The sequence below is a fragment of the Nicotiana tabacum genome, chromosome 16, assembly GCF_000715075.1.
Source record: "Nicotiana tabacum cultivar K326 chromosome 16, ASM71507v2, whole genome shotgun sequence".
Taxonomy (NCBI): Eukaryota; Viridiplantae; Streptophyta; class Magnoliopsida; order Solanales; family Solanaceae; genus Nicotiana; species Nicotiana tabacum.
The window spans coordinates 42,343,790-42,487,968 of record NC_134095.1 but is presented as its reverse complement, the minus strand read 5'-3'; the positions used below and the strand labels follow the sequence as shown (position 1 = coordinate 42,487,968).

General features: G+C 37.2%; 4 protein-coding genes and 1 pseudogene across 7 annotated transcripts; all 5 read left to right on the top strand.

Moving 5' to 3' along the window:
- Positions 1-5,461: 5,461 nt before the first annotated feature.
- On the top strand, positions 5,462-12,225 carry LOC107831149 (uncharacterized). 2 transcript variants are annotated; one of them, XR_001658291.2, is made up of 9 exons: positions 5,462-5,643; positions 5,727-5,805; positions 6,215-6,294; positions 6,414-6,480; positions 6,658-6,729; positions 9,446-9,646; positions 9,739-9,922; positions 9,995-10,132; positions 10,377-12,225. XR_001658291.2 is itself a non-coding variant. In XM_016658883.2 (8 exons), the coding sequence occupies exons 1-8, from the start codon at positions 5,568-5,570 to the stop codon at positions 9,998-10,000; spliced, it is 765 nt and encodes a 254-aa protein (XP_016514369.1). In that variant the 5' UTR covers positions 5,462-5,567; the 3' UTR covers positions 10,001-10,267. The 2 variants fall into 2 exon arrangements, 1 of the variants encoding a protein (XP_016514369.1); XM_016658883.2 differs by lacking the exon at positions 10,377-12,225 and having other exon boundaries at positions 9,995-10,267.
- A 925-nt stretch (positions 12,226-13,150) lies between these two features.
- On the top strand, positions 13,151-21,281 carry LOC107819647 (serine/arginine-rich splicing factor SC35-like). Of its 2 annotated transcripts, XR_012700023.1 has the most exons (9): positions 13,151-13,326; positions 13,410-13,488; positions 14,250-14,329; positions 14,449-14,515; positions 14,692-14,763; positions 18,634-18,834; positions 18,936-19,119; positions 19,192-19,328; positions 19,570-21,281. XR_012700023.1 is itself a non-coding variant. In XM_075232765.1 (8 exons), exons 1-8 carry the CDS (start codon positions 13,251-13,253, stop codon positions 19,195-19,197), a joined length of 765 nt encoding a protein of 254 aa, XP_075088866.1. In that variant the 5' UTR covers positions 13,151-13,250; the 3' UTR covers positions 19,198-19,466. The 2 variants fall into 2 exon arrangements, 1 of the variants encoding a protein (XP_075088866.1); XM_075232765.1 differs by lacking the exon at positions 19,570-21,281 and having other exon boundaries at positions 19,192-19,466.
- A 44,208-nt stretch (positions 21,282-65,489) lies between these two features.
- On the top strand, positions 65,490-110,135 carry LOC107813157 (uncharacterized; annotated as a pseudogene).
- Positions 67,137-69,859, top strand: LOC142170674 (uncharacterized). Its single transcript, XM_075232764.1, has 3 exons — positions 67,137-68,295; positions 68,380-68,511; positions 68,585-69,859. The coding sequence occupies exon 3, from the start codon at positions 69,218-69,220 to the stop codon at positions 69,680-69,682; it is 465 nt and encodes a 154-aa protein (XP_075088865.1). The 5' UTR covers positions 67,137-68,295; positions 68,380-68,511; positions 68,585-69,217; the 3' UTR covers positions 69,683-69,859.
- A 7,397-nt stretch (positions 110,136-117,532) lies between the features above and the next one.
- On the top strand, positions 117,533-122,659 carry LOC107781176 (sugar transport protein 5-like). Of its 2 annotated transcripts, none has more exons than XM_016601839.2 (5): positions 117,533-117,872; positions 118,497-118,822; positions 119,006-119,195; positions 121,193-121,620; positions 122,087-122,659. In XM_016601839.2, exons 1-5 carry the CDS (start codon positions 117,734-117,736, stop codon positions 122,507-122,509), a joined length of 1,506 nt encoding a protein of 501 aa, XP_016457325.1. In that variant the 5' UTR covers positions 117,533-117,733; the 3' UTR covers positions 122,510-122,659. The 2 variants fall into 2 exon arrangements, with proteins under 2 accessions (XP_016457325.1, XP_016457324.1); XM_016601838.2 differs by having other exon boundaries at positions 121,175-121,620.
- The last annotated feature ends 21,520 nt before the right edge of the window (positions 122,660-144,179 follow it).

Genomic DNA, 144,179 nt, shown 5'->3' with positions numbered 1-144,179 from the left:
CTAATTTGATACCATGATAGATTTCATTAAATGGATCAGTAATTAGAGAGCCACTATTACTTGTATTTATATGATATGGATACATACATAATGATAAGTATATCACCTACAAAGATAAGTATTAAGAGTCCATCACATATATGGGATAACTACAAATATTAGAAAAATTCTTAGAGCCATAATACTTAGTTCTGTTACCACGACTTAAGAGTGTGGGGGTGATTGTATTGGCGAGGAAACAATTCGAAACCATAACAAAGAGCAAAAATTGCCACTCGTTGCTTCGCAAGCGCAGGATAATGTTGCTCGTCTTTATATGACAGCGTTGCGAGGCAACATAAACCAGGCTACTACAATTGTTGATCAGATCGAAGTCCATACAAAAACCAGTGACCTACAAGAAACAAAGGACAAGTATGTTCTTCTAATCTTGAGCCATATATTGAACACTCGTCTTGCGCATTAACAAATAAATCATTGAAAGAAATTTTTACTCTATCTCAACCAACGACGGATAATAGTAATGAAGGGAGAAAAAAGAAAAATTAAAAATGAATGGCTAGACTAACTAAGATCTCTAAAGACTTTGAAAGAATAAAGATTTAAAGGATTCTAATGAACATCTTGTTAAGATAGTTCTCACAGAAAGGTAATATGCAAACTCTAGGGAATCAACGAAAATGTGCTACTCTAGGGAATCAACGAACATCTTATTTTGATTAAGGGTATAGAAGCTAAAAATAAAAAAATCATCGTGGGGCAGGAAGCCAACCCTAAATGGCTTCCCACCTCACAATGAGGGCTTTGGTGTGAATTGTCGAGGCTTGGGAAATCCTCGATAGTTCTCTTTGAAGGAGACAATGCGTCTCCACTTCCAAAGTATGATTTTCTAAGTACAACAACAACCCAGTAAAATTTCACCAATGGGGTATAGGGATTTTCTAAGTGAAACCAAGAATACAGAATGGTTAAGCGAGTTCAAAGACAACTTAACATGCCATATGCTACAATCGTAGACCCTATTTGTTGGATTATCTGGAGGTTTAAGCTTGGAATGATGACATTCAGGTATGTTTGTCTCATACTTCACATTTTTATATTGAAATATTTGTACATGATACTTTAAATGAATATTAAATATTGATGTATTTTTTTTACTTGAGTACCGATAGAGTTACTCGTAGAGAACAACTGAATGAACTTAGTATATAATCAGCTAATTAGGGTCCTATTTGGATAATAGTTGAAGATTTCAATGACGTTATTGATAACTTGAAAAAGTTAGGAGGTAGAAGTGAGAAATAGTTTCTTTTAGAGACTTTAAAGAATTCATATGGACTCTCGGAGCAGTGGATTTAGAATTTAAAGGGAAGCCTTGGGCATGGTGGTGTTTCATAGAAAATGATAGATTTATTCAAGAGAGACTAGAAGGGCTGTTCCCTCATCGGAATGGAGGTTAGAATTCTACTAGGCTCAAGTAACTCATTTCAATACAGAGGCTTCAGATCATTGCGCGCTACTACTTAATATTGAACCTACCCCTATAAGGAAAAAACTAAGTTTCTATTTGGATAAAAGATGGTGTGAAAAGAATGATGTTAATAATTTAGTGGCAAACATTTGGAATGAACAATTAGATGGCTTTGAACAATCCAAAGTTAGCTTTAAATTAAAAAAATAAAATATCGGTCATCGTTTTTGTCCTGCTTAAGAGGGGGAAAGAAAATTTGAAGAAGAGAACTATTGGTATAAAAAATAAAACCGAACAAATTAAGAATGATCCTCATCACTTTTTGATATAAATAAGCTTAGGATTTTAAGGAAAGAGTTAGGGAAAGCTTACAAAGACGAGGAAGCGTTTTGGAAACAAAAATCTAGAGCTCTGTGGCTTCAAAAGGGTGATAAAAATACAATTTTTTTTTTCATATGAAAACTATTTAGAGACGCAAGTGTAATAGCATCAAAGGGTTTCAATTGCCTAATGAAAATTGGGTGTAGGAAATGGATGATATTATTAGAGAAGTAGAAAGTTTTTATGCAAATTTATTTACTACTTCTAGACCAACAAATCTTGATTCTATTTTGAATTTAATTCCTCCCTTTGTTGATGATTTCATAAACCAAAGTGTTATTAGAGAGGTGACTGATGACGAAGTGAAAAAAGCAATGTTTGACATGCCTCCCTTAAAAGCTCCGAAGGTGGATGAAATGACTCCTTTCTTTTTTCAAAATTATTAGAATATCCTTTCCACTAATACTATTATTGATGCCGTTAAAAGTTTCTTTCATTCGGGATATCTCTTACCCTCATGGAACCAAACTCTTATTACTTTAATCCAAAAAATAAGAAATTCTAGTCCCGATCAAAAGACCTATTAGCTGTGGGCTATGTATCATGGTGATATTGGTACTCCCTCCATTCCAATTTATGTAAACCTGTTTGACTGGGCACGGAGTTTAAGAAAAAAATAAAGACTTTTAGAATTTGTGATCCTAAACAAGTTCAAATGGGGCCCAGAGTATTTGTATGGTTATAAAAGCTTCTCATTAAGGGTAAAGTTGTAACTTTAAGCTAAATTGTTACCAAATTTAGAAAGGGTTCATTCTTTTTGGAACAAACCAAAAAGGAACTAGGTTCACATAAACTGGAACAGAGGGAGTACTAAAATTATTATAGTAAGAATGAATGAGTATTTGCCTCGTATTATTTCTCCTAATCAATCTGCCTTTGCAGGTAGTAGGTAAATTGTTGATAATATTGTCTTAGCTCATGCATATTCATATGTTGAAAATAAGAGGCGAGGGAATAAAAAATATATGACTCTGAAACTAGACATGGAAAAAGCTTATGATAGAGTGGAATGAATATGTTTGTTAGTTGGACTTTTGAAAATGGGTTTTCATGATATGTTTGTAAGTCAGATTATACAACGTATCACGACTCCCGCTTACAAATTTAATCTAAATGGTGAAATTGTTGGAAATATTAAACCTAGTAAGGGGTTAAGGCAAGGTGACCCTTTGTCGCTATGTCTATTTATTTTATGCGTTGAGGGACTTTCAGGCTTTTGAATCAAGCCGAAGAACAAGGAGCAATACAAGGAATTAGTCTAAAAAAGGGAGGTCCTACGGGTAAACCATTTTTTTTTCCTGATGACTCCTTTATTTTTAGTTCAGCTAATACTCAAAATGCTGCAATTTTTTTTGGAAATTTTAAAGACTTATGAACTTTGTTTAGGACAAGATGTCAACTTTGATAAATCGACAGTGTTTTTCAGTAGAAATACTACTGAGGAAGATAAGGATGGCATTATAGCGGAGATAGGACAAATACAAAGAACTAATTTGGGGTTATATCTATGCTTACCTGCGGTAGTTGGAAGATCAAAGAAAAAAGTACTAAACTTTATTAAAGAAAGAGTTGAAACTAAGATAATGGGAATGAAAAAATACTTTTTTAAGTCCAGCAAACAAAACTGTGCTTTCTGCCATTCCTTCGTATGCTTTGTCATGTTTTTAATTTCCAGATAGCTTATGTAAGGCGAATACTTCTATTATCTATAATTTTTGGTGGGGTCAAATTGAGGAGAAGAGGAAAATGCACTATGAACAATACCAGAAGCTCTGGGAGTCAAAATCTAAAGGAGGTAATGGCTTAGAGATTTAAAATCTTTTAACAACGCTCTATTGGCTTAGCTTGCATGGAGAATTGTAACCCAAGAAGAATCTTTACTTCATAAGCTGCTAAAAATAAATATTTTCAGAATACTTCTTTTCTTAGTGCAAGTTGTCGCTCATCAAGTTCTTGGAACTGAAAAAACATAAAAATAATAAGGTTTGGATTGATCCATGAATTCCTAATTCGAATAGTTTTAAACCTCTATAATGACAAACATATGCAGATATGCAGTTGAGGGTTAATGCCCTTATAGACCCACATAATCATATATGGAATATGCAATAAATCCATACTTATTTTTGTCCTAATGATAAAAACCATGCTTATTTTTGTCCTAATGACATTAACTCTATTTTGCTCATCACTACATGTATTACTGGAACTTCTAATTGAATTATTTGGCAATATATAAAGCCAAACAAGTACGAGGTAAAATCTGGTTATCATCTAGCAAACAATCTTTTTAAGAGTTATATGACGTTAGTAATGATAGGCCTTAAGCCAGTTGTCATTCGTTTCCAAAACCTCTTTGGGATTTTTGGGGGTCACTAGAGATAAAAAAAAATAAAATATAAACATTTCATTAGGAAATGCATTTTGAATGTCTTACTTGTTAATGCAAACATTTCTAAAAGATTGAATCATATTTGTGATGTTAGTAAAGTTTGTGATATAGAAAAAGAAACGATTGACCACATATTTTTTTTAGTTGCCCTAAAGCTCAATTAGTGTTGAAATTATCTCCTATTAACGGGCCTGAGCCAGCAACTATATTGATTTTGCAAAATGGTGGAATGATTTATTTTGCAATACATGTCAGTACCCAGATTCCATTGAGCTACTATGATTAAGTATTTCTCTTTTCTGACAAATATAGAAAGCTAGATATTCTTTTAGTTTTGGTGGTGATATATATGATCCTAATGACATTGTTAATAAGGCGTTATTTGATTTACGTGATTATGACAATGCTTTGCTAGCTTCATCGGCTATGACCGGTATACTTAATATGGCTAATGAAGGTATAGTTATTTTCACAGATGCAAGTTTACAAAATGGACAAGAAAAAGGTAAGCATTGCAGTGGTGGCTATGGATAACTGTGGTCATCTACTTCATGCCCTTATTCAATTTGTAGGGAAGGCCATAACCGCTGAGGCATTAGAAAGAGCATTGCAGAATGGTTTGTCAAAAGTTCATATACTATCAGATGCAAAGAATGTGGTCCAAATATTACAAAAGAAGGTGGCAGTATCTTGGGAAATAGACACCGCTAGCAAGGATATATGGACGTTGATGCGATCGTTTGAAAAAATCAACATCATATATATTCTTAGAACATGGAATGTGCAAGCTCACAATCTAGCTTAATTTCTATTTCACTTGTACATCGGATTTTTTGGAATTCTATTTTCCAAAATTGGGTTGTAATGATGCTACATTTGAAACATGCTATGACATAATATAATGCACTTGTTTAGCGAAAAAAATTTATAGGGAAATTGTATCTAGAGCTGATTTGCCCCTCCGGCTTAAAAGGTTCACATGTTTTTGATGAATCAATTTCGTGAGAAATAACTATCAGCTATCCCCATGTGTTATAAATATAACAGAGACTAGAAATGCTCAGTTTTGTCATAATTAAATGAACAAAACCGCTCGTGTTTATATTTAAAGGTCTAGCATAAACCAATCCCAAAACAAAAGGGACTATTCTTGTCATTTTCTCCAAATAGGAGGCATAAACTGAAGTTTGGCAAATAAGTAGGTCAATTTTGTATAAAGAACCAAACATACACCATCTGTCTTCTCCCTGCAGCATCCATAACCTATAGCTCAAACCCTAACCATTCAACCTTATTATCAGTCATTCACTCCGGCGAACGGCGATGTCTCACTTCGGAAGAACAGGCCCTCCGGACATCAAAGATACCTTCTCTCTCCTCGTTCTCAACGTTACTTTCCGTAATTACCCCCGTCTTCCCTCTATTTACCAATTAGCAAATTTATTTTTTCTAATATTACTCAATCATTGTTTGCTTGTACAGGTACCACTGCTGATGACTTGTTTCCTCTTTTCGATAAGTATGGAAAAGTCGTCGATGTCTTTATCCCTAGAGACCGAAGGTTCTTACCTTTTCTCTTTAACATTTTCTTTGTAATATGTACTATTTTCTTTGGGTAATCGAGCAAACCGATATCTTTGTTATGTGTTTGTTGTCTTTTTCATTAAATGTTTTCTTCCCATCCTACTTGGTTATATCATAATAGTCTCAATTAATACGAGCTACCTTTAATTTTAGGACGATCTAAAATGTTTGACATCATTAAACTAATAATATCATCCTATTCATTTGTGCAACTTTGATGAGTTCAAATTCATTTGCTTTGCCACTTGAGAATTTAAATTCATTTTATATATTCTCTGTCAAACAAACTTTTCAAACATTATCCCGAAATTCTATTTTACTATCATTAATATAATACATAAGTCAAATTAATATTTTAAACTCTTGTTATTTATTTGGTGCTTTAGGACTGGAGATTCTAGGGGTTTTGCATTTGTACGCTACAAGTATCAGGATGAGGCTCAAAAGGCAGTGGAAAAGCTCGATGGTAAATGAAGTGATTTCTAACATTTAAATTAAGTTATTAGTCCTCCAATATTTTTCTGGATATTACAATTCGGGTGGTAGCCTTATATTGCTGTTGATCACACTATTATTTGGCCACAGGAAGAGTTGTAGATGGTCGAGAAATAATGGTTCAATTTGCAAAGTACGGCCCAAATGCCGAGAGAATGTAAGTTTTATTTGATGCAAATATTTATTAAGTTGCGAGCTTGCGTTGTTGAAAGTTGTGATTTTCACTCTTGTATATTTAGGTGCATTTTTTATCCTATAAATTGAGCTGTAATAACCATTTGTTTGAGACAATAAAACTATGGCTAATGGAGGCTAGGATTGTTTTTATGAACAGTGACAAAGGTAGAATTTTGGAGCCTGTACATAGTACAAGAGGAAGGTCAAGAAGCCGCAGTCCTAGTTCAAGGTAAGAGCTAATTTATTTAATTCTTCCACTGAAATCCCGGTTGCGAACATCGAGATTTCCATTGGAATATATTTGTTTGTGTTAATGCGATCCTAATCATTGAGCTTTGTTGATTAGTCATACAAATGTTGGGAATATATCCTATAGGAAATTTCGTTGGAGTTTGTGATCATGTGTTCTTTCTACCTAAGGTGCAATGTTTTTAAAAGCGAAAAGAAGTGACAAAGTCAATGGTACTTGCAGCGACAAGCGAGAAGTGAAGCACACAATTTGTTTGTTTATTTCGTTGATGCACGAAGTTTATGGAAAAGCAGAAAATGGCATATATGAATTTAATGTTTTTTTTTTGATAAGTAAAGATTTTATTATAACTGGTACCAAGATGGTACATAGAACAGTACAGGACCAGACTATAACTCTTACTTAATTCATACTACATATTTTCTCCTAACAAGTGCAAAAAATCCAAATACTGGTCCATCTCATCTAAAGAACTGCTATAACACCAGAAATACAAATTTTTAATACATTTGTTTTTGACTCTAGCAATCTGCAGTCTCTTTCCCTCAAAGCATGCTTTATTTCGCTCCAGCCATAATGTCCACATTATGCAGTTGGGAATAGTTTTCCATATCAGCTTTAAGCTTCTTTTTACTCTCTGGGATTGCCACATTTCCAGCAAGCTACTAATCTTCTGAGGTAGCACCAAAGATATGCCCATTATGTTCAAGAAAAATTCCCAGCATTGTCTTGAAAATGTGCAATGCAAAAAGAGATGCTCAGCTGTTTCCTCCTCTGAGTTGCAAAAATAACATCTACTGCACGGAGAAAACCCTCTCCTCTGTAACCCTATATGAATTTAATGTTGTAAAAATCAAATTACAATCATTGTTACCTTTCTCGGAAAAAATAATCAAATTACAATTAAAATAACTAATTTCACCATCAAATATGCAATATTTCCAAAATTAATCCAACTCCTCCAAGTTGAGATTCATAAAATGCTTGCTTTTCTTTTAGATCACTTTGCGCGTCATTATTTGAAGCGCACACTTCTCTCGAGCACACGGCTTCCTTGAAGCGATAACCCTTTGCTTGTCAATGCGATGAAGCAATGACTTTTAATAACAATGGTCAAGAGAAAAAATCTTAAAGGTTCTCAACGAACACTAAACAGGTTAACACTGTCTTTTGTTGGGGTGAGAAGAGAGCTGGTGAGCGGAGGGGAGACAAAAGAGTAGAGCCTTTCCTTATCTGGTAAATAAGTATAAGACTAGTGGAGGTTAGTAGATGGTTTTGATAGCCATCCACTCTTTTTTCTCTTTTTTTTTTCCAACTCTTTCAAACTTGGACTGAAACAAGGAAGGTTTTTTTTTTTTTTTTTTACTTAATTTCTGCGAGTGCTAATCAACTAGGGGTAGAATATCAAATATCTCCAGCCATATAGAAATGAACATTCAAGTTCCTCTTTCTTGGGCCCTACCCTCCTCTTTGTGGAATTAAATATAGTTTATGCATTCAGAGATTTAGATTTATTTTTCCCAATTGCATTAAATTATACTGTTGGCGAAAATTTCATATGCTCAGATTTACAAATTTTGGTTTCTAACTGATTTTGATGTCAAAAGCATTATCAGAATTTTTCTTCGTGTAACTAGAATGTGGAGGTTTAGAACGATCCTTCAGAATCATGCTGCAAGATTTACTAGTTGAAAATTCTACTGCCTGTTTGAGAGATGCTATTTTGAGTCTCATGATCCTTTTGCAATCAAAGCATGTGAAAAATGCCATTGAATTGGTTTTCTTGAAATTCCCTGCCCTTTCCGGCCTAAATAAAATGTAGATGATCTGGAGTAGGGAAATGGTGATGCTTAGCTTACGTTTCCATAGATTTTTCAGTTGACAAACCTGACTAGTTGGATCTTTTAGAAGTTCTTTTTTTTCTCGGAGACAGTTTTCTGAATTTTAAGTAAAATTATTCTCCCTCCTCAGCTTTTGTACATGGAACTTGCCCTTCTTAATAAATTGGCTGTTTTGTTAAGCTTTCGTTTTTTGGTTAATATTTTTCCCTCTTACTGAGTTGATCGAATTTTAGTTGATTGATTGAGTTGATAATGACTTTACTTGGCCTTCATGCTTTCAATTGCTCTTTGCAGTATGTAGCAACCATCTCAATATGTTAAGCTGAGAGGGGGAAGTATGGAAATTAGTAACATTGTTATCTTACTTCCTGCCATTAATGTTCATGATAATGAATAGTGTCATTATTTTACTTGCTTTCTGCCATTAATGTTTTTATTTTCAATGTAGAAAACATTTCCATCTTGAAACCATGTCTCATTTTGATTAGATCCTGATGCCTGGTATCATCAACTACTAGCTGGCTGGATACTATAATTTCAAAACCTATTATGGTGTCGAATGTGGTGATCCCATCAAGGCATGGCTAATTTGAGCTTCTGTGGAACATATTTGGGTATTAGAATGGATACTGGTGTTAAAATGAATACTCTCTTAACTCTTCTTTGACCTCCCATCGTTGATATTCTTCTGCTATCACACATTTTCTCTCCAAAACAAGGTGGAAGTGTTCAAATAATATTGCTTCCCCTTTAATGTGATACTTGAGTTAAATAATTGACATTTTGCTTTGAGCTGTTGAAGAGTTGTATCCACAATCTGAAGATCGCCTTCTTTTATTTTTTTTCTATCTTAGGCATCGTGATCGTTATAGGGAAAAGGATTCTAAAAGGAGAAGCCGAAGTAGAAGTAGGGACAGGTATGAACATGATAGGTACCGTGGGAGAGACAAGGATTACCGTCATAAGAGCAGAAGCCGCAGCCCTGATTACCGCAAAGATCGCGAGAGAGGTAAATATGATGAGGAGAGGCGCAGCCGAAGCCGGTCTCATAGAAGGTAGAAAATTTTCTATACGTGTTTTGCCTCTTCTTCCCCATCCCCCGAAACTATTATCATAAGTGTTGTCTAACATGTCATTTTACGTTAAGTGTGTCCCCTGCTCGCCGTAGCCTCAGTCCTCGGAGGAGCCCTTCTCCACGTAGAACAACCCCTTCTAGGGATGCTAGTCCAGCTGGACGTAATCACAAGGACTGGTCTCCAACTCCAAAGAGTGTCTCACCGCGGGGTAGACGTGGTGGTTCTCGCAGCCCCTTGCCGCATTCTGATGCTGATGTGAGTTGTGCCTGTCATACATTGTTTTATTACAGTATAAATGTGATGAAAAAGCATTATTTGCTTTTGTAGGATTAAGGAGCAAAAGAGAAGGCCATGAATGTAATCTGGTTCTGGTCGATGTTGCGTATCAAGAGTACATTCCCAAATGAAGGATCCTTTCATCTATTTTCTGCTTGCTAGAACTGATTGGCCCGTCTTATTTATAAGGTTTAACTCCTTTTTGTTGTACTTGATCCATGCCAGAACTTTGATGTTACCTCTGCATTCTGGTATTATGGATTGGTATTGTGATATTAAGATATCTACTGTTGGTTTATAATTACTGCTCTGGTTTTGGCTTTATTTGATTTCTTATTTCCTCTTTTCTTATTCATAGTATACTTGCATGGAATATTGTGATAGTATACCTTGTTGTAATTTACTTATGATGGAAATTATTGGCCTTCTATAGCTGGGTCCGTGAAAAATCAATGTGGCTGAATTGCAAGATGATACAGCAGCTGTTGATGCTGTTATATTTGCTGTTGGTTGTAATTTTGTTGCTGGTCACAAACTACCATTTCTTCGCTGAATGGCAAGGAGATGCTGCAGCTGTAGATGCTGTTTTATCTTGGCTGATTATAATTTGTTGCTGGTGACATACTACTGTTTGTTGGTTGAATGGCAAGCATATGCAGCAGCTGTTGATGCTGTTTTAGCTTTGCTGTTGTAATTTGTTGCTGGTGACAAAATACCATTTCTATACAAATGTTCAGGATGCTCATGATCGGTAAGGATCAAAACTCCTGAATAACTGAAGTCATGCTAGGTTTATGCCTTTGGCCTGCCAGTCATTTTTTTATCTTTCTTTATATGAAAGAAATCCACATGTTCAAGTGTAGCTATTGAAGTTGATTCCAGGTTGATATTTTGTTATGCCGAGTAGAAATTTCAATATGTGACCAAATGAATGAGTTCAGATGTAGTGATTGTGTGATCTTAAACATTGCACGGATTTGATTTCTCATTTTTTACCCTTATCAAAATAAATGAATAATGAATCACGCAATCTGTTAATACTAGGTTCTAGTATCTTTATTTGCTTTATGGTGTTGAATGTTCTTCAGGTACATAGTATAGCACCTATAGTTAAGCTAATGATAGTTGCACTATGTTACAGTGCGAGTTCATGCTTACACCCGTGATTCTAGCTGATCTGTGTAGATCTTTTGTTGCTGTTAGTTGATAGCCTAGCAAACTGATGCTGTTTTTTTGGAGTTGATGGTCTGCTTGATGTGTACAGTTGGACCCTCTGCATATTGTTCATCCACCTTCTGCAGGAGCTAAGTTGTGTGTTTATGTTGTGCTGAGTCACTTCAGATATGCACTATCTGCGTCTCTTATTGGTTATTTTTCAGTGGAACATGTGCACATTGCCGACTTGGAGATCTGACAGTTTCCTGTGAGAATGTTAATCTATCAAAACTTAACCTTCTTTTACTCCGTCTGCTAGTGGCTTGATTCATGTATCTCACCTTTCTTATTATCATGGCATTTAGAGGTGGAATTGGGGCGTTTGATCTCCTTTTAGGTGAGGTATGAGATAGCGGCTAGGTTATTACATTACTATAGTCCAGTGTGATAACCCTTTCTAGTTTAGGGTTTCAATATGGTGGTGTTTTAGAACTCTGGTACTGATGTAGTGGGGTAAATTACTGTGTTAAGGTACTCTCTCCTAGGAATTTGTGCTCTTCCATAGGGCTTCCGAATTGTATGTGCTTACCATATTGGACAAGTACTCTGCTAGATGGCTATGGATTTGACTAGCTTGATGAGGGAGTTTGGGAAGGTAACAAGATACTGCTTAGGGAGTATCTGTTTTTTCCTGTTACGCTTTACTTCGCAGGGTTGGCTCTTTATGTTTGGTTAATAAGGCAATAATAAGAAGTTCAAAAGCAAAGTTGTTGATGGCCATGTCATATATATATTTGCCTTCCTGTTGCCGTTGATAAAAGTTCCACGTTGCTCTATGAAGAAAAATCCTTCAATTTCATTCTGTATTGACGAACCAACGGAGAATCCTGGCAAGGCTTCTGTCAGCTTTCCACGACATGGAGAGTTGACATTTATTATTCTTTATAAAGTCCTTTTAAAACATATTGTGATCGGATGATGATAGAGAATTCCCCGAACAGAATTGTCACTAAATATTTGGTCACATTTGGTGATTCCAGAAAACCAGTAGTGCATATCTCTTCACTGAAATCACTTATCTATGGTTATTTGACATTATCTAATGATTATATAACCCTGGTTGGGTGTAAGCACCTGCAAGTATTTAGATAATGTATCAGGATTTGCGGACAGTTTGAAGTACTCAAGAACCGCTATTTGTTCTGCACAGCGCATGCTGATTTTCCCCTTCAAAACTAATGCACAGAAGTGTTGCCCTCCAAATTCCAGCGCCACACTCGTATTCCAAAGACATGTTTCTAGGTTGACAGGCATGTCATTTGGCAGATTTTCCGTTAATATCCCTTAAGATGCCTGGCAACTGCCCGTTGGACCTCAAAATTAGAATGGTTAGTGGTAGATACAACTCCCAAAGGGTCCAAATGATAATCGATGTGTAGTTCTTCCATGATTTTACGTATAATAAAAAGTATAATCCACATAGTTGGTCGAATTTGACCATGCAATACGAAGCAGCTTTACTTGTTAAGAATTTACGAATCTTTTAAACTAAAGGAACAATTGAGATACACATTTCCAAATCCATTTCCCCCCATTCATATCTCAAGGAAAAAGCCCTATTCATTATAATTGAACCCATCCATATGCTTCCTTTTACCGTCCATTATATGAAATAGTGAATCAATTAATGTTTATGTCTTTGAATTAAGTAACACTTTTGTTTTTGAGATCTTGGAAGTTATATTTTTCTTAAGGTGTGAATTAAGAGATGAATCTTGAGAAAATCGTCCCAATGGTTTCTTCAACTTAAACGGTTTACATACTTTTTATAGATCAACTCCGTAAAAAATGACTATCTCCATATGTTGTAAATATAGCAGACTAAAATTGTTCTATTTTGGTAAAGTTAAGGAACCGAACCTGCTTGTGGTTATAGTATTAAGACCAATTTATATGAATCCCAAAACATTAGGGACTATTCTTGTCATTATCTCCATATATGTGGCATAAACTGAAATTAAGCAAACAAGTCAAGGCCAATTTGGTACAAACAGATCGACATAATCTTCTTCCAACCCGCGTCCATAACCTATAGCTCCAAACCCTAACACCATCCACCCTTATTATCAGTCATTCACTCCGGCGAACGGCGATGTCTCACTTCGGAAGAACAGGCCCTCCGGACATCAAAGATACCTTCTCTCTCCTCGTTCTCAACGTTACTTTCCGTAATTACCCCCGTCTTCCCTCTATTTACCAATTAGCAAATTTATTTTTTCTAATATTACTCAATCATTGTTTGCTTGTACAGGTACCACTGCTGATGACTTGTTTCCTCTTTTCGATAAGTATGGAAAAGTCGTCGATGTCTTTATCCCTAGAGACCGAAGGTTCTTACCTTTTCTCTTTAACATTTTCCTTGTAATATGTACTATTTTCTTTGGGTAATCGAGCAAACCGATATCTTTGTTATGTGTTTGTTGTCTTTATTTATTCATTATTTATTTATTACCGTGGTATTCTTTTCTCCATCCTACTTCTTGGTTATATGATATGTCTCAATTAAATGTTAGAAATCATTAAACTAATTATATCATCCTATACTTTACTTACAAGTTACAACTTTGATGAGCTCAAATTCATTTGCATTGGAACTTTCGAAAATTCAAATTCATTTGATAATCGATATATTCTCTATCAAACTAACTTTTCAAACATTATCCTGAAATTTTAATTTAGCTACCATTAATATAATACATAAGTCAAATTAATATTTTAAACTGTTATATCTTCCTATCCGCCTACGCCTTGGTGAACAACTTTACCGGGATACCTGTACTGTTAGGTGGGAGGATGCAGGTATTGTTTTGGATAGTCGGAGGTGTGCTCAGCATGGCTCGAACACTACCGGCATAGAAAAAATATTATAAGTTCAGTGTGTAGTTGGTACCATCATATAAATAGTGAAGTGAAATAGCAAGGAAATGATTTCTCCTTTTCAAGGTGTTACTTCTGATAGTTATACATTGCTTATGAGCTGAGAGTCTGAGACCTACGGATGATGTTTTGGTGTTATCTTGGTATGGAGATAGACAAAGATGTAGTGGTGTCTCTATTCTTTGACATGTACTATGTTTATTTCGTGCTTTAGGACTGGAGATTCTAGAGGTTTTGCATTTGTGCGCTACAAGTATCAGGATGAGGCTCAAAAGGCAGTGGAAAAGCTCGATGGTAAGTGAAGTGATCACTAATATGTAAATTAAGTTATTTAGTCCTTCAAACTTTTTGTAGATATTACATTTTGGGTGTAGTCTTATGTTGCTCTTAATCACACCAATATTTGGGCACAGGAAGAGTTGTAGATGGTCGAGAAATAATGGTTCGATTTGCAAAGTACGGCCCAAATGCCGAGAGAATGTAAGTTTTATTTGATGCAAATATTCAGTAAGTTGCAGAGCTTCCTTGTTTAAAGTTGTGGTTTTTATTCTTCTATATTTAGGTGTATCTTACCCTATAAATTGAGTTGTAATAACCTTTTGTTTTGTGGCAGTAAAACTATGTCTAATAGAGACTAGGATTCTTTTTCTTATCAGTGACAAAGGTAGAATTTTGGAGCCTGTACATAGGACAGGAGGAAGGTCAAGAAGCCGTAGTCCTAGGTCAAGGTAAGAGCTTAATTATTTAATTGTGTCCACTTAAAGTCCTATCGTCGATATTTGGATTTCAATTGGAATATAATTGTTTTTGTTAATGCGATCCTGATCATTGGGCTCTATTGATTAGTCATAATCAAACTTTGGGGATATTTCCTATAAGAATTTCATGGGAATTTGTGATCATGTGTTCTTTCTATGTCAAGTGCAATGTTTTTACAAGCGAAAAGTGAAAAGAAGCAGCAAGGTCCATGTGACTTGAAGTGAAAAGCGAGAAGTGAGGCGCACAACTTCTTAGAAATGAAGCATGCAATTTATTTCTTTAGTTTTCGTTGAAGCGCGCAATTTATGGAAAAGAAAAAATGGCATATATGAATTTAGTATTATAACAGTTAATTACAATTAGAATAACTAATTTTAGCATCCACTATATAATATTTCCAAAATATATCCAACTCCTCCAAATTGAGATTCAATAAATCGTTGTTTTCTTTTATATTAATTTGCGCTTCATTATTTGAAGTGCACACTTCTTAAAGCACACTGCTTCCTTGAAGCGATAACCTTCCATCATGATGAAGTGATGGCTTTTAATAACAGGGATTAAGAGAAGCGATTTTAAAGGTTCTCAAATAATACTAAACAGGTTAACACTGTCTTTAGTTGGAGGTGAAAAGAGAGCTGGTGGTGGTTGGGGAAACAATAGAGTAGAGTTTCCTTATCTGGCAAGTAAGTATAAGACTACTGGAAGTTAAAACTGTAAGGGGTCGTTTGGTATGAGGTATAAGAAGGTATAAGGGTGGTATAAAAATTTAATATCATCTTAATACTCTGTTTGGTTAACAAACCTGGTATAAGTTGTCCCGGTGTTAATTTTAACACTGGGGATAACTTATACCTTATAGAAGATGGGGTAATTAGCACCGGTATAACTTATACCTTCTTCTTAGAAATTATACAATTGTCATTCTTAATACAACATACCAAACAATGAATAAACAACAATCCCAGCATAACTAATCCCAACATAACTTATCCCAATATAACTTATACCGGCATAACTTATACCGGCATAACTTATACCGGCATAAGCCCTATTCCAACCAAACGACCCGTAAAGGGTTTGATAGCCCTCCCTAGTTCTCTTTTTATTTTTATTTTTTATAATTATTTATCCCAACACTTTCAAAAATGCACTGAAATTAGGAGTTTATCTATTTATTTCACACTAGTCTTAAGGTACGCCCTTTGCATGTGTTCCCATGTTAATAAGTATAAACTTTTTAAAATTATATAAATATTATTGTTAAATAATGTATTTAAGTTTATAAAACAATAATGAAGAGAAAAAGTTTAAGCGCCTAAAAATTATGAATATTGATCTTAGATAAGCTAGCTCAATAAAGAAAGAAATCATGTATAAAAAATCCTTGGATGCCTTATTGTAATTTTAAATCTATTTGGAAGCCCGGAAAAAGTAGAACAATATGTTAACTTGTATTCACATTGTTAACTTGAATATTGTAAAGCACTTCTTTAAGAAAACAACTTAACAATGCAAACTTCTATATTGTTATAAACTTGGATTTTATGTGAATTTAATGAGTATTTTTTAAAATATCTTATGAAAATCACTGTTGTTTCGTTGATTTATATTAAATTCAAAATGAGCACACTTCTTTTAAGTATGAAATTTGAAAAATTAAATTTTATTAAATATTTATTCCTTTATACTTTTGTCAACTCTTCAAAGATTCACGCCAAATAAAATGAATTTAAAATTTGATACTTTTGATCTTTTTGAAATTTTGAGAATGAAGAGGTTAGCCCTATAACTCATAGAAAAATAAGTATAATGTATGATTGACATTGATAAAGTCTAAAAATGACTAATTTTAAACTAATATTATACGATAAATAACTTGATATGTAATGCACTACAAGCCGTCAATAACTAAGGAACTAAAACACAAAAGAAACAAATTAATGAGCCACATTTGAGAAGAACTTTTAATTTAAATCAATAATTTCACAAACAACAAAGAGATTGCAGAAAAGAACACAGATACTTGGTGCAAAAACTTGGACAGAAATAATTTTCAAGTACTTAATAAACCTTTTTATTAATTAATTGTTATTGTTTAAGTGTTTTCATGTCGAAATAATAGATCATAAAAGAAAGGACTTTAGGTAAGTAAAATTTTACTCGATTTTGAATTTCTGCATATTAGTAGTTTTGGAAAGATTTAATAGCCAAAATTTTAGTTGATTCAAAGTTCTAAATGTTAGGAAATTTATTAGACAATTATTACTAAATATTAGGAAAATAATCAAATGACTATTTTGTCCAGTGTGAACTTTAGTTTAAAAGGGTAAAAAAGATGAACGTCATTCCGCTAAGAGTCTTCGTGCTTTTAATGTAATATAGATATAGATTATTTATGTAAGTACTAATCAACTAGGAGTAGAATATCAAAATACTCCAACCTTATGGAAGAGAACATACGAGTTCTTCTTTACTGGGACTTCCCTCCTCTTCGTGTAATTAAACATAATTTAAGGCATTCAGAGATTTAGATTTTTTGCCAATTTGTCTTAACATTATACTATTGACCATTTCCTTTGCTCAGATTTACAAATTTTGATTTTAACTGATTGATTTCAAAAGAATTATCAGAATTTTTCTTCTGGTAACCAGAATGTGGAGGTTAAAACTATCCTTTAAAATCACGCTGCAGGCTTTACTAGTAGAAAATTCTACTGTCTGCTTGAGAGATGCTATATTGGGTCTCATGAATCTTTGCAATCAAAACATGTGAAAACTGCTATGTAATTGATTTTCGTGAAATTCCCTGTCCTTTTCCGCCCTTAATTAAACGTGGATGATCTGGAGTAGGGAATGGAAGGGAGATGGTGATGCTTCCATAGGTTTTTCAGTCAACAAACCTAACTAGTTGGATGATCTTTGGAAAAAATTGGTGACTGTTTTCTGAATTCTAAGTAAAATTATCCTCCTCATCAGCTGTTGTACATGGAATTTGCCCTTAATAAATCGGCAGCTTTGTTAAGCTTTCTTTTTTTGGGGAAGATTTTTTCCTCTTGTTGAGTTGAATGATTGAATTGATAATGACTTTATTTTGGCCTTCATGATTTCAGTTTGTCTTTGTAGTATGTACCAGCCATCTCAGTAAGAGAGGGAAGTATGGAAATCAGAAAAATCGTTATCTTTCTTCCTGTCATTAATGTTTATGATAATAAATAATGTTGTGAGATATACTTGCTTCCTGCCATTAGTGTGTTTTTTCCCCGATATTAAATGGAAGAAAACATTTGCTTTTAATTAATTAAAACGATCTACACTGCAAACACTACAAAATATGTGAGTCAAAATATCTGAGTAGGATTGCGAAATCATGTTTCATTTTGATTAGATGGTGATTCCTTTATATGTTCAGCATCATCACCTACTACCTGGCTGGATACTGATATCAGTTATCTGCTTGGGATTGTGTTTAGAACAACCTATAACTTCAAAACCTATTATGGGTGTGGAATGTGGTGATCCAATCAACGCATAGTTAAATTTGAGCTTTTGTGGATAAGCATATTTGGGTGTTAGAATGGATACTGGTGTTAAAATGAATACTCTCTTACCTCTTTCTTGTTCTCCATTTGTTGATATTCTTCTGCTATCACCGATGACCTCTCCAAAACAAGGTGGAAGTGTTCACATAATCTTGCTTCCCACTTTTGTGTGGTACTTGAGTTAAATGATTGACATTTTTCTGAGCTAAAAGAGGTTGTAGGGGGAGGTATTTCACAATCTGAACTTCACCTTCTTTTATCTATCTATTTATTTATATATTTATTTGTTTATCTTAGGCATCGAGATCATTATAGGGACAAAGATTCTAAAAGGAGAAGCCGAAGTAGAAGTGGGGGGAGGTATGACCGTGATCGGTACCGTGGAAGAGACAAAGATTACCGTCAGCGGAGCAGAAGCCGCAGCCCGGATTATCACAAAGCTCGTGGAAGGGGTAAATATGATGAAGAGAGGCGCAGCCTAAGTCGGTCTCATGGAAGGTAGAATTTTTTTATTTATTTAATATTTTGCTTCTTCTCTCTCTCTTCCCCGGGGAAAGCCATCTCATAAGCTTTGTCTGACGTGTTATTTTACATTTAAGTGCCTCCCCTGTTCGTCGTAGCCCAAGTCCTCGGAGGAGCCCTTCTCCACGCAGAACAACCCCTTCTAGGGATGCTAGTCCAGATGGTCGTAATCGCAAGGAGCGGTCTCCAACTCCCAAGAGTGTCTCCCCGCGTGGTAGACGTGCTGTTTCTCGCAGCCCCTTGCCACGTTCTGATGCTGATGTAAGTTGTGGCTGTCATACATTGTTTTATTATAGTATAAATGTGATGAGAAAACATTATTTGCTTTTGTAGGATTAAGTAGCAAAGGAGGAGGCCACAATTGTCATCTGGCTTTGGTCAATGCTGCGTATCAAGAGGACATTCCCAAATGAAGGACCTTTCATCTATTTTCTGCTTGCTAGAACTGATTGGCCTGACTTATTTATAAGGTTTAACTCCTTTTGTTGTACTTGATCCATACCATAACTTTGATGTTACCTCTGCATTCTGGTATTATGGATTGGTGTTCTGATATTAAGATATCTATTGTTGGTTTATAATTATTGTGGATTTTCTGTTTGGCTTTATTTGATTTTTTATTGCTTTTCTTATTCAAAGTATACCTGCATATATTGTGATAGTATACCTTGTGGTAATTTACTTATGATGAAAATTATTGGCCTTCTATAGCTGGGTCCGTGAAAAGTCAATGTGGCTGAATAGCAAGATGATGCAGTAGCTGTTGATGCTGTTTTATTTGCTGTTGGTTGTAATTTTGTTGCTGGTCACGAACTACTGTTTCTTAGGTCAATGGCAAGAAGATGCAGCAGTTGTCGATGCTGTTTTAACTTGGCTGTTTATAATTTGTTGCTGGTGACATACTACTGTTTGTTGGTTGAATGGTAGCAGATGCAGTAGCTGTTGATGCTGTTTTTTTTTTTGCTGTTGTAACTTTGTTGCTGGTGACAAATTAGCGGTTTTTATTCAAATGTTCAGGATGCTCATGCTCGGTAAGGATAATGAACTCCTGAATTTCTGAGGTCATGCTAGGTTTATGCCTTTGGCCTGACAGTCATTTCCTTTTTCTGCCTTAACTTCATATTTTGCCCTGAGAAGATGTTAGCTATGATCATCTTAAAGATGGAAAAAACCACATTTGTAAGTGTAGCTATAGAAGTTGATTCCAGGTCAAGTTTTTGTAATGTGTAGAGATTTCAATATTAGACTGAATCAATGAGTTCAGGCATAGTGATTGTTTGACCGTAAACATCGCGCTGATATGGTTTCTTCATCTTATGGTTATCAAAGTAAATAAAATAAATAATGAATTTCCCAATTAATACTTGGTTGTAGTATCTTTTATGTGCTCTATGGTGTAAAATATGTTCTTCAAGTACATAGCTCTATGGTGTTAAAAATGTTCTTCAAGTACATAGCGTAGCTCCTATAATTAAGCTAATGATAGTTGCACTATGTTACAGCGCATGAGTTCATGCTTATATGCATGACACTCTAGCTGATCTCTGTAGATCTTTTGCTGCTGTTAGCTGATAGCCTATCAAATTGATGCTGCTTTTTGGTGTTGATATTCTGCTTAATGTGTTCATTTGGATCCTCTGGATGCTGTTCATGCATCTTCTGCAGAAGCCAAGTTGCGTGTTCATGTTGTGCTGGGTGACCCAGTCTCCTAGTGATTTTTCTTTTAATGGAACATGTGCTCGTTGCCGACTGTGAGAATGCTAATTTATCAAACTTAACCTTCTTCGACTCCACCTGCACTTTGCTGGATACATGTATCTCACCTTTCGTATTATCTTCATAATGGCAATTCTGTTAGAAATCCCCGTAGAACTTTCCAGTGGCATATAGAGGTGCCTCTTTTGGCGAGGTTATGTGATAGCTGCTAGGGTACTTTTCATTACTGTAGTCGGGTGTGATACCCTGTCTATTAGGGTTCCAATATGATGGTGTACTAGATCTCTAGTTGATTCGGTTTGTGGGATATTACTATGTTATGGTGCTGTCTCACCAGGAATTTTTGCCCTTTCATAGGGGTTCCGAACCGCATGTGCTTAATTAATTGCGTACTATATTGGACAAGTACATTTTTACTAGATGGCTATGGATTTGACTAGCTTGATGAAGTTGGAATAAGTATCAAGATGTTGCTGAGGGAGGTTTCGGATTTTCCTGTTGCTCGATACTTGGCAGGGTCGGCTTTTTATGTTTGGTTGATGAGGCTGTGATGAGAAAGTTCAAAAGCAAAGTTTTTCCTATATATACTATGATAGGAACTTATTAATTTATTTTCTCTAGGTTTTGTAAAAAGTATCTAGGTTTTTCTTACAAATTGTATACATTCCTTCCTTAAAAATGTCTCATCCCATTATTAATGCCTTTAATTAAGGGATTCAATTATATCCTTTCCTTTTTTTCACACTTCTCTTCATTTCATGCTTCCTAATTTTTTCAATACGTAGATCTCTTCTCTCTCTCTTCAATAGTTGCACGTCTTCAGCAAGTAGCATATTCTATGTTCCTATTATCCTTATAATGTTAGGAAAGTGATACCTAATCTAACAAATCCAATAGCACAAAAATTGCTTTCCATAATAGCAACCAAAAAACAAAATTTTTTCTTTGATGTAGAATGTCATGCGTTGACAAAAAAAAAATTCAATTGCTATAAAGTTTCTTCAACAATTCAAAAATCGTTAAACTCTAGCAAAATTATTACTAATATGATAATAGCTCATAACTTACAATTGCTCATCACCATATACAATTATCATACATTTGCGATACAATTTCTGCAACAATTATAATACAAATACAATTATGATACAATCGTGATACAATTCTGATCTTTCTCATCTTCTTCAAGTTTCAATCAAAACTCTAAACTTAAATTCTGAAACAATATTGTATTATAATTGTATTAGGTATTATTTTAGGTATTAATATATCAGATACAAATCAAATACAACTTTGATACAATTGTGATACAATTATGAAACGAATATGATACAATTATAATACAATCGTGATACAATTCAGAAACTTTTCTTCTTCGAGTTTCAATATGAAATTTTACCTAAAAACAACTCTAAACTTAACCAATCTCCCTCAAAATTGAGATATAAACTCCAAGTTATATTCTCAATCGTTTGCAAGAGCACCCAATCCAAACAAATCAAAAATTCGTAAAACACAGATGTTGAATTCAAAGCTTTTTAATGTTTGTCAATGAAGAACTCTTTGCTATTGCAATTTTTGAGATAATTTTCAATGAATTTGTGTGAAGAGGATGAGATTTGGGTTAATTTGTATAAAAGAAAGAAATATACTATTTTTTTTTTTTTTTGAAAATGGGATGAAAACGTGATTTTAGGGGCTTTGTATAACTAAAATAGATGAGAGTGAGAGGGGGAGCCGGGGGGGGGGGGGGGGCTGACGGGGGCGAGGTGAGAGGGAAGGGTTGCATCAGTTACATCCTAGTTTTAAGGATGCTCTCTTTATTAAGGTTTTGTATATAAATAGTAAAATATAGATAGAGAATATAATTTTTAAGGAACCTAAAGAGAAGTGGTAAATAAGTTTCTATTATAGTATAACTAGTTAAATTTCCTTTTTTCTTTTGCCTTGCCTGTTGCAATTGGTAAACTTCCATGTTGCAGCAGAAAAAATAATCCTTCAATTTCATTCTATATTGACGAACCAATGGACATTCCTGCCAAGACCACTGTCAGCTTTGTGGAGGATGGAGATTGAACATTTTGTTATTCTTTCTTGAATCTTTTCTTAAAAAAAAAAATTGTGATCCGACGACATTTACTAGAACTCGCCAATGGAACAATTCTCCATTTAAAATGAACAAATGGTGTTTATACAAACCAATAGATATATGATATATGTTTGCACATATTTTTATCACGTAACCATGAATTATTTATATATATTCTTTTCTTATTAAATCACCTGCTAATTTTAAGTAGATATCCTTTGGAGCAAATATTTACCAAATCTGTTTAGACTAGCCGGCAGTTTGTAATACAGAAGATTAGCCACATATTGCGCTGCATAACAGTTCCCCTCCAAACTACTCACCCGCACAGAAAAGTATCAGTCTTCCCTTACAGTATATTACAGATTATTTAATCTATACACAGAGGTATAGAAGTACATGACTGTATGTTAACTAGTAGCTGAGATTAGGAAGTAATGGTGTCTCAGATCGAGTTGGGTTTGGGCCTTTTGTCCAGCTACACAGTTCAGATGTACTTTGTACATATTTCAAGGTGGCTGAATCACAATAAATTGGATTTGTGAAATTGGCATACTAACAAGTAAAATAAAGTTGGTATTTTATGGTTAATTTCGACCAATTATGCCTATTTATAGTCAAATTAAGGAACATACATATTATTTGATGATACAACTCTTGAATGGCTTGTCCATAATTTCCACAACTTGTAGGCTCGGCCAATTGATTAGAAATGTAATCGCTAACCACCTTTTCGTTGGTATTTAGTTTCATGGATAATGAGACATTAACTCATCTGGAATTAGCCAAAAATCAGCTTACTGGTTCAATTCCTGCTACCTTTGGCAATTTGAGAAACTTGCATATACTGTTTCTCCATACCAACAAACTTTCTAGGCCATTCCTATAGAGTTGGGGAATCTGACTGCCCTGAGAATTGGCCGATAACCTGCTTACTGGTTCAAACTGTTTCTCAGTATTTGGTTTGAGAACTTTGCAGTGAGTAATAACAAGCTGACAGGGACAATACCACGAAGCTTGAGATAGTGCTTTGAGTTTCAAAAGAGTTCGCTTTAGTTTCACTGAGAATTTATCTGAAGCTTTTGGTATCTATCCAGAGCTTCAGTTCATTGATTTGAGCGAAAAGCAGCCAGAAATAACATTAGTGGCACCATAACACCAAAGACTGGAAACCTGAGCAGAATAACCTTGTATTTATAGCCAAAGTTGGGCTGAAATCTGAAGAGGTGCAACTCTTCAGAATGACTATTTATGCAAAACAACCACAGCATAAATGCCATAACATAATTGGCTATTTACTCAATAATAAAGAGAGAAAATTGAAGAGGATAATTAATTTTCTATTACCAAAACAGAAAAACGGATTGGATTTAATATTAATATTCTATAATTACAACAAATATTTAATAATATTTCTGTTAATATTTTACTCATCTAAGTGTACTTGATTTGAGCCATAACCTTCTTAATGGAGAAAATACCTCCTCAGTTAGCCCATTTGCAGAACTTGGCAAACATCAATCTTTCCCACAATGACCTCTATGGCCGCATTCCTCAAGAATTTGAAAGCTCGACTGGTTTACTGGATGTCGTATTGTCATTCAATGAGTTGAAAGGGTTAATACCAAATAATAAAGCTTTTATGAATGCTTCATTAGAAGGTAACAAAGGTCTTTGCGGCAGTGTAACAGGATTCCAAACTTGCGAAAGGCCATCTTCTTTGGTGAAAAAGCATGATGGGTTTACAGTACCTTAGCTTTATGTTTTGATGATCTAACAAATTTATTGTCAAAGAATCAGATAAGAAACATGATGCACTTGGTACACAACTCAAATCAACGGACTTAAGCTAATGTGAGTTGCTATGACTTCAGAACATAAAGAATCAAAACAGGGACCTGATCCTCTTGGGTTCCCCTGACATCACTACGAAGTCAACTGTCTGCGGCTGGAAAGTGAACTGCATGCACTGTACACGCAAACAATGCAGCACAGTGCATCAGTCATTTCTCATTGACCAACCAAGTGATTACATCATTCAAGTGATGTCATCCAAGTTGTATTAAAAAAGAGCATTACAACAAAACATCACTTGAACACTTGAGAATTCATTCAAGCACTTCAACCGTCTATCCATCAAGCATTCAATTCTCAAGTGCATCAAGAACAAAGTACAACACTACTACAAACCAATTCCTACAACAAGTATCTTATATCTCCTTAGTTGAGTTGTAACTTTGTAATTGTTCTTCATTGTAATTCCTACTTTGCTAATCTAGAAGCTTTAAGTAGGAACCCCTTGAAAACCATAAACCTTTAGGCAAACCAACACTGATCAACTAGTGAATTCCCGTTTTAAATAAATTAGTAAGTGGTGACTTTTTCCTGTTTGTTAAGAAAATCTAGAAGGTTGCAATATTTAACATAAATAAGTGGAAGCAACGATTACAAATCGAAGTCATGAAAGTAAAACCAAAGTCATAAGTCTACTAGTGTGTGTGCCAAGACCTGGTGTCACAAGTATGTGGGCAATCTAGTAGAATACAACAACAACAACAACAACAACAACAACAACAACAACAAAAAACCCAGTTTGAGTCTGTACGCAGACCTTACCCCTACCTAATGCAGGTAGAGACGCTGTTTCCAATAGACCCTCGGCTCAGGAAGGGCAAGAAGAAGAAGAGGAAAGCAAGGAAGGAAGAAATATGGAAGCTAAAAGAAAAAGGGAGAGATAAAGGATAAGTGGTACCAAATAATAGCAACAAGGAATACAATACCTGAGGCGAACAAAACCATATAACGTAATAAAAATCTAAGAATATGAAGGGACATGCATGCTACTAAGACTATCGGTGAACAACTATAAACTACCTACTAACCTTCTACCTTAATCCTCGACCTCCACACCCTCCTATTAAAGGTCATGTCCTCAGTGAGCTAAATCAGCGCCATGTCCTACCTAATCATCTCTCCCCAATACTTCTTAGGCCTACCTCGACCTCTTCTCAAACTCTCCATGGATAACCTCTCACACCTCCTAACAGGAGCATCAATGCTTCTTCTCTTAACATGGCTAACCTACTCTCTGAAAGGAAATATACAGAAAATAAAGCATAAGAGAGACTCCATGTCACAACCCGGATTTTCCACCCTCGGGAGTCGTGATGGCGCCTACTCGTGGAAGCTAGGCAAGCTGAATATTATAAAATTATTACCTTTTTTATTAAACATGTTCAACAATTTAAAATAATAAGTGATTAAATAGCGGAATAAATTAAATAATCGGAAATGCGGAAGTCGAAACTTAATAATTCAACCAAACACTGCTACATAATCTGAAGTACAATACTACCCAGAATTTGATGTCACAAGTCACAGACTATCTAAGAAATACATGAGTCTATCTCTGAATAAGTAAAAACAGAAAAAGAAAAGATAGGAGGAGACGCCAAGGCTCGTGGACATCTGCTGTACTACCTCGGGTCGCCTGAATGGACTGAAGACAACACCCTCACTGCGGTCCAAACTCTCCGGTATCAGAATTTGTACACAGTGCTGAGTGTAGTATCAGCACAACCGACCCCATGTGCTGGTAAGTGCCTAGCCTAACCTCGGCGAAGTAGTGACGAGGCTAGGACCAGACTACCAAATAAACCTGTGCAGTTAAATCATATACAATAGAAATAGAAGCAGATAATTACAACTAAAGTTGGGCGGGGGAACATGCTGCGGGGAGTAACAGATAACAACAGAATAACAGTAGAGAAATGTAGGGAACGCCATAAATCAATTACCAGCAAAAAGATAAGGAAATAAGAAGAACAAGTACACACGTAATACCGTTGAAGGTGTGCAACCCGCTCCCGTTTCATATAGTACCGTTGCAGGCGTGCAACCCGCTCCCATTTTATGTATTACCGTTGCAGGCGTGCAACCCGCTCCCATTTCATTTATCAACACCAATCATAAAAGAATCCCGGCAAGGGAACAATAGCATAATAACAACATCCCGGCAAGGAAACAATAATATTACAACATCCCGGCAAGGGAACAAAAATATCACAACAATATCCCGGTAAGGGAACAACAATATCACAACAACATCCCGGCAAGGGAACAATAATAAAATTCTCATATGAAGCACGAATAAACAGCAACGGAGTCATAAAAATTACAATACAAGACTCACGGGCATGCTTGACATCGACGTATAGATACTCGTCACCATGCCTATACGTCGTACTCCACAGTTAACACGTAGCAAATAAGACACAACTCCTAATCCCTCAAGCTAAGGTTAGACCAAATACTTACCTCAAACTTCCACGGCCAACTCAAGCCTCAAGCACTGCTTTTCCTTTAAAATTCGCCTCCAAATTACTTGTATCTAGTCCAAATTAATTTAACAACATCAATAAATGCTAAATAATTCAATCCCAATGCTAAATTATAGGTTTTCTATCATTTTTTCCAAAAAGTCAAAAATCGACCTCTGGCCCGCTTGGTCAAAACACGAGATTCAGACCAAAACCCAATCACACATTCACCCACGAGCTCGAATATGCAATTAGTTTCGGAATCCGACCCCAAAAAAGGTCTAAATTCCAATTATTCAAAAACTCTAACTCTACCCAAATCCTCAATTTCTACCATAAAGAATCATGATTTAGACCTAAAAATCTAATGGGTGTTAATGGAAATTAAAGAAAACAAGTCTAAGAACACATACCTATGGCTTTGTGGTGAAATCCCTCTTCAAAAATCTCCCAAGTTAGAGTTTAAGTGAAAAAGTTATGAAGTTTTGAAGAAATCCCGTTTTGCTACTGTTTTAAAATAACTGGGCAGGGAACCTATGCGTTCGCACACGATTGGATGCGTTCGCATAGAACAAATGGTGACCCCCAGAATTAACTATATGCTATCGCGGACTTGCCTATGCAATCACATAGAACAAATGATGACCCCAAGAATTAACTCTATGCTATCGTGGACCTACCTATGCAATCGCATAGAACAAAAACCTGGACACCAACAAACAACAAAAACACCAGATTTTCTAAGTTCGAATCACCCGGACGCCTATACGAAACTCATCCGAGCTCTCGGGGTTCTAAACCAAACATCCATGCAAGTCTTAAATCATCATACGGACTTGCTCATGCGATCAAATTGCCAAAATAACATCTTAAACAACAAATTTAGCATAGAAATCTAAGAAAAATCTCAAAACTTTCAAAGTATCAAATTTCACAACTATGGGTCCGAATCACATCAAACGACTTCCATTTCTTACCAAATTTCACAGATGCATCTTAAATGTCATATTGAACCTGTACCGGGCTCCGAAACTAAAATACGAGGCCGATACCATAAATTTCAAATATAATCAAATTTCCAAAAACTCTTATATTTTCAGTAAAATAATTTCTTTCAAAGATTCATTTCTCGGACTTGGGACCTCAGAATTCGATTCCGGGCATACGCCCAAGTCCCATATTTTCCTTCGGACCCTACGGGACCGTCAAATCATAGGTCCGAGTCCGTTTACCCAAAATGTTGACTGAAGTCAACTTAAATTCAATTTTAAAGGCCAAATTAACATTTTCATCACATTTCCACATAAAAGCGTTCCAGGTATGCGCTCGGACCACGCATGCAAATTGAGGTGAGGAAAAAGGAGGCTTCTAAGACCTTGGAACACAAAATTTACTCGTAAATCAAGTGATGACCTTTTGGGTCATCACACTCTAGACAGTGCCCTCCCCCGACCTCTGCCTCGGCCTCTAGCAATGGGGGGAGCATCTCCACCCAGGTCTGGAACGTCTGCCCTGCGTCTTCACCATCTGTGAGAGAATAAAGAAGGAAATTTTGTATACCATCAACTGTACGATAGGAGATGAATAAAGAGTAGTTTCCTAACACCTTATAACATCTTGAAGATAAGTACAAACGTCTCCGTACTGATCCGAAAACTCTACCAGGTCTGCCCATAACTTGTGAGACCTACGTGAACCTAGTGCTCTGATACCATGTTGTCACGACCAAAATTCCATTATAGGTCGTGATGGCGCCCAACACCATTGTTAGGCAAGCCAACACCGATCAACTAGTGAATTTTTGTTTTAAATAAATTAGTAAGTGGTGACTTTTTCCTATTTGTTAAGAAAATCTAGAAGGTTGTAATTTTTAACATAAATAAGTGGAAGCAATGATTACAAATCGAAGTCATGAAAGCAAAACCAAAGCCATAAGTCTACTAATTTGTGTGCCAAGACCTGGTGTCACAAGTATGTGCGCAATCTAGTAGAATATACAAAACAAATGCTAGCCTACTATCTGAAAGGAAATAGATAGAAAATAAAGCATAAGAGAGACTCAAGCTGCTGCAGAATGACTCAAAAGGGCAACTCATTGAGAAGTCTCGAGTTGGGGAATCAAGCTACGCGCCGGACTGGTTGCCAGATGCACCTGCCTCAAATCCTATACAATCAAGTACATAAGTGTAGCGTGAGTACATAAAAATTGTACCCATTAAGTATGTAGTCTAACCTCGAAGAAGTAGTGACAAGGGGTCGACTCCGACACTTACTAGGGCCAATAATATAATAATGTGTGATTCTAAATAAGCATCATATACAAAACTAGCAATAAACTCGGAACAAGAAATAACTGAAAAGTTCTTCTATCATATTTAAGAACCCAAAACACTTCCTTCATTTGAAACAAATGATCTCTAAAACAGTAAATTTATACCAATTAATAAAAGGGCTTCCGATTCTATTATCACACATAAATTTCACCGAGGACATTCGGCCCGATCCAACATAAATGTAAACTGTGCACTGTCAAGGTTCGAATGGCGCGAACCATAGGTGCATCTATTAATCTCCTGAAGCGAACAACCCGCTCCTATGAGAGTAGTGGAAATAATCATCCCGCTCGCAGAATATACTTGCGACGCGATTAAATATAAATATAACGTAACTTTTCTCACTTCCTTTTTAAATTAAGAATTTACTTGAAACCTTTGAAATCTTAAAATCCTCAACTTAGTTCCATTTAATGCAAATCAACAAATATGATCAGATAACAATGTCCACAAAGTATGGTGTAAGCTTAGAACTACCAGGACATAACAGGAATAGTAGCTACGTACGGACTCTCATCACTTCGTGCGTACGTAGCCTGCCAAAATTTAATCACGTATTAATTAAGTTCAACTATGGGGAAATTTCCTTCTTACAAGGTTAGAAAAGAGACTTACCTCGTCTCAAAGCCTACTTCCAAACTCAAGAATGCGCTCAAACCCTAAAACCGGAGCCGAACAATCCAAAACTATTCAAATAGTGTAAAAAACAATCATTATAGGTTCAAAAGTTCATATTCTAACTATTAAAGTGATTACCCAATCCCAAAAGGCAAGATTCCTAAAATTCTCCCCCGGGCCCACATGCCCGAATTTCTGAAATTTTTGAAGGAAGTTGTTACCCATGACCTAAGGAACATAAATATGTTATTATCACTAAGTTTCATGGTCAATTTCGTGCTAAAAATCTCATTCTTGTCAAACCCTAGGTTTTTCATCTAACCCATGATTTCTACCAATTTTCATGTTGAAATCTACTCAAAATCTATGTATTGAACTCACAATAGGTAGAAATTACTTACCTCCAAAAGCTAGGTGGAAATCTCTCTAAAAAATCTCCAATAATCGCCCAAAGAGTAAGAGAAAATGTGTGAAAATGGCTTAAGTCCCGTATTAATTAAACCTCACTGCCCCAGCGATTTTCGCACCTGCAGCGTATAGGTCGCACCTGCGGATCCGCTTCTGCGGACCAGGTGTCCCCTTATACAAAATTGGCTGGGCCGCACCTGCGGATGGGTTCCTGCTTCTGCGTAGAGAGAACTGCATCTGCAGAACCTGGCTGGACATCCTTGGATCACATCTGTGGGGCTTGGCTCGCACCTGCGGAAATAGGCTCGCAGGTGCGGTTACACCAGAACTGGTGCACCAGCAGCCCTGTTAAGTTTCAAACTCAACTTGCGCATCGTCCGAATGGCACCCGGGGCCCCCGATGCCCCGTCCAAACATACCAACAAGTTTGGAAATCATAAAACGGACTCGTTCGAACTCACGAAATGCCTGAAACAACATTAGAACTAAGAATCACACCCTAAAACCAATTGAATCAAACTTAAGAACTTCAAGTTCTTCAATTTACTCCAATGAGCCGAAACGTACTTATACTACTCGAAATGACATCAAATTTTGCGAGCAAGTCTTAAATGACATTCAGAACTATTCCCAGTATCAGAATTCCATTTGGACTTCGATATCACCAAAACCCATTCCAAACCAAATTTAAAGAACTTCTAGAAAACTTCAAGAACCAACTTTCACTATTAGGTGCCAAAACGCTCGCTCGTCATCCAAAACCCGATCCGAACATACGCCCAAGTCCGAAATTATCATACGAACGTGTTGGAACCTTCAAATCTCGATTATGAGGTCGTTTACTCAAAATATTGGTCGAGGTCAAACTTGGCCTTTTAAGCGAACCTTAAGGAACCAAGTGTTCCGATTTCAACCCAAACTCTTCCAAATCCCGAACCAACCATCCCTGCAAGTCATAAATTAGTAAAAGTTAGTACGTGAAGTCTTATTTAGGGAAATGAGGTTCTAGAAAGCAAAATGATCGGTCGGGTCGTTAAATTCTCCACCTCTTAAACAAACGATCATCCTCGAACGGGTTTAGATTCATACCTGAAGTGCTGAATAAGTGTGGGTATCTGCTCCACATGTCCTCCTCGGACTCCCACGTCGGCTCCTTGACTGGTTAGCCCCTCCACAGAACATTTACCGCGAAAATACTCTTGGATCTCAACCGGCGATCCTGTCTAGCAACAATAGCAACTGGCTCCTCCTTATAACCCAAGCTCTCATCTAGATGAATAGTACTAAAGTCTAACACATGAGACAAGTCGACGTGATATCTCCGGAGCCTAGATACGTGAAAAATTGGATAAACCCCTAATAGGCTGGGAGGTAAAGCAAGCTCATAAGTAACCTCCCCAATTCGCCTCAACACCTCAAATGACATATAAACCTTGGGCTCAACTTGCCCTTCTTTCCGAATAACATAATAACCTTCATCGGTAAGACTTTCAAGAAAACCTTCTTGCCGACCATAAATGATACATCATGCATCTTCTGATCTGCGTAGCTTTTCTGTCTAGACTGTGCTGTGCGAAGTCACTCATGGATCAACTTTACCTTTTCCAAGGCATCCGTTACCAAATTACTACCATATATAGCCTCGTCGGGCTCAAACCAACCGATGGGAGAACGACATTGCCGACAATATAAAGCCTCAAATGGAGCCATTTCGATGCTAGACTCATAACTGTTGTTGTAAGCAAACTCGGCCAAAGGCAAGAACTGACCCCACTGTCTCCCAAAGTCAATCACATATGCTCTTAGCATGTCCTCTAATATCTGAACTGTCCGCTCTGACTGCCCATCGGTCTGTGGATGGAATGTTGTGCTGAGATCTACACGGGTCCCCACCTCACTCTGTACGGCTCTACAGAAATGTGAAGTGAACTGAGGGCCTCTATCTGATATGATGGAAACACGCACACCATGCAACCGAACTATCTCCCAAATATAAATCTGGGCCAACTTCTCTGAAGTATATGTAGTCACAACCGGAATAAAGTGTGCCGACTTGGTCAACCTGTCAACAATGACCCAAACTGATCAAACTTCCCCAAGGTCCACGGAAACCCAACTACGAAGTCCATAGTAATGCGCTCCCATTTCCACTCAGGTATAGTCATCTGCTGAATTAGGCCACCTTGCCTCTGGTGCTCATACTTGACCTACTGGCAATTTAGGCACCTAACTACATACTCAACTATGTCCTTTTTCATTCGTCGCCGCCAATAATGCTGTCTCAGGTCACGATACATCTTCATAACACCTGTATGAATAGAACATCGAGAGCTGTGTGCCTCCTCTAGAATCTTCTCCCTCAAACCATCGACAATAGGAACACATAGACGACCCTGGAGTCGCAAAACACCATCCTCTCCAATGGAAACCTCCTTGTCACTACCCTGTAGTATCAACTCTCTAAGAACTACCAAATGCGAATCATCGAACTGCCGAACCTTGATCTGAGCTAATAGTGAAGACTGGGTAACAACACATGCAAAAACTCGGTTGTGATCTGAAATATCTAACCTCTCAAGTCTGTTAGCAGGGACTGAATGTCCAAAGCTAGCGGCCTCTTCTTTGCTGAAATGAACGTCAAGCTACCCATACTCTCTACCTTCCTGCTTAAGGCATCCGTGACCACATTTGCCTTGCCCGGATGATAAAGAATGGTGATGTCATAATCCTTTAGTAGCTCAAGCCATCTATGTTACCTCAAATTGATATCCCTTTGCTTGAACAAATGCTGTTGCGATGATCAGTATAAACTTCACATGACACCCCGAACAGATAATGCCTTCATATCTTAAGAGCATGAACAATCGCGGCTAGCTCTAGGTCATGCACGGGGTAATTCTTCTCATAAATCTTCAGCTGACGTGAAGCATATACAATAACTCGCTCCTCCCGCATCAATACACAACCCAAACTGACGCGTGAAGCATCACAATACACCATATATATCCCCGAACCGGAAGGCAACACTAGAACTAGTACTATAGTCAAAGTTGTCTTGATCTTCTGAAAGCTCACCTTACAATAATCGGACCAACAGAACGGAACACCCTTCTTGGTCAATCTAGTCAAAGGTGCTGTAATGGATGAAAAGCCCCGCACAAACCGACGATAATTACCTGCTAACCCCAGGAAACTCCTGATCTTAGTCATCGAAGTGGGACGTGGCCAACTCTGAACTGCCTCAATCTTCTTGGGATCCACCTTAATACCCTCTCCTGATACAACATGTCCCAAGAATGCCACCGACTCTAGCCAAAACTCACACCTGGAGAACTTAGCATATAACTTCTGCTCTCGCAATGTCTGAAGCACCACTCTCAAATGCTACTCTTGCTCCCCCAAGCTACGTGAGTAAATCAAGATGTCATCAATGAAGACAATAACAAAGGAATCAATATAAGGCCTAAACACCCGGTTCATCAAATCCATAAACGTCGTTGGGTCATTAGTCAAGCCGAAGGACATCATTAAAAACTCATAATGGCCATATCTAGTACGAAAGGCATTCTTTGGAACATCTGAGTCCCAAATATTCAACTGATGGTACCCCGATCTCAAGTCGATCTTATAAAACACCCTAGCACCCTGCAACTGATCAAACAAATCATCGATATACGGCAACGGGTACTTGTTCTTGATGGTAACTTTGTTCAACTAGCGGTAGTCAATGCACATCCTCATAGTCCCATCTTTCTTTTATTCACAAATAACACTGGTGCACCCCAAGGTGATACCCTTGATCTGACAAACCCCTTTGCTAATAACTCCTCAAGCTGCTCCTTCAGCTCTTTCGAAACCATACGATATGGTGGGATCGATATAGGCTGGGTACCTAGAGCCAAATCAATATAGAAATCAATATCACGATCTGGCAGCATGCCTGGAAGGTCAGAAGGAAACACATTGGCGAACTCCTAGACTACTGGCACTGAATCAATCATCGGGGACTCTACGGTGGTGTCCCAAACATAAGCTAGATAAGCCAAACAACCCTTCTCGACTATATGTAGAGCCTTCATAAAAGAGATAACCCGACTAGATGTACTAATGGAGGAACCCTTCCACTCCAATCTTGAGAACTCTGACATTTCTAACGTAACTATCTTGGCATGACAATCAAGGATGACGTGATATAAGGATAACCAGTCCATGCCCAGGATGACCTCAAAGTCGATCATATCAAGTAACAGAAGGTCCACTCTAGTTTTGTAACCACAGAATGTGACCACACACGACTAGTAGATCCGATACACAACCATAGAATTGCCCACATGAGTGGACACATAAACAAGAGTACCCAAGGATTCACGAGGAATATCCAGAAAATGAGCAAATAGAGATGACGCATATGAATAGGTAGACCCTGGATCAAATAGTACCGAAGCATCCCTACCGCAGACAGAAATAATACCTATGATCATGACAACTGAGGCCACTGTATCTGGTCTGGCCGGAAAACATAGAATCTAGATTGAGCGCCAGCTAGCTGGCCTCCGCCTGACCAGACAATAGCTAGCTGACCTCCCTCTACCTGGCCTCCACCGCTAGGACGTCCCCCACATGCCTGCCCTCCGCCTTTAGGCGGTTCGACAGCTGGTGCTGTAATCATGGGCTGATGACCTTGCTGTATTGCCTTGCACCGAAGTCTGGGACAAAATCTCTTCATGTGACTTAGATCCCCACACTCGTAACAACCCCTCGGTGCCATAGACTGCTGCCCTGAATCTTGACCCTGATGTCCTGAATACCCACTGAGAGGACCCTAGATGGATGGTGGGCGGTATAAACTCTCTGAGATGGCACTAAAATAGGCACCAGAAGAGCCCTGATGAACTGGTGGGTGATAAGAACTCTCGGGCATAACACTGAAATAGGGTCGCGCTGGAGCACCCTGAGGAGGTGGTGGTGCTGGATATGTAGGCCTGCTGGTTGACCCCTCCCAAACTGACCTTTGCCCCTAGCCGGGGCACCTCTAAACTCTCCCGAGAATCGGGTCCTCTTGTCCTGCTGCATTTCCTCTCTACCCCTCTGGCGGTAGCCCTCAATCCTCCGAGCCGGTGCCCTCCCCAGACCTCTGCCTCTAGCAATGGGGGAGCAGCTCCTCCCGGGTCTGGAACGTCCACCCTGCGTCTCACCATCTATGAGAGAATAGAAGAAGGAAATTTTGTATACCATCAACTGCACGATAGAAGATGAATAAAGAGTAGTTTCCTAACATCCTATAGCATCTCGAAGATAAGACAAACGTCTCCATACTGGTCCACAAACTCTACTAGGTCTGCCCATAACTTGTGAGACCTACATGAACCTAGTGCTCTGATACCATGTTTTCACGACCAAAATTCCATTATAGGTCGTGATGGCGCCCAACACCATTGTTAGGCAAGCCAACACTGATCAACTAGTGAATTTTTGTTTTAAATAAATTAGTAAGTGGTGACTTTTTCCTGTTTGTTAAGAAAATCTAGAAGATTGTAATTTTTAACATAAATAGATGGAAGCAACGATTACAAATCGAAGTCATGAAAGCAAAACCAAAGTCATAAGTCTACTAGTTTGTGTGCCAAGACCTGGTGTCACAAGTATGTGCGCAATTTAGTAGAATATACAAAACAAATGCTAGCCTACTGTCTGAAAGGAAATAGATAGAAAATAAAACATAAGAGAGAATCCAGCTACTGCAGAATGACTCAAAAGGGCAGCTCACCGAGAAGTCTCGAGTTGGGGAAGCAAGCTACGCGCCGGACTGGTGGCCAGATGCACCTGCCTTAAATCCTATACAATCAAGTACATAAGTGTAGCGTGAGTACATAAAAATATGTACCCATTCAGTATATAGTCTAACCTCGAAGAAGTAGTGACGAGGGGTTGACTCCGACACTTACTAGGGCCAATAATATAATAATGTGTGATTCTAAATAAGCATCATATAAAGAACTAGCAATAAACTCGGAACAAGAAATAACTGAAAAGTTCTTCCATAATATTTAAGAACCCAAAACACTTCCTTCATTTGAAACAAATGATCTCTAAAACAGAAAATTTATACCAATTAATAAAAGGGCTTCCGATTCTATTATCACACATAAATTTCACCGAGGACGTTCGGCCCGATCCAACATAAATGTAAACTGTGCACTGTCGAGGTTCGAATGGCGCAAACTATAGGTGCATCTATTAATCTCCTGAGGCGAACGGCCCGCTCCTATGAGAGTAGTGGAAATAATCACCCCGCTCGCGGAATATACTTGCGGCGCAGTTAAATATAAATATGACGTAACTTTTCTCACTTCCTTTTTAAAATAATAAATTACTTGAAACCTTTGAAATCTTAAAATCCTCAACTTAGTTCCATTCAATGCAAATCAACAAATATGATCAGATAACGGTGTCCACAAAGTATGGTGTTAGCCTAGAACTACCCGTACATAACATGAATAGTAGCTATGTATGGACTCTCGCCAATTCGTGCGTACATAGCCCCCCCCCCCCCACAATTTAATCACGTATTATTTAAGTTCTACTATGGGGAAACTTCCTTCTTACAAGGTTAGAAAAGAGACTTACCTAGTCTCAAAGCCTACTTCCAAACTCAAGAATGGGCTCAAACCCTCAAACTGGAGCCGAACAATCCAAAACTATTCAAATAGTGTAAAAACCAATCATTATAGGTTCAAAAGTTCATATTATAACTATTGGAGTAATTACCCAACTCCAAAGGCAAGATTCCTACAATTTACCCTCGGGCCCGGATTCCGGAAATTTTCAAAGGAAATTGTTACCTATGACCTAAGGAACATAAATATGTGATTATCACTAAGTTTCATGATCAATTTCGTGGTAAAAATCTAATTCTTGTCAAACCCTAGGTTTTTCATCTAACCCATGATTTCTACCATTTTTCATGTTGAAATCTACCCAAAATCTATGTATTCAACTCATAATAGGTAGAAATTACTTACCTCCAAAAGCTAGGTGGAAATCCCTCTAAAAAAGCTCCAATAATATCCCAAAGAGTGAGAGAAAATGAGTGAAAATGGATTAAGTCCCATATTAATTGAACCTCACTGAACCAATGATTTCCGCACCTGCGATGCATAGGCCGCACCTGCAGGCGGGTTCCCGCTTTTGCGATCCCTCTTCTGTTTAGAGGGAACCACATCTACGGAACATGGATGGCCATCCATAGATCACATCTATGGGGCTTGGATCGCACCTGCGAAAATAGGCTCGCAGGTGCGGTTACACTAGAACTGGTGCACCAGCAGCCTTGTTGAGTTTCAAACTCAACTTGCACATCGTCTGAATGGCACCCGAGGCACCCAAGGCCCCGCCAAACATACCAACAAGTTTGAAAATCATAAAACGGACTTGCTCGCACTCACGGAATGCCCGAAACAACATTAAAACTAAGAATCATACCCTAAAACCAATTAAATCAAACTTAAGAACTTCAAGTTCTTCAATTTACTTCCAATACGCCAAAATATACTTATACTACTCGGAATGATACCAAATTTTGCGTGCAAGTCTAAAATAATATTACAGAACTATTCCCGATCTAGGGATTCCATTTGGACCTCGATATCACCAAAACCCACTCCAAACCGAATTTAAAGAACTTCTAAAAACCTTCAAGAACCAACTTTCACTATTAGGCGCCAAAACGTTCCCCGGTCATCCAAAACCCAATCCGAACATACACCGAAGTCTGAAATCATCATACGAACGCGTTGAACCTTCAAATCTTGATTCCGAGTTCGTTTACTCAAAATTTTGATCGATTTCAAACTGGCCTTTTAAGCCAACCTTAAGGAACCAAGTGTTCCGATTTCAACCCAAACTCTTCCAAATACCGAATCAACCATCCCCGCAAGTCATAAATCAGTAAAAGTAAGTGCTGAAAGTATTATTTAGGGAAACGGGGTTCTAGAAAGCAAAACAACCGATCAGGTCGTTACATCTATCTCATACTAATTAGGACAAACGTTTTAAAAGTATTATAATAAGTGTGTGCTAGAAGTTAAAGGAAAAAAATGCAAGTTCAAGTTGATGAATATGAGCCTATTCGGTGAATATTTATTGCCATTGCAAAGCACAATCATACTAAAATTGCTTTTGAATGAATTTGAAAGGTAACGTTTGACTTCAATTATGCGGTTCTTATAAAGTATGAAGTATTTAACTTGACGATAGTTCTTTTTTTAATTATTTATCTGTCTATTTTTTGTTTGTCTACGACACATAATTTCAATATGAATTTGAGTAACATCGGCAATATTTGAAAATATTTCACGTCTCGAAGTTTTTGCTTTCTTTTAAGGAACTGAAGCATCATTCTTTTTACAGCTGCGCGTACATATATAGTAGTTTTAATCGAATGAAATTAGTGTTTTTAGATGAGGTACAGAAATTCGATCGCTTTTCTTAGGGTGATCGATCATTGCCGATATCATAGTGTACACCTACACAAAAGTATAGTTATTATTTTGTACAAAAGTAATAGTTACATTGCTGAAATATTTAGTTGATGTATATAAAGCCTAATTACACATACCCTTTGTCTGATTCAAAATTACGAGTCTTTTCATCTATAAAGTTGACAAAACAATTAATTGAACTATATAAATATAACTATATTATAAAATATTGCACGATAATGTGTGGAATATTGGTAGTTTAATGTTTATGCTTCATGCAAATTTAACACAATATTCAACTAATCTTGAGGTGCTAGTTTATGAAAAACGAATTAGTGCAGAATAAGTAAAAATAATGCATAAGAAGAAAGCCAAATATTTACCAGCATACAAAATATAGGAATCACAAAACTAAAGAAGAATAAAGAACAGACAAGCCTCAAAAGTTGTTTGAGGAGATTTACCTCGGTCAAGCAGGAGAAAAGACAAGATTAAACCAAATAATACAAACTTAAACAATAATAAGAAAGTTTAGCTTACCTTTTCCCCTTTAGATTTGGTTGCCGCTGCCGTGATATGACTCCCATATTTTCTGACAGCAACCTTGAAGAGTTCAGAAGAAAGGCAACCCGGTGGACTGAAGGCAATACTTTCTTCAGTTTATTTTAAGTGATTTTTTAGTTTTTTTTTGTGGTCCATAATATTTGATTTTTTCATATATCAAGAAGGAATTAATTTCTTCTTTCCAAAGTTGCCCTTGGAGCAAAGAGCCTAGGAATAGTTTGTTATATTTCCAATGAGCAAATTAGGGTTAATATGGTCAATTTCATTATTAATTATTGCTAAAAGATAAATTCTTTAGTATATGTGAAAAAGCCAAAAAATCACATAAAGTGGATCGGAGGGAGTACTGTAATCATGGACTCATGGCCGAACTTAAAAGTTAGAGCTCATCTTGTTATAATAATGGAACGTATGTTGTAATTGGTCTTTAGTAAGAGGGACCATTAATGAGGAATGCAAATGGAATGATCAGTTCATGCATATGAGTTTTTAGAATTAGGAATATGAAAGGTTAGCAAGTACTAACATTAATTTTTACTGTACAAAAAAAATAGAGAAATAAATGCAAGAACATAAGAAAAAAGATAATTATATAACATATAGACTACAAAATTTCTTTTTATATACATTGTATGTTATTACTTCATACTATGAAAAACATGGTAACTTCCAAGAAGAGCTATATTGGGGTTTTAATCATTAAAAGCAAGTAAATAAATACATCATACACAAATAACATATTATGAGTGTGCTTAATTTTATCTAGTACTCCTTCCGGTCCAAAATAAATGATTTTTTGGATGTTTTCACACAGATTAAGAAATCCACCTTTTAGCATTAATTAGCAATGGAATTGACCATATTAACCTTTACTATCTCACATAAATACTCCTAACACATATTCCAACACTATTTACTCTAAGGACAATATAGGAAAAAATAATTAATTCATTCTTAAAATTTGGAAAAATTACTTATTTTGGACCACAAGAAAAAGGCCAAAAAATCACTTATTTTGGACCGGAGGGAGTATTATTTAAGGGCAGCCCGGTGCATTAAGCTTCCGCTATGCGTATGTCACGACCCAAAATCCAACTAGTCGTGATGATACCTAACCCAACCCGCTAGGTAAGCCAATTAACAATGAATCAATTTTAGTGAAATTTAATGAGACAAATAAATAAAAGAAAATATCTGAATTTTATACATTTTTCAAGGACTAGTAGTACAAATCATGAGCTTCTAATATTTAGAGTTTACAAAGCTAGTGTAAATAAATGCATCATCTGTCCAAGTTATACATAAACAGATTTTTCATAAGTCTAGAGCTACCATGAACAAGAGGCAGCTATTACCAGAACACAGGTACGTCTTCAATGCTAGCTCCTGTCATACACAACAACGTCAGCATCCAAGTCTGCACGCGAGGTGCAGAACTGTAGTATGAGTACAACCGACCTTATGTACTCAATAAGTAATAAATCTAACCTTAGATTGAAAGTAGTGACGAGCTGGGACAAGGGTCAGAGTCCAACTCTAATAACCAGCAATAGTGCATAACAATATAGTAAAAATGGTACACAAAGTAACTCAGAGATATGATGCTTAGCTCATTCATTGTTACGGAAAAATAAACATGCTTTTCAAGTATAACAGTAAATCCCAAATCTTTCACCGAAAATACCAAAAATATGAGTAAGTTTGAAAACTGTAATTTTTCTCAAAGCTTTCAACGGGTAAATGTTTCATTTTTGAATGGCATGAGGAAAATGCATCTCTATACATATATGTCAATATGTATGAGAAGTCATAAATGACGTGATAACATACATCAGGAGGAAAATGTATCTCTATGCCTGTATGTCAAGTGCGCATGTCGAATGCTATGCAACCCAGTGATAAAACCATATGCATACTTTAAGAGTATCAATTCACTTAGTCCTCACAGTCACTAAAGCCTCCCAATCACTCGGCACTAGCGCTCGGCGCTCGCACTCAGTAGGTACCTGCGCTCACTGGGGATGTGTACAGATTCCGGAGGAGCTCATTCAGCCCAAGCGCTATAATAAGCCAATCATGGCATGGATCAATAATAACTGTTGCGGCGTGCAACCCGATTCCATCAATATCCTCACAATCACGTACTTGGCATCACTCAATCATCAATCTCTCTAGTCTCTTAGGCTCACAATGTCATGAAAGATCAACCCAAAAATATTGATGCTATGTATCAATAAATGGTAACACAGACCGAGATATGATATGTAGATGAATGCGTATGATTGAGTATATAATTTCAATATAAAAAAATAGGTCAACAACAAAAATGACCCTAGTGGGTCCCAACATGATAAGCATATAGCCTAGATAGGGTTTTAACATGAATCATAATTCAATTACTCTAGCACATAGAGATTTCATGGATACAAATAAGATTAGGTAACTATACCATATCACATAAACAACTGAGTCATAATTCACACAGTGCATGCTTACGCACCCTCATCTAGCATGTGCGTCACCTCAACACCAAATACATAACACGTAATTCGGGTTTTCATACCTTCAGCACCAAGTTTAGAAGTGTTACTTATCTCGAACAAGCCAAATCTAATACCGAGCAAGCCAAACGATGCTCCAAAAGTTCCATACCGCGCGTACCAACCTCCGAACGACTCGAAACTAGCCAAAAGCAACTTAAATATATCAAATAAAGCCAAATGAAATAATTCCAATTGATAAAGGTCGAATCTTTACTCAAAAGCTCAAAATCAACCAAAAGTCCAACCCGGGCCGGCACCTCGGAACTCGACGAAACTTATTAAATCTAATAAACCATTCAATTACGAGTCCAACCATACTAGTTTTACTCAAATCCAACTCCGAATCAATTTTCAAAACTCAAAAAATCACTTTATGCAGTTTTAGACAAAAAACCCACAATTTCACTTTTGAAATCATCAACCAATTGCCAAAAACAAAGATAGATTCATGAAATATAAAAAAGGAAGAAGTAGATAACACTTACCCCAATCATTGTGGTAAAAATCACTTTAAAAATCGTCTAAATCCGAGCTCCCCAACTCAAAATATGACCGGATGAATAAACCCTTGATTTATATGCCTCCGCCTAGTTGTTCTGTCTCATTTCTCGTGTCAAATGATCCCAAAACTCACTTTTGATACTTCCAATGTATTCCTTGTGAAATTCATGTCAAGTTAGGCTTTTGAATCACTCCATTGACCTTATAATGAAGGAGATATGTTGGTTTTATATTTGCAAATAGTGCAGATTTTTAAATACGAATTCAATGGAAATTTCGTAAGTAATCTGAAAAATCTGGCAACCCAATTCATAGTAAAATGACCATAAATTTCTCATACGATGTCGAAACGTGATGATTCCAGTTGATATAGTTCCAAAATTATGATATTGATGTAATGCTTCAATCAAAATAAAAATTAGAGGTCATTTTCTTACTGTGGTACCATTTATGCTTGAAGAAACGACGTCGAAACATAAAAAAACGAGCGCAACACAACCTAAACCTATCCGAAACTCACCCGAGCCCCTCAGACCCCGTCCGAACATACCAAAAAGTTCCATAATATAACATGGACTTACTCGAGGCCTCAAATCACACCTAACAACAACAAAATGACGAATCGCATCTCAATTCGAACTTAACTGAACTTTGGAGTTTCAACTTTTAAAACCCGCACCGAAACATATCAAATCAACCCGGAATGAATCCAAATCTTGCATACAAGTTCCAAATGACTTAACGAAGATAGTCCAATTCCCGAAACCACAATTCAAATCTGATATCATCAAAGTCAACTCTCGATCAAACTTATGAATTTTTCAAACCTTCAAATTTCCAGCTTTCACCAATTTGCGCCGAAACCTTCTAGAAACACCCGAGTTCAAAATCACCATTCGGATCTAACTGAACCATCATAACTCCAATCCAAGGACAAATACTAAAAGAAGTCAAACTTGGTCAACTCTTTTATCTTAAAGCTTCAATCATGAAATTCATTCTTCCTAATCGATTTCGAATAACCTAAAAACCAAAACCGATGATTCATACAAGTCATAATACATCATACGGAGCTACTCATACGCTCAAACTACTGAGCGAAGTGCAAGTTTTCATAATTTCATTTTTTGATCATAAATAATCGCTAACAAGAATTTGGAAATGCTCAAAACGACCAGTCGGATCGTTACATCCTCCACTACTTAAACATACGTTTGTCCTCGAACGTGCCGAAAGTCGTTCCAAAGCTATCAACCGCCATATAAGCTTACCATGAACATACCCGAGGGTGATTCCACGTGAGCCTATTCCATATAAGCCCGAAAACACAACATAACTGAAGATCATTAGTTCAACCTCAGCCTGTAAAACACAGAATCCAATTTCCAACACTCGGAATTTCCTACAAGACCCGAATATTGCTTCCACACACTGTATAATTCTGAACAAGTTGCATCAAGCCATAACTATAACCCAAGATGTAATCACATGAAATATGACACGACTCGCATACTCATAAAAAATTTTTCGATCACAGTAGCTGTTCAAATAACCCAATACCGGTAATAAACCTCATATCTAACAAACCTCGTTCTAAAACTTTCGTACACTAAAGATAATGAAAGAAACACACAGAAACTCACAACCATTCATCAAATCAACAAGTCATGGAACTCTCCCTCCTTTGACAAGAACTATAGCTAATTCCTAAGCCGACTTCCGATATTATCATTTCAAATATACCGCAATCAGATTTGATAGCACTCATTCTAGGTCCAACAATCTCATCTTATCAAACACAAGCTTACTCTATTGACATGCCACCCAATACTACCCAAAACCACAAACTGTGCAATCTGTGCACCAATACGCAACAATGAAAATGTACTCATAATAGAAAATGACTCCAACGAGAGAACCATCCCGCAAGCTCGACAAGTACCGCCACAACGCAATGCTAAAAGCCCATCACACACCGTAAAACCACAACATACGAATTTAACACACATGACCATCTCTCCACATAACTCCATTGCAATGCATGACCCAATGCAAACACTAGTCCATATGAAATACTCCAAGTCACCATGCTCGTAATCAATTATCACACTCAATTTGACATCAAGTACCCAAGGTGCATGACCATAACCACAGAGAAGAAAATGACACAATGCCACTCAAACCTGAGAGAACATAACCAGTGCGCAATCAATCATTCAATACTTAAATACCTATCTCGCTCAAATTCCGCTATAAGGCCCAAATAGAACCGCACCATGTGTTCTTGTAACCAACAAATCACAGCCCATCATAGCATAGAGGAGTAACACATAGATCATATCAGAACATGAATACGCTCAACTCTAACTGAATGGAACCTTTCTCAACAACATTGCGGAATCAACCAATCCGACCCGGTGTAGCATATACATCCTCATTGGGCCTACCAATGGCCCCAATATCAATCATGATCATCTACAAATAGATACATAACCCTCCAAAAGTCCACAATGATTGAACTATAACACATACTACCATCTAGCTAGATTTTTCCACATTTTCACAGTCCACAACCACAAAATAACCTGCTTCTAAGAACCCTAGTCTCCAAATCCATATAATACTCGAATCACCATATCTGATCCCAACTTCACCGCCCAAATGTCTAACACATCTCTCATACACGATCATCCCACAAGGAATACTTCTATAATTCTTTCGTGCCACATAGCGAAATCTAAATATCAGTAGTCGATCAACCAAGTGAGTACCACAATACCAATGAAGCATCTGTAAATCAAAACACTGTGCGCCTTCTAAAATGTACACTCTCCTAGAGCAATACTAAAAATAATATCATTCACCTTGTCATCTGAAACCATCCATGTTGCCTAAGAATTTATGACCTTCCCTTTAAAACTCAACCGTGGCCTTGCACACACAAATCTTAATCCTATACAACACAACACATTAATCATGTCATGCCCCGAACCTGGGCATAGACGTAACACAACACTCGGTACCTAACTACATGTGACCGAGCGAACCAACTAGCTGGATGAATCAACATGTGGTATCATAAGATACTAAATGCGGAAGATAAACTAACATATGATGATATACTAAAAGTCTGGATGATATAAATCAAAGTGTGGAAATACTAATACAATTCCGAAACATATTTGTAGCCAACATAGCTTAATATGAAAAGTCTGAGACTCTGTCTAACTGTTACTCTAGTCTATGAAGCCTCTATTGAAGTACTGAAAACACTGACTATCTGTAAATATTGAAAGGCTGTAAAGTAATGATAATGCCCCGAAAAACTGGGGATCACCAAATAGCTGGTACAAGAATCCTAGCGCTCTGCATCGTCGACCTGTAAATCATTACCTGCATTGTGAGATGTTGGCCCCGGGTAAAAAAGGATGTCAGTACATTTGAATTGTACTGGTATGTAAGGCAACTGAAAGAAAGAATTATAAATGCTGAAACTGAAACTAAGCTGATATCTAAGAATTGATAATTGATAACTGAAATTATAACTATTGAAACTGAAACTAAAATGATAACTGATAACTGATAAAAGAAATGATAACTAATCAATGATAACTGGACTGATAATTGGTAACTGAACTGATAACTGATAACTGAACTGATAACTGGTAACTGATATGATAACTGATAACTGCACGGTAGCTAATAATTGAACTGAAAGGAAGTAAGAATATGAATACTCCCTCTTCTGAATGATGAACAACCTGTTTATCTAAATATTAAACTGCGGCCTCAGGCCCAATATATATATATATATATATGTGCACAAACTGCGGCCTCGGGCCCAAGTATACATATACATAACTGCGACCTCAGGTCCAAAATGCATAAAGCATAAACTGTGGCCTCAGGCCCAAAGATGCATAAAGCATAAACTGCGGCCTCAGGCCCAAAGATGCATAAAGCATAAACTGTGGCCTCAGTCCCAAATACAAGTGTTCAACATTCAGGGATTTAAAATCAGGAACTGAGAATCATACTGCAATATATGATAGTGAAATGCTGAATCACATTGAGTTACATAATACTGGGATACTGAATAGGACTAGACTGAGACATGTATTCTTGAACTGATTATGAACACTGAAACTTCAATTGTTTATGGCATACTGAGTAATCTATACTAAGACTCGGGGGCATCAAACCCAAGTCTATATTGCATACACACTAAGCTCACAACGTTCAGAATGAAAGTCATGAACGAGTTATGAAGCTAGAGAATAGAAGCTCTACAACTATGCAAGGAACTAGGATTAACTATATTTTTTTGAGGCAATTGATATGTCGTAAAAGAAACGTAGTGTAGAGAGAATCATTAATATTCCCAAACATAGAGAGTTAGCCTCACATACCTTAACTTCCTGCTCTTGAGCATAATACAACATTCGCCAACCCCTTCAACTTCAATCTATATCAATACAAGTCAAAGGGATTCCGTATTAGCAATAATACTCATGTTTTGGTCACTTAGGCATTTTCTCAAACACTTGGTGGCATAAAGCTTCATAGTCCTTATTAATGGTGTCTCTACACCCAATAACCTATTCTCTTGCTCCTAGATAAATTCTAAAGTCTCAAATAGTTATAATCAACATTATTCTTTATCACCCATAAGGTAAACAACACCCTTAACTAATAATCAACAATCAACAAGCCAAACCTATAATTGTTCATGCTTTTTTATCAAACCCATCAACTCATATCTCATGAACTTGAGTCAATAATCATTAATCCAATGCTAGAATCAATTAGAGGGCGAAGACATTACCTTTTTGACGTTCAATCTTCTTGAATTCGAGTTTTAGGGTTTCTTCTCTCAACAATGATGCCCCAAACGAATATCTAATGATATGTAGGGTTTACCCATGTTAATAAGACATTGGGATATTGAAATTAACTTAGAATCACCATTAGAACTTACCTTGGGTGGTGGAAGGACCCTTAGGGAATTAGGTTTTTGAGAGTTCTCCTTTCTAGAGCAAGTTTTATGTTTTGGGCTGTGGGGGACGAAATATAGCTTTAAAACGACCCCATGCGCATATGAAGGCCTGCCCGCGCTACTGACCCCGCTAAACGGCAGTAACACTGCCTCAAAATTAGCGCGGCCACGGATGGGACTTTACATGCCCAAAATATAACCTTACTACTCCTTTAACTCATTCATACCTGAGCTGAATTTACGGGGTGTTACACATTATGTGAAGAGTATGAGGATCTTATAATCCACTCTGAATCAACAACAGAATTCATACTCAATAGGTAAGAAACCTTCCATTTGATCCCATTCAGGAGAAAAATCACAATACGCAACATGCTCCTCACGCCAGGGTAGGAAATATCCATCTCAAACCGTGGTAGAAACTATCGAACTCTTCAACCAATCCATACAGGTCGCTAAAACCCAAGACCATTGCCACAAAATACCCGTAGAAACTCATCACATTATGAGAACCAAAAGAGTTAAGCATACCATTACCCTACTTATCCAAACTACTACCAGGCTGCCCTATTTCTCCAAGTTCCTTCGGAATTACCATCAAGTTGACACTCCTCCTTGCCATAATACCATTATCCCCAACCAAGACTCACCCCATAAGATCCTAGAATAAAACCACACCGCCGTAAAGCCCATAAGCCGATGTATTACCTCTTAAACACCCATAAAGTACCACAAACCGAGACACCCACTCTGAAGAGACCTTTTGTGAATCTAAAGCTGTTTTCCTTCACCTTCCTGATGCTGAAATGTAGAATCTATAATGATATAGAAATGACACAAGTCTTGACACCATCCAATGAAAAATCTCAGATCCTAGCCATATACAAAACCGGAAAAATTCACAATTGCTACATAAAAATCTTAAATCCATTAGAACTTTCTCGAGAGTTATCCACTATGCTCAAATCTCAATTGCACCACCCCAAATGGGCCAAACTACTTGTGCCCCATTAGCACAACAAGAAGTAACCCCGCCTTAACGCAACCGAACAAATTCCTAGGAAAATACGTACTACATCCTTCACGAATAACACCTTAATAATTCCATGATTCCTTTATATCCATAAAGTATAATAAACCAAACATCCAGAAATTTCCTTGCTTAACTCATCCTCAAAACTAGCCTCTGCAAGTCATAATTGATCCAAAAGTATGTCTCAGGCTGAAACCAATACAACACGTAACCATGCAATCAAATCATCAATAGCAAACTCCCCCACTTGGCTCAAAGCCATTGATAAAAACACTCGATAACTCACAATGCCCATAATCTATTACCGCCATAATACTGCAGTAAGATTCAACTAAATCCTTCATAAGCTCATGTAAAACAAACCATATAATACCTCAAATCATCTGTTAAGCTCGCGTTCATCCTCGTAACAGTCAAGACAACCTCCTCAAGCGATCCAAACTCAAGGTTTTACACATATAACCTACCGGTAAGAGAAGACTCTCTATAGAAACAACATAGGGATCACACAACTTCAGGATACCCCGCAGGTGATAACCCGCCTGCTTTGCCTCAAACGAACATCTCTCTACGCCCTTTCACAGTCACAACTCCTACACAATTACTTATTTTTCTTGATTTTGAACTCATCAACAAGGCATGAGAACCTAATTCATTCCACATTTAAACAACATAAAAGATCCTTCAACACACTCAAAACTCGAGACTATACGTCAAATCACGATGGAAATCAAGCACCCAATAGTTCATTTACATCTCAAGAAAACTTTTCTCGTCCCACTCAAACCATCTAAGCACATCCCGCAGCCACATCTTACTCATCACATAGCCATCCAACCACTCATCTAGCCAAAAATTCCACTAATAGGGACACTACCGGACTTATAAGTCCAAAATCACGTGCTCACACAACCGAAATCCTCGTGCTCAAGATATAGCCAAAACTTGGCCTCAAGTCCTCCAAACTAGCTCATCATCAGCACACATGAATCACATGTCGTACGTCATCCATGGAATCACAAGCCATCGATGCACAATTGATATTGAGCGCTCACATGCGCATACGAATGCATGGAAGGAATTCAAAGAGTTATGTTTCAAGCTGAATCAATTCCGCACGATAAGGAAAGAAATATGGGAAATTATCCTAAATGCAATGTAGCCTCTCAAAAATAGGTATGGACATCATCATACCGATCCACAAGACTCTACTAGACACTTCCTCGTGACTTGTAGAACCTATGAATCTAGAGCTCTGATACCAACTTGTCACGGCCCAAAATCCAATAATCATGATGGCACCTAACCCAACCCGCTAGGTAAGCCAATTGATAATAAACCAATTCCAGTGAAATTTAATGAGACAAACAAATAAAAAAAATATCTGAATCTTATACATTTTTCAATGACTGGTAGTATAAATCATGAGCTTCTAAGATTTAGAGTTTACAAAGCTAGTGTAAAATAAATACATTATCTGTCCGAGTTATACATAAATAGATTTTTCATAAGTCTAGAGCTACAATGAACAAGAGGTAGCTATTACCAGAACGCAGATACGTCTTCAATGCTATCTCCCGTCATACACAACAACATCAACTCCAAGATCTGCACGCAAGATACAGAAGCGTAGTATGAGTACAACCGATCCCATGTACTCAATAAATAACAAACCTAACTTAGGTTGAAAGTAGTGGCGAGCTGGGACAAGGGTCTAAGTCCAACTCTAATAACCAGCAATAATGCATAACAATATAATACAAACGGTACACGAAGTAACTCAGAGATATGATGCTCAGCTCATTCACTGTTACGAAAAAATAGGCATGCTTTTCAAGTATAACAGTAAATCCCAGATCTTTCACCGAAAATACCAAAAGTATGAGTAAGTTTGAAGACTGTAATTTTTCCCAAAGCTTTCAACAGGTAAATGTTTCATTTTCAAATGTCATGAGGAAAATACATCTCTATGCCTACATGTTAATATGTATGAGAAGTCATGAATGACCTGATACCGTACATCATAAGAAAAATGTCAAGCGTGCATGTCGAATGCCATGTAACTCAATGATAAAACCATATGCATACTCTCAGAGTATCAATTCACGCAGTCCTCTCGCTCACTTAGTACTCTCAGTCACTCAGTCCTCATAGTCACTCAATCCCCCCAATCACTCGACACTCGCACTCAGTAGGTACCTGCGCTCACTAGAGTGTGTGCATGCCCCAAGCACTATAATAAGCCAATTATGGCATGAATCAATAATAACTGATGCGGCATGCAACCCGATCCTATCAATATCCTCACAATCAGGCCTCAGCCTCACTCAGTAATCAATCTCTCCAATCTCTTGGGCTTACAATGTCATGAAAGATCAGCCCAAAAATAATGATACGATGCATCAATGAATGGTAACAGAGACGGAGATATGATATGTAGACGAATGCATATGACTAAGTATGTAATTTCAATATAAAAAGATAGCTCAACAACAGAAATGACCCAGTGGGTCCCAACAGGATAAGTATATAACCTAGATAGGGTTTCTCACATGGATCAAAGCTCAATTACTCTAGCACGTCGAGATTTCATGGATACAAATAAGATTAGGTAACTACATTGTACCACAAAAATAACTGAGTCACAATTCACACGGTGCATACCCACACGCCCGTCACCTAGCATGTGCGTCACCTAAATACCAAACACATAACACATAATTCGGGGTTAAACACCCTCAGCATCATATTTAGAAGTGTTACTTACCTCGAACAAGCCAAATCTAATACCGAGCAAGTCAAACGATGATCCAAAGTTATCATCTTGTGCGTACCGACTTCCAAACATCTTGAAACCAGTCAAGAGCAACTTAAATACATCAAATAAAGCCCAAGGAAATAATTTCAATTGATAAAGGTCGAATCTTTACTCAAAAGCCCAAAATCAACCAAAAAGTTTAACCCGGGTCCGCGCCTCGGAACTCAACGAAACTTATAAAATCCAACAACTCATTCAATTACGAGTCCAACCATACTAGTCTCACTCAAATCCGACTCTGAATCGATGTTCAAAACTCTAAAATTTGCTTTATGAAGTTTTAGACAAAAACCCCCGATTTCACTTTTGAAATAATCAACCAATTACCAAAAACGAAGATAGATTTATGAATTATAAAAAAAAAAATAAGTATAGAACACTTACCCCAATCCTTATGGTGAAAATCACTTCAAAAATCGTCCAAATCCGAGCTTCTCAACTCAAAATATGACCAAAATTAACAAACCATTAATTTATATGCCTCCGTCCAGTTGTTCTGCCTCGTTTCTCGTGCTAAATAATCTCGAAACTCGCTTTTGATGCCTCTAATGGGTTCCTTGTAAAATTCTAGCTCAGTTAGGCTTTTGAATCACTCCATTTGACCTTATAATGAAGAAGGTATGTTGGTTTCAATATTTGCAAATAGTGCAGATTTTTAAATACGAATTAAGTAGTAATTGCGTAATTAATTTGAAAATCTGGCAACCCAATTCTTAGTAAAATGACCATAAATTCCTCATACGATGTCAAAACTTGATGATTCCAGTTGCTAGAGTTTCAAAATTACGATACGGATCTAATGCTTTAATCAAAACAAAAATTGGAGCTCATTTCTTAATGTGGTACCATTTATACTTGAAGAAACGACGTCAAAACATTAAAAAACGAGCGCAACACAACCCAAACCTATTCGAAACTCACCCGAGCCCCTCGGGACCCTGTTCGAACATACCAACAAGTCCCATAATATAACATGGACTTACTCAAGGCCTCAAATCATGCCTAACAACATCGAAACGACGAATCGCATCTCAATTTGAACTTAACCTAACTTTGGACTTTCAACTTCCAAAACTCGCGCCGAAACATATCAAATCAATCTGGAATGAACCCAAGTTCTGCATATAAATGCTAAATGACTTAACAAAGCTATTCCAATTCCCGGAATCACAATCTGAATCCGATATAATCAAAGTTAACTTTCGCTCAAACTTATGAACTTTCCAAATCTTCAAACTTCCAGCTTTCGCCAATTTGCGTGGCGATCTTCTAAAAACATCCAAATGCTAATCCGGGCATACGCCTGAGTCCAAAATCACCATTCGAACATAACTGAACCATCAAAACTTTAATCTGAGGTCAAATGCTAAAAAAAAGTCAAACTTGGTCAACTCTTCTATCTTAAAGCTTCAATCATGAAATTCATTCTTCCTAATCGATTCCGAATAACCTGAAAACTAAAACCGGCGATTCACACAAGTTATAATACATCACACAGAGCTACTCATGCCCTCAAACTACCGAGCGAAGTGCAAGTTTGTATAATTTTATTTTTTTGATCATAAATAATGCTCAAAATGACCGGTCAGGTCGTTACAACGCCGGATTCGGGGAAGGTCCAGACACAAGGGTCTATAGTACGCAACTTAATCTAGTATTATTTTAATAAAATATTTTTACTCTTGATGGTGCACGACAAAATAGTCAATTAATTTTTGATGGACATTTTCATAATTTAACTTTTAATTTAAGGGCTTCCCAGTTATAATATAGTATACTAGTCTCGCACGAATACCTCAGTTTAAATATCAGAAATTTTTTACAAAAGATAGTAAATATTTAATCACACATCTATTCTTCTAATAACATGTATTAGAGTAATAAAATAGAGCTAATTAATGTGTATAATAAAATAGCATGGTGAAATTTTGTGTTAATTGTCTCCATGTTGAGTTCAACTTTGTTTTTCTACATTCACATAATTATAAATGAACTAGTGTATTTGGCCGCGCTTCGCGCGGTTATAAAATATTTTTCATGTGCAAATATTTTAATTAAAATATAGTAATAATGCTTTTGAAACTTTTTTTCTTATACTTATCATCTTCCTACTTCAAATAAAAGTACTTTCACTTTTCATGAACGTGTTTGCATATATAGATAGATGTATTTGCGTAAATGTTTTTTCATCTTTATGTATATCAATATATATTCTTTCTGCCATTTTATGTGCATCTGTTACTATTTGAAAGTCCAATAAATTTATCTTTGAGCACATTTTTAATTTTTTTTTAAAATATTCTGAGTTATTAACTATTATGATATATAGTACTTTAGTTTTTGCATATATAAATTTTATTTTTAAATTTTTTGAAAATTCTATGTCCGAATTTACATTAAAAATTAGTCAGTTTGTCCCTCATACTCCGAAAAGGTTCGCATAAATTGAATCAAAGGGAGTAATATTTCCTTTGTACATTTAATAATTTTTAATATAGTTATTAGTACTTTTTATAAAAAGTTTCTTATAGTAAAAGAAAAAGGATAAATAAAGTAATTTTTCTTATACTTCTCAAATTAAGCTCCAATTTTGGCCGAATATTCCATTTCCTTCCCTTTTCTAGTAATTTTTCTATTTCTCTTATCTTTTCCTTTTGTTTGTTCTTATTTTTCTTTTTCTCCCCTCATCCTAATTTTACGCAAAATTTCTAAAATGCATTTTTTTCTTAAAATACTCTCATCATTATTTCCTATAAATTCAAAGTGCTTCAACCAAAAAAAAAAAAAGAAGAAGAAGAAGAAGAAGAGATATCAAGATAAAATATTACATACACACAAATATATCAAATTAATTGTAGTTTATGAGCAAAACTTCTATACAAAACTTCTGCCTGTTGTTTCCTTTCTTCTTTTTCCTTCACCTAATGATAATCAATTGGAGGTCAAGTTAGTAAGAGTTTTGATGATTCCTTGGAATTACAAATGGCCTTGGATTATTAATGTGTCGATTCTCTCACTTCGTTCATCCTTGTATCTATATATTTCTGCTATTATATTGCACAAGATTTCGATTTGGTTCGTAAAAAATTAAGATGGTAAATGCATAAGGTGTTTCTAATTATATAAAGGTGTTTCGAATTTAGGGGTGAAAAGTCCTTTCAAGTTTCACAGTTACAAGTGATGCAAACACATATAAAGTTGTAACTGAAAGTTTACTCTAAAAGGTGAGAATTAATTTTAGAACTAAAAGGTTATGTAAGAGATTTAAAGGAGAGGTAATTAAATAGAAGAAGGAAAAAAAAAAGATACATATATGTTGAATCTGGCTATCATAATTTATTGCCTTCACAATTCTTTATTGGTATTTATTTTACATTTATTGGTACACATTAAATTCTATTGTAAACTCATGAATATATTGAATTTTTTAGTAAAATATTAAGGTAAAAAGCCAAAAACATCATAAATTAGATAAATATTATTGCGCGGTCGTGAAGAATATGAATATACCAAGGCTCTTTTTTTTTATAGAAAAAATGTGGGAGAACTATTCATGAATATGCTTTTTAAATTTGGTTTAGATGGAAATAAATTTGATAAATGTTCGTACAAAGATAATTCTGTAAGCAAACATTGTTATATATTGGTTAACTTTAAGAGGGTAGAAGACAAAAAGTAGTAGCATATATTCTTTGGCAATTTGACATTATACAGGAAAAAGTAAAAAGAAGGAAAAGTTCTTCATGTTCAGATAGTTTTCAAGAAGTTGCAGTAAAGATATAGAGCCAACAGTGATATACGTTGTATAAAATATCTATCTCAATACTACTACAATATTTGATTCAATAGTTTTTTCCTCGTAAAACTTAATAAAATATGAAATAAGAATATGAGAATTAGTAATATATGGATTAAAATAATAAAATAAAATAAAATAACCTTGCAGTAGACACAAGTTTATTTTGTTAAAAGAATAAGCAAATATTTTAAGATATATATTGTATAATGATTTTAATACAAATTAAAAAACTAAATATTAAATAGAAAATAATATCTACATTACAATTTATATATTATAATCTCTTGTATAGTTAATCCCTCAATTATATTCTCTGAGTCAATAATACTTACATTACAAAAATTCTTGTACTACTAATCCTGGGATAATGCATCACAATATATATATAGAGAGAGCGCTTGCTTCTAAACTAAACGATGCCTAAGTAATTATTACTAAAAAAATCACAATAAGCAAGGAAAACAAATAGATTAATAAGAAAAAGAGAGGACTTTTATCAACAAAAAAAAGTTGAAAAACTAATCATATGCTTAAAATTTTTACATACATTTCTCAAGTAGCATGCCGGTATACTTCTTCGTTCCCCTGCTTACACTTTTTGAAACACCCTGGCCTGAAGACACAAGATGTTAACCTCGTCAACAAAAAAAATATTAGAAGAAAGAAGTGAACTAATCAAATAAAAACTTTGCACGATGAAGCTATAATAATAAATTGAAGAGGAAAAAAACTAATGATATGTCAACAAATTTAATCTAATTCTGTAAAGTTATAAAGAGAAAGGAAGACAAAACTGATCTCATTTTCAACAACACTCTTCCATTCATGCCATCAAGATAAGACCAACCGAAATGTCCTCTCATGGTGGTTATTTCAATTCATTACAAAAGCATTCAAAAGAGGATAATTAACAGGCTGCTGCACAAAAGGCTGTCCATTTTTATATAGTGAAACAAATAACCTCAACTTTAATGATAGAGAGGAAAAGATACGAAGAAATTTGAGAGCTGATGGATGGTTTTTCCAATTCTCCAATTAGTATACACAATAAATGATAGTAATTATTATAGTAACTTATAGACAATAAATTTATATGGGAGTTATTTTGAGTAAAAACACCTTAAATAAGGGATGGAGGAAATGAACCATATTAAATGGAGGATTTTTGACATCTCAAAAAGGAAGAAAGTCAAAAAAATGAGAAAAAAGATAAATGAGATCCTTGGCTTTAGAGAGTGCCAAGTCATCTTTTCCATTCCCTCTTTTATATATAGATATATAGATTGTAATTGTCAATAGCAAGATATGTTTTCGTGTGTGTATATATATATATATATATATATTGATTTTTCTCGTTTCTTTATTTTCGCAAGATTCAAATTGATCAGCATTTTTAAAAATCTAATCCAAAATATTAACAATAATCTAATCAAATTAATGAGAAAACTAGTATTATAAGCTAAATTACTGAACAAATAAAGGACAAACTTAGACAGATGCGCTATAATAACTCAATAGAAGCTATAAAGAAAATTCCACTTCCTTCCAAGTTCCAACTAAGAGCAGATAGTCCTAAAAGAAACATGTTACTTGGATGTAGTTTCGGTGGACAAGGAAAAAGGACGCTTAAACCCAGTAGACTTCCATTCTTGCCTTTTATTCCTTACGTGAATCTATTGAGACATGAGAGGTTAAAAGTATAAAAATTCTCAAATACACAAAGTTTTAATTGAATTCTGAGTCCAAAATATTAGGAAAAGTTCTAAATATGACAACTCTATCTAATGGGTAATTATTTTTTGGAATATAATTTAGCTTTCAACTGATATAAATGTCTGTCAATATTTTGGAATACTTTTATCGTGTAATATTTATCGTTTTATTTTTTGTATTTTTATAATAAATATATAGATGATATATATCAGGGTACACGTAGGTCGCTAACTGCTTTACCCAAGCCCGGTTCAAAGAATTGCTTTCGCTTTCTCAATTGCACGCTTTTCTTTCCTTTCTAGCAATACATAACTGTTAAAGAATTAGAGATAAAAATAACTACCCCCATAATTTTGGATGTATGTGACACGTAACTCCCCCGGATTCGAAGAATAAACAGAGTACCTAACTTCCACAGCATTATTTTCCGAACTAAGAATTGACTCACTCCTACAACTGAGTGTGTTATCAGGATTCCCTCTAAAATACTACTCCTTTATACCAAAATAACACTCATACTAGACAAGATATTTTTTAGGATGCAGATTCATAAAGCAAAAAAAAAAAAGGTATAATTTACCAGAATTCACTCAACTTCACACTTGACCTAGAAGAAACAAGTCATTTGGATTAAAGCACAATCGTAAAAGGCAAAAATTTATCTACATCGGGGGTTTACACCAATTCTAGTTAAGTTAATCATAGGAGGAAAACTAAAGTTTATTAGAAGTCTTTTTTCAAAAAGATAATAGAACTATAATAAAAAAGTTTTAGGGCTCCGTTTATGTCTTTGTTATAGTTCCGTCAATATTCTTTAAAGATTTAGTTTATCAAATGTAAGGTTGTCATTGTTAATGTGACTGAGTTAAAACAAAATTCAGGAAACTGTTAGAAGAATAAAGAAATATATCAAATAGTAAAGAATCAGAAATATTCCGAGTCCACAATTTTCTTGTGCGTCCTTAAGGAATTTTAACCCCCTCACACATTGCCAAGGTAATGGATTAAATCCTCCCAGGATAAAACGGAATAAACCTTTCCTGCAACAGTGGCAATACAAACTGCAGGATACCAACGAACTCAAAGAACGGAGCAAAATCACACTTACGAATTTGAGAGAGAGAGACTGCGAATTAGGATGCAGTATATTCGGAAAGAAAGAAGTTCTAGAGTCTTTTTCGTATATGGAAGATGCAGCCTTGCCTCAGTATTTATAGGCAAATATCAGAAGAGGTGTCTGGAAAGGTGCCTTTTCAGAAAATACGTGGCATGCCGCGGTTCTACCGCGATCGCGGCCGAACCGCGGCCAGAGAGCTTCTCTGAATCTGACTGCCGCGATTCTAAATTTTGTCCAAAAATAATCTTATCGATCGATCATTTGACAAATCCAAATCCAAATCCAAATCCAAAGCCGAAGCCGAAGCCGAGCGACAACGACGACGCGAGGGTTCATTCTCTTCAACTCCTTTTAAGAGCTTTAAGAAGTGAATCTATATATAAGCACATAAATGTGATTGTCCCTCACCAATGAGAGACAAAGTGCAAGACAAAAGTTCACTTCTTCAAATTTTCATTTTCCCTCCATTTTATTTCCCTCCATTTTCAATTCACACTTTTTCTCTTTTAAAGCCCAATGGCTTAAAGTCCAACAATCCCCCACATGAATGGGAATGGCTGTATCAAGAAAGATCATAGATGAAAGCTATGTGATTTTGCAAGTAAGGATTAATTGCATCTGGATAAGTAGGTTTCCCTTTGAACTTTCCGTAGTGAACATATGTCGGATATACTCGGTCAATCGGTAGATTTGATATCTTTGAACCGTCGAACTTTTAGTGTATACCTAGACAGCCATATGTCACACAACCAACCCTTAACCGTCTTTTGGTTCTCATTGTTGTGTTCGTTTCAGCCATGAACACCGCCTGGTTTCATAAGTGCGTAGAGAATTGGCCTTACAGAATTCTCATTGAAGTGGCTTCTTCTTCACACTTACATAGGTGATTCCTAAACGTGTAATCCTTTAGATTGACATTATTTGATAAATACCTCATCAAACTTAGGTAATCATTAAAGAACGTGTAAAGTTCTATCCTTGTTACTGAACATTGTCTTCATCACGAGAATGGACCAAAGATTTTGTTTTGACAATGTTGAACCGGTCAATCACAACTTTGTTTGAGCTCCTTGAACCTAGATCTCGGAACATCCAAAATTTTAGGTAGAGTTACCGCCATGTTGACTTGTCCTCGGCCATAGTCCCATTCCCTTAGATGATTTCTTAACTCCCTCTCTAGTTAAGCCTTTTGTAAGTGGATCCGCAACATTATCCTTTGATCTTACATAATCAATAGTGATAATTCCACTAGAAAGTAGTTGTCCAACGGTATTATGTCTTCGTCGTATATGACGAGACTTTCCGTTATACATAACGCTCCCTACCCGTCCTATTGCAGCCTCACTATCGCAATGTATGCAAATAGGAGCCAAAGGTTTTGGCGAGAACGGAATGTCTTCTAAAAAATTCCGAAGCCATTCAGCTTCTTCACCGGCTTTATCCAATGCTATAAACTTTGATTCCATTGTAGAGCGAGCGATACATGTCTGTTTGGAAGACTTCCAAGATACTGCTCCTCCACCAACAGTAAACACGTATCCACTTGTGGACTTTGTTTCTGATAAGCCGGTTATCCAATTAGCATCACTATATCCTTCAATAACAGCAGGATATTTATTGTAGTGCAAAGCGTAGTCTTGGGTATACTCCAAATATCCCAGAACTCGTTTCATAGCCACCCAATGATGTTTGTTGGGATTACTTGTGAATCGACTAAGTTTACTTATTGCACAAGCTATATCGGGTCGTGTACAGTTCATGATGTACATTAGACTTCCCAACACACAAGCATACTCCAATTGAGACGTACCTTCGCCTTTATTCTTCATAAGATGATGGTTTAAGTCAATTGGAGTCCTTTCACTTCTAAATTCCAAGTGTTTGAATTTTTCAAGTACCATTTTCACGTAATGTGATTGAGACAAAGCTAGACCTTGAGGAGTCCTCTGGATTTTAATTCCTAGAATTACATCGGCAACTCCTAAGTCTTTCATATCAAACTTACTAGCAAGCATACGCTTAGTAGCTTGAATGTCGGCAATATCTTTGCTCATTATTAGCATATCATCAACATATAAGCAAACAATGACTACATGATTTTGAACGTTCTTAATGTAAACACACTTATCACATTCATTAATCTTAAAACCATTTGACAACATTGTTTGGTCAAATTTCGCATGCCATTGTTTGGGTGCTTGTTTTAATCCATAAAGAGACTTAACAAGTCTACACACCTTCTTTTCTTTTCCCGGAACCACAAACCCTTCAGGTTGGTTCATGTAAATTTCTTCCTCAAGATCACCATTTAAGAAGGCTGTTTTTACATCCATTTGATGGATTTGAAGACCATACAAGGTGGCTAACGCTATTAGCATCTGAATAGATGTAATTCTTGTTACCGGCGAGTATGTGTCAAAATAGTCAAGACCTTCTCGTTGTCTAAATCCTTTGACAACAAGTCTTGCCTTGTATTTGTCAATAGTACCATCGTCTTTCATTTTCTTCTTGAAAATCCATTTAGAACCCAACGTTTTGTTACCCGGAGGAAGATCAACCAATTCCCAGGTATGGTTGCTCAATATAGATTCTATTTCACTATTGACAGCTTCTTTCCAATATTGTGCTTCTGAGGAAGACATTGCTTCCTTGAAGGTTCGAGACTCATTTTCTAACAGAAAAGTCAGAAAATTTGAACCAAATGAAGTAGATATCCTTTGACGTTTACTTCTTCTTGGATTTTCTTCATTAGGCATACCATCTGTTATTTCCTCCCGAGGTCGTTTTGACTTTTGGCAGGTCACTTCACTTTCCTTTTTATACGGATAAATAGTTTCAAAGAATTCAGCATTATCTGATTCTATTATCGTATTAATGTGAATCTCAGAGTTTTCTGATTTATGAACCAGAAAACGATATGCCTTGCTATTGGTTACATATCCAATAAACACACAATCAACCGTTTTTGGACCTATCTTAACTCTTTTAGGTTTAGGAACGTGTACATTAGCTAAACACCCCCACACTTTGAAGTATTTCAAGCTAGGCTTCCTTCCTTTCCACTTTTCATAAGGAATGGACTGTGTTTTACTATGAGGTACACGTTTGATTATCCGGTTAGCTGTAAGTATAGCTTCCCCCCACAAGTTCGGTGGTAAGCCAGAACTTATTAGCAATGCATTCATCATCCCCTTCAATGTTCGATTCTTCCTCTCCGTAATTCCATTAGATTGTGGAGAGTAAGGGGCAGTTGTTTGGTGAATAATGCCATTTTCCAAACAAATTTCTTCAAAAGGAGATTCATATTCGCCACCCCTATCACTTCTTATCATTTTGATCTTTTTGTTTAGTTGCGTTTCAACTTCACTCTTGTATTGCTTGAAAGCATTAATTGCCTCATCTTTACTATTAAGTAAATAAACATAGCAGTATCTCGTGCTATCGTCAATAAAAGTAATAGAATACTTTTTCCCACCGCGTGATGGTGTTGACTTCATGTCGCAAATATCTGTGTGAATTAAGTCTAAAGGACTTGAATTCCTTTCAACGGACTTATAAGGATGCTTAGCATACTTTGATTCCACACATATTTGACATTTGGAATTAATGCAATCAAATTTTGGCAATACTTCTAAATTTATCATCTTCCGCAATGTTTTGAAGTTTACGTGACCTAAACACGAATGCCATAAAGTGTTTGACTCAAGTAAGTAAGAAGAAACATTCACTTTATTGATAGGAACTGCTATTATATTTAGCTTAAAAAGGCCCTCATTTAGGTAACCTTTTCCTACATATACATCGTTCTTACTAAGTACAACACTATTAGAAACAAAAATACATTTGAATCCATTCTTGACAAGAAGTGAGGTAGACACAAGATTCTTGCGAATTTCTGGAACATGGATGACTTGATTTAGAGTCACTATTTTTCCCGACGTCATCTTCAACGCAATCTTGCCAACTCCCTCAATTTTGGCCGTAGATGAATTTCCCATGAAGATTGTCTCGTCGAGTCCTGCGGGGGCATAAGAAGAAAATAACTCCTTGTTAGCACAAACATGGCGGGTGGCTCCAGAATCTATCCACCATTCTTTTGGATTTCCTACCAAATTGCATTCAGACAACATGGCACATAAGTCCTCCATTTCATCTTCAACCATGTTAGCTTGATTCTTTTTCTTCTTATCATTCTTGGGCGCACGACAATCCATGGCTTTATGCCCAGATCTTCCATAGTTGTGGCAATTACCCTTGAACTTTTTCCTGCTTGGGTAATTCTTTGGTCCGGAAGCCTTCTTCCTCTTCTTATTTTTTGGCGCCTCCTCAACAACGTTTGCCTCCATTATTGTCGAGTTTCCACGTGACTTCTTTTCAGCATTTTTGTTGTCTTCTTCTATCCTCAGACGAACAATCAAGTCTTCTAGTGTCATCTCCTTCCGCTTGTGTTTAAGATAGTTCTTAAAATCCTTCCACAACGGAGGTAACTTTTCAATGAAAGCAGCGACTTGAAAGGCCTCATTTATGACCATACCTTCAATAACAAATTCATAATTAATAATAAGATAAATCTTATTAATAAAATTATTGATTCGGGTCATACCTTCAGCAAGGAGGTCATGCACAATGACTTGTAATTCTTGGACTTGAGTTATGACGGACCTAGTGTCAATCATCTTGAAATCCAAAAACCTTGCAGCCACGAATTTCTTAAGTCCGACATCCTCAGTCTTGTACTTCTTGTCTAGTGCATTCCATAATGCTTTTGAAGTTTCCATGACACTATAGACATTGTACAAGCCATCTTCCAAACAACTCAATATGTAGTTTTTGCACAAGAAATCAGAATGTTTCCATGCTTCAGTTACAACAAGTCGTTCATCATCCGGAGTATTTTCAGCCATGACCGGAGGATCCTCCTTGATGAAACGTTGCAAACTCAACGTAGTAAGATAGAAGAGCATCTTCATTTGCCAACGTTTGAAGTCAATCCCGGAAAACTTTTCGGGTTTTTCTGCCGGTGCCATAGCATGAGCAGGAGTAGAACGGCTTGTAACAGCAGCAACCGTTCCCGCAACACTTCCATTAGTTTGGTTTTCATTCGTCATATTTCTGTAAAGTTGAAAACAATACAGAACTTGTTAATCAGTGAAGTTTTTGATATCTTCAAACTGAATACCAAACTAACCATACAACACGTAACAATGGTGAAGTTTTTATATACTTCAAACCCGTACGTTTATTATTCCGGCAAAGTTTTTATGTACTTTAAACCGGACATAAACAATTATAGGAGTAGAAAGCAACAAGGCTTTAGTCTCCAACAAAGTATAAAGAAAATAATTTAATAATCAACACAGAAACATTAGTAATTGAAATTCCTTAATCTTGTTAATGTGACTGAGTTAAAACAAAATTCAGGAAACTGTTAGAAGAATAAAGAAATATATCAAATAGTAAAGAATCAGAAATATTCCGAGTCCACAATTTTCTTGTGCGTCCTTAAGGAATTTTAACCCCCTCACACGTTGCCAAGGTAATGGATTAAATCCTCTCAGGATAAAACGGAATAAACCTTTCCTGCAATAGTGGCAATACAAACTGCAGGATACCAACGAACTCAAAGAACGGAGCAAAATCACACTTACGAATTTGAGAGAGAGAGACTGCGAATTAGGATGCAGTATATTCGGAAAGAAAGAAGTTCTAGAGTCTTTTCGTATATGGAAGATGCAGCCTTGCCTCAGAATTTATAGGCAAATATCAGAAGAGGTGTCTGGAAAGGTGCCTTTTCAGAAAATACGTGGCATGCCGCGGTTCTACCGCGATCGCGGCCTCGATCATTTGACAAAACCGAAGCCGAAGCCGAGCCGAAGCCGAGCGAGCGACGACGACGGCGCGAGGGTTCATTCTCTTCAACTCCTTTTAAGAGCTTTAAGAAGTGAATCTATATATAAGCACATAAATGTGATTGTCCCTCACCAATGAGGGACAAAGTGCAAGACAAAAGTTCACTTCTTCAAATTTTTATTTTCCCTCCATTTTATTTCCCTCCATTTCCAATTCACACTTCTTCCCTTTTAAAGCCCAATGGCTTAAAGTCCAACAGTCATATTATTACCTCAATCACCTACAACCAAAAAAAATTTGTTCACCCTTATTCGTAAAGTAATTAAACCTCCAAAACCCGTGACATGATCTAAAGCTAGAAAAGTAGAGTGAGAGGGATCCAATTTCTTGAGATCGGTACCAAGAGTCTTTTTGATGGAATAGACAATAGAGCTTTGCTTCTTGGAACTTTTATGCAAAATGTATTCCGTTTCAGTGGTTGGACAGCACTTAGTTTGAGCAGATAATTATTGAAAAAATTTTGCCACCAGAAATAAATGATTGTGTTATAAAAAAGGGAATTTGTAAATGGCAATAAAGAAACTTCTCATCACTCCATAAGAATTATTGGAATATTTTGGCCACAAGAATTGATAAAAATGATTCACTAGTTTTTTCAATCTACTTGCCGTTAAGAGCACAAGGGAATAGCAAGGTGATCAAGTATAATTTTATATTAATATTTAAAACCATGTACAAAATAAAAGGTAGCTACTCATAGTTAAGTACTAACAATTGTAGTTAAATATAGTGACAAGTGCCATTTATTTATTTGTTTAGTACAAACATCCGGTGCGGGTAAATTTTTACCCTCGTAAAAATGCTTGCCTTTTAGAATTGAACAGGCAGCGGACGCAACAAAGAGGCAATAAGTGCAAGTAGGGGTGTTCAAACCGAACTGGAAAATCGCACCAAACCGAAAAATCAAACCAAAGAGATTATAAAACCCGACTAGGTTTGGTTTGACTTGGTTTGGTATTGATTAAAAATCCCGAACCAAACCGACATATAAATATATAATATATATATATATATATATATATATATATATATATATATATATATATATATATATATATAAGACTTTATATTGAATTTTCTTTAAAGAATATAGAAATATTTGGGATCCTCTCATGTGTTAACTTTGAAAGCGTACATTAATGAGAAATTATTGTTAGATAAGCAAATAACTATTATGTGTTTATTAAAAAAATTCTCCCACTAGAATATTTTAATAGATCATATGTTTGTCAATTTTTCCGATATTTATTAAACATATAGTCACTTATCAAAACTTTATCTATAACTTTAACAAAGTAAGATTGGAATAACATTCATGTAATAAAAAACCCCGAAAACCCGACAAAACCGAACCAATCCAAACCGATATAGTTGGTTTGATTTGGTTTTGATAAAAATCGAACCAACCCGGTCCATGTATACCCTAAATGCAAGTATATGACTTTTCTTCTTGGGTCATCTGAGCAAAAATTTGCAACTATTCTTGCACCAAATAAATAAATAAAAATTGCAACTATTCCACCTTACATGGCCCGCCCGGGAAAATGATACAACTCGACAACGAAATGTCTTTTGAATAATTCTGGAGAAAATTTCCACAACTTAAAGCTTGGCCACAATTGAAACGTAATCGCCAAACACCCTTTTAATTTGGTAAGGATATATATAGTGAAACATTGACTTCAAGTCTTTGTAATTCTACCCGTATTTTACAAGCTGAGAAATTAATGCCATTGCCTCCCAGAACTTGTATTGAATCACTACATTATAAATTAAAGCTCTACCTTGCACAAGTCCATCAAACAACTGAATTTCATCCTTTAGCCATGATGATGCTTCCCAGAATATTATTTTCTTTACTTCAGTTTTTCACTCTCTTATATCTCTTCACAGTTTCTTTTGCTTCTACTGAGGAAGCAACTGCTCTCCTCAAATGGAAAGCAACTTTCCAAAACCAGAATAATTCCTTATTGGCTTCATGGACACTAAGTGCCAAGAATTCTTCCACCGTCGGAGCGACAGGTTCTGATGCATGCAGGGATTGGTATGGAGTTATATGTGTTAATGGCAGGGTAAACTGGTTGAATATCAGAAATGCTAGTATTATTGGTACACTCTGTGATTTTCCATTTTCATCTCTCCCTTTTCTTGAATATGTTGATCTTAGCATGAACCAGCTCTCTGGCACAATTCCCCCTGAAATAGGTAAACTCACTAATGTAGTTTATCTTGACTTTTCCATCAATCAAATTTCAGGCACAATCCCACTACATATCGGGTCACTAACAAAGCTTGAGACCCTCCGTATCTCTGACAACCAAGTAAACGGTGGAAGAAATAGGTCACTTAAGGTCTCTTACTCAGCTAGCTTTGAATAATAACTATCTTAGTGGTTCAATTCCTGCTTTATTGGGGAATTTGAACAACATGTCTTCTTTGTATCTTTGTAAGAATAAGCTTTCTGGTCCCATTCCTGTTGAAATTGGGAAGATGAAGTCACTTGAGAGTTTATACTTCGAACAAACAATCTTTCTGGTCCAATTCCTTCAGAGTTGGGGGATTTGAAATACCTCACTCATCTGGCATTATACAATAATACGCTTACTGGTTTAATTCCAACTACTCTAGGTGACATAACTGAGTTCAAGACTCTATACCTTTATTCTAACCAACTTTCTGGTCTCATTCCTACAGAGTTGGGGAATCTGAAAAACCTCTCTCTTCTAGATTTATCTAAGAATCAGCTTACTGGTTCAATTCCAATTACGGTAGGTGACTTAAGTGAGCTCAAAATTTTGTACCTTTTTTCTAACCAACTTTCTGGTCCCATTCCTACTGAGCTGGGGAATCTGAAAAACCTCACTGATCTAGATTTATCTAATAATCAGCTTACTGGTTCAGTTCTACTTCATTTGGCAATTTGAGAAACTTGCAAAATCTGAATCTCGGCTCCAACAAACTTTCTGGTTCCATTCCAAAAGAACTTGCATATTTGGATAACTTGGTTATGTTATCAATGAGTGAAAATCAATTTTCAGGCCACTTGCCAGAGCATTTTTGCCAAGGTGGAAAGCTTGTGAACTTCATGGTGAATAGTAACAAGTTGACAGGTCCAATACCAAGAAGCTTGAGCAAGTGCTCGAGTTTCAAAAGAGTTCGTTTTTAATAACAACAGTTTCACTGGGAATTTATCGGAAGCTTTTGGTATCTATCCCGAGCTTCAGTTCATTGATTTGAGTGACAACGATTTTTATGGTGAGCTCAGCAGCAACCGGGGAAAATGCAAGAATTTGACAAACTTGCAGATAGCGAGAAATAACGTTAGTGGTAATTGTTTAACTAAAAATATGATTCTTTGGTCAAAGCTAAAGACAAATAGAAATTCGGGCTACTGATAATCAGGAGACGAAAAAGAAATAATAAACTTTTTAAGAATGACAAATAAACAGTAAATAGGTTTGTATTCCAATGTAATGTTGATGATATCCTCCGTCCTTACAAATGACGAGACCTCCTCCTTTTATAGTTGATTCTAAGTAAAGGAGTAATACCTTAGTCTTAATGAGATAATTATGAGCAATAAATGATATTAAATAAGACGTTACACAATCATTCCTATTTAATACCAATTCTCTAACGTATTGGGTATTTAATATTGAATTTGGACTCCTTTTCGTCATCATATCCATGTCTTCAATGTCTTCTGATCTCTTGACTTTAAACGACCTAAATAGGTACGAAGCTTGTATTATTCGAATTGCCTCTCGTGCCTATTTAGCTTTCCTTTCCCCGTATCTGTTGTCACTCGTGCCTCTTAACTGATCATCATGTTTTGACCATTTGACCAGTCCTCGTGTCATGCCACGTCACCTTCAATGTAAATTCAGTTTTTCCCAATACAGATAGTCCCCCCACTTTCCATTTATTTATCAATTAAATATCTGGGAAGTGGATCTTCATAAAAAGGGAATTTTTGCCGTAATTAATACTATGACAGTACTGACGCTTCAATTGTCCCTTCTAATTAATGTTTTGCATACGTGTCACCTTTTATTTAATGCTCTATACACATGTCACTTTCTGATTGGTTCTGCAATTCTGCGCCCTTTTTTCAAGGCTTCTTCATTCCCACTATTCACGAAGTGATAGTTGCCTTTATTATAGGCTTTCCATCATTACACTTCTAAGTTTGACGGTTGTCATTATAAACATATTTAACCCTCTTTCTTTTGTCTTCTTTTTCATTGATCTTCAACAAACAATTTATTATTCACTTTTGCTTTTTCTCATCTTGTTCACCTATACCACCCCAAATTATTCTGCCATGGAGTGTTTACCTTGACTGCAAGAAGTAAGAAGGTTTTGGTAAACCCCGAAGATGACAAGGATCGAGGGTGGTATTATCGTTACGTTGTTGTACGTACGGTGGATTTGTTGGGTGAAACAAACATTCCCTTCCCTGATAAGTGGAATTTTGCACGTAAGTTTTTCTTTTTCTTACCGTATCTATTTTTTAAGAATTTTGCTTTCTTTTCTAATCTCGTCTCTTTTTGGCTTTTTGTAGCAACCATGGGAGATGTGGAACACGTTCCTAACTTCCGTGGTTAGATAGATTCAATTTTGAAGATTGCGCCTATGGAGGCGAGAACTTGGAAATCAATTTCTCTTTTGAATGGTTGGAAAGTGAAGACCCATGGTATGTATTTCCTTATGCTTTGCCGTATATTGAATTCTTTCTTATTTTAATTCTTTATCCCTCTTTTTATCAGGATTTGGTATCAGGGGTATGACAGCTGAGGTAGTCGTTGCCATTCGAGCGTCTTCAACCGCTTCACTTGATTTGGAAAAGACTCGGGCCACGCTACCAAAAAGAAAAGTTATAGAAGAAAGTTCTGAGAATGAGGAAGAAGAGAATACCTCTTTGATAGCTAGGCCAAGAGCCAGGAGACGCGTCATTGATGGGGATGAAGTTGAAGATACTCCTGCTCGAGCCTCTATCTTCGAGCCAGTTCAAATCCTTTCTGATGAGGATACCACTCCAAGAGGCTCTAATGAATCAATTCGACGTCTCTTTGTTAGTGGTTTTGAGAGTGGAGAGTTTGGACCAGTTCTTGATGAAACTCCCCTCTCTTCTTCTATTCCCATTTCTTCTATTCCTTCTATTCCTTTGACAACCACGAGTATTTCTTTGCCTATTTTATCGACTCCTGTTTCCTTACCTGTTTTGGTTCCCATATCTGCTCCTACTGTCCCTGCTTTGACTCCCACAACTCCCATTGTTTTTACCTCTTCTACTACTCCTCCTTCCATTGTTCCCCCTCCCTCTGTTCAGCATACAGAGGCGGGTTCTAGAAGCAGAGGCATGGCTAGCTGAACACCAGATATTGAAGAACGATCTTGCTATGTGGGAAAGGGAGTATGGACTTCTTGAGGAGAACTTCAACATAGAGGTAAGTTGGGCTTTTCTAAAATCTCGCCGTGATGCTTTGATGGAAGCTACTCAAGAAAACTTTGATTTGCAATCTGAATTAGCCAAAGTCTTAGACACTATTGAAAAAAGCCAACAACCAGTTGATACTCCTTCTCCTGCACTTGGAACTCCTGGGGCAGAAGAGCTTTTAAATAAAGAAGTGGCTACTGCGGCAATTGGAGTTGCAATTCCGGCTCCCGAGGGTGAAAATTCTATGACACAGTCCATGGAAGCTGAAGCTCCCGTGACTCTTGCTTCCCTCGGTGATTTTAACACTCCAGGCCCAGTTGAAACTGCTCCTATTGCTGCTCCCTCAGAAGTTGTTACCGTGCCTGTGACTGCCCCTGAAAATGAGATTGCAACTTCTGATGTTCCAACCCCTTCAGTGACTAGTTGAATGTATTTCAAACTTTACTGTTTTTTTTTATTAATTGGTGGTGTTATCCCTTGGCAACTTTAAGGGATCTTTTGATGAAGTCTCCAGTTATCATAATGGGGCATTTGTAAAAAACAAATATTTTGCTGACTAAGTTTGTACTTAGTCTTTTATATTAAGAAATTTTATCGGTACTTCTATATATTCTATTCTTGCCTATTTATCTAGGACTTATAGAATAGCTTAATATTTTTATCCTTTGAAAATGCTTTATGATTCTTCTCATGGATTATCAACATGAGGCTTATAAAAGAGGGCCCTTTTATTTTATCGACACTTAATGAAGAAGACGTCTCAACTTCATAATGGTGTTATAATATGATGAAAGAAATAGGAATACACATGTTTTGTATGAAACAACTTTGACAAGTTTTTATTCATGAACTTTAACAAGTTTTTTGACTATTACATGTATTAAAATACATCTATAACCTTTCTCGTAACTGTTTTTCTTGTAACAAATTTTTACATAATATAAAATAAACAAGGTTTTTCTTCATAATCTGTTTCAGTACATAGTCATGACCCTATCTTTATATATTATGAAGGGTTTGAGAGGTGACTTCGTTTATGAGTTTGAGAGATGACTCTGTTGTTCTCATGGGAAAAACATTATGATGAATGTCTTGTGTTTGTTGAACACGATGATGAATGCTGAAGACTTTGTAACCTTTTCACAACACTTGTCTCTTTTTGGCCGACTTTTGTTCGATATTCGTATCTGTTTTTCTACACATATCTGTGTATAATATGTAGTCCCCCAAGTGTTTGAGCGGTGAAGTATGAAGCCTCGGGCACTTGTTTATTTCTTTCAATTTGGTCCTTTTCCTGAAACAGAAAAATATACGGGACTCGGAGGTGCGATAATAGATGAAGACTGCCTAACTCGTGTGTATTTCTATCAGATTAATTGTAACCCTGGGCTAAGAATTTTAGAATACTCCATTTTGCCTTGCAGGTCGTGACTCATCATTTGGCACGAGTTAGGGTTTTTGCCTAGCATCTAAAATCGTTAGTAAAATTTTAATAATTCAAAAGAAAATTTTAACATGGTGATACCTGACCGTGGGTACTTTCTCAGAAGTAATATCTCTTTAAATGGACGGCATTCCAATGTGAGGGTAAAACTTTGCGTCCATTGTCTCCAACTCGTATGCTCCTTTTCCCGCAATGTCACGAACTCTGTATGGTCCTTCCCACGTTGGACTTAGCTTTCCTGAATTAGCAGCCTTTGCAGATTGGAACACCCTTTTTAAGCACGAAGTCCCCAATTTTGAAAAATCTGAGGCGTGATTTCCTATTGTAATATCGTTCAATTACTTGCTTTTGTGCTGCCATTTTTATCAATGCAGCTTCTCTTCTTCCTTTAAGCAAATCAAGGTTGGCCCACATCTCTTCATCATTAGATTCCTCTGTTGCCTGAACGTACCGTGTGCTCGGTTCACCTATTTCAACTGGAATTAAGGCTTCCGCACCATAAACCATTGAAAATGGTGTTTCTCCAGTGCTTGTTTTTGTCGTTGTACGATAAGCCCATAGTACTCCAGGTAATATCTCAGGCCAATTACCTTTTGAATCCTGTAACCTCTTCTTCAAGTTGTTGATAATGACTTTGTTTGTGGATTCCGCTTGTCCATTACCCACTGGATGGTATGGCGTAGATGTTATCCTTTTAATCTGCCAACTTTGAAGAAATTCTGTGATTTGAGCTCCTATGAATTGTGGTCCATTGTCACACACGATCTCCTTTGGTGCTCCAAAGCGGCATATTATATTTCGCCATATGAAGTCTTTAACTTTCTTCTCTCGTACCTGTTTAAATGCTCCTGCTTCTACCCATTTAGTGAAATAATCTGTGAGTACAAGTAGAAACTTTACCTGACCTTTTGCTTGTGGAAGTGGACCTACGATATCCATTCCCCATTTTATAAAGGGCCACGGGGCTATAACAGGGTGTAGTAACTCAGCTGGTCTGTGCATATTATTGTCGTATCTTTGACATTTATCACATTTGGACACGAAACTGTTTGCCTCTTCTTCCATCTTAGGCCAATAATATCCTGCTCGAATCAATGTTGTTACGAGTGACCTTCCCCCTGCGTGATTTCCACAATGTCCTTCGTGCACTTCCCTCATCACATATTCTGTTTGAGAGGGTCCGAGACACCTTGTTAGTGGTCCACCGAACATCTTTCGATAAAGATTTCCTTGATATAAACAATATCGAGCGGCTTTTTTGCGAAGCGCATGAGCCTTCCCTTTGTCATTAGGCAAGGTTCCGTGCTGTAAAAAACAATAATTTCATTTCTCCAATCCCATGTTAAATGATTAAAATTTACCTCATTCTTATTAGGTTCGAGAACGGAATGAAATAAATGTATGACTGAAGCATTTGCGTCATTTGCTACGTCAGCCACAGATGCGAGATTAGCTAAAGCATCTGCCTCCACATTCTCATCTCTTGGGATCTGCATTACCTTCCAAGTTTGGAATTGCTTTATTAGTTTCCGTACCTTTTCGAGATATTCTTGCATTCGAGTTTCCCTGGCTGTATAAGTCCCCAGCATTTGATTGACCACGAGTTGAGAATCACTCTTGATTATAATTTGTGTTATGCCGAGTTCTCTTGCCAATTCTAAACCTGCAATTACAGCCTCGTACTCTGCTTCATTATTAGTCATAGAATGACTTTTTATAGCTTGCCTAATAGTTTCACCCGTAGGTGGTATGAGAACTATACCTAGACCTACTCCTCTTACATTAGATGAACCATCAGTGAATAAAATCCAAGTCCCCGGGTTTGCACCATTAAAAACTTGTAATTCTTTTTCTGCTTCTAAATGCATCCCTGGCTAAAATCAGCTACGAAATCGGCTAATACTTGAGATTTTATAGCAGTCCTAGGCTGATAAATGATTTCGTATTCACTTAATTCTATAGCCCATTTTGCTAACTTCCCTGACAATTTATGTTTATGCAAAATGTTTCGTAATGGAAAAGCAGTAACTACAACAATGGGATGACATTGAAAATAAGGTCTTAATTTTCTAGATGCCATGATCAAAGCTAATGCTACTTTTTTTAGTTGTGGATATCGTGTTTCAGCATCTAATAAAGACTTGCTTACATAATAGATAGGAGATTGTTTACCTTGGTCCTCACGGACTAAAACAGCACTTACCGCAACTTCTGACACGGCCAAATAGATGAGTAGCTTTTCTCCTTCTTTTGGTTTTGCCAATAATGGTGGATTTGACAAGTAAGCTTTTAAATTTCTAAGGGCTTGTTGGCAATCTTCGTTCCATTCAAAATGATCTTGCTTTTTGAGTGCGGAGAAAAATTTAAAGCATTTTTCTGAAGATTTGGGAATAAATCTCCCCAAGGCCGCAATTCTTCCCGTTAGCCTTTGGACTTCTTTTTTACTTGTAAGGATATTAGGGATCTCCTCTATTGCTTTGATCTGAGAAGGATTTACCTCAATACCACGGTTAGAAATGAGAAAGCCCAAAAATTTGCCTGAGGCAACCCCAAATGCACATTTTTCTGGATTGAGTTTCATATTAAATTTTCGTAAAATTTCAAATGTAATAGATAAATGAGAAATATGATCATGAGAATGCTGGGTTTTGACGAGCATATCTTCTATATATACCTCCATGGTTTTTCCTAAATGTTCTTGGAACATTTTGGCGACCAACCTTTGATAGGTTGCTCCAGCATTTTTGAGACCAAAGGGCATTACTTTATAACAGTAAGTCCCCCTGTCTGTGATGAAAGAAGTTTTTTCTTCATCACTGGGGTCCATTTTAATTTGGTTGTACCCCGAATATGCATCTAAAAACTCAAAAGTTCATGTCATGCAGTTGCATCAATTAACTGATCTATATGCGGTAAAGGGAAAGAATCTTTTGGGCAGACTTTGTTAAGATCTGTATAATCCATGGAAACCCGCCACTTACCGTTTTTCTTAGGTACAACAACTGTGTTTGCTAACCAATTAGGATACTTTACCTCGCGTATTGACCCAATTTTTAATAGCTTTTGGACCTCATCTTGAATCACCTGATTTTTGAAAGCTCCTTGCTTTCTTTTCTTTTGCTTTATTGGTGTAAAGGATGGGTCTTTGTTTAATTTATGAGTCATCACATCCGGTGGTATCCCTGTCATGTCAGCATGGGACCAAGCAAAACAGTCCACGTTAGATTTTAGAAATTCAATTAACATACCTCGCATGTTTGAGTTTAAATTAGCTCCAACATAAACTTTCCGTTCAGGCCACTGCTCAAATAATATCACAGCCTCGAGTTCTTCGATGGTTGTTTTGATATTTTCATTCTCCTCAGGTTCTTGAATTGTATCAGGTCTCGAGTCTAAATCTGTTTTCTCTCGCTCAGTTGAGGTTTGATTGCTGACACCTTCAACTATTTCCTGTAATTGCTATTTTTCTTTGTTTACGGTGCTCATATCTGTTACAGCATTGATACTCCTGGCTATTTGCTGATCCCCTCGAATTTGACAAATCCCCAACGGTGATGGAAATTTAATAACTTGATGTAGAGTTGATGGAACAACATCCATATCATGGATCCAAGGCCTCCCCATGATCATATTGTAGGTCATTTCCATATCAACTACCTGAAATTTAGTTTCTTTAACAACACCTGCAGCAAAGGTTGTTAGAATTACCTCTCCTTTTGTTACCACACTTGAATTGTCGAAGCCTGACAAGGTATGCGCCTTGGGTATCATTTTGTCTTCAGCTTGCATTTCACGTAATACCCTTAGTAGTATAATATTTACGGAACTCCCTGGATCAATCAAAACTCGTTTTACATTAGTATCATGTACAAGTAAAGATATTACCAGTGCGTCATTATGTGGGGTTATCACTCCTTCGGTATCTGCATCATCGAATGAAATACTTTTATTTTCTAAAACCTGCCGTACCCGTTTCCCGTGTGTAATTGTTACTTTAGAAACCTTGTTGGAAGCTGTGTAGGTTATGCCGTGAATATCTTCTCCCCCACTTATCACATTCACTGTTCTCTTGGGTGAAGGAGGTTTTGGTGGCTCTTGCCTATTTTTCATATAGGCTTGTTTACCTTTTTCACTAAATAACTCAGTGAGGTACCCTTGCTTCAATAGATGATCCATTTCACTCTGCAAGAAACTACATTCTGAAGTTTTGTGCCCGTGATCATTGTGGAATTCACACCAATGATCTGGATTGCGTCTATTTGGATTTGACCGCATCTCTTTTGGCCATCGTACCTTATCTCCCATGCTTCTCAAAATAGCCACGAGCTCGGAGGTAGTGACATTAAAGTTATATCCGTCGAACCTTGCCTTTAAACTTCTGTCATCATCTCGTGACTCTTGTCTGTTCCGATCATTTCTGAATCTTGATGAAGAACCAGATTCCCTGTTCCTCGATTTTTTATCATATTGCTGGCTATCTTGTTTTGACCATGAGTCTTTTCCTGCATGTCCCATATATGGATCGTACCTATTTTTACCTGATCTTTTTTCGGTTTCTGATCTTCTGGAACCGCCCCTTTCTTCATGATGAAACTTAGGTACGGTATCTTCTTCAATTTGCAGCTTCGTACTGTACCTGTTGTAAACATCATTCCACGTGGTTGAAGGGAATTCTCGAAGGCTTTCTTTGAGTCTTCTCGTGGCTTCAGAACTTTTGTCATTTAAATTACTTGCAAAAGCTATTGCAGCCCAGTTGTCAGGTACACGGGGTAGAGTCATTCTTTCACGCTGGAATCTATCAACAAAGTCTCTAAGCAACTCTGAATCCCCTTGTTTGATTTTAAAAATATCTTCCATTCTTTTCTCAACCTTTTGAGCTCCCGAGTGTGCTTTAATAAAAGAATCTGCAAGCTCAGCAAAAGAATTTATAGAATTTTCAGATAAAAGAGAATACTAGGTTAATGCACCCTTGATGAGTGTTTCTCCAAATTTCTTGACCAGTACTGATTCAATTTCTTGTTTGGTCAAGTCGTTGCCTTTCACGCCTGTTGTAAATGCAGTCACGTGGGTCTGTAGTACCATCATATTTCGGGATGTCAGACATTTTGAACTTTTTCGGAATTGGAAGGAGAGTAACACTTGGCTTCTAAGGTTGTTGTGAGTATTTGTCCATGTCTACTCCTTTTATTACAGGCGGAACTCCAGGAATTTGCTCAATACGCTCATTTTGTTCCTTAATCTGTTTCTGCAAGGTTAGTACTAAATTTTGCAAATAGGAATTATTTGAATTACCTGGTCCCCCTTCCTGTGGTTCACTGGTGGTTCCTCCATTTCCAGAATTAACAAGACCAGAACGAGGATTCTCCAATGTATTATTATTAGGAGTTGGTGTGGGTGGTGCAGCAGGCAATCGACTAACTAGAGCCTGAAGAGCTTTGCCGACCTGTGCATCAATTAGCTTTTGTAAAGCTTCATTTGCACCTCCTTCAAAATGTTCAGATTGTTCTTGTTGATCAGCACGGGATTCAGGAGCAGGAGTGCCTTCACGAGATTGACGTGGTGAATCTGGAGGGGAGGGAACCACGTCAATGTTCGGTAGGTCTCCTTGATTTTGATGGATTTGATTTTCATGGTTTCCCAATGTATTATTACTGTTATTGTTGTTGTTGTTGTTTGACATGTTGATAAAGACGAATAAAACGTAGCTTCAAAGAAAAGATTATCAGTTTTCCGGTAACGGAACCAATTTGTTTAACCAAAAATATGATTCTTTGGTCAAAGCTAAAGACAAATAGAAATTCGGGCTACTGATAATCAGGAGACGAAAAAGAAATAATAGACTTTTTGAGAATGACAAATAAGCAGTAAATAGGTTTGTATTCCAATGTAATGTTGATGATATCCTCTGTCCTTACAAATGACGAGACCTCCTCCTTTTATAGTTGATTCTAAGTAAAGGAGTAATACCTTAGTCTTAATGAGACAATTATGAGCAATAAATGATATTAAATAAGACGTTATACAATCATTCCTATTTAATACCAATTCTCTAACGTATTGAGTATTTAATATTGAATTTGGACTCCTTTTCGTCATCATATCCATGTCTTCAATGCCTTCTGATCTCTTGGCTTTAAACGACCTAAATAGGTACGAAGCTTGTATTATTCGAATTGTTTCTCGTGCCTATTTAGCTTTCCTTTCCTCGTATCTGTTGTCACTCGTGCCTCTTAACTGATCATCATATTTTGACCATTTGACCAGTTCTCGTGTCATGCCACGTCACCTTCAATGTAAATTCAGTTTTTTCCCAATACAGTAACATACCACCACAGATTGGAAACGTCAAAGGGCTTCAGGACTTGATCTTTCATCTAATCATTTGGTTGGGCAGATTCCAAAAGAATTAATTTGGAAACTTGACCTCTCTAGTTAATCTTTTTATGCAGAACAATCACATTTCTGGCAATATTCCGAGTGAACTTGGGTCACTGACAAAGTTAGAGTCCCTTGGTCTGTCAGACAATAGATAGAACGGGTCGATCCCAACATTTATAGGAGATTACATGAACATGTTTCTCTTGAACCTGAGCAACAAGTTTGGCCAAAAAATTCCAAAGGAGATAGGGAGGATAACTCACCTAAGTGTGTTTGATTTGAGCCATAACCTTCTAGATGGACAAATACCTCTCAGTTAGCCAGTTTGCTGGACTTGGAAAAGTTGAATCTTTCTCACAATGACCTGTCTGGCCGCATTCCTGAAGAATTTGAAAGTATGATTGGTTTGCGGGATGTTGTCTTGTCATACAATGAGTTGGAAGGTCCAATACCAAATAATAAAGCTTTTATGAATGCTTCATTAGAAGGTAATAAAGGTCTTTATGGCAATGTAACAGGATTTCAGCCTTGCGAAAGGCCATCTTCGATAGTAAAGAAGCACTCAAGAAGTAAACTCATCCTCGCCAATGTACTTCCTGTTATGGGAGCACTAGTACTTCTCTGTGCTTTTATTGGTGTTCTTATGTGTGATAAAAGAAGAAAAGTTAAAGATGTTGAAAGACGGGATGATGGTTTGTTTTCGATATCCTTGTTAGATGGAAAGGCATTGTACAGGGATATCTTAAATGCCACAGAGGAGTTTGATGCAACATTTTGTATCGGGCAAGGAGGGCAGGGAAGCGTTTACAAGGTAAACCTTCCATCATTAGGGAGTATAGCTGTAAAGAGATTTCATTCTTCATTTGCGAATGCACATTGCAAAAGCTTCACGAATGAGCATCGGAACATTGTGAAACTCTATGGATTTTGTTCGAATGCACAACACTCGTTCTTGGTTTACAAGTGTGTGGAGAGGGGGAGTCTGTTTAGTATCTTGAGCAATGAAGTTGAGTCCAAGAATTTGGATTGGCTAAAAAGGATGAATATCATCAAAGGTGTTGCTTTTGCTTTATCTTATCTGCACCAGGATTATTCACCACCGATTGTTCATCGAGGCATATCAAGCAGTAATATTTTGCTCGACTTTGAGTATGAAGCTTGTTGATAATAGGTGAATTTAACTATAATTAGACCCTAGATAACCACCTTCTTGTATAGTTTGAATGATAAAAGTGATAACAAAATGCTTTTATTAGTGTTTTTCATGCTTTGCAGGTTATATATGACCAGAGAAGGCTATAGAGTACTTTTAGGATCAAATATGGAGAAAAAGAGGCCGATCGTAAAATTCCGTCAAGTAAACCACGCGAAACAGCTCAAGTTAGAACTGAAAGAGCACTGTTGCGGTTCCACCGCGACCGAGGTAAAAGATGGCTACAGACAAAGTGAGAATCAGAGAGCATGTTTGGCCTCGGTTTGACCGTGACCGCGGCAGGACCGCGGCGGAGGCGGAGAACTTCAGGGACTAAAGTGCAAAACACGGGATTTTTAGCCCAAAACCCTATTTTAAACATTAGACTTCGCCCAAGAGAGGCATGTATTGATTTGGAGAGTATTTTGACAAGGAAAAACAATTGTGAGAGATCACCCAAAAAATCTTTCTTCTTTTCTTTGATTTTTCTTGCAAGTTTTATGATGAATGTTATTTTAGTTTGTTTACCCATAGTTATGAGTAGCTAAATCCTTTGTCTAAGGTTTTGATGGAACCTATTGGGGGATGAACTTCTTGTTTATGTGAATACAAATTGCTAGTCTCAATCTTTATTTGTTCAACTTTGTGCATGTTGTAGTTAATTGACAGGATCCTCAATTAGCTATGCCTATTTAGTGTGCATAACTCGGGAGAGAGTGCATATTTAGGTTATTGTTGAACAACACCACTCCCAAAGTATAAGAGGGATCTATAACTGCGGGTTTAAAGGCGAGATTAGGGATAACGAAGCCTTGAGTGCAATCTAAAGTGAACCGTGTTAATTAGAGCTAGCTAGTGTATCTCAGGAGAGTGCATTGAGTATATTACTGTGATTACTCGGGAGAGATTTACGGTAAGATGAGCGTTCATGATTGATAGAGAGGTGTTGGTCAATTTGTATGAAGCATAAACAGAAGGGATTCCATCAATAGGGAAAGTCATTACCTTAGCGTTTTCTTATTATTGTTTACAACCTTAGCATTCTTAGTTTACAGCTGTTTATTTACTTGTAATTTTAGTTATTGAAGACACCATCAACTGTGATTCAAACGTTTGGGGTTCTCAAGAGTTTAGTGGGTCTAAAGATAGTGATTGATAGGTTAACTCTCTGTGGATTCGACTCTAGGCAGAATACTCGGGTTATATTTGCATTATAAGGCATAGTTGGGCGTGATCAAATTTTGGCGCCGTTGCCGGGGAGTTAACGGAATTATCAATTACCATTGATAGAAATACAAAAATTCTTAGTGTAGTCAGTTTTCTCTACACCAAATTTTTGATTGAAATTTTTTACGGTTGTTGACGTGGTTGCACAGGTGTATGCCTAGAAACTCTACGAGGACTGGAGAACTACTTGAAGGACTCTCATACCCCGAGAAAATATTCCGGATATTGAACCGTGCCAATAAAAGACTTCAACAACCTCATCAAACACACAAACTAGAAATTGACATGGGTGACGTAGACAACATCATCGGAAACGTCAGAGATATGGCACCTCCTGTGCCTGAGGCTGCACTATATGACTGGGCACAACCCACAGATGAAAATCTGGCCACTACCATTATTGTGCCCGCGATACAAGCTGAATCGTTCCAGATCACGAACAACATGTTGTACTTGCTGCAAAACAAGGGACTATTTTCTGGGACACCAGCCGAAGATCCTCAGTAGCACTTGAAGAACTTCCTGTCGATTTGCAAAACTCAAAGGCAAACCAACGTAACTCCGGAAGGAATCAGGCTGTTATTATTTCCATTCTCGGAGACAGGAGCTGCTCAGGTCTGGCTAAACTCACTCCCCATAAACTCTATAGAAACTTGGGATGAGTTAGTCAAGCACTTTCACATCAAGTTCCACCCGCCCAACAAAACAACTCAACAAATTGATGAGATCGTGAGCTTTAAACAGAAACCAATGGAGACATTGCATGAGACATGGAGCCGGTTTAAAGGAATGTTGGTTATATGTCCACACCATGGTATTCCAGATCAGATGTTGGGACAACAGTTTTACATGGGACTGTCAGATAGCATGAAGAACATTGTAGATGCCTCAGCTGGTGGGGCATTTTTGAGCAAAACTTGGAGAGAAGGTCAGAGTTTGCTTGACAAAATGGCTCAAAATTCGGGGTGGACGACGAGGAATGCACCTATCACTCCAATGGTGCACTCAGTGCCTTTTGACCAATCAAATTCCATGGCTGAAAATGTGGCGACCTTCTTGACACAGATGAGCATACTCACCAAAAAGGTGGAGGAATCAGGGCAGAAACAGCAAGTGCACATTGTAGATAATACCAATGGGAGCTTGTGCATATCTTGCATTAGTCGGCCAGTTGGTAATCCTTGGAATGCAGAACATGATCATCATCATCAGCACCCTAAAGACATGAACTATGTGTCAAACTATGGAGGCCAGAGACAGCGCAATCAGAACTGGGGTCAGCAAACTCAGCAGCCATACAGACCACCTCAGCCACAGTACAACGCTGGAAGCATGGGAGGTATGAGACCTCCCAACAATATGGCACCTTATCCAAGGCCACAGGGGTATAACAATCAGCAGCAAGGGTATCCCCCACCTCAGCAACAGCATGGTGGAAGGCAAGAAGATGGGTTCACTAGACTTGAAGCAATGATGCAGCAGGTTATTGGGTCCAATGCAAAAATAAATGAAAGAGTAGATGCACATGACGCAGCAATCAAAAATATTGAAGTGCAATTGGGCCAAATTTCAATGTCTCTGAACAATCGTCCTCAGGAGATATTACCTGCAGACACCCAGATTAATCCAAAAGATCAGGGCCCAAAGCAGCTGATGGCGGTGAGTCTCCGTAATGGCAGGGATCTAGATGTAGAACAAGAGAGAGCTCGAGAAAATATACAGGCCGAGACATTCATTCCAGTGCCCATTGAGCTGGATGAGTCTACGATACTGATAGAGGTGACAGTCCAGCCTGCTCAGGAAGAAAAGAACATTCAGCAGGAGACCGAGAAAGTAGTTGAGCCAGTTGAAGAGCCAGTTGTTGAAATAGTAGCTGATAAAGAGAAGTCCCAAGTGATTGGGAAGAAGAGACCTCCTGCACCCTTTCCACAGAGGCTAGCCAAGCAACAAAAGGAGGAGCAGTATAAAAAGTTCTTTGAAATGCTCAAACAAATCCAGGTAAATATTCCACTGATTGAAGCTTTAAAAGAGATGCCTGGGTACGCAAAAATGATGAAGGACTTGATGTCCCGGAAATTTGATTTTCAAGACTTGGCTACGGTTACACTTACTCAGACCTATAGTGCAGTAGTGACGAGACCTATTGCTGAAAAGCTGTCTGATCCAGGTAACTTTACAATTCCATGCACTATTGGGAATTTCGCATTTGCTAAGGCGCTCTGTGATTTAGGGGCCAACATTAATCTTATGCCCCTGGCTATCTATAAGAGGTTGGGCATTAGGAGAGCTAGACCCACCTCCATGTTGTTGCAGCTGGCCGACAAGACTGTGAAGCGTCCATTCGGTATCCTTGATGATGTGCTTATTTAGGTGGGGAAATTTGTGTTCCCTGCAGATTTTGTGATCTTGGATTGAAAAGTGGATGAAGAGGTTCCTATAATCTTAGGAAGTCCATTCTTGGTCACGGGGAGAGCTCTGATTGACTGTGAGACTGGGGAGCTCAAAATGAGACTCAATGATGAGGAAATAACATTCAATGTGCAGAAGTCTATGAGGTGACCAAGCGAGTTCGCCAATTGCTCTCTTATTGATGCCGTTGATGTAATTATAGAGTCTGATGATGAGGTGTTGACAATTGAGGACCCCCTTGCTGCATGTTTGATGAACTTAGATGAAGTGAATGGTGAGGATTTGGCAGAATGGGTGTTGGCATTGGAAGGTAGAGGGTTTTGGGAGAGAAATCTAGAGTTTGAGCCCTTGCACTTAGAAAAGAGAGAAACTCCTCCAGCTAAGCCATCCATTGAAGAACCACCAAAGCTGGAGTTAAAGCCATTGCCAGCCCACCTCAGGTATGAATTTCTGGGACCTGACTCCACATTACCTGTTATTATCTCATCTAGTTTGTTAGATGTGCAGGTTCAAAAACTTTTACAGGTACTAAAGGAGTGCAAAACTGCCATGGGGTGGACCATGGCAGACATCAGGGGATCAGCCCCGCCTACTGCATGCACAAGATTCTACTAGAAGAGTGGCACAAACCTTCAAGGGAACATCAGAGGAGGCTGAACCCCAACATGAAGGAAGTGGTGAAGAAGGAGGTGATAAAGTGGTTGGATGGGGGAATTATTTTCCCAATCTCTAACAACAACTGGGTGAGCCCAGTGCAATGTGTTCCTAAAAAGGGTGGCATGACGGTTGTGACAAATGACAACAATGAATTGATCTCAACAAGAACCGTCACAGGCTGAAGAATTTGTATGGACTATCGAAAGTTGAATCTAGCCACCCGAAAAGACCACTTCCCACTTCCCTTCATTGATCAGATGTTGGACAGATTGGCAGGGAGGTCACACTTCTATTTTTTGGATGGGTACTCAGGGTACAATCAGATCTCCATTGCACCGGAGGACAGAGAGAAGACCTTCTTCACATGCCCATATGGCATTTATGCCTTTAGACGGATGCCCTTTGGCCTATGCAACACACCTGCCACATTCCAATGGTGCATGATGGCCATATTCACTAACATGGTTGAGGACATAATGGAGGTGTTCATGAATGACTTCTCAGTGGTGGGGAATTCATTTGATGAGTGCTTGATAAATCTGACGCGTGTGCTGAAACGGTGCATCGAGACTAACTTGGTTCTGAACTGGGAGAAGTGCCATTTTATGGTACAAGAAGGCATAGTCTTGGGGCACCGGGTGTCAAGCAAGGGAATAGAGGTGGATCGCGCGAAAGTTGATGTAATAGCAAAGCTGCCTCCACCAAATTCAGTCAAAGCCATCAGAAGCTTCCTTGGACATGCCGGTTTTTACCGGAGGTTCATAAAAGACTTCTCCAAAATCGCCAACCTTCTCTGTAAGTTGTTAGAAAAAGATCACCCGTTTTTTTTCCTGATGATTGCAGGGTAGCATTTGAGGAGTTGAAAAAGAGACTGGTCACAACACCTGTCGCACCTCCTCTTTCCGCCCCCGCAAGGGTGCAAGGGAGTTTTCTCCAATTAAAGGACAGTCGAAACAGGATTTGTTTGTTTGTTTCAGAGTCGCCACTTGGGAATTTTAAGGCGTCCCAAGTCACCAATTTTAATCCCTGAATCGAGGAGAATATGACTCTGTTTATTATTTTGCGAGCCAGAAATCCTGAGTAAGGAATTCTGTTAATCCGGAAGAAGGTGTTAGGCATTTCCGAATTCCGTGGTTCTAGCACGGTCGCTTAACTGTTTTTATTCTTGGCTTAATTATCTCGATTTTACATTTTTATTGCATGATTTTGTTACCGCTTCTGTTTAGATTGTTTATAATTAAAGACCCTTCTTCGAATCGAATCACGCGTACGTGTATTCGTTTTATATATTATATATTTTTTAACGTGAAAAATCGTGTCACGCGTACGTGTACACAATGATATTGATAATATATTTATTATAAAATAATTATTTTTTCGAAATTGTGTTTTAAATAAAATCAAGAACATTCGCACTTTTTGTATGATTAAGTAGTGAACCGCACATCTCGGGTTTTATGAAATTAATTTAAGATCCTCCGACGAATCTCTTTTTAATAAAAATTTGCTCGAAGTTGCGCGAACGCATAATCCGAATTGCCTTTAGAAGTATAATCAAGTCACGCGAACGCATCCTTAATTATGCAAATATTCTTAACAGTAATATAAATTCTCTACAAATGTTTAGTGCATCCATCTATTTTTAAAATGTAAGAGTCATGGAGAATCACCGATTGGGATGCCACCAAATTTCTTGACAAAGAATTCAAAATTTATTAGGCGTTGCTACAAGTCTTATTTTACGCGTATGAATTATATACCTCAAAACTATTCAACTTTTAAAGAATTAATGATATGAAAAAGAAACAAACAACATGTAACTAAAAATACTACCATTTTTATCGTGGATACAACATTAATATATCAAAAATCGAATCGCATATAAAACTGGAAAAATGAATTAATTTGATAAACAAATTAATAGTTTCTGAAGAATTTTTATTGTTATATTTAATGTGAACTCTATTTCTACATATCCTTGACATAAAATGTTGCAATTCGTGCTTATAAATCCCATATCCTTCTCATATACTTGTTTTTAGTCCAAAGTTATAATTGTTTGGTTAATTTGTTTACAATGGTAGATAAGAATCAAGTTGATAAGAAAGAGAACTATTACACAAATTGATTCAATAAAATTGCATCACATGCAATATAGTTGTACGTTTGAACTATTCCTAATATTCTAAACTCGTAACGAATTATATCAACTCACCTTTCACTTATGGTTATACATGTAACTGTTATCACGCCATGTACGAACAACATACAAATTTCATCAATCTAGCTTTAAATAAAATCGGACTTTTGTGACAAAATATGCTAGTAATGTAGTTTCTTGATACTTCCATACTATTCCATATTTAGCCAACAATATCATAAGATTTAATTAATGGCTAGCTTTCTGCCATGTTCCCTATCTTATAATTTGAATATAGCTATACTTAATGAAATTCTAAAATAAATAACATTATTACAAAGCTTATGCGAATTTCAAAGGATGATTAACTAACAGTTCTCACATCAAATGTAAGCTACTATATTAACCAGCTGAAACAAAACTGAAATTTAAACTAATAGATTTAAACGAGTAAAAGACATAATTATAATTCCGAACTTCATTTATTTGGCAATGTTGAAGCTTTCCACAACATGAGTCTAAAATATATACCTGATATTGGAAGCAAAAGAAAATGAAGATGAGAATCAGCAGCAGTAATAACAGTACAACAGCAACAACTGCCCAGCAACAGTAACAACCCAGTAACAGACCGGTGGAGTAGTAATCCCAAAAACAAAAGCTTTAAGCTTTGAATGAAACAACAACCATTAATACTAATTTCAAACAAAGAAAGAAAGCAGAAGATTTTTTAGTTTTTATTTTTATTTTGAAAGCTTAAATATTTTTCGGAATTTTTCTTTCTCTTAAATGTTCAGCCCTTTTTTCTCTCTTCTATTCTCTGTCCGATTTTTTTCTCTCTATCTGTATGTGTATTTTTTCTTGTCTGTCTTATTCTGATTTCAAGACTTCTTATAACCCATCCCATAAATCTTTCAATTAATTAAAATCAATACTTTTTCTCTACCCAACCCATTATCTTCCCACTCATCCCCATTACATTAAATAAACATATCACACCACCCCATTATATTTTGTCCCCCATGCCTAACATAAAATAATACAAGATTCCCCCCACTAAATTTTGTCTTGTCCCCCTTTATATTAAATAACCATATCACAACACACCCCATTTTATTTTGTCCCTCATGCTTCAAATAAACAATTACAAAATGTACAATTTCTAAACTACCCCTCCGACCCTATTGCAAATTACTATTTTACCCCCGAAAATACTATAAATTACCAGACTACCCATCAGCTATAACACATCGATTAATCAAACTTAACCAAAATATAGACAATATGATTAATTTCTAACAATATTCAAACAACAAATTTCATGAACATGATTTCTTCAATATTTCAACAACAAAGCACATGAACATGATTTCAACAACATTTCAACAACAAATCACATGAACACAAATTGAACAACAAAGAACAACTAAAATTTGATTGAACAATATTTTAGCAACAAACAATCCTATTTTCGGATTCAACAACAACAAACAAGTATATTTAGATTTCTAAATTCAATCATATTGAATTTAAAATCAATTCTAACAACATTACAACCAACAATTCCTATATTAAACTTTATGAGACAAATTCAAGAAATAATCACAAATGGTAAACAAGAAATCAAGCTATACAAATTTCGGATTCAAGAACAATCAAACAAAGTATGAACATGAATTAAATCTATATTAAACAACAAGAATGACGGATTCAAACGATTAAATCAATATATTTCCTTCAACAAAACTAAATTCTTTTTTTAGACAAATAACAAGATTTGTTGTTAGAAACAATTATGAACTTAAACTTGAACTTAACAATATTAACAATTTCTAAAAATACATAAACACATGAAACAAATTGAAGAAATAATCAATTAAATTTCAATTTGAATCTAAAAAACATCACACTAACAAATATTTATTCTAACAACAATACAAACATGAAATAAACATGAAAAACAACTTAATTAATTTACCATTTGAATCTGAAAATTAAAATCAACAAAACACATGAACAAACTAGAAAATTATTTCAACGATGAACAACGAACAAAACAAGAATCAAATATTTAACGATTTTAACTTTGAGAAATATCAAACAAAAATATGGACAAAAATAAAACTCAAAAACAACTAACCGGAGGTGAATCAACGACGAACTCGATTGTAAACAAATCTTCCCGGGCTTCGACTCAACGAAAGACCTTCGACAAAACAAAGAAGACGGAGGGAAAGGAGCAGCAGCCCGCAGCTGGCCATGGCAGCATCAAAGCTTGCTCGTCCATGGCGGAAACGTGAGCAGCAGTGACGAGCAGCTCGATGTGAAGCTGGAGGGGAAGAAGCAGCGTCGCAGCAGCATCAACCCAGCTGAAGCCAACTCGAGCTGGACGAGGCAGTAATGAAGAAGCAACGGTGACAGCAGCGTTTGGACGTAAGGTGGCTGAAGCAGCTGCGCGAGCAGCAGCAGTTCGGTCGCATTCGGAGGTCGTTTGGTTGAAACAGAAGCAGCATGGTCAGCCATGAGCGTCGAGCTCAAGCTTGAGCTCGACGAGCTTCGTCAATGGCGGATAGGGCTAGGAATTTCGGACGAAGAAGAAGGAGATGAAGACGATGTAGCCATGGGTGGTCGGAGAGCAGCTTTGTTGCTGCGTCAACTGTTGGACGAAGGGTGGTCGACGGGCGGACATGGGAGGGCAACTTGGAACTTGAGGAAGAAGAAGAAGATAGGAGGGTGGCGGATGATTTTTGCAAATTTTTTAGGGTTTTCTTCAATTTGTTTTGTTTTGTTTTTTTGTAAAATGTAAGACAAAAGGGGTTTGAGTCTTTTGGGTTATAGACTGGGTCGACCCAGTTCGAAATGGACTGGGTCGTAGGGAATATTGGGCCAATTTTTGGGCCTGTGGCTTGAAATTGAAGAAGAGGCCTAATTCCGACTTTCTTTATATTTTTGCTTTCTTTTCTTCTTTTATTTCTCTAAAACTAAATTATAAAAATACTTAACTTATTATTAAGAACTAAATTAAGTTATAAAAGCACAAATTAACTCCCAATAACAATTAACGCACAATTAAGTAATAATCAAGCATAAAATTGTATATTTGGACATTAAATGCTAAAAATGCAAACGATGCCTATTTTTGTAATTTTTAATTTTTGTAAAACAAATTTAATTACTAACAATTGTAGGATTAAATCCTACATGCGACATATTTTTGTATTTTTTATTAATTTAGCAAATAAACACGCATAGACAAATACAAATAATTATTGAAAATATCACAAAATATCACAAAATTGCACACCAAAGAAAAATCATTTTATTTTTGGATTTTTTGGGAGTAATTCTCATATAGGGCAAAAATCACGTGCTTACAGCTGCCCCTCTTTGCGCGAACACACGAAGGGTTTTCGTGCAAAGATAAAGCGAGCGATTTTTGCCCATCCGAGTACTCCGTTGAAGCATTTTTTGAAAAAGATTTGACCGATCCTTTGCTTCAAAGGTTTCCTACATATCCTGGGCTAAACAGGAATCAGGTCAATGTAGTTCGGGAAATTTTGGTAGCTGGGACTACCATGGGACTGCATTGTTACTGTTGTTGCATGCTATTACCACTGCTTACCGATCTCCTTGTAACACCATGCTTAAAAGAAAACAAGAAGCTAGGCTAGAGTACAATTTGTTTTTGTTGTCTTGCTTCCTTGTATGCTTGCATTTCTTCTAGTGTTTTCTTCTTTTGACACATGTACTTGAGTTTGTACTGTGACCTCTTGTTGCAACCTTCTGTTTCCCGGTGCTGGGGAATTTTATTGTTTCCTGCTGGGGATTCCTATTGTAACACTCTATTTTATTGTCCTCTGACTTGATCTTTAAATGTATGCCTCTGTTATCTGGGCGGTCTCCCAACATTTTCAACAACTTTTTAAAAACGCCTTTCCTCTCTTCAGGCGGGCTCCTGACTTCAACAACAACTTTGAAAATAATCGTCATTCCTCTCTTCAGGCGGGCTCCTGACTTCAACAACTTTAAAATAAAATCCTATTCGAGGGCGGATGAACCCGAAATATCCTATTCGAGGGCGGATGAACCCAAAATATCCTATTCGAGGGCGGATGAACCCAAAATATCCTATTCGAGGGCGGATGAACCCAAAATATCCTATTCGAGGGCGGATGAACCCAAAATATCCTATTCGAGGGCGGATGAACCCAAAATATCCTATTCGAGGGCGGATGATCCCATTATATCCTATTCGAGGGCGGATGAACCCATTATATCCTATTCGAGGGCGGATGAACCCAAAATATCCTATTCGAGGGCGGATGAACCCATTATATCCTATTCGAGGGCGGATGAACCCGTTATATATCCTATTCGAGGGCGGATGAACCCAAAATATCCTATTCGGTGGCGGATGAACCCATTATATCCTATTCGAGGGCGGATGAACCCAAAATATCCTATTCGATGGCGGATGAACCCAAAATATCCTATTCGAGGGCGGATGAACCCAAAATATCCTATTCGAGGGCGGATGAACCCAAAATATCCTATTCGAGGGCGGATGATCCCATTATATCCTATTCGAGGGCGGATGAACCCATTATATCCTATTCGAGGGCGGATGAACCCATTATATCCTATTCGAGGGCGGATGAACCCAAAATATCCTATTCGAGGGCGGATGAACCCATTATATCCTATTCGAGGGCGGATGAACCCGAAATATCCTATTCGAGGGCGGATTAACCCAAAATATCCTATTCGAGGGCGGATGAACCCAAAATATCCTATTCGAGGGCGGATGAACCCAAAATATCCTATTCGAGGGCGGATGAACCCAACAATATCCTATTCGAGGGCGGATGAACCCAAAATATCCTATTCGAGGGCGGATGAACCCAAAATATCCTATTCGAGGGCGGATGAACCCAAAATATCCTATTCGAGGGCGGATGAACCCAAAATATCCTATTCGAGGGCGGATGAACCCATTATATCCTATTCGAGGGCGGATGAACCCAAAATATCCTATTCGAGGGCGGATGAACCCAAAATATCCTATTCGAGGGCGGATGAACCCAAAATATCCTATTCGAGGGCGGATGAACCCAAAATATCCTATTCGAGGGCGGATGAACCCAAAATATCCTATTCGAGGGCGGATGAACCCAAAATATCCTATTCGAGGGCGGATGAACCCAAATATCCTATTCGAGGGCGGATGAACCCAAAACATCTTGGAATTGTCTTACCTCCGACTGTTTTTCTTCGAATCGTGTTGTCTTGCTATCTCTTAAAACTTGAATTGATTTCCTCGTTCCTCCGAGAAAATTTTCGACAATGGCAGAAAATCTTCTGCCCCAGTTTTGGTGCTTTTCCTTGTTCTCCAGGTGGACGCCTGACTTCTGATATTTCAACTGTTCTTCCTTGTTCTCCAGGTGGATGCCTGATTACTAATACTTCAACTGTTCTTCCTTGTTCTCCAGGTGGACGCCTGACTGCTAATACTTCCATTTCTCTTCCTTGTTCTCCAGGTGGATGCCTGATTGATGTTTCTTTCATTGCTCTTCCTTGTTCTCCCTCCTTCAAATTCATTTTTTTCTTTTTTTCTTTTTTTTTGTTGTTTTTTTTTCTTAACACTGCTGGGGATAAAAGTGTTATCTTCTTGGGATAACGTTGTTGAGGATAACGCTGCTGGGGAATTTTATCCCTTCAAATCGATGCTTCATTCTTCTGGAAGCTGCTGGGGAGGATAATGGCTCTTTGCTTTTCTGAGCACAAATGTCATCCCTTTGTTCTGTCTGCTGGGGATCAACTTCCTCCATTGGAAGCTTATTATGTTGGGGGCAACCCTGGTTTAAAGACCACTTCCTTGGTGCTATCTTTATTCTTCCCCAAATGGGTACCTGATTTCCAGAAAATTTTCTAACTGAAAAGAAAATTTTCTACCCCAGTTTGCATTTTCCCTTATGGTCTTCACTGCCACTCCCTCTACCTGTTTCAAACCAAACAAAATTTGTTAGTTTAAAAACCCGGTGGTTGGTTATGATACTCCTACTGGGATGGTTTTTCCCTTTCTCCCTTCCCCACTCTATGTTGTCCAACCCTCTTGGAACTTGGTCGAAAATCTGTCGGGGATGCTCCTACATCTCGATGATCTGCCAGGGGCCCTCTTGGAATTAGGTCCACAATTTTCTCAACTGTTGTTTTCCTGTTTTTCTCTAACTTCCCTTGGAAATTTGGTTCTATTGGGATCTAGGCCCCTTTCATCATTTGGTCTTGCGACCAACTTCTTTTCTCTTTATCGCCTTGTCTTTGGCGTGTCCTATTCGCATTTTGCTTTGCATCATTTTGGCAACTGGTAGTAAGCTCTGAAAATCCTTTTCAAAAACAAACTGCTGGGAAGGTAAAGTTTTTTAAACCAAGAAATGAAAAAGTGATGATTTCAAAAAATAGAAGAAGAAGAAGTCTTTCTGAACAAATGCTAGGGAAAAGGAAAGAAAAGAACTTATCTGAATGATATAACCGATTCCAACGATCATGTCGCGCATTCCGGATTAATCAACCCAGTCTATTTGTATCAATCAAACTTCCAGACGGCCTCATGTTGCTGGGGATAAACAGGCACTCAACTCTTTGCCAAATGCGGATCCTTCCCGCCAATCTTGTCTTGTCGCCTCATAGTGCCCTTCGAGAGGTTTTCACTAATAAGACTCTCTCATTTCTCTCAACTCCCGTCGCCTTATGGTGCCTCTGAAGGTTTTCACCGATAAGACTTTCTCATTTTATTTTATTTTTCAGCTGGGGATTGAAGTGCTGCCGATATGACTCTCTCTGTTGGGGATTCTTTCGGCTATCAATTCATTTTCAGCTTATGATCTTCTTCTTTGCTGGGGATCAGAGTGTTATTCCCGACTTCCATTTGAATTGACTTAGCACTTCTCAGATACTGATCGGGAGGTCTTTTTTGGACATCAATAGGGGTTTTTGTGTATGGCTGAAAGTAGAAGGGGGTATCCAAAGTTCAAAAATAATTTTTAGGGGTAAAATAGTACAACTCTTGGAATCAAACTTTCTTGACAAAATTACAAGCGCCAACTTCTGCCCCAGTTTTTCTTGATCGGGGATTTTTATTTTGTCACACTATGTTACCTTATGCACACTATGTTACACTATGACCGAGCCGTGAGGCGCCTACGTATCCTTCTTTGAGGAATCAGGTCAAACGTAGTTCCCAATTCCTTTGTTTTTTTTGTGACTTTTCTTTTGTTCTTATTACTTTTTTTTTCATTTTCAATACTGATTCCAAAAGAGGGGTATGAAAGAGTAAATAAGGCTCAAAAGGGGAAGCAAAGGTCAAAGTGTTTGGGATAGAAGAAAGAATTGCCTCTGTCATTTCATTCTCTGATAAATGCTAAGTACAAACAAACAACAATTACAATTACGAGAAAACATAATATCTCTTAACTGCGTCAGAATTGATAGCCATGTCGACGCATTTCCCTTCGATATCTGTTGATCATAAAGCGTCATCGGGCTTGCTCTGTTTAGATTGCGATAATCAACACACACCTCGGATTTTTTTTTCATTTTTTTTTTCATTCATTTTTTTTTACACTGGCACCACATTAGCCCACCAATCAGTATATCGAGCGGCCCGAATAACCTTAGTATTCAGTTGTTTGGTCACTTCTTCCTTAATCTTCACACTCACGTTGGTTTTAAACTTCCTCAATTTTGCTGGACGGGGGGTAATGCCGGGTCAGTGGGCAATTTTTGAACCACTAGATTGGTGCTTAAGCCCGGCATGTCGTCGTATGACCATGCAAAAGGTTTTGAATTCAGTAAGTGCTTTGATTAGTTCTTCCCTGATGTTTGGTTCCATGTGGACGATTATCTTAGCTTCCCTGATGTCATCCACATCCCCTAGATTGACGGCTTCCGTGTCATTTGAGTTGGGCTCTTTTTTTTTTCAAATTGGCTCAACTCTCTGTTAATTTTTCCGAAGGCTTCATCCTTATCGTATTCCGACTTATCATCACAATCTTGTACTATAAGTTCGAAATCAGATTGATTGATTTTTTTAGACTAGGTTGAAGATCCGTCGTGCATGCCATGTCATTAGAACCAGTAGAAAGAGAACTGTTCAGAAGAGAAAAATAAGAAGAAAAATTAAAACAAAATAAGGAATGAGGAAAAAAAACTTTCACTTTATTAAAATACGGGATAGCAAGGTTTCACACTTTGGCGAGCACAAGAAAGATCTGGATTACAACCCTGGAATAATCCAAACAACAAAAAAAAAGAAAATCAGAGCCCACTACCAAGACTCCCTTCGTATAGGAAGAGGAGTAGCCATTCAATTGTTGATTTTTGCTTTCAACCCCACAAACTGCACATATGCCTCGTTGGACCCTTTTCCCAACACCATAACTGGCTTGTCATCCACCTTTTCCAACTATACCACCGCTTTCCCACTGGTTAACATTTCTTTTGAACCGACACGGATCATTATCACTGTTTGTGAGGGTTTCTTTAGCTTCCCTCCTTCGTGCATTAGCTCAATCATGTGGGTTTCAAGGTGTGCCGGCAACGGGTTCTGATTGATGTTGGGTGCCTCTGGTGTCTGAACCTCAATCTTGTTGGTGTCAATAAGATTCTGTACTGCATGTTTCAACTTCCAACATTTCTCGGTATCATGTCCGGGAGCCCCCGAACAATACTCACAGCTTACCGAGTGGTCCATATTTTTGGGAAGGGGATTTGGCAATCTGGGCTCAACAGGACTCAACAAGCCTAACTGCCTTAATTTGTGGAACACGGCAATATAGGTTTCCCCCAACTCAGTGAATGTTCTTTGTATTCTTTCATTTCTGAAAGCCTGATTTCCCCGGAAACCTGCCCCTGGAGGGTTCTTGTAGGCTCTTGGTGGTGAATAGGTGTTTTGCAGTGGTGTATGTGTGTTCTGGGGAGCCGGCGCGCGCCATTGCGAGCGAACCGGAGGCTGAGTGTATGTTTGGGCTTGGTTAATGGAAGAATGAGGCTCCGAAGGGTGATAGTAGTGTTGGGATGAATTGTGGTGGTAAGTTGATTGGCGAGGTCGTTATTGATTATAGTAAGGCGGTGAACCTCTGGGTCCCAACCAAATTCCTGAATCAACTACCGCTGCTTCCTCTCTCTTCGTTCTTCCGATTTCTCCTACCCCGCCTTGAATAGCTTGAGTAGCTGCCTTAATTGCTGAATAGCTCATAATTTTATTTGTCTTGAGGCCTTCTTCCACCATACCTCCCATCTTCACTACCTTGTTGAATGATTTCCCTACCGCTGAAACCAAATGGGCATAGTAAGTTGGTTCCAAGGCTTGGAGGAAGTAGTCTACCATTTCACTCTCCTTCATAGGAGGATCCACTCTTGCTGCCTGTTCTCTCCACCGGAAGCCATACTCTCTGAAACTTTCATTGTGTTTTTTCTCAAATTTTGTCAAAGATAGTCGATCTGGGATGATTTCCAGATTGTATTGGAAATGGTGTGCGAATGCCTGTGCTAGGTCATCCCAGGTGTTCCATCTCCCATGGTCCTGGCGTGTATACCACTCCAAAGCTGATCCGCTTAAACTTTGACTGAAGTAAGCCATCAATAATTTGTCTTTTCCCCCAGCTCCTCGCATCTTGCTGCAGAAACCCCTTAAGTGGGCTACTGGGTCGCCGTGCCCATTGTATAGGTCAAATTTAGGCATCTTGAAGCCAACTGGTAATTGTACATTTGGGAACAAGCACAAATCCTTGTATGCTACACTGACTTGCCCACCTAACCCTCGCATGTCTCGGAAAGATTGTTCTAGACTTTTGACCTTCCTGAACATCTCTTCTTGTTCAGCATTTTTGGCTGGCTTGTCACTTTCGGTTGGGAGGTCAAAACGAGGAGTAGTTGAATGGATTTCGGAGGCTTTGAGGGTGGGCTCCGGGGGGTAATATTGGTTGTCCTGGGCCTGGAATGTAGGCTCACTAGGAGATTTGTGGAATGTAGCCGGGGGAGGTGCTACGAAAACAGGAGTCACAGGTGGAGGAAAGTATGAAACTGGTTTCGGAGGTGGAGACTGCGGTGTCTGAGAGGTGGTTCCTTGGTAGTGTTGGTAAATGGGGAAATTTGGGGATAATTCAGTGGTAATATTATCCTGAGTTTGGGTCATTGATGGAGCAGGGTTAGTTGGGTAAGATGGGGGTAACTGTCCTGTAGACCAGGCTTGGTACATCTCAGCCATTTGCTGCTTGAGTTTAAACATCTCTTCTTTCATTTTCCCGACATCCATCTCCTCTAGCTCAATACCTGTGTCAACATCTGGGATAGACATACTTTCGGGTATTGGTCCTTTTGATCTCGTGTGATAATGATAATATGCCAGTATACTCTTTAGAGAAACTAACTGCTTGAATTCTGGAAATGAACAAACTTGTTAGTTTTGAGAATTTAACACATATATAATTACACGTTGAGATGCAATGCTCCTAGACAAATATCCCCTTTCTATTATGCATTTGCGCGACTGCTTGTGTCGTCCCAGTTTTCTTGAAAATTTTATTCACTTTTATTTTATTTTATTTTCTTATATATATTTTATTGTGGTGGTCGAATCTTATAGAGATTGCCTACGTATCATGCCCCCGCATGAATCAGACCTTGCGTAGTTCGGACCAATAAAAGATAAACAATACTAATCATTTTTTTCAATTTTTAAAAATAAACTGGGTTTCAAAAGTTTGAAGATGACCTACGAACTCGAAAATCAAACAACCCACATATTCTAATTAAAGATCTATAACCTTGAAACAAAAAGGCCAGCTTCCTTTCCCCGTTTGACAAATGCAACCAAACGACTATTTTTGCAAATGTGGCCCCTTCCAAATTTCACATGAATTTTGAGGCCGGGGAGGATTATTTTATGACATTTTACAAACTTGTCCGTTCTTTTACGAAAATAGTCTTTCGACAACTGAAAGATACTCTGAGGCTATTTCGGCAAGAACGGTTTAAGACGCGGTCGAAGCTGGCTCGGCTTATTTTGACCAAAAATCCAAACGGTATTCACCTGACTGTTGACTCTTTGTTTTTTTTTAAAAAAAATTACAATAAAAACCTAGTGTTGCAAACACGTCCCTTTAGTGCCTCGGGGACGAAGATTTTTAAGACTGTGTGGGTCAACTGGACCAAAATCCTAAACATGACCCAAAAGGTAGCTGTTTATGCAAAGTCAGCCTTCCGGCGTCCTTTTAGGGAACATTCGGCTATGTCTTGACAAAACAGCGTCACCCGACTTCTTTATGACAAAACTAAAATTTGACATATTTTTTTTTAGCAAAAGGGGAGGCTGGACACCGTCCGACTTATTTATGAAAAACTTTTGACACGTTTTTTATTTATTTATTGGTTTTTGGCTATTTTAGCAAAAAAAGGGGGGTTGGACCCGATGAGGGTTGCCTACGTATCTCACATCCGGTGAGAATCAAACCCGCGTAGTTCGGGCAGATCAAGAATAAGTAAATGAACTAACTTTTTTTTTTTTGAATTTGTGAAAGAACTACTTTAAAAGAAGAAAGGAAGTTTTTTTTTTATTTTCTTTTTAAAAGAAAGACTTCTAAGATATTTTTTCTGACTTTTCGTTTGTTTTTTTTCTTATTCTAAAGAAAAAAGAAAATATTTTTCCGAATTTTACCTTTAATCAAAGAAATGCTTCTGAAAATATTTTTTTTTTGAATTTTGAATTTTCTTTTCAATTTTGAAAGAAGAATCAAAATATTTTCGGATTTTTTATTTTATTATTTTTTTTAAATAATTTAAAAAAAACTTTCTAAAGAAGTCAATAATGAAAAATATTTTTGAATTTTTTTTGTTTTGAAAATTGGGGGTCTAAAAAAACTTTTCTAGACTTTTGGCAAGACAAATATTTTTTGCAACTAATAAAGATATACATATATATTTTGGAAATAAAGAAAAACTTTTTGGACTTATATATATATATGTGTGACAAATAATGTAAGACTCTTTTTATTTTTTAAATTTTTTTGCATTTTCATAAACAAATAAATAACAAAAAAAAACATTTTTAAAAAATAAGACTTTTTTTATTTTCATTTTCATGGCAAGACAAACTATATATTTTTTCTATTTTTTTTTTTTGAAAAAAAAACAAGACAGAACAACGACTTTTTTATTGTCCTTCTATTTTTCCTTTGCTTTTTAGTAAAACAAACTAATAAAACATTTTGTTTTCATTTTTCTTCGAAATTTCGGCAGAGTTTTGACAATATTTAGGCATTGGATTTTTTTTTTCAAAAATAAACAATCAATTCCCTAACCGCTATTTCTTTTTCTTTTTTTTTCAATTTCAAAATATTATTCCTGATATTCAAAAGTCAGTCAACACACAAGTCCGAATCAAATAAAGGCGCAAATAGTAGCAAGTACGATGCATCAGGATGGTCATTTTCATTTTTGGTACACCTGTCCTAGACAGACCCAACCCCTGTGTTGAGCCTCCAAAGTCAAATGCACGTGATGCAAACAAACGTTCCTACTAGGGATCCGGCATGTAGCTGAGTTATTCTAAGTGAAAAACCTGAGGCATATTGTTCTAGCCCTGGCTTACCCAAGTGGACAGCTTGAGCCAAAATGGGGGCAACGTACCGGGAGCACGAAAGTCTGCCCGGCCTAGTTACTTGTCCCAACTTCGTCTTATTTGGTATGACTTCTAACAGAAAGGTGGGCCACGCGCACGTGTACACCATAAATTCAGAAGACTCAGAAAGAAGAAGGGTTTCGTAGCAGTTTTATATACACAATTCAGATAATATTAAAGCGGTAAAAGCATCATTTAGCACATTAAGCATATATCATGTAAAAATCAGATAATAAATAAAGCCAACTATAACAGTTATTTTAAGCTCGAATTCTTGAACCCTGAACCAGTGGTTTTGGGTTCGATCCCCAGCAGAGTCGCCAGAGCTGTCGCACCTCCTCTTTTCGCCCCCGCGAGGGTGCAAGGGAGTTTTCTCCAATTAAAGGACAGTCGAAACAGGATTTGTTTGTTTGTTTCAGAGTCGCCACTTGGGAATTTTAAGGCGTCCCAAGTCACCAATTTTAATCCCTGAATCGAGGAGAATATGACTCTGTTTATTATTCTGCGAACCAGAAATCCTGAGTAAGGAATTCTGTTAATCTGGAAGAAGGTGTTAGGCATTTCCGAATTCCGTGGTTCTAGCACGGTCGCTTAACTGTTTTTATTCTTGGCTTAATTATCTCGATTTTACATTTTTATTGCATGATTTTGTTACCGCTTCTGTTTAGATTGTTTATAATTAAAGACCCTTCTTCGAATCGAATCACGCGTACGTGTATTCGTTTTATATATTATATATTTTTTAACGTGAAAAATCGTGTCACGCGTACGTGTACACAATGATATTGATAATATATTTATTATAAAATAATTATTTTTTCGAAATTGTGTTTTAAATAAAATCAAGAACATTCACACTTTTTGTATGATTAAGTAGTGAACCGCACATCTCGGGTTTTATGAAATTAATTTAAGATCCTCCGACGAATCTCTTTTTAATAAAAATTTGCTCGAAGTTGCGCGAACGCATAATCCGAATTGCCTTTAGAAGTATAATCAAGTCACGCGAACGCATCCTTAATTATGCAAATATTCTTAACAGTAATATAAATTCTCTACAAATGTTTAGTGCATCCATCTATTTTTAAAATGTAAGAGTCATGGAGAATCACCGATTGGGATGCCACCAAATTTCTTGACAAAGAATTCAAAATTTATTAGGCGTTGCTACAAGTCTTATTTTACGCGTATGAATTATATACCTCAAAACTATTCAAATTTTAAAGAATTAATAATATGAAAAAGAAACAAACAACATGTAACTAAAAATACTACCATTTTTATCGTGGATACAACATTAATATATCAAAAATCGAATCGCATATAAAACTGGAAAAATGAATTAATTTGATAAACAAATTAATAGTTTCTGAAGAATTTTTATTGTTATATTTAATGTGAACTCTATTTCTACATATCCTTGACATAAAATGTTGCAATTCGTGCTTATAAATCCCATATCCTTCTCATATACTTGTTTTTAGTCCAAAGTTATAATTGTTTGGTTAATTTGTTTACAATGGTAGATAAGAATCAAGTTGATAAGAAAGAGAACTATTACACAAATTGATTCAATAAAATTGCATCACATGCAATATAGTTGTACGTTTGAACCATTCCTAATATTCTAAACTCGTAACGAATTATATCAACTCACCTTTCACTTATGGTTATACATGTAACTGTTATCACGCCATGTACGAACAACATACTAATTTCATCAATCTAGCTTTAAATAAAATCGGACTTTTGTGACAAAATATGCTAGTAATGTAGTTTCTTGATACTTCCATACTATTCCATATTTAGCCAACAATATCATAAGATTTAATTAATGGCTAGCTTTCTGCCATGTTCCCTATCTTATAATTTGAATATAGCTATACTTAATGAAATTCTGAAATAAATAACATTATTACAAAGCTTATGCGAATTTCAAAGGATGATTAACTAACAGTTCTCACATCAAATGTAAGCTACTATATTAACCAGCTGAAACAAAACTGAAATTTAAACTAATAGATTTAAACGAGTAAAAGACATAATTATAATTCCGAACTTCATTTATTTGGCAATGTTGAAGCTTTCCACAACATGAGTCTAAAATATATACCTGATATTAGAAGCAAAAGAAAATGAAGATGAGAATCAGCAGCAGTAATAACAGTACAACAGCAACAACTGCCTAGCAACAGTAACAACCCAGTAACAGACCGGTGGAGTAGTAATCCCAAAAAGAAAAGCTTTAAGCTTTGAATGAAACAACAACCATTAATACTAATTTCAAACAAAGAAAGAAAGCAGAAGATTTTTTAGTTTTTATTTTTATTTTGAAAGCTTAAATATTTTTCGGAATTTTTCTTTCTCTTAAATGTTCAACCCTTTTTTCTCTCTTCTATTCTCTGTCCGTTTTTTTTCTCTCTATCTGTATGTGTATTTTTTCTTGTCTGTCTTATTCTGATTTCAAGACTTCTTATAACCCATCCCATAAATCTTTCAATTAATTAAAATCAATACTTTTTCTCTACCCAACCCATTATCTTCCCACTCATCCTCATTACATTAAATAAACATATTACACCACCCCATTATATTTTGTCCCCCATGCTTCACTTAAAATAATACAAGATTCCCCCCACTACATTTTGTCTTGTCCCCCTTTATATTAAATAACCATATCACAACCCACCCCATTTCATTTTGTCCCCCATGCTTCAAATAAACAATTACAAAATGTACAATTCCTAAACTACCCCTCCGACCCTATTGCAAATTACTATTTTACCCCCGAAAGTACTATAAATTACCAAACTACCCATCAGCTATAACACATCAATTAATCAAACTTAACCAAAATATAGACAATATGATTAATTTCTAACAATGTTCAAACAACAAATTTCATGAACATGATTTCTTCAACATTTCAACAACAAAGCACATGAACATGATTTCAACAACATTTCAACAACAAATCACATGAACACAAATTGAACAACAAAGAACAACTAAAATTTGATTGAACAATATTTTAGCAACAAACAATCCTATTTTCGGATTCAACAACAACAAACAAGTATATTTAGATTTCTAAATTCAATCATATTGAATTTAAAATCAATTCTAACAACATTACAACCAACAATTCCTATATTAAACTTTATGAGACAAATTCAAGAAATAATCACAAATGGTAAACAAGAAATCAAGCTATACAAATTTCGGATTCAAGAACAATCAAACAAAGTATGAACATGAATTAAATCTATATTAAACAACAAGAATGACGGATTCAAACGATTAAATCAATATATTTCCTTCAACAAAACTAAATTCTTTTTTTAGACAAATAACAAGATTTGTTGTTAGAAACAATTATGAACTTAAACTTGAACTTAACAATATTAACAATTTCTAAAAATACATAAACACATGAAACAAATTGAAGAAATAATCAATTAAATTTCAATTTGAATCTAACAAACATCACACTAACAAATATTTATTCTAACAACAATACAAACATGAAATAAACATGAAAAAAAACTTAATTAATTTACCATTTGAATCTGAAAATTAAAATCAACAAAACACATGAACAAACTAGAAAATTATTTCAACGATGAACAACGAACAAAACAAGAATCAAATATTTAACGATTTTAACTTTGAGAAATATCAAACAAAAATATGGACAAAAATAAAACTCAAAAACAACTAACCGGAGGTGAATCAACGACGAACTCGATTGTAAACAAATCTGCCCGGGCTACGACTCAACGGAAGACCTTCGACAAAATGAAGAAGATGGAGGGAAAGGAGCAGCAGCCCGCAGCTGGCCATGGCAGCATCAAAGCTTGCTCGTCCATGGCGGAAACGTGAGCAGCAGTGACGAGCAGCTCGACGTGAAGCTGGAGGGGAAGAAGCAGCGTCGCAGCAGCATCAACCCAGCTGAAGCCAACTCGAGCTGGACGAGGCAGTAATGAAGAAGCAACGGTGACAGTAGCGTTTGGACGTAAGGTGGCTGAAGCAGCTGCGCGAGCAGCAGCAGTTCGGTCGCGTTCAGAGGTCGTTTGGTTGAAACAGAAGCAGCATGGTCAGCCATGAGCGTCGAGCTCAAGCTTGAGCTCGACGAGCTTCGTCAATGGCGGATAGGGCTAGGAATTTCTGACGAAGAAGAAGGAGATGAAGACGATGTAGCCATGGGTGGTCGGAGAGCAGCTTTGTTGCTGCGTCAACTATTGGACGAAGGGTGGTCGACGGGCGGACATGGGAGGGCAACTTGGAACTTGAGGAAGAAGAAGAAGATAGGAGGGTGGCGGATGATTTTTGCAAATTTTTTAGGGTTTTCTTCAATTTGTTTTGTTTTGTTTTTTTTGTAAAATGTAAGACAAAAGGGGTTTGAGTCTTTTGGGTTATGGACTGGGTCGACCCAGTTCGAAATGGACTGGGTCGTAGGGAAGATTGGGCCAATTTTTGGGCCTGTGACTTGAAATTGAAGAAGAGGCCTAATTCCGACTTTCTTTATATTTTTGCTTTCTTTTCTTCTTTTATTTCTCTAAAACTAAATTATAAAAATACTTAACTTATTATTAAGAACTAAATTAAGTTATAAAAGTGCAAATTAACTCCCAATAACAATTAACGCACAATTAAGTAATAATCAAGCATAAAATTGTATATTTGGACATTAAATGCTAAAATGCAAACGATGCCTATTTTTGTAATTTTTAATTTTTGTAAAACAAATTTAATTACTAACAATTGTAGGATTAAATCCTACATGCGACATATTTTTGTATTTTTTATTAATTTAGCAAATAAACACGCATAGACAAATACAAATAATTATTGAAAATATCACAAAATATCACAAAATTGCACACCAAAGAAAAATCATTTTATTTTTGGATTTTTTGGGAGTAATTCTCATATAGGGCAAAAATCACGTGCTTACAACACCCATCATTGTTGCCCCCAACTGGGAGCAACCGTTCGAACTAATGTGTGATGCCAGTGACTATGCAGTGGGAGCAGTGTTGGGCCAGCGGAAAGACAAACTGATGCACCCAATCTACTATGCTAGTAGAATGTTGAGTGGAGCCCAGTTGAACTACACTGTGACTGAAAAGGAGATGTTGGTTGTAGTGTTCGCGTTTGACAAGTTCTGATCCTACCTGATAGGGTCCAAGGTAATTGTATATACTGACCATGTAGCTCTCAGGTACTTAATAGAAAAGAAAGAATCTAAGCCACGCCTGATTCGTTGGGTGTTGCTATTGCAAGAGTTCTATCTTGAGATTCGTGACCGTAAGGGCACTGAGAATCAAGTCGCTGATCATCTATCACGACTTGAGGGAGCTGAAAATGTAGTTGAGGTTGAGGAAATACTGAAAACTTTTCCAGACGAGCAGCTGCTCGCCACCACTCATCAGGAAGCGCCATGGTACGCAGACTTTGCTAATTACCTGGCCAGTGGTATAGTTCCTCACGACCTTTCATCGGTCCAAAGGAAAAGATTTTTTCATGAAAGCCGCCAGTATTACTGGGATCAACCTTATTTGTTTAGAATATGCCTTGATAATATGATCTGGAGATGCGTCCCCGAGATAGAGCAATTTTCTGTTTTGCAGGCTTGTCACGCATCGGCGTATGGTGGACACTTTGGAGGGGTTAGGACAGTGGCAAAGGTGCTAGAGGTTGGATTCTTCTAGCCGACAGTGTTTAAAGATGCGCACCTATGGGTGAAGGACTGCAATGAATGTCAGTGGACCGAGAACATTTCCCGACGCCACGAGATGCCCATGAACCCAATTCAAGAGGTGGAAGTGTTTGACGTATGGGGGATTGACTTCATGGGTCCCTTCGTCAGCTCCTATGGCAATAAGTACATTATTGTTGCTGTAGACTATGTGTCCAAATGGGTGGAAGCTGCGGCGTTACCCACCAATGATGCAAAAGTGGTGGTGGGATTTCTAAAGAAGAACATATTCACCCGCTTTGGGACACCACGAGCAATTATCAGTGATGGAGGCACTCATTTCTGCAACAGGGCCTTTGAAAAGTTCCTTGCTAAGTACGATGTGCGCCACAAGGTGGCTACTCCTTACCACCCGCAAACTAGTGGATAGGTTGAAGTGTCCAACAGAGAAATCAAGAGTGTGTTAACCAAAATTGTGAATGCCACAAGAACTGATTGGGTGAGGAAGCTAGATGATGCACTCTGGGCTTACAGAACTGCCTTCAAAACTCCAATTGGTATGTACCATACAAGTTGGTGTTTGGGAAGGCCTGCCACCTGCCAGTGGAACTTGAACATAAAGCGTGGTGGGCATTGAAACAGCTAAACTTAGACATGGAAGTTGCGGGCACGTCAAGAGTCACTGAATTGCATGAGCTCGAGGAGTTCAGATATCTTGCTTTTGAGAGCACAAAATTGTACAAGGAGAGAATGAAGAGGCTGCACGACCAGAACATTGTTGAGAGAAATTTCAAACCCGGGGACATGGTATTGCTATACAACTCAAGACTACGTCTATTCCCAGGTAAACTTAAGTCACGATGGTCTGGACCATTTCGAGTAGTTGAAGTTTTCCCTTCAGGAGCTATTGAGATTGCCACAGAGAATGACTCTCGTACATTCAGAGTCAATGGTCAAAGATTGAAGCCATATGTGGGCATGAGTGAGAAAAAGGAAGTGTTTGAGCTGCACCTGACTGAACCATAGAGGTCGAGCGAGCCTTAAATGCGCTCATCCTGCGTCGTGCCGCGACGTTAAATCAGGCGCTGCGTGGGAGGCAACCCACGAAATTGTTGTAAGTGTAACACATTATATGAAAAAAAAATCAAAAAAATCAGGCAACTGCCCAGACCGCGGTTCCACCGGTCAAACCGCGGTCAGAGACCCCTTCTGAACTTCGTTCACCGTGTTTCAACCGCGACCGTGGTAGAACCGCGGTAGACCTCGTTGGGCCCAGGTATGTAGAATTTTTTTATTTTAATTCACCCCCCTTTCTAATTCACCTAACCCTGCACCCACCCCAAAACAATTATTCCCCCTCCCTATTCAGAAACAGAACGCCCCCCAAAATAAAACCCAAATCCTCTCTTCTCTTTCTCTCTCAAATCCCTCCCTCACTCCCAAAAAAAAAGAAAAAACCCGCCATTGTTATCTTCTCCACACCTCCTCTCACCACTACCCACCCCTTCCAACCTTCATCAAGTAAGTGTTCTCTTCTTTTTGATTCTATTTCTTCTTCTAATTAGTGTAATTTAGTCTAAACTAGTTTAGGTAAACCCTAGGTAGGAATAGTGTAGATTTTCTTTCAATTTTTGCTTCTTCTCTGTTTTTATTGTTGTATTTGCTGCTTGTGGATTTGTTTGGTGCTAAAATGGTTGGGTCTTTCTTATACTTCGATTGTGGGGGTTGTTTAGATGATTTGGAGGCCTAGAAATAATTTTTGCGGTGTAGTTTGGTGGATGGCCCATTTTGGCCGAAAATTTGGGGCTTGTGTTGCTATTTTGAGGCATTTTGTGCATATCCTAGGTTGTGGTGGTGTTGTATTTGGTGAATGATGGTGTTATATTTAACGTGAATCACTTGAGGGAGTAAGTGTGGGGGTGTTGTATGCCAGAATTTGTAAGAAAGTTGTGGGGCCATTATGGAGGTTGTAACCTGGAACACCTCACTAGTTGGGGGGTTTGGCATAGTGTATGAATGAAATAAATGGGGGATATTATTTGGTTCCATCGGGTGGTGATGTCTGAGTAACCATCTGGCTGGCGCATGTAGGATATATTTGATGGTTCTCTTGTATTCTTTGCAGGTCATATGGCTCGTAAGAAGCAAAAGAGATTGGCAGGCACGTCCCAACAGCCTACATATAATGCCTCACGGTTCGAATCAGAATTGGCAGAGGACGACTTTCATGCCAAGGCCTCAAAGAGCTTCATCCCTGAGATTCCGATTGACAGGGCAGCCCTCCGTGCAGAAAAGGAGGAGATGTATGAGGAAATCCGGCGGAGGGAAATGGAGTTCTTATTTGATGAACCTGAAACGGTGAACAAGATGCTTGTAAGAGAGTTCTACGTGAACTGCCCATCACATACGTTGCGGGAGGTGACTATGCGGGACAAATGGGTAGATGCCTCAGTTGAAACTATTCAACAAGTGTTGCGGCTGCCCCGGTTTGCTGGTGACGTCGACTATTACCAGGACACACCAGGAGTCACTTAGGATATTATGACAGATGCACTCTGCGCAGGGGGGCCACCAATCTGGATACGTGACCATATCACCCTGAACTCCAATTCATTCACCCATTTGGCTAAATGTTGGCTCACTGTCATTTGCAGGCAGTTCTTGCCCTTAGGCAACACGACTGAAGTGAACTTCCAAAGAGCCCTCTTGACGTGGTGCTTCGTCACAAAGAAAGATTTTGATGCGGCAAGACTTATTGGTGATGAAATGATCATACGGTCCCCGCTGAGGTCAAAGGGATTCTACTTCCCCTCCCTGGTGACTACATTGTGCCTGCTGAAGAATGTCCCCACCAATCCTACTGATGGAGCGTTGCCCCCTAAAGCAGCTTTCAAAGCTTCGGGCATCAGAGTGGGCAGGAGTGCACGCACCACCATTCAGATCAATGATGAGGATGATGACCCGGCTCCCATGGCACCATCCAGGAGATCCTATAACAGTGTCGGACTCTCTCGGCGCCCCCATGCTGGGGTAGACTTATCCAGATCACAGTCCACCCAGCCTATGTTGCGTACTATGGAGGAAGAGGTCGCGGATCTCCGCACCTCGGTGGAGGGCCTACACACGTGTATGGATGCCATGTCTCAGCGGCAGGCCAGGTCTGAGAGCCGGTTTATGTCCTGGTTCCGTGCTTTGGGGAGAGCTTGCCATGTGGACCCCAACACCATCTCCGACTCTGATTGAGGCTCAGGGAAGTCTTCTTACCCTTCTGCTCATTATTTTTGATATGACATGGGGACATGCTATAATTTTTAAGTGTGGGGTGGGAGACTTGCTCGGGTAATGTATTCTAGTGTATATAGACATGGTGTATGCTGTAGTATTTGATTGGTGTTGTTGTGTATAATTGACTATACTCACAATAGAAGTAACTGACTTGGCCCAACGACGGACACTTGTCGACGGGTCTCTTGAGGGTCAAAGTCAGATTTAAAAAAAATGTAGAGGACTCTTCCTGAGGACGGACCACTTGGACAGTACTCTTGAGGGAAGTAGTCCATGTAGTTTCTTTATTTTATTTTCTTTTTTCTTTTTTAGGTAGTGTAGTAATTTTCCCTTGGTTTTTCTTTTGACCACGGTTCTTTTCCAAGGGCTTTTCTTGAACCGGGTTAGGTAGATTTTTCGTTTGTAGTTTTAGGACCAAAATGGGTGAAGGCTAGAATGCAACCCTTGATGTACACACCTGAGAATAACAAAAACGAACATGAGGGTGCGACGTCTAGGCTCGTTTGTAGACTCGTAAATCTATGCCTTAATTTTGCACATCCTGTCTTACTTGAACGCTCGTATGAGTGTGTTGATAAACTGATTCGGAATGAGTTACATGCCAAGCGTGTGTGAGCTATTACTTGTATTATGTGCTTGCATGTGATACCTAAAACTTGCCCTGTGTGTTTGCAAAGCGAAATAGAAGCTATTTGGTTTTAGAGATGATTGAGGCATTTCTTTGTGTAGCCTGTATATTTGTGAATCCACCTGTATATATTGCCATAGTTAACCCCTTTGAGCCTGAAGCCTGTTCTTTGATAACCCTATAATGACCTATATCCCTGTGTTTGAATAGTTTGACTGTTTGAACCTGTACCTCCTAGAAGCACTTGAATTACTAAAGAACATACAAAAGTCAAAGTGTGGGGTGGTAAGGAAGTAGGAAAAAGGGGAATCAGGAAAGAAATACTTGAATGGTGCAATGGATTTGTAAAAGTCTCAAAAAAAAAAAGAAAAAAAAACAATTGCACCTAAAGAAAAGTGGGGGTCACCTATGAACTAAAATGTGGAAGAACGAGTGGGCTGAGCATGAAAATTGAAATAAAAGGAAGTGTGTAGTAAAAGTGCTTAGGCAGGCTAGTCACTATATCCAAATATATCCTACCCGTCCCTTAGCCTACATTACAACCAAATAAAGACCTCTTGATCTTTGACTGAATAGCTCGATTAGTAGAGTACTACACTAGGGGCAAGCTTATGGTGTGTCTGTGTGGCATGTGAATGTTCTTTGCTGAGAGTGAGTGAATTCTTCCTATCTTTGGTTCCTTGTTGCTTGAATTTTATGTGTGTGGAACTTCTCTCAGAATTATGATGTGAGGGCATGTGACTCAGGAAGAAAAGGTGAGTTTTCACCTCTGTTAGAGTAACTAGAGTGAGCATGAGTGTGTCATGGTGTTAGAGTCTTCATCTGAGGCGTGACTGTTGCACTGCTTAGGTTGTTCCTTCATAATGGCGAGTGTGGCATAAAAAAAAATTGGGTAATGCATCGAACGATTAGGCCTAGAAGTGTGGTTTAACTTGCTCGAGGACGAGCAAAGGTTTAAGTGTGGGGTGTTGATAATGGGTGAATTTAACTATAATTAGGCCCTAGATAACCACCTTCTTGTATAGTTTGGATGATAAAAGTGATAACAAATTGCTCTTATTAGTGTTTTTCATGCTTTGCAGGTTATATATGACCAGAGAAGGTTTTGAAGTACTTTTGGGACCAAATATGGAGAAAAAGAGGCCGATCGTAAAATTCCGTCAAGTAAACCACACAAAACAGCTCAAGTCAGAACTGAAAGAGGGCTGTCGCGGTTCCACCGCGACCGAGGTAAAAGATGGCTACAGACAAAGTGAGAATCAGAGAGCATGTTTGGCCGCGACCGCGGCAGAACCGCGGCGGAGGCGGAGAACTTCAGGGACTAAAGTGCAAAACACGATATTTTTAGCCCAAAACCCTATTTTAAACATTAGACTTCGCCCAAGAGAGGCATGTATTGATTTGGAGAGTATTTTGGCAAGGAAAAACAATTGTGAGAGATCACCCAAAACATCTTTCTTCTTTTCTTTGATTTTTTTTGCAAGTTTTATGATGAATGTTATTTTAGTTTATTTACCCATAGTTATGAGTAGCTAAATCCTTTGTCTAAGGTTTTGATGGAACCTATTGGGGGATGAACTTCTTGTTTATGTGAATACAAATTGCTAGTCTCAATCTTTATTTGTTCAACTTTGTGCATGTTGTAGTTAATTGACAGGATCCTCAATTAGTTGTGCCTATTTAGTGTGCATAACTCGGGAGGGAGTGCATATTTAGGTTATTGTTGAACAACATCACTCCCAAAGCATAAGAGGGATCTATAACTATGGGTTTAAAGGCGGGATTAGGGATAACGAAGTCTTGAGTGCAATCTAAAGTGAACCGTGTTAATTAGAGCTAGCTAGTGTATCTCAGGAGAGTGCATTGAGTATATTACTGTGATTACTCGGGAGAGATTTACGGTAAGATGAGCGTTCATGATTGATAGAGAGGTGTTGGTCAATTTGTATGAAGCATAAACAGAAGGGATTCCATCAATAAGGGAAGTCATTACCTTAGCGTTTTCTCATTATTGTTTACAACCTTAGCATCCTTAGTTTACAACTGTTTATTTACTTGCAATGAAGACACCATCTACTGTGATTCAAACGTTTGGGGAAATTGGTTCTCAAGAGTTTAGTGGGTCTAAAGATAGTGATTGATAGGTTAACTCTTTGTGGATTCGACTCTGGGCAGAATACTCAGGTTATATTTGCAACGTCCGCAGGGTCCTTTTTATAAGGCATAGTTGGGCGTGATCACTTGTGTTTCCGATATTGGAATAGCTAAGCTTCTCAAGCCAGGCTCGTCCAATTGCACAACGCTTGCAGGCACATATGGTTATGTTGCACCTGGTAAGATCTAACTTTTTATCCCTTCTTTATAACTTCATGAACTATATATAGCCACACACTCTATACTGTTTTTATCTCATGTACTCATTTATATTGTTATACTTTTTGGAAATTGCATTGTTTTAGAGCTCGCATATACAATGAAGGTTACAGAAATGTGTGATGTATATAGCTTTAGAGTTTGGAGTATTAGCATTGGAGATAATCAAAGGAAATCATCTCGGGGAATGCATTACTCTGCTAGCATATTCATCGACTAGAGATCATGTGCAGCTTAGCGATTTGCTGGATGAACGCCTTCCATATCCTGATGATAGAGTAAAACAGGTTTTGATTTTTATCATCAATCTAGCAAGCTCTTGTTTGGTTGAAACTCCGAAATCGAGGCCAACAATGCACTTCATCTCTCATAAGTTATCATCAATGGATTCGCGCCCACGTACTCATCATAGATAAAACCCCCATGTAAGGCTAGCTATATAATCCCTGATATGGAGTTAGTAGAGAAGCAAATATCTTTGATTTTTCTGCTTCTTTCGCGTTGAGTTGATGTCGATAATTCAAGTTTCCGCACCATTTTGTTCTTTCGCCTTGAGTTTTGATGTCCAGAATAAGAGTTTTTGCTGAGGTGTGCTTCTCTGGAGCCAGGAAATATTAGAACAGAGGGATTTTGGTACTATAGGAAATTACTAATGGGAAAGAATAATTGCTTCAAGCCAAGTGATAAAGTATCTCTGTAAGTGGAGTTCTGCAAATATGCCTTTTAGTGAAGCTTTTGTATAACCAGCATCATCACCTAATATCAGTTAGCTGGCTTGGGATTGTGTTCAGATCTACCTAACTTCAAAACCTATATCTGTGAGGATAAGAAAATCCACAATTACTGAAGTCACGCTAGGTTTATACCTTTTGCCTGACAGTCGTTTCATTTTTCTGTCAGACTTCATATCTGGAAAGAGTTAGCTGTGATATATGTTGCACGGACTCTTCAAAATCCCCGCCGCACTCATGTCGACACGACATAGGTGTGTGTGGGGGTGTGCGTTCCGTACTGGATATTGTCAAACGATTTTGGGTACTTTGACTAAAGCTACAGAAAAATTCGAGATAAAATACAGGAAAACTCTCAGCTCAAGGGATTAAAAATCACAACCTACACTAGTAGTATATTAACTTCACTAACCGAGCAAACTTTAGATTACAACCTATTGCAATCTAGAAATTAAACTCTTAATCTCTCACCTATTCACAATAATTATATTATAAGCCTCTTTGTAATAACTCTATTACGAAACTACCACTTGATAAACTCTAGTCAACATAACCATAAGAATAATGGTTTAACGGGTGTCCTATGAATGCTTCTCAAAAGTTGTATAGAAATTACAATTTAATAACACAATACAAAGACACAACAATACTAAAGGACACACGACGTAATCAATATTGGGATCTGGTCCTTTGTTATGTTGCTACTTTGTTCTTCAATGCTTTGAAGAGAATGAAGGCGGTTGCACACTCGATAGTAGTCAATATTTAGGTTTTTGCAAGTGTGTGGGGAATCCCTTGCTTCATGTTGATAATATATGAGTGAGGTCATCAAAGATGATGCAAGGAGTGTCCGATACACACAACATGCTTCAACAGTGCTCCTATACTGTTACGTGTACAATGCATCAAATTTAACAGTCCTTATCTGATTTCATTGAGAATTGAACCAGACATTTGACTTGTTGCTCTAAACGCGAAGGAACCAATTGTATCAGGTTCCCTATCTGGTTCTTTCATGAAGTTTGTTAGATCATCAAAACAAAAGACACGTAACTTATCATTTTGGTTTTTACTATCAAGCTAGCAAGCTCTTGTCTGGTTGAAACTCCGAAATCAAGGTCAATAATGCCACCTACTCATCAAATAAACCCCAATCTACGGCCAGCTATAAATCCGTGATATGTAAGGAATGTATGGAAATGCCTTTGAAACCAAGTAGTTGTGAAGTAAGTAATTTGATGAAAAGGTCCATGGCAAAATTATTACTGGGACTAGTATTTTGTGTTGTCAGGGTGCTTATAAATAGCCAATTTAGAAAAATGACACGAAGAAAAAATTGATATAAGTAGACAAGAGAGACGATTATGTAACAAACAAACTAACATCTCAATTCTCATTAAACTGACATGTTTGCATAAAGCCGCTTTTAAAGCAGATATCACATGAGATGCATAAAAAGCCTCTTTTTAAACAGATATCACATGAGAAACAAATGTCTTTGATTTTCTGCTGCTTCTTTCGAGAAATTCAAGTTCCTGCACTTTTCCACTCTTCTAGAACCTATGCAAACATGACTTATTAGTCTTTTGGTTTTGAGTCTTAAATATTTCCTTTTGAACCATTTTTACTACTGTATTAACTGTTGCGGAAGCCAAATGTATAGAGTGTGAATAAGTCACAATTACTATACCAAAAATTATGACAACCACCAAATAATAAATAAGACAATAAAGCAATAATAAAGGGAACACCAGAATTTACGAGGTTCGGCTAATTTTGCCTACTCCTCGGACACAACCAAATATTTTATTCCACTCCAAAAATACAAGTGAAATAATACTAAAGAGAGAAGATACAAATGCCTTAAACAGATGAGAAGGCAAATGAGAGGTGTGTTTCAATCCTAAACATTAGGCCTTCTTTTATAGGGGAAAAATCCCTTCCAAACTTAACTCCCAACCAATGTGGGACTTTGGCATTTTGCCAAACTTCAACAAATCTCCACCTTGGCAAAATTCCACATTTTCAATTCTCTCTCAATAACAAATTTTGGTTGTGTCTTCATCTTCAATCTTCAGTGTTTAACAATGTTGATCAAATCCAAACAATGTTGAAACTTGACCGCAGTCACCACCTTTGTCAGCATATCAGCAGGATTCTCTGTAGTATGAATTTTCTTCACCGTGACTCCACCTTCTTCTATGATTTCTCGTACGAAATGATACCGAACATCAATGTGCTTCGTCCTTGCATGATAAACTTGGTTCTTCGCTAATTGAATAGCACTTTGACTATCACAAAAAATTGTGATACCTTTTTGTTCAACACCAAGCTCCTTTAGCAATCCTTGAAGCCAAATTGCCTCTTTCACAGCATCTGTAATAGCCATGTACTCTGCCTCTGTTGTAGACAAAGCAACTGTTGACTGCAAAGTAGACTTCCAACTAACTGGTGCCTTTGTAAAAGTAAACACATAACCAGTAGTTGATCTTCGTTTGTCCATATCACCCGCAAAATCTGAGTCACAATATCCAACTACAGACTGATTGTCTTCCTGCTCAAAAACTAACCCGACATCTACAGTATTATGAATATACCGTAGAATCCACTTCACAGCTTGCCAATGCTCCTTCCCTGGATTGTGCATATATCTGCTAATAACTCCAACAGCTTGTGAAATGTCAGGCCTTGTGCAAACCATTGCATACATCAAGCTACCAACAACATTTGCGTATGGTACCTTTGACATATACTCTCGTTCAGCTTCATCCATTGGCGACATAGTAGTACTTAGCTTAAAATGGGAAGCAAGTGGAGTACTAACTGGCTTAGTCTTATCATCTATGCCAAAACGTTGAAGTACTCTCTTCAAATATTCCTTTTGAGATAAATAGAGTTTCTTTGAACGTCTATCTCTAATTATCTCCATGCCAAGAATTTTCTTTGCCTCACCCAAATCCTTCATCTCGAACTCCTTCTTCAGTTGAATCTTCAACTTATCAATTTCTTCCGAATTCTTGGAAGCTATCAACATATCATCAACATATAGGAGAAGATATACAAAGGAACCATCTTTAAGCTTGTGTAAATACACACAATGATCGTATTTGCTTCTCTTGTACCCTTGCCGCAACATAAACTCGTCAAATCGCTTGTACCATTGTCTAGAAGATTGTTTCAATCCGTACAACGATTTTTCAAGTTTGCACACCATATTTTCTTTTCCAGCAACTTTGAATCCTTCTGGCTGAGTCATGTAGATTTCCTCCTCCAAGTTTCCATGTAAAAACGCAGTTTTTACATCCATCTGAACTAGTTCCAAATCCAATTGTGCTACCAAAGCCAACATAATTCTAATGGAGGAATGTTTTACAACTGGAGAAAACACTTCATTGTAATCAATTCCCTCCTTTTGAGCATATCCTTTGGCCACCAATCTTGCTTTGTAGCGAACATCTACTTGGTTAGGAAATCCTTCCTTCTTTGCAAATACCCATTTGCACCCAATTGCTTTCTTTCCCTTCGGGAGATTGGCCAATCTCCATGTATGATTCTGATGAAGGGACTGTATTTCATCATTCATGGCAATCCTCCACTTATCTTCTTCTGAACTTTGGACAGCGTCTTTATAAGTAGTAGGAACATCATCAGCTACAATTGAGGTTGCACAAGCAACCGTCTCTATGAGACGAACAGGTTTCGTTATTGTTCTTTTTGGCCTGTTGGTTGCTATTGATTCAAGTTGTTGTTGAGATTCCTGAGTTGGAATCTCCTCTACTGGCTCTCCTTCCAGAGGGTAATCTTCATTTGTTTCCTCCTCTGCTTCTTGTGTAGGAAAAATAAATTTTCCCTCAAACTCCACCTGCTTAGAAGCACCTTCATTTTGTTTGGTATCTTCTGTTACCTTATTTACCATAGCAAATTCATCAAAGGTAACATCTCTGCTGAATATTACTTTCTTTGTCATAGGGCACCATAAGCGATATCCTTTGACTCCAGAAGTAATTCCCATAAAAATAGCCTTCTTTGCCCTTGGATCCAATTTTGACTCCGTCACATGATAATATGCAGTTGAGCCAAACACGTGCAAAGAGTTATAATCTACAGCAGGTTTTCCGTACCATTTTTCAAATGGTGTTTTGCCATCAATAGCAGCAGATGGTAGACGATTAATGAGGTGACATGCATATGTAATTGCCTCAGCCCAAAATTCTTTGCCCAAGCCAGCATTGGACAACATACACCGTACCTTCTCCAGCAAGGTCCGGTTCATACGTTCTGCCACTCCATTCTGTTGTGGTGTATGTCTAACAGTGAAGTGTCGGACGATGCCATCATTTTCACAGACCTTATTGAAATGATCATTTTTGTATTCACCTCCATTGTCTGTGCGAATACACTTGATCCTCCTGCCTGTTTGATTCTCCACCATCGTCTTCCATTTGAGAAAAATTTCCAGCACTTCATCTTTGTTTTTCATTGTATACACTCACATTCTTCGAGAAAAATCATCAACAAAGGTTACAAAATAGTGCTTCCCACCCAATGAAGGTGTTTTGGAAGGACCCCAAACATCAGAGTGTACATAATCCAAAATGCCTTTAGTATTATGGATCGCTGTACCAAATTTAACCCTTGTCTGTTTCCCTTTGACACAATGCTCACAAAACTCCAAGTTGCAAGCCTTTAATCCTTTTAACAATCCTTGATCTGATAGAGTTTTCAAGGATTTTCCTCCAGCATGTCCCAAGCGCATGTGCCATAGCTTGGTTGCTTCTGCCTCTTTGTCGTCACTGGATGTTACTGTCGCTGTCCCAATAACTGTACTGCCACGATAGCGGTACATATTATTATTCTTCCGATTAGCCTTCATTACCACTAGTGCACCGGAGCATACTCTCATCACTCCATTTTCTGCAATGATTTTGAACCCTTTTGATTCTAGGGCTCCCACAGAGATGAGATTCTTCTTCAAATCCGGTACATATCGAACATCTATCAATGTTCTGATCATTCCATCATGGTTCCTTAATCGTATTGAACCAATGCCATATGAGGTAAGAGGGCTGTTATCCGCTGTGTGGATGACTCCATATTCTCCTTCTTGAAATTCCATGAACCAGTCCCTATTGGGACACATATGATAGCTACAAGCCGAGTCCATCAACCATATGTCTGATGATGTTGATGACTCTGTTGTAACTAATGAGAAGTCTGAATCATCACAATCAGCTACATTTGAATCCATAATGGCCTTTCCATTGTTATGTTTGGCCTTATTCTTCAACTTCGGACAGTCTTTCTTCCAGTGCCCTTTTTCTCGACAAAAGGCACATTCATCTTTGCTGGGTCTGGATCTTGACTTGGATCTTCCCTTCTTTGTCCTCGTTTGATTTTGAGGACGACCCCTCACAAACAGTATTTCTCCTTCTCCGCCCTTCTGTTTTTCTCGCTTTCTTTGTTCATAGCTGTACAAAGCTGAACAAACTTCTCTGAGAGAAATTTCGTCATTTCCATGGAGTAGAGTAGTTTCAAGGTGCTCGTACTCATCAGGAAGTGACGCCAACAACATTAAGGCCAAGTCACCATCATCATAAGTTGTATCCATATTTTGCAAATCTGTGACCAACTTATTGAAACTGGTGATATGTTCATTCATCGTGGTACCAGGAACATAGGTGAAGTGAAACAGTCTCTTCTTCATGTACAATTTATTTTGACTGTTTTTCTTCAAAAATTTATCCTCCAGTGCTTTCCATAATTTACTTGCAGAAGTTTCCTTTGTGTATGGATATTTCTGCTCTCTAGCAAGGCAGGATCGAATGGTACCGCAAGCAACACGGTTGATAATTCTCCAATCTTCTTCTCCAATAACATCTGGTTTCTTTTCTTCAATGGCCAGATCTAGCCCTTGTTGAAAAAGAACATCTAGAACTTCGCCTTGCCACATCCCAAAATGTCCGGACCCGTCAAAAATTTCTACCGCAAATTTCGCATTTGACACAATTCTTGTCATAAGCGAAGATGCCAATGATGACGTATTGTTGACACTTGATGTAGATTCTTCTTGTTTATTGTCCCCCATATTTGACACAAATATTATTTAATAGCTGACGACACAAATCAAGATTATTTCCTTTCTGATGTAGAAGATCAGACTAAGCTGCAACTACAGAGCATACTCAGACAGAACCTTGACTCAGTTACCAAGATAAATCTTTTCTGATGTGGAAGATCAGACTATGCTGCAACCACAGAGCATACTTAGACAGTACCTTGGCTCTGATACCAATTGTTGCGGAAGCCAAATGTATAGAGTGTGAATAAGTCACAACTACTATACCAAAAATTATGACAACCACCAAATAATAAATAAGACAATAAAGCAATAATAAAGGGAACACCAGAATTTACGAGGTTCGGCTAATTTTGCCTACTCCTCGGACACAACCAAATATTTTATTCCACTCCAAAAATACAAGTGAAATAATACTAAAGAGAGAAGATACAAATGCCTTAAACAGATGAGAAGGCAAATGAGAGGTGTGTTTCAATCCTAAACATTAGGCCTTCTTTTATAGGGGAAAAATCCCTTCCAAACTTAACTCCCAACCAATGTGGGACTTTGGCATTTTGCCAAACTTCAACATTAACAAGGAGCTAATTTCAACAAGTTTAGGATCAGAGTTTTGCTAAGTAGTAATCTCTAGAGCCAGGAAATATTTTACTACTGCAGAAAAAATTATTATTGGGAAGGAATAATTGCTTCAAGCCAAGTGACAGAGTCACTATTGTTTATATGGATAAATTCGTCCCACCATCATTTTTCTGTGTAAGTGGACATCTCCAAATTCAGAACTTTTTCCGCTTGTGCATCTTCTTCTGTTATTCAGCAACTCACTAAATCTCTCTCGCATTAACTTTAAATTTTCCGCTTATCCTTCTTTTTTTTTTCTTTTTTTTTTTTTTATTCAGAAAATGGATAATTGTCCTAATCACATTAATTCATTGAAGTGCATTAGCCTCAACTAAAATTCAAGTTGCTGCACTTTTTGTTGCTTTCCGACTGTTCCTGAACCTATGCAGGAGCATGAGTTTTGCTAACTTTTATTCCTCTGGATTAAACTCAACAACTAACTAAATTTTTATTGCTCTTTATTTTTTTTCCTTCAGAAATTTTATAATTAACCTAACCCCATTCATCGCAAATAATATTCCAAATGTTGGACCATTAAGCATGGTCAAGAGCACTGGATATTTCGAGAAGAATTAAAAAATATGCTAAATTTAGTCTTTACTCCTCTTACCTACCCTTCTCTTGCAGTTCTGCTGCGTACTAATTAAACAAACAGAAGAGGAAATGCAGAGAACTAAAACTCACCAGAAATTCCTTCATCGCTTCCATTTATAACAATGTTTAAAACGTCAAGATACTTATAACTAGTTCATTAACTTATTGACCTAGATGGCACATGTTCTGTTTCTATACGCCATTAATTAGCAACTTCTTACTTTTAGTGGATAACTTTGTGTTCATATATATGTGAAACTACTCACTCCGTAGACTATATATAGGAAATATAATTAAACTCTGTAAGACATTGTTTTCAATCTCTTCAAGTAGCTGAGAAGCAAAAATGGCAATTGAGGGCATGTCTGTTGAGGGACAAGATAGCGATAACCGCTTTAATGGGAAGATAACATTCGCTGTTGTCATCACTAGCATTGTTGCTGCATCAGGTGGCCTCATTTTTGGATTTGACATTGGAATTTCAGGTAAGTGTTTACTTTTTCAATTTTTTTTTTTATTCCACTCCAATTTTTGTGTTAGGGGTCTAGCTCATGATCAACAGTGTTTCTTATGAAAACGTCTGTATGAAGGAGGATTAATTATCATTTGATTTGACTTTCTATACAGAGTATATATAAAATTTACACTATTATTGTATGTTGAAGTAATTTGTTTTATTTTCCGTCTTACTAATTTCACTTTTTATGGTTGGGTACCTGTAATTATCTTTTAGAGTGTAAAAATTTATGTACTCTCTGTATAGAAGTTAACTCATCATATTTAACTTTTACATAGTACTAGTGTAACACTATAAAGTCATACTAAACTCTAAAATAACTATAGATTATCCATATTCAAGGAAAGAGAAGAGACATTTTCATTTCAGGTAAACAGCTTTCCAGGAAATTATAGGAACAACTGTCTTGACGTTGTGTCATTCCTTTGTGAACTAGAGTATCATCCTGATATATATATAAACTAAATTAAAAAAAAATGAGTGTACATAAAGAGAACTGACCATTTCCAATACGGACTCGTAATTTCTATGCTGTGTAAGCCATATATATTCACAAATACTCAATCCCTTTAATTTTATTTGTACACATCAGGAGGAGTGACAACAATGAAGCCATTCCTTGAAAAGTTCTTCCCATCAATTTTGAAGAAAGCAGCATTATCCGGTGCTGAAACAAACGTGTATTGTGTGTACGACAGCGAGGTTTTAACAGCGTTTACTTCATCACTCTACATTGCTGGCTTGGTGGCGTCTCTCGTAGCTGGTCGCCTCACGGAAGCCATAGGACGGAGAAACATAATGGTAGTAGGAGGCTGCACTTTCTTTGCTGGTGCTGCAATGAATGGTGCTGCTCAAAATATTTCTATGCTCATTTTGGGCCGCATTTTGCTAGGCTTTGGTGTTGGCTTTACTAACCAGGTAGCGAAAGATAGAGTTTATAGTAAATTGGAAAATTAACACTTGTTAAACAAAGTGGGGTGAGAATATTATGCGTTTTAGGCCTCTTCCCCAGCCTACTCTTTCTAGACACAATCCTGTCTTTCCGTGAACTAAATATGTAGTAATTTAACTTTCTTTTTAATTATATGTATCACTTTGAAGGCTACTCCTGTATATCTCTCAGAAATGGCACCTTCAAAATGGCGTGGTGCATTCAGCACAGGCTTCCAATTCTTCATAGGCCTTGGTGTTGTTACTGCGAATTGCATAAACTATGCCACCTCTAAGCTCAGCTGGGGATGGCGCCTCTCCCTCGGCCTGGCCGTTGTTCCAGCCGCGACAATGACCATAGGTGCACTTCTCATTTATTTTTGTTCATTTCCTCTTTTACATATAATAGTGGCATCTGGACCAACTTGTTCGCACCTCAACTATTTCGCTGCCCATATGGTATTTTCCATGAGTACAAGGAACCGTGTATATGTTGCACTTAGCGTTTTTTAATTAGAGAGAGCTTCATTTATAGCCCATCGGGCAAAACAAATTCCAACCGGTAGCCCACAAATTGACTCATACAAGTTATAGCCTAAAAATAATGACAAGCGCTAGCCGTCGCCTCCCATCCCTATCTTTCTTCCTTACTGTCTTTCTTCTTCTCTCTCACGCCGTCAATTTTATGCCACACTCCTACTGTCCTTTTTGTTCTTCTCAATGTCATGATTGGTACCATTGCTTTTACTTCTTCCTTAGCTAACCAAAAACAAAATCACCCTCCAAAACAAGAACAACACCAACAAGAACAAGGTTACTCACAAAATCACTCACAACAACAACAAGAGCAACAACCCACTAAACTCACCAGATCTCCTTCTATTCTTCAACGCATCAAATCCATAAATTTCTATAACTATAGATCTCAAGAACCTGTTAAAGACTACAACTTTGACCATCCCCATAATCAAGAAACCACTTTTGAACCACAAACACATTACATTTTCGAACCAGCTCCAGAACATAGTACCGTAGTACCAGAATCTACCTAGTATATTTTTTTTTTCAATTTCAATTTTGTGCTGGTTTTTCTAAATTCCATTAGTTTGTGTTTTGTGACATAATTAATTGATTGATTCACAATTTTTACTGTTTTTATAATATTGTGGTTACCATTTTTGGTGACTGTGAGGCCATGGATGTCGGTGTCCTCGTCGTTGAAGAAGCAACTCTGCCAACCACGACTCTCATGGTCTTGTCTTCTTTCTCTGATTTTCTCTTATAGTTTCTTTGAATATGAAATTAATATTTTGAAGATCTTTGCCTGAAACTTTAAAACTCCGGCAATCTTGTTACCATTTTCGGCAACTGTGAGGTCGTGGATGCCGGTGGCTGGTCTCTTAATGAGAGGAAGATGAGAGGAGATAACTATGCATAAAGTTAAAATATATACAAATAGACTGTCACTATACAAAAATTATACAAAATAGACTATCATTATACAATTTGTATACAATAGATATACAAAAATAGACTGTCATTATACAGAAAATATACAAAATTGACTGTTACTATACAAAAAATATACAAAATAGACTGTCACTATACAAAATAGACTGTTACTATACAAAAAATATATAAAATAGACTGTCACTATACAAAATAGACTGTTACTATACGAAAACTATACTACAAAATAGACTGTCACTATGCAAAAAATATACAAAATAGAATGTTATTATACAAAAAATATACAAAATAGACATTTCGTATATGACATGCATTACATATTTCATTCAATTCTTAGCTAATATTATTAGATCCAGAAGTACAAAATACAATTTAAAAAGGCAAAAAAGGGTTGCTCTATCGCGCCAAGTAGGGGTCAAACTTGTGACCTTCAACTTAGGAAATACACACCCTATCCACTGAGCTACAGGCACTTGTGTTGTCATGCACGTTCCTTTCGGCTACTATATGCAATATGTTTGGGGAAGGGCCATTTTTTGTAAGTGGCCCAAAACATGGGCAATTAAAATTTTGAGGGGCTATAGAAGGTAATTTTCTCTTTTAATTTCTCCAGAAATTTGAACCACGATTCTTCATAAAAAACAATGAATCTTTACACAAATAGCCGGCCATATTTACTGTTTATCTTTTTAGCCATGTACATAGAAAATATATTAATTATACACAACTATACCTATATAATACATGAACTATGCATATATTATAACTCTACCAGCTAATTTTAGTTTAAGCGGTTGGATGGACGGCTATTTGAGTTAATTCTTCTATTTATTATGCTGCATTGACACTAAGTCACACTTTTGGGTGCAGGTGCCCTTCTCATTTCAGACACACCTAGCAGCCTAGTTGAGCGTGGAAAATTGGAGCAGGCAAAACAATCTCTAGCAAAAGTTCGAGGAACCAATAACAACACTGAAATTGAAGCTGAGTTAGCTGATCTTATTAAATCATGTGAAATTGCAAGAGCTTCAAAGGAAGAGCCTTTTGTAACAATCTTTAAAAGACAACATCGGCCTCATTTGGTCATGTCCATTGCCATTCCATTTTTCCAGCAAATGACTGGGATTAATATCATTGCATTCTACGCCCCTGTTCTTTTTCGATCAGTCGGTTTTGGGAATAACTCGGCTCTACTCGGTGCTGTTATACTTGGATTAGTCAATCTTGGTTCAATCCTTGTCTCTACTGGTATTGTTGATCGCTTTGGTCGGAGATTTCTCTTCATACTGGGTGGAGTACAAATGCTCTTTTGCCAGGTGCGTGCTTAACTAATAGCCAACTGAGACAACGTGTTATGCACCCAAATATCCAAGATAAAACTCAAGCAATAATTAGTTGATGAGTTAATATGTTTTGTGCATCGATAGTGTATAAATTGTTTACATCATCAGATTAAATTGGCTTACAACAATATGTAATTTTTCATAACAAGTCAGATAAGGTAACCTGAAAAATAGAGTAATAACCTACTATAACCATGTATACAAGTTAAATTCTTAGAGAGTCTCAACTTCTATAAGCTGACGATGTATTGTTTTGTTGCACTATCAAGTTAAAGTGACATGTAATAACATATAAGTGCCAGCTTTTAACAAATTTGATATGGTAAAAAATAGAGTAGATATAAAATTATACTTGTATCAGAAAAATATTTGTACCGCCAGTGTGTATAACTTAGATGATCCTTATGCTAATTACATGATTGGCTTAATGTTGGTGAAGGTAGCAATTGCTTCTACACTTGCAGCTTCAATTGGTGAAAATGGAAGCAAACACATAACCAAGCAATATGCTGCCTTAGTACTTGCCCTGATGTGCATCTATGGTGCTGGTTTTGGTTGGTCATGGGGTCCTCTAAGTTGGCTCATTCCAAGCGAAATATTTGCGATAAACATTCGATCAACGGGGCAGAGCATAAGTGTGGCTATGAACTTTGCAACCACATTCGTTCTGTCTCAAACATTTTTGGCAATGCTTTGTCACTTCAAGTATGGGGCTTTCTTATTCTTTGCTGGTTGGATTGCTGTTATGACCATTTTTATAGTGATGTTTATGCCAGAGACCAAAGGTGTTGCTTTGAATTCCATGCATCAAGTGTGGGAGCGGCACTGGTTTTGGGGTAGATATGTTAAAGATCAGAGCTAGTGCCGCAACAGAGTGAGCAAAGAAGTTGAATGGATTATACAAAAGTTTTATAATGTTAGATGCTTCTGTGATCTACAAAGAGGAATTTTATCATATGTGGATCATGATAAAGACATAGTAATTAAGTAAATAAAAGTGGTTTTTTGACTAACAGATAAAACTTTATATTTGCAATAAGATTAACTTAGTATTTGCTAAATATTACTATTCACTTACTATTTCTTTTTATAACCGGTGTATCCAATTCTTTAAAATGTTCGTGATCATCCTTGATAATAAATGTATTATAAGGAAAGTAATATATTTATTATTAAAAAAATATACTCCATGTATTATAAGGAAAGTAGTATTCCATTGATTTTACTCTATATAGATTTAGGTTATTCATATACAAAGTGCAAGAACAGACTTAGTGCAGAAATATTAAAAGGCATCGAAGATTTGTAACCTTCTTTTTTTTTTTTTTTTTTTTGCTTGATGGTCATTTCGAAGAAATGAAAGAGTGAATACTGAACCCCTTCGATGTTTTGAATTATCCAGGTTTTGGGTTAGATATGTTAAAGATCAGCCCTAGTCCCTAAACGAAATGCAAGAATTCACTACGATTTACCGAAAAGATAAATTTATGCATATAGCATGTAAAGTTCTTAGCTATTTTTAGATCCAGACAAATTCTTTTTTATTTATTTATTTATGAAGAGGAAGATTTTATCATTACTAGGTACGATTATTACACGGTAGGTACAACATGACTATCTAAAACACTATAAGGTTCCCAAGCATGACCAAATTATTGAAGTAGTAATAAACTTAGAGGTCGTTTGGTAGAGTACATTAGAGAAAATAATGCATGCATTAGCTTTGAGTATTATTAGTAAAATCTTGTTTGGTATACTTTTTCAACATATGTATAACTAATACAAGTATTAGTTATACATCATATTTGGTAATATCCTATGTATAGTTAATGCATAGTAAACCATGGTATTAGCAATACCAAGGCTATTAATGCATGCATTAGCATGGTTAAAGGCCAAATTATCCTTAAAGTCCTTTAAAGCTAAAGAATATGGAGGGCATTTTTGTAAACAAACAATTTTCTTAAAAATTATGCATTGGATTTTAATTTTTAATATACCACACCAAACAATGGATAAGAAATAACCTCTACATAGCTAATACTTACATTACTAACTCATGCATTACTAATCATTGCATTATTAATATACATTATTCAGCATTATTTTTATACACCCTACGACCTCTTAGTAATAGTAACTCCATTCTTGTCTAAGAGCCAAGTCATTCATATAAAGTGCAAGAAAAGAATTGAACATTGATTAATTCAAATTCGTAATATGTAGAGTCCATTAAAGTGGGAACCGCTTTTTTTTTTCATTCCAAATACTCAAATCGAATATCTCCAGTTAAAAAAAAAAAGAGAACATATCCATCCCACCATGACCCTTCTGGTGATCAGGCCCCAAATTTTTTTAAGAAAATATTAAGCATTTCTAAAGTAGAACAATTAAATATTTTGTATATAAAAAAAAAGGATTATATTTATCATTAGAAAATGAGTAATAAACTTTTAAACTCCATTTTTATTCGTTTTTTGTTTTTTCTCGGGTTTTCATCATTGTAACAAGTATATATATTGAAACATCAAAAAATATTTTAATATAAAATTATCAACTTCTTGAATCAAGCTCTATTACCTAAGATCAATAGTGTCACATGAAAGATTAAATAGTTTATCTAAAAAACTACTAAAAATTTTACTCTCAAAAACCTAGAAAATTTTACTTCAAGTAAAAACATATAAGAATTTTTTACAAAAATAAAGTCTCCCAGTAAAATTTGACTTTAGGCCGTCAAACTTGTTGAGCCGTAGGGTCGTTCTTATTTTGACAACCTCAGTTACACTAGCTGTGACCTTCGAGAAAAGGTCAAAAAATACATGAATTTGTGAGTCTTCACATAGTCAATCAAAGCTAACTGCAGCCATCAACAAGTGGTGACAGTCAACTATTTAAAGAGACCAATTTTGAAGAAGAGTAAGCTCTCTGACCGCTATCTCGGCTTTCAAAACCCCAATAAATGACATAGTCCCACAAAAATAATATATTACAACTTACAATCAATTCGGTACTCATAAATATAAAGATCAGCTAAGTTTCAGAATGTGGACCTTTAATTGGGCATCAAATTTAATTGCACAATATCTATGGCATGTTGTATATTGCTAGATAAGCCACTGGTCATGTCTTCTTATAAGGACCCAAAGACATGCATTTCATAATGTCTCGAGTAAAAAACTGTTCCGTGTATGTCACGACTTAATAATATATATTAGAAATACTCGTACTCGAAAAATTTCTCAGGATTAAAAATGTTTCTTCTTCCGATCCCCATCACCCTTTTATAAGTTTGTTGAATAAAACATAAGTTGACACATAGGCGGATCTAGGATTTGATGGCTATGAGTGTGACTATTTTAATACAAACCGACAACTAGTGAAGGAGATCTAATTAGGGTGTAAATTCAATCGATTCGATCCGTTTTTAAATTAATTCGGTTGGGTTTGATCCATTTTGAATTAATTCAATTCAGTTTAAAAGATCTCTTTATGCATAAATGAATATGTGATACGCCCCGTCAACCTACATGTAGATGATAAATATTACGTCTTTGGTGCATCACTCTATTTTTTATTTTATTTTTTGAAATTAATAAAATAACATTAGATGGATAAAATAGAAAATAATTAAACTTCCAACCAAATAAAATTTGAAGATCCAGAAAAGTCAAAGGAAGCAAATATACAATTTAAAAATAAATAATAAAATGGCATTGTATTAAAAAAGTGAATAACAAAGATAAAGAAAAAAAAATAAATTAAGAGAAGGAGAATCTATATGTATATATATTAAAGCAAGAAAGTTACCATATATAATTGACATTATGGTTAAGTCAAGTGGCAAGCTAATAAATATCAATAGTTTATGGTAACTTTATTCTATATTTGACTATTTTAGTTAAATACAAATATATATATATATATATATATATATATATATATATATATATATATATATTAATATTTGAATTAAAAGATAATTTTGAATTTATAGATAACGTACTAAAATTCGAATTTAAATTTAAATTAAAATTTATCTTTTTTTATCATGTTATCATACTTAATTCGATTAATGATCATATGCAATCATGTTAGGAATTTTTGTTATTTTTTATAATTATTTAAATACTACTTATCCTCTAGCAAAAAAAAAACTACTCCATATAACTATAAAACTCTTTCACATTTAAAATCTTATAAGTATAGTTCTTTGAAATACTGTAGCTAGATTTGAATAAAATGAAATTCTTTTAAAATAAATATAATATATAAGGTACACGTCTATGTTTATCTAAATAACAAAAAGAGTTTATAAAACTAAATAAAAGTTTACTTACATATATAATAAAGTAAACATACATGCTAGAGAAAGAAACATCACAAAATCAGTCAATATTAAAAAAATAAAGTTGTTTCTTTTTTCTTCTTGAAGAACATTTGTTTGAAGAGTCAATTTGCATAAATGGACATCAAACAAATAACAAAACTTTGGCTATACAATTGCTATCATTAATTTTAATTTAGCACATTCAAGGAATTGAAGGGTATAAGCTGAAACCCTTTCATTTAGCTGTAGTCAAGCCAGTATTGCAAGGGTATAATATTTTTTTCGTTGAAGAATATTAGTTTTGAATCATTAGATTATGCGAAACGTTTTTTTTTCAAACAAAACAAGAGATAAATTGGTTTCTAATTGATAGTTTCTATAGCGACTTTTAAGTGTAACAAAGAGTATATATAAAGAAAAAATTGGTATAACGTGATATATATTTTTTAAAATGTAAATAAATTATTTCGATTTTTTTTTGTCATCACTTGCTTTTAAATTGAATTCTGTGTTTCCGAGGCCTTGAAAACCTCATTTAGCATTATCTCGATTTGCGTGCACAGTCGGGGCACATAGCCGGAAAGCTTATACGTGAAAATTTGTGAAAAATAATAAATTTTGACTATAAAATGAATAAATTTGACTTCGGTCAACGTTTTGGGTAAACGGACCCGGACCCGTGATTTGACGGTCCCGGAGGGTCCGTAGGAAAATATGGGACTTGGGCTTATGCCCGGAATCAAATTCCGAGGTCCCAAGCCCGGAAAATGAATTTTTAAAGAAAATTATTTTCTGAAATTGTTTAAAGGAATTTGAAATGAATTTCGATTAGAACATGTTGGTATCGGGCCCGTATTTTTGTTCCTGCACCCGGTATAGGTCTTATATATGATTTAAGATGATTTTGTGGAGTTTGGTAAGAAACGGAATCCGTTTGACGTGATTCAGACCGTAAATACAAAGTTTGATGCTTTAAGAAGTTTTGAAATATTTCATTGATTTTGAGATTTAATTCGTTGTTATTGAGGTTATTTTGGCAATTTGATCGCACGGATAAGTTTGTATGATATTATTGAGTTAGTACGTATGTTTGATTTTGAGCCCCGAGGGTTCGGGTGTGTTTTGGATGTGTTTCGGAAGGTTTTTGGAACTCAAAAGGTTGCAGGTTTCTGCTGTTCAGTGCCCAGGGATTTTACTCTTCGCGTTCGCGTGGTCCCTCTCGCGAACGCGTAAGGCAAATTTCCCAGGTGCCAGATTTCTTCTTCGCGAACGCGAAGCTTGAGACGCGAACGCGAGGCTGAGGGGGGAATACCCTTTGCGAACGCGTCCATGCACTTGCGAACGCGTAAGGTTAAGGTCTGGGAAGGGATCACCATTTTGTGCATTGCGAACGCGGCCACTGGCCCGCGAACACGTAGGCTTGAGGAGCCAAAGCTCCGCGAACGCGAGCCATCTTCCGCGAACGCGAAGGTCTGTCAGACCTAACTCATCACGAACGCGATGAGCTTATCGCGAACGCGATGAGCTTATCGCGAACGCGATGACCAATTTCGTCCAGTTATTTTAAGTTTCAAAAACAGAATGCATATGGAATTTTCATTATTTTTCACAAACTTCATCTTCTCCACAACTCTTGGGCGATTTTTGAAGAAGAAATTCACCATAGCTTCATAGATATGTAATCCTAAGCTCGTTTTCTTCCATTTTTATCAACACCCACTAGATTTCTAGGCCTAAAACATGTGATTAAGGGTAGAAAATTAGGGATTTGGGTAGAGTTAGGGCTTTTTGATTATTTGGGAATTTGACCTCGTTTTGGGGTCGAATTTGAAAATAAATTATATATTTGGACTCGTGGGTGAATGAGTGATTGGGTTTTGGTCCGAACCTCGTGTTTTGACCAAGCGGGCCCCGGGTCAATTTTTGGATTTTCAGGAAGAATGATTAGAAAGCTATAATTAAGTATTGGAATTGGATTGTTTAACATTTATTGATGTTATTAAGTCGATTATGTCTACATACAATTGATTTGGAGCCGAATTCGAAAGGAAAAGCGGTGTTTGAGGATTGAGTTGACCGTGGAAGTTCGAGGTAAGTGTTTGGTCTAACCTTAGCTTGAGGGATTAGGATTTGTGTCCTATTTGCTATTTGCTTCTTGTTGAGTACGACGTATAGGCATGGTGACGAGTATCTATACGTTGGTGTCAAGCATGACCGTCGGTCATATATTGTGATTTTCATGACTTCGTTGTATTATTCATGCCTTGGTGAAGATTTCTATTTGTTGTGTATTGCTGTGGAAAGAATTATGACCTATGAACATTGAGGAGCGTTGGCTACAGTTGTGAAGTGAATTGTGAAGTAAAAGTGAGAAAGAGAAGAGATCATTATGTTGCCCCCCTTGCTGGGCTATTGTTGAGTTGTGGTTCCCTTGCATTGTGTTCTTAATTGATATTACAGATATTTAGGTTGATGATTCTTTGTGTTAGGTGTTATAACAAGCTTAGTTATAAATAAGGTAGTTAGGTATTGTAATAAGTTTGGTTATAGCTGAGGTAGTTAGATGTTGTAACGAGTTTGGTTATAGCTGAGGTAGTTAGGTTTTGTAATAAGTTTGGTTATAGCTAAGGTAGTTAGATGTTGTACCAAGTTTGGTTATAGCTATTTCTCCCTTGTCGGGATATTGTTTGTTGATATTATTGTTCCCTTGCCGGGATTTCTTATGATTATTGTTGGCTTGTACATGGGAGCGGTTGGTATGCCTACCACAAGATATAATAAAATGGGAGCGGGTGGTACGTCTACCACAAAATATAATAAAATGGGAGCGGGTGGTACGCCTACCACAAGATATAATTAAATGGGAGCGGGTGGTACGCCTAACACAAGATATAATAAAATGAGAGCGGGTGGTACGCCTACCACGAGATAAATGAAATGGGAATGAGTGGCACGCCTGCCACGAGATATAATGAAATGGGAGCGGATGGCACGTCTGGCACGGGATATAACGAAATGGAAACGGGTGGCACGCCTGCCACGAGATACAGGAAATGGGATCGGGTTGCACGCCTGCAACAAGATGTTAAAAGAAAGTGAAGTCTGCCTTTGTTTTCCCTATTCTTGTTAGTGGTTGGATTTTGATTCCTTTATAGTTTTCTTGATATTTTGTTTTTACCTGTTATTCCCTGAAGCATGTATGTTTCCCCCTCCCATCTTTACTTGTTTATTTCCGTATTTCCTTTCCGCTATATATATTTGAAATGCACAGGTTTATTTGATAGTCTGGTCCTAGCCTCGTCACTACTTCACCTAGGTTTGGCTGGGCACTTACCAGCACATGTGGTCGGTTGTGCTGATACTACACTCTGCACTCTTTTGTGCAGACCCCAGTGTTGTAGACTTCGGACCATAGTGAGATTGCTGAATCTTGTTCATCACGCGACCCGAGGTAGCCCTGCAAGTGTTCGTACGCCTTGGCGTCTCCTTCTATCTACTTTCCTATTTCTGCATGTATTTCCAGAGACAGTGTTGTAATTAATTCTTTCAGACCTTTATTTGTAGAATTCTTAGACCGTCTGTGAAACTGTGACACCAGTTCTGGGTAGTCGAGACTCAAACAGTTGTAATAGATATTCATGTTCAGATGGCTCATTGTTTTCTTCCGCTCTAGTTATATTCCGTTGTTTAAATGTTATTTCTTCGTAATTGTTAAAGAGAATAATATTGGTAAAAAGGTAGATGGTTCAATAATTGGCTTGCCTAGCTCACATTAGTAGGCGCCATCACGACTCCCGAGGGTGGAAAATCTGGGTCGTGACAAGTTGGTATCAGAGCTCTAGGTTACATGGGTCTCACAGTTCACAGACAAGCTTAGTAGAGTCTGAGGGATCGGTACGAAGGCGTCTGTATTTATCCCCTAGAGGCTACAGGGTTAGGAAAAATTTCACTTCTATTCTTTCCTATCGTGCGATTTTGATCTCTCAATGCTAAGTTGAAACCTCTACTCTTGTCCTTTCGCGAATGGCGAGGTCATGTACCGCTTTTTCAGCTGAGCAGCAGCACAGACCGGTGATAGATCAGCTACGTCTTTGGAGGCTTTGTGGAGGTTGGATAAGTTTCACTAAGTTCTTCACTACTTTCAACGGTGCATCTTCTGAGGATCCCCAAGATTAGCTAGGTAGCTATCATGAGGTTCTCAGGAACATGGGGATCGTGGAGACCAATGGGGTCGAATTTTGCTACTTTTTGCTTGTCTAGATCTGCCAAGACCTGTTGGAGGGATTATTGATTGGCTATACCAGTTAGGTCATCAGCTTTGACTTGAGAACAATTCACGCAGCTATTTCTGGAGGAGTTTCTCTGCATCACTCAGAGAGAGGTCTATCAGAGGCAATTTGAGCGTCTCCAGCAGGGTCCTATGATTGTTACTTAGTACGAGATTAGATTCATTGACTTGGCCCATCATGGTCTTGTCATACTTCTCACTGTGAGAGAGAGTGAGGAGGTTCATTGAGGGACTTGTCCACCCCGCTCAGTTAGCTGGAGGTGGAGGTAGAGGTATTAGAGGCGGAGATAGAGATGCTAGAGGTGGAGGTAAAGGTATTAGAGGTGGAGGTGCGGGTATTGTTCTGGTTTGTGGTAGGGAAGCTTCGATTTTATTTTGCACCATATCTGGTCATGCCTAGTGATTCATTGATTGCTCATGTTTATGTGTCTACACCGGTGGGTGATTCTATTGTGGTAGGTCGAGTCCATCGCTCTTGTATAGTTATGATTGGGGGTTTTGAGACTCGTGTAGATTTGTTGCTTCTAGACATGGTCGATTTTGATGTTATATTGGGGATGGACTGGTTATCACCTTACCACACTATCTTGGACTGTCATGCCAAGACTGTGACCTTAGCTTTATCGGGTTTGCCTCGTTTAGAGTGGAGAGGGACTCCTGGTCATTCTACTCGTAATGTTATCTCTTATGTGAAGGCTCTGCGTATGGTCGAGAAGGGGTATTTGGCCTATTTGGCATATGTTCGTGATTCTAGTGCTGAGCGATAGTCAATTATATGCTAAGTTCTCTAAGTGTGAGTTCTGGTTGAGTTCAGTTGCATTCCTGGGTCATGTTGTATCAGCAGAGGGTATTCAGGTTGATCTGAAGAAGATTGAGGCAGTCAAGAACTAGCCTAGACTAGCATCAGCTACAGAGATTCGGAGTTTCTTGGGATTGGCAGGCTACTATTGTCGATTCGTGGAGGGATTTTCATCTATCACAGCCCCGATGACTAGGTTGACCCAGAAGGGTGCCCAGTTCAGATGGTCGGACGAGTGTGAGGTGAGCTTTCAAAAGCTCAAGACAGCTTTGACTACGGCACCGATGTTGGTTTTGCCCACAGGTTCAGGGCCTTATACAGTTTATTGTGATGCATCTCGTATTGGACTTGGTGCAGTGTTGATGCAGGGTGGCAAGGTCATTGCCTATGCTTCGCGCCAGTTGAATATTCATGAGAAGAACTATTCGGTTCATGATTTAGAGTTGGCAGCCACTGTTCATGCGTTGAAGATCTAGAGGCATTATCTGTATGGCGTGGCATGTGAGGTGTTCATGGATCACAAGAGTCTTCAGTATCTGATCAAGCAAAAAAAGCTGAATTTGAGGCAGAGGAGGTGGTTGGAGTTGTTGAAAGATTATGATATCACTATCTTATATCATCCGGGAAAGACCAATGTGGTGGCCGATGCTTTGAGTAGGAAGTCAGCCAGTATGGGCAGTCTTGCTTATATTCTGGTCGGTGAGAGACCGCTTGCTTTGGATGTTCAGGCTTTGGCCAATCAGTTCATGAGGTTGGATGTTTCTGAGCCCAGACATGTGTTAGCTTGCACAGTCGCTCATTCTTTATTATTGGAGCGTATCCGAGATCGATAGTATGATAATCCCCATTTGTGTGTCCTTAGAGACACGGGGTAGCGCGGAGGTTCCAAGCAGGTTACCTTAGATGATGATGGAGTTTTGAGATTGCAGGGTCGAGTTTGCGTGCCTAATGTGGATGGACTCTGAGAGTTGATTTTAAAGGAGGCCTATAGCTCCCGGTACTCTACTCATCTGGGCGCCGCGAAGATGTATCAGGATTTGCGGCAGCATTATTGGTGGCGGAGAATGAAGAAGGATATCGTTGCATTTGCGGCTCGGTGTTTGAATTGTCAACAGGTTAAGTATAAGCATCAGAGGCCTGGTGGTTTGTTCCAGAAGATTGAGATTCCTAAGTGGAAGTGGGAGCGGATCACTATGGACTTCGTTGTTGGACTTCCACGGACTCAGAGGAAGTTCGATGCAGTGTGGGTTATTGTTGATAGGCTGACCAAGTCAGCACATTTCGTTCCTGTGGCAGTCTCCTATTCATCCAATAGGTTAGCTGAGATCTACATCCGGGAGATTGTTCGTCTTCATAGTGTGCCCGTGTCTATCATTTCGAACTGAGGTACACAGTTTACCCACGTTTCTGGAGAGCAGTTTAGTGAGAGTTGGGCACGCGGGTTGAGTTGAGCACAACATTTCATCCCCAGACGGACGGGCAGTCCGAGTGGACTATTTAGATTTTGGAGGATATGCTCCGAGCTTGTGTCATTGACTTTGGAGGCTCATGGGATCAGTTTTTGCCTTTAGCAGAGTTTGCCTACAACAACAGCTACCAGTAGAGTATCCAGATGGCTCCTTTATGAGGCTTTATATGGTAGGCGGTGTCGGTCTCCGGTTGGATGATTTGAGCCGGGAGAGGCACAGTTATTAGGTATGGATCTAGTTCAGGATGCTTTGGACAAGGTCAGGATTATTCAGGGTAGGCTTCGTACAGCTCAGTCCAGGAAAAAGAGTTATGCCAACCGCAGGGTTCGAGATTTGGCTTTCATGGTCGGTGAGCGGGTATTGCGTCGAGTGTCGCCTATGAAGGGAGTGCTGAGATTTGGGAAGAAGGGCAAGCTTAGCCCTAGGTTCATTGGCCCGTTTGAGATTCTTGATCGAGTGGGAGAGGTGGCTTATAGACTTGCATTGCCGCCGAGCTTATCAGTCGTGCATCCAGTGTTTCATGTGTCCATGCTTCGGAAATATCACAGCGATCCATCCCACGTGTTAGATTTCAGCACTGTCCAGTTGGACAAGGACTTGTCTTATGAGGAGGAGCCGGTAGCTATTCTAGACTAGCAAGTTCGACAGTTGAGATCGAAGAGTTTTCCTTTTGTTCGTGTTCAGTGGAGAGGTCAGCCTCCTAAGGCATCAACTTGGGAGTCCGAGTCTGATATGCGGAGCCGTTATCCCCATCTTTTCCCTGAATCAGGTACTTCCTTCTTATATCCGTTTGAGGACGAACAGTTGTTTTAGAAGTGGAGAATGTGATGACCACTTGCTTTTAAATTAAATTCTGTGTTTTCGAGGCCTTAAAAATCTTATTTAGCATCACCTCGATTTACGTGCGCAGTCTGGGCGCATAGCCGGAAAGCTTATACGTGAAAATCTGTGAAAAATGATAAATTTTGACTATAAAATGAATAAATTTGATTTCGATCAACATTTTGGGTAAACGGACTCGGACCGGTAATTTGACGGTCCTGGAGGGTCCGTAGGAAACTATGGGACTTGGGTGTATGCCCGGAATCGAATTTTGAGGTCCCAAGCCCGAGAAATAAATTTTTAAAGAAAATTATTTTCTGAAATTGTTTAAAGGAATTTGAAATAAATTTCGATTAGAACATGTTGGTATCGGACCCGTATTTTGGTTCCGGCACCCGGTACAGGTTTTATATATAATTTAAGATGATTCTGTGTAGTTTGGTAAGAAACAGAATCCGTTTGACGTGATTCGGACCGTAAATGCAAAGTTTGATGCTTTAAGAAGTTTTGAAATATTTCATTGATTTTGAGGTTTAATTCGTTGTTATTGAGGTTATTTTGGCGATTTGATCGCACAGATAAGTTCGTATGATGTTATTGAGTTAGTACATATCTTTGGTTTTGAGCCCCGAGGGCTCGGGTGTGTTTCTCAAGATTTTTGGAACTCAAAAAGTTGCAGGTTTCTGTTGTTCAGTGCCCAGGGATTTTACTCTTCGCGTTCGTGTGGTCCCTCTCGCGAACGCGTAAGGCAAATTTCCCAGGTGCCAGATTTCTTCTTCTAGAACGCGAAGCTTGAGACGCGAACGCGAGGCTGAGGGGGGAATACCCTTCGCGAACGCGTCCATGCACTCGCGAACACGTAAGGTTAAGGCCTGGGGAGGGGTCACCATTTTGTGCATCGTGAACGCGGCCACTGGCCCGCGAACGCGTAGGCTTGAGGAGCCAAAGCTCCACGAACACGAGCCATCTTCCGCGAACGTGAAGGTCTGTCAGACCTAACTCATCGCGAACGTGATGACCAATTTCGCCTAGTTATTTTAAGTTTCAAAAACAGAATGCCATGCGGGATTTTCATTATTTTTCACAAACTTCATCTTCTCCACACCTCTTGGGCGATTTTTGAAGAAGAACTTCACCATAGCTTCATAGGTATGTAATCCTAAGCTCGTTTTCTTCCATTTTTATCAACACCCACTAGATTTCTAGGCCTAAAACATGTGATGAAGGGTAGAAAATTAAGGATTTGGGTAGAGTTAGGGCTTTTTGGTTATTTGGGAATTTGACCTCGTTTTGGGGTCGGATTTCAAAACAAATTATATATTTGGGCTCGTGGGTGAATGGGTGATCGGGTTTTGGTCCGAACCTCGTATTTTGACCAAGGGGTCTGGGATTGATTTTTGGGAAGAATGATTAAAAAGCTATAATTAAGTATTGGAATTGGATTGTTTAGCATTTATTGATGTTATTAAGTCGATTATGTTTAGATACAATTGATTTGGAGCCGAATTCAAAGGAATGGGGGTGTTTGAGGATTGAGTTGGCCGTGGAAGTTCGAAGTAAGTGTTTGGACTAACCTTAGCTTGAGAGATTAGGAGTTGTATCCTATTTGCTATTTGCTTCTTGTTGAGTACGACATATAGGCATGGTGATGAGTATCTATACGTTGGTGTCAAGCATGACCGTGAGTCTTATATTGTGATTTTCATGACTTCGTTGTATTATTAATGCCTTGGTGAAGATTTATATTTGTTGTGTAAAGTTGTGGAAAGAATTGTGACCTATGAACATTGAGGAGCGTTGGCTCTAGTTGTGAAGTGAATTGTGAAGTAAAAGCGAAAAAGAGAAGAGATCATTATGTTGCCCCCTTGCCGGGCTATTATTGAGTTGTGGTTCCTTTGCATTGTGTTCTTAATTGATATTATGGATGTTTAGGTTGATGATTCTTTGTGTTAGGTGTTGTAACAAGCTTAGTTATAGCTGAGGTAGTTAGGTGTTGTAGCAAGTTTTGGTTATAGCTGAGGTAGTTAGGTGTTGTAACGAGTTTGGTTATAGCTGAGGTAGTTAGATGTTTTAACGAGTTTGGTTATAGCTGAGGTAGTTAGGTGTTGTAACAAGTTTGGTTATAGTTGAGGTAGTTAGATGTTGTACTAAGTTTGGTTATAGCTGTTTCTCCCTTGCCGGGATATTGTTTGTTGATATTATTGTTCCCTTGCCGGGATTCCTTGTGATTATTGTTGGCTTGTACATGGGAGCGGGTGGTACGCCTACCACAAGATATAATGAAATGGGAGCGGGTGGTATGCCTCCCACGAGATAAATGAAATGGGAGCGGGTGGCACGCCTGCCACGAGATATAATGAAATGGGAGCGGGTGGCACGCCTGCCACGGGATATAATAAAATGGGAGCGGGTGGTACGCCTACCACGAGATACAGGAAATGGGATCGGGTTGCACGCCTGCAACAAGATGTGAAAAGAAAGTGAAGTTTGCCTTTGTTTTCCCTATTCTTGTTAGTGGTCGGATTTTAATTCCTTTATAGTTTTCTTGATATTCTGTTTTTACCAGTTATTCCCCGAAGCATGTTTCCCCCTCCCATCTTTACTTGTTTATTTCCGTATTTCCTTTCCGCTATATATATTTGAAATGCACAGGTTTATTTGATAATCTGGTCCTAGCCTCGTCACTACTTCGCCGAGGTTAGGCTGGGCATTTACCAGCACATGGGGTCGGTTGTGTAGACCCCAGTATTGTAGACTTCGGACCATAGTGAGATTGCTGAATCTTGTTCATCAGGCGATCCGAGGTAGTCTTGCAGGCGTTCGTAGGCCTTGGCGTCTCCTTCTATCTACTTTCATGTTTCTACATGTATTTCCAAAGACAGTGTTGTATTAAATTCTTTCAGACCTTTATTTGTAGAATTCTTAGACCGTCTGTGAAACTATGACACCAGTTCTAGGTAGTCGAGACTCAAACAGTTGTAATAGATATTCATGTTCAGATGGCTTATTATTTTCTTCCGCTTATGTTATATTTCGTCGTTTAAATGTTATTTCTTCGTAATTGTTAAAGAGAATAAAATTGGTAAAAAGGTAGATGGTTCAATAATTGGCTTGCCTAGCTCACATTAGTAGGCGTCATCACGACTCCCGAGAGTGAAAAATTCGGGTCGTGACATTAGTAGGGAGTTTTAAAATTATTATAATAGAAGTTATATCATGGATAAACTCAAAAAACTGAAATCTTATGGAATATTTACATAATATCCGGCCATATTTATTGTTTACTTCTTATAGCTAATATAAATAGATGATATACCGATAACACACGATTATATACATATTATATATGGATTATATATAAATAACATATCATTCAATTTTTTTTAATTTAAGTGGTCGGGTGAGCACCTATTTGGCTGATTAGATAAAGTCAAAAGAAAAATATTAAATAATTTCAACCAAAGACTAAAAATATAATTAAAGTTCATATGTAGACATTTTTTATTAAAACTCATCCTTTTATATTGAAATAAATTAATTTTTTGTAACAACATAAATAATGACATAAAAAATAAGATAAAAGAAAATAAATATTGAAAAAAATATTAGAAAAATCTAAAAACGAGAAATAAAAGATGACAACAAATTTCTTCTTATGTTTCATCTTTGTTGAGTATAAAAAATTTGAAAGTTAATCTCATCGATTTCAATTTTTTTTCAACTCAAATACATAGATTATAAGATAAGGATATCTTCGATATTTTTTTAATTTACATTATGTGTCGTTTTGAAAAAATCACTATTACTAACAAACTCATATGATATTTGAATTTGAATTGGAATGCAATTTGAGTAGTTTGCAATGAGGTTAAGCCAAGTATGGTGTCGAAAGATAAACTACTCGACAATTTTAAGATAATATATGCAATGTTTTATAATAATAATCAACTAATTTAGCATTTAATAATTCAAAGAACAAAATTTTTGTATATATAGGATATTAAAAATTCAAATTCTGGGGCTAGAGATATCGATAAACTTAAAGTGGAGTCATACTGAAATAAATCCGGTCAAAGAATCATTTAAATTTTTAGATAGCCGATTAAAGTGAATTTTAAATTAAGAATAATATCTTCACTTGCATCATTATAAAGATAATTATTATTATAATATATATAAAGTTTTAGAAATTGAAATTTCAAAATAGAAATATTTTTGAAAGATAAAATCATTCCAACTAAGGGTTCAAGTCGTAGTATAAGAATCACGTCGTAATCAAAGAATCGTTTATATCATGTCAACCTTTGTGTTTTTCCATAAATATGAGTTATTATTTCACTTTGCGGCTATTTTTAAGTTCCAATGATACCAATGAGAATAGTGCAAAAATAAAATTATCACTACGAGAATTGAGAAAATGTTAGTGTTTTTTCATGTAGTGTTTCTTAACTAATATCTGACGATTATCTATAATTATTTAGAAGGTTTAAATGTTAAGGTTATTTACATATAATTCAAATAACTCAGATATTTAACATGGTTAATGTCAAATATCAACATGGATTAAAAAAAATTCACTAGCTAAAGAATTTTTTTATATTTTTAGATAGCCAACTGAAATGAGTTTTGAATTAAGAATAATATTTTCAATTACATTATTATAAAAATAATTATTATTGAAAAATAATGTTTTAGAAACTGAAATTTTAAGAAAGAAATATTTTTTAAGAGATATCAACACACCAAATAAGAGTTCAAGTATTAGTAAAAGAGTTAAGTCTTATCCAAAGAGTCATTCATTGTCTCAACATTTGATTGTTTTACCATAAATATGAGTTATTATTTTGCTTTCGGACTATTTTTAGGATCCAATGACACCGACAAGAATAATATCAAAAAAGAAAAATAAAAGAAATTGTTAAATTTTTTCATGTAGTTAATATCCAATGATTATCTATATTTAATGAGAAAGTGTAAATTTTAAGATTATTTACATATAATCAAAATAACTTAAATATTTGATATGATTAATGTTCGCGCATCCGCGCGGGTAATAATATTAGGAGAGAAAAGATAAGGGAAGACAAAAAGGCAAGACCACAATCCAGAGAGCCTCGATGCTATGTCCTGCGCGTGGGATTTCAGCGCTTCAACTATTGCACCTATAGTCAATTGAACCCATAACTTTCGACTCGGAGTAGAAATTTATGTGTAAAAATTCATTAAAATTACAAAAATAATAGATTTGAACCCATAACTTTAAATATATAATGGGTTCAATGTTAAAAATTTTAAAAATTTAACCCATAAAATTTAAATCCTGGATCCGCCTCTTACGACCGCTTATCCTTTTTAGGATTAGAGTTGCGCGTGATCAAAGCATAATCGTAAAACTTTTTCAACGAACAACTGAAACTCGATGAACTTGGAGAAGTAATTACAACCTTGAGCTCACATATTTATTTTTTGATGGCTTCTTATTTTACAAAAGCTACTCCTTTTTTAAAAAAAATCAAATATTAGTAATTTTTAAATATTAGGTCTACATGGCGAGCACTTCTCTCTTGTAAAATAATTTTCAGGATTGGATCGCTTAAAAGGCATAATTTTCAGTCCCTTTATGTAATGATCCTGACTAACATCTTTTAATAAATCTCCTTTTAACAAAAGGTTCACTGTCGCATGACTTTTGAAATTGGAAAAATTAAGGTAATTGCAAGTTATCTCAACTTGCCGTCAAACTTGATGGTGGGAGGCCATTGATTATCGTTTCATTGGGATATACAGGAAAACGTTTTTTCCATTTCAGAGTGACATAATCATAATTCTGGGCCTAATTAACAAGAAATTAAGATTTGTTTCTGGCCAATTAGTAGGAGAACTTTTATGGCATAGCTTTAAGGGTCAAGGGACCAAATGAGTGAAAAGATAAGGTGAGGGTTTACATTATGGAATTTCAACAAAAAAAATTGTCCCGGATGTTGAAGCTGTTGATACGAATTAAAGGGCCTTTTGGTTCGGAATAAGAATGTCCCCAGATTATAATCTTACAATTATATAAATTTTGGTATAAAATTTAGGCCAAATGACTTCGTGGCCACTTAAACTTGTATCCGTTTGTAAGCTGATACATGAACTTGCAGTTTTCTTATTTGAACACTCCAACTTGACGGAAAGGGTACTAATAAACATTTTTGACCGTTGACTATATGTGAAAGCAACGCAACTGACATAGCTAAATTGTGTGCAAATCACGCTGCCAAGGCGCGTGGATAGTATTCTGTTTATTAAAAAAAATATGAGAATCAGAATAAAATATAAATGAGATAGAGAAAAAATAAAAACCTTTCCCTTTTCCCTTTCATTTTCCCCTAGCTCCCACCTCTCTCGTCTTCCTTGCCAAATGTCCACCTCCCCTTTCCCCCTCCCCCCTCTATTCTACCAAATTAATGAAGTCAAGTATTTTAATTTTTTTCTTCACCATTTGTTTTTCTTATATATGCTCCTTCTAATTTTAACAAAGAGAATAAAATTGTCAATAATCAAACTCGTAATATATCACATCGAAGTGTAAATTTGGGCATAATTTTCGCTAGCCAAACACGAAAAAAGGCAAAAAGGACTGCGGTTTTTATTGCATTAATGGGGTCCAATCATACGCATTGTTCCTGGTTTTACAAAAGCTAAATGCTTTGAATAGGAGAAGATCCTTTTATTTTGATACTGGGTTTCAAAATTGGACTCTTATTTTTTTTTTATTCTTCGTATTTTTTCGATTATGGTTTTTTCGACATTGTGAAGTCCCACTTTGAATGGATCATATTCGGACCTTTAGCACTGAAAATGGTGGTTGGGAAGGGGAAAGGTTCTTCTGGCAGAGCTATGGCGAAGAATAAAAGAAGAGAAAGAGAAGGAAAAATAGAAATTCAATAAATTAATTTTTGAAAAAGTCAGGGCCCCCACAAATTACAGTTGTCACATAATAAATTGTCTAAGAATCTGACGTGGTATTCATGTCGAGCAATTGAGATACACGCTCTAATATATGAGTTTATCATAAGTATTTTTATCGAGTTGAGGTGCCAAATTGAAAAAATGAGAGTTTTAATATCCGCTTTAAAATCTGATTCAAATTTAGATGGCCCAGACGCCATTCTGCCTAAAATTTATATTAATTTTAACTAATACAAATAACCAAACAGAGGATTAGTGTAATTTCAAATTTTATCCCAGTAACCAAATTAACCCCTAAAATTTTAAAAGCAGCTATGTGGGTCTTAAATATACTCCGAACATATCGATGACATCAATGTGATCAAGCTTCTCATCTAGTACCTCTTATTTATGTAGCCTTAAGAATACAGATGTTCAAAAGATATACCCGCATTTAGTGTTATCATATTAATGAATGTAACACATATATTTGTATACAAATTTTACTCCCTCGGTTTCTTATTTACTACTACTTGTTATGCTGTCAAGTACTTGTTTCAAAGTACTTGTCATTTAAAAAAATATTTAATAATTTTTTTTTATTTTGCCCAAAGCATTAATAGAGTGAGCATTTATTGGACAGAGATCAATATGGTGAAAGATCAAAAAATAAATAAGAATAAATTGGTTAAACTAATTTTATTATTAATGGTTTTTTAAACGGTCAACGAAATGAGTAAAAATCTTCGAGGCCAAAATTCAAATTCCAACTGAGATAAATAAATGCCTAAGTACATGATTTCTTTCCATCTACTTAAGCTTTGATGTAAAGAGTCGCATAGTGCCTATGATTGGGGAAGGTATTATGTACCATGTGGCATGTGAAATAGTTAAAGTGTACACAAACTGAAGCGAACATCAGTACTATGAAATATCACTTTAATTTTTAATATTGTTAATTGTTTGATTTGGTATGAAAAATTAGAGATACCTGAGCTTTGATGCACCATAGTCACCTAGTGTCCTAGGAGTGATTTACATTAGTCTGAAATCTGACCGAGGTTCACCATTGTGCGGCAGTCAAGCCCCGCCTTGATTTCAGCCTTCCAATACTTAGAATATTTTTAGGGACAGTTGGGACTTAGAATAATTTAGGTAGCAAAGTAAAGTAAAGGCGCATATGAAATTTACCGGAATTTCTTTCCAATTCGTATTAATATGTGAATACAAGAATACAATAAAGTCAGGCCTATGTCCAAGAACAAAGAACACCCTATTTCCCTGTCCCAAAATGATCTCCTACCTTTAGGAACATATTTAGACGTTTTTGGCTAATAATTTTGCCACAAGACTAAGTTCTGCCTTTGGAACAACCATATGCAAGTTTTTATAGAGCAGGCTGCCCAATTACACTTGGTAGTATCTAAAATAATCAGTTGACAAGTCCCAGCTGATGGGCAAATATGAGAGGCATGCATAAAAATATGCATCTACTTAGCCCCATGATCAGTCATGCTTGGATGTGACAGTTGTAACCGCTCAACTACAATGCCCTGTGCCCAACATACTTTGTAACCGCTGTTTGTGCACATTTTGGCCAGCTGCTACGCGCCCATGGTTGGCATTGGGCCGAGCCTTGCCCTTTGACACTGCTTCGTCCCAATGTCATTGCCGCAACTTGTCGCCCATAACTTAGCTGCACACGCCCGCTGCCAAAGCTGCTTACTCATGTCAAGTCGCCCCGAACTTGACAAATCTGCCCATGCCGATGTCATAGCTTGTCTTGCCTTGCCATATCTTGTCCCCTGCCTTGATATGGCTTTGCCTAGCCATTGTTATGCCAACCCGCACGTCCATGTGAAATGCGCCTTGCCTCTATCAAGGCGCATTTGTCAACCCCGCATAGTTCGTCATGTCGAGCTGTCCGTCATGATGTAGCCTCAATTTGCAGGTTGTGTCCCAATGTCATCATGAAAATCCTTGTAAGAAGCCACATCTGCCAAGGAACTTTGTCAAGGGGCTAACACCTAGTACGATAGTACCTATACTTGTGGGAGATAATAGGTACCATATGGAATAGTTAATGTGCACACAAGCTGACTTGGACACCGCTGTCATGAAATAAAATAAAATAAAATTTTATTATCACTTTAATTTTCAATATTGAAGTTAAATGTTTGATTTGGTATAAACATTGTGGGGATTAAACATTTTTTTTGTAAAGTACAACAGATTTAGGGTTTACTCATGACACAAGAACTTTTTAGTACACTGTATTTGTAAAATAATTCTGGAGAAGATAAAATAACATATAAATAGAAATGTAAACAAAACAGAATTTAAGCCGAGCCCCCTAAATTCATAGTGTTTCCTTAAGGAACTTAATCCCCTCCTTGTACCCGAGGTTTTGGATTATTTTCTTCCAAGATAGAACGAATTACACACTAGTGTAGCGGTACTTCAAACCCCCAGTGTTTCAGCGAAAACAATTATTAGTAGCAAATCACACTTACTGTTGCTTTCTTTGTAGTTTAAATAATGCAGAAGAAAGGAGGAGAATTCAGAAATTCGTATGGAAAATCTAGGAGAATCGACTGCAATTTATAGCCCCAACCTGTTGAGTTCAAACGAAGAGGTATAACTCTTTAGAGGCCAGTTACATAAAACGGCCATAACATAAATGACCATTTACGCAAATTAAAACGGGAGTTCAATTACTTTTCCGTTAAAAAAAAAAGAACGGGCATAGAAATTACTTTTCCGTTACAAAAAATGGATGGGCAGAGGAGATAATTTGGATTTAGTATTGATTTTTCGTTACAAAAATGGATATTTAATAATATTACGTTAATATTTACTATTAACAAATAAATTTGGTCCAAAAAATTAACCAATCGATCATTTGACCAAATCTAAAGCCGAAGTCGACGCCGAAGCCGAAGTCGACATCGAAGCCAAAGCCGAAGCCGAAGCCGAGCCGAGCGAGTGATGACGACGACGACGTGAGGCTTTCCTTCTTCTTAACTCTTTAAGAGCTAAAATAAGAGCAATTATATATATATATATATATATATATATACCCATCAAAAGTCTTTTCTTCCTCCAATATGGGACAATGTCCCTTTGTCAAGGAGGGAAACTCAATTATTTTATTTTTTCTCCATTTCCCATTGACCCTCTTTTAAGTTAAAAATAGCTTAAATAACCCAACAATTCCCCACATGAATGAGGAATGGCTATATCACGGAAATATGCATGAAAAACTATGTAATTCGCAAGCAAGGATTAATCGCATATGTATAAGTAGGTTTGGCTTTGAACTTTCTGTAGTGAACTTATGTCGGATATACTCGGTCAATCAGTAGATTTGATATCTTTGAATCGGCAAACTTTAGTATATATCTAGACAACCATAAGTCACACAATCAACCCTTAACCGTCTTTGGTTCTCATTGTTGTGTTTGTTTCAGCCATGTGACGACACAACCAGTCGTCTCATGAGTTGCCGCTTCGTTTCTCCCATTTCTGCTTCTTATTGCTTTGTCTATCGGTTCTATATGTGATCGGGTTGGTTCGCTCGGGTTCGGAAAGGATTTGGTAAAGTTTGAGATACTTAGTCTCTTTTGAGGAAGCTCAAGTTGGAAAAGTCAACCACATGTTGACTTATGTGTTAGAGGGCTCGGATGTGAGTTCCGATGGTTCAGATAGCTTTGGGAGGTGATTTGGGACTTAGGAGTGTGATCGGATTGGGTTTTAGAGGTTCAGAGTAGATTTAGGCTTGAATTGACGAAAATAGATTTTTGGCATTTTTCGGTTAATAGGTGAGATTTTGATATAGGGGTCGGAATGAAATTCTGAGAGTTGCAGTAGTTTTGTTGTGTCATTTGGGAT

What these genes read in the sequence shown, in the direction of transcription:
- LOC107831149 (XM_016658883.2), top strand. Translation starts at nt 5,568, where the DNA reads ATGTCTCACTTCGGAAGAACAGGCCCTCCGGACATCAAAGATACCTTC. An exon ending in CGTTCTCAACGTTACTTTCC is followed by an intron (nt 5,644 to 5,726) that starts GTAATTACCCCC and finishes TTGCTTGTACAG; the next exon opens with GTACCACTGCTGATGACTTG. An exon ending in GGCAGTGGAAAAGCTCGATG is followed by an intron (nt 6,295 to 6,413) that starts GTAAATGAAGTG and finishes ATTTGGCCACAG; the next exon opens with GAAGAGTTGTAGATGGTCGA.
- LOC107819647 (XM_075232765.1), top strand. Translation starts at nt 13,251, where the DNA reads ATGTCTCACTTCGGAAGAACAGGCCCTCCGGACATCAAAGATACCTTC. An exon ending in CGTTCTCAACGTTACTTTCC is followed by an intron (nt 13,327 to 13,409) that starts GTAATTACCCCC and finishes TTGCTTGTACAG; the next exon opens with GTACCACTGCTGATGACTTG. An exon ending in CTAAGTCGGTCTCATGGAAG is followed by an intron (nt 18,835 to 18,935) that starts GTAGAATTTTTT and finishes TTTACATTTAAG; the next exon opens with TGCCTCCCCTGTTCGTCGTA.
- LOC142170674 (XM_075232764.1), top strand. Translation starts at nt 69,218, where the DNA reads ATGTGGGAAAGGGAGTATGGACTTCTTGAGGAGAACTTCAACATAGAG.
- LOC107781176 (XM_016601838.2), top strand. Translation starts at nt 117,734, where the DNA reads ATGGCAATTGAGGGCATGTCTGTTGAGGGACAAGATAGCGATAACCGC. An exon ending in GTGTTGGCTTTACTAACCAG is followed by an intron (nt 118,823 to 119,005) that starts GTAGCGAAAGAT and finishes ATCACTTTGAAG; the next exon opens with GCTACTCCTGTATATCTCTC. An exon ending in TACAAATGCTCTTTTGCCAG is followed by an intron (nt 121,621 to 122,086) that starts GTGCGTGCTTAA and finishes ATGTTGGTGAAG; the next exon opens with GTAGCAATTGCTTCTACACT.